Below are 144,179 nucleotides of genomic sequence, written 5' to 3' on the forward strand. Positions count from 1 at the left end.
GATGTGTTATAAAGCTTGGCTGTTATGAAAAATATGTACAAAGTGCCCAGCATGGTACCTGGTGCAGAGCAGCTACTCAATAAATTTTTGATGCCTTCCCTCATCATCAACAATCTTAAGAAGTAGGCCTCCAAAGAGGGCACCAAAAACAAACTAGACTAGGTCCCCCCTGTACTTGCTTGTGGAAGGAGTAATGAGACAGCACCCACATCTTGGTTCACTCAGCTTTCTGTCAGCTTTTTACAGTATCATCCCTACACCCTGACCCAAACACAGGGCAGCTAGCCAATCTGTTAGTGGGCCACCTGCCAATTTGGAAGACAAATTTGAGAAAGTGTCAGAGGATTGGGGTAAGGGACAGAACAGGGGTGGAGATGCGGTGAGAGGAAATGGTTAAGTTGGCTCCAAAGCCAAGGGACTTTGGAAAGCTGGAGAGAAACAATCCCCCCTCCCCCTAAGTTAGAAACAAATGAGGGGATTTCAAAGGAATCTGGACCGCTAGTGGGAGAAGCAAAAGATGGGGCCTTAGCAGGGGATTACCTATGATAACAATGGTGGCTCCATTAGTGCTTTATTGGGTTTGGTTAGCCAAAATCGGACTCCAAGTCACACTAAGAAAAGCAGACAGAAAAGACCAATAGTTCACGTACTTGTTTTGAATTGTTATAGGTTTTTCCCCCATAATTAGAGTCTCATCTCCACCCTATGAAGTCTCAAGGCATCACAACGATTATCATTCCCACTTTACAGATTAGCAAACTGAGCCTTCAAAGCTGACAATATATTCTTGCTCACATAAGGGAGAGGTAGAGACACAGAGAGATGAGTCTATCCAGTGGCTCTCAAACAAGAGTCCAAGGCCCTGCATCTGGAGTGCAACACAGAATTGGATTTTTTTTAAGCTTCCCAGGTGATTCTGATGATCAACCAGGTCTGGGAACCACTGACAGCACCTAACAAACTCACTGCAGAAAAGGAAATGGAGCCTGACAGAGGCGGAGCCTGACAGAGCTATTTGCCCAAGGTCACATAGCTGCTCAGTGGCTAAGACAAGGTTAGTCCCTTGGTCAACAGTCTCCAGGACAGAGCTCTTCCCAGGTTTCATTCATTCAATAAACCTTTATTGGGTGCTTCTTTGGTGCCAGGCGCCAGGGAGACAGATAAAAATAACAGGGTTCTCGGCCTTAGAGAGTTCATGGTCTTTCTAAGGGGAGGGGGACAAGTAGCCTCATGGCTGCAAGGTGGCATGGTGGTGCCATGAGCTCTGCTAAGTACTTCTAGCTTGGGGTCTCCGGTGAGGTTGTGGTCAGATGAAAAGCTGGAGAACTCACTTCCATGTAGAAGCAAAGACCAAAAGAGGGCTTAGTAACTTCTGCGCAAGGTAGGGCAAGACTTCAGAAAAAGGGAGCGAAAAATAAAGAAAACAAAGGCTCCTTACATGGAAGCTTGGTTACTTTTGTTTTAATAAGCCACTTGTGTGCTGTGACTTTATACAACTCACGTTAGAATAAACGATTTTGAATGAAAGGTTTCTAAGGATATTTAGTGGGTGTATAAGAAACAATCTGACATCACTAAAATATGTTAAGACCAAAATAGAGGCACCAGGAAAACATCCCTGTAGGCACAAATCTTCACTACCATATGGAGAGCTTAGCTGCCTGTGCTCATGGTTATTGACGAAAGTCAGTCCATATCAGTTCTGTGTAGAGGACCAGGCCGGTCAGTGAACCGTGAAATTTACATGAGGAATTTACTGTCTCTAATGTTGCCAAGGTCATGGGGAAGTGGACACCTTCATTTGCCATTAGCAGGATAAGTCATATATTTCTGTAGTGCAGTTTGGCAAAATTTATGAAAATATAAAATATTTTTAAAATAGCTTTGAACCAGCAATTCTACTTCTAGGAATTTATCCTGAAGATAAATACATAAAGGCAAATATAGAAACATATACATAGGACGTTCAATAAGGCATAGTTTATAATAATAGTGAAAACTTGGGGGAAAAACAAATGTCCATAGATAGGGAATGATTAAATAAATTATCATATTATACACTTGAAAACCATGAAGCCACTAAAAATGATGATGTGTATTTATACTTCTGGATGTAGGAAAATGTCTATAATATCACTTAGTGAAAAAAACAAATTTCAAAAAGAGTTATTTAACATAATGCAACTTATAAGTGTGGCTTCTGAATATGTGGACTTATGCATGGAGAGATATCTGGAAGATGGCTTTTCACCAAAATGTCAATAATAATGAACAGTGAGGGGGGATTTTAACTTCTTTATTTTTCTCTGTATTAAATATTTTACAATACTATATAATCCAAACAAATGATAGGGTCATTTTCATTTGGAGATTAAAATTCTTGAAGAAATTAGTCCTAAGTAATAAGAAACTCCAACCTGATTTAATGAAGATTGCAAATATTTATTTGTTCTTTATTTTTACAGTCTTCCCTTGTAAATATATACTCATGTAATTCATTTATATATTCAGCCATGAAAATCGTTTGTACATTCACTTGAAACTACTTAATAAGCACCTACAATGAATCAGGCACAGGGATACCGATAAGTGAGGAGTTTAACACAACAGTTAAGAAGTCAGGCTTCTGAGCCAGGCAGACCTGGGTTTGGATCCCTGTTTCATGACTCAATTGTACAACCTCAGACAGGTTATTAAACTACCCTGAGCCTCAGTTTCCCCATCCGTCAGAGATATATAAATACCCATTGCATTAGTCATCTATTGCTTTGAAGCAAATTACCCCAAGATTTAGTGCCTTAAAACAACGATTTGTTACCTCTCATAGTTTCCGTGGATCAGGAATTTGGGGAGCACTTCGGCTGAGTGCTTCTAGCTCGGGGTATCTGGTGAGGCTGCAGTCAGATGAAAAGCCAGAGGATTTGCTTCCAAGCTGGCTGCATCAAAGGACTGGCAAGTTGATGCTCACGTTGGTGAGATGTCTTCTTTAGATGGCCCTCTCCACATTGCTGCTTGTGTGTCCTCATGGCATGGTATCTGGCTTCCCTTAGAAGGAGCAATTAGAGGGACCAAGGTGGAAGTTGCAATGCCTCTTATGACCTTATCTTGGAAATCACACACCATCACATCTGTAGTATTTTATGGGTCACGTGGATTAGCCCTGATTCAACGTGAGAGGGGATAAAATAGGGTGTGAATAACAGGGGGCAAGGATCATTGGGGTCTTGAACCTATGAGAAGATGTTTATAAAGAACTCAGTATACCTGGACTGCATCCATAATAAGCTGTGGTGACAATAAAGAGCACAGACAACTGCACTCCACGAATGGGTCCCAGGAAACTGAGCCCAGAGACATTAAGTGGTTCAACTAGTCATAAGTCAACTGGTATTTGAGCCAGGAGAAAAAGCAGGTTTTCGAACTTGCCTCTTCAGGGTCCCTTTTTCCCTAGCAGAAATCCCAGTAGAGACACAGAAGTGAGGGACCACTTGCTAGAACAAAGTAGTCACCAGGGTTGAAGATGAACAGATGTCTCAGAAGGAAGGATGGGGAAGCCATTAGAGGATTCTGAATGTCAGGCTGAGGAAGTCATTTTCCTTTGATAGAAAAGGCCATTTGGAGCCATTGAGGGGTTTGGAATAAGAGTGACTTAATTCAAACCTGAGGGTCAAGTTCATTCTCATGGCCGTGTGTATAGCAGATTGTGGAGGTCTCTGAAAGAAGTAGGCTGTTGGAGCTACCCAGGCATCAGGGGATGAAGGCAGCAGTAGTGGAAGAAGAGAAGAAGCCCGAGAGACACAGTGGCTAGGAATCCCATCCATGCACAATCTGTGGATTCGGGTTAGTTAAGGATCAAGGAGGCCAAGTCACAAGGCTTAGGTGAGAGTGGCTAACTGAGCTGGTATGTGGGCAGTGCCAAGGATATTTGCCTCCCTCAGCCCAACCTCTAGCCCTGTGTCTACTTCAGTCTACAGTGTGGGAGGCCTAAAAACATTCAATATGACTTGGAAGCAGGACTTTAAAACAAATAGTCTGCCTTTCCTCTCACTTCCAGCTCTCCAGTGGGGAAAACTGATGGGATGAAGGGCCAGACAGAATGGAATGTATGCGGTTCTAAGATCAGCCCAAAGGCCCTGCTTTACTGAAAGGCTCACTTTCCAGGGCTGAAGGTGTTGGGAGAGAGGGTTGTCTCACTCAAGGCTGTCAGTCCAAGCCTCACTTCCCCTGTCAAATCTGTTCTAACCACTCCCTCATCCTCCTCCAGGCAGAACTGACCTGCTCTTGGTGCTCTGCACACCATTTACCAGGATGGATTCTCTCCTGATACCTAGGATGCCACAATGCCCTGATAACTTGAGGGCAGAGACTGTGTCCCTAGGCACCGCGTGTCCCTAGGGCCCAGCCTGAACACTATGATTTTACCCTCTGAAAAAGTTTGACAAATAATTTTCTCTCCTAATTTCATCAGCTTTACTTCCAGACACTAACGTTTACAATCACAAGGGTTGCAATCTGGCCACCAAAGGGCTGAATTCAGCCTATCGATAGGGCTGCCATTCACATCCCAAGTATTATAGATTTATCACCCATTTTCCAGGACAGTAAAGTGCCTTGTTCAAACAAAATACTGTGACAATTTTCAAAAAGTGGAAAGTAAAGTGATTGAGAAAGGAAAACTTCTTCTAAACGGCACAATGGTTTGATATAGGCTAGCAGTGGCCGTATCCATACATAGGTTTTATTTGGCCAATATAACTTAAAAAACTTGATTGGAATGGCTTTAGACAGGGCACATGCTCTCTAGCTTACCATTCACTCCCTCTTATCTTATACTCTTAACTGCTTTTTATTCATTTATTTACCTACCTAGCCCCTGATGCCATGCGAGTTTGCAACCCTGCAATATGACACAACACTTCATAAAGCAATCTCTTCCTTCTTTGGGAAGCAGATGTTTGCAAGGTTCTTTCTTGGGCTAGATCTAAATCTTCTTTCTCTAGCTTCTACCTATCCATCCTATTTCTGGGGTACTATAGCTTCTATAGTAGAAGTTTAATCTTTTTCTAAAGCATGGTCTTTTACTTACTTGGAGACTACCATCGGAGTCTCTCTGAGTCCTTCTCTTTTCCATATTAAGTATACTTTCTTCCTTCTATTGTTTTATATGGCATTGAATCCTCTTACCATAATCAGAACACACTGTTACCCTCTTAAAGAGGGGTACCTGTAAGTGGAAAAATACTGCAGGCATGGTCCAATCCCTTGCAATTCAAAGTGTAATCCAAAAATGAGCAGCAGTAGCATCACTGGGAGCTTGTAATAAACGCAGAACTTCAAACACTACCCTAGATCTACTGAATCAAGATTCTCCGGGTGATTTCGTACGCACAAACCAACTCAGAGAACAAGACTCGTTTTGCACTAATGTAGCCTAAGATTACATTAGCTTTGGAAGGCAATTATGTTACACTGTTGAACCTGATTCTTGTTATCTGAAATCCCTGTTTTTTCACACTCACTGCTAAGTCACATCTTCCTATATTATATTACAGTTTTATTGAAGCATAACAGTCTGATTACATTTTGATGAGTTATACACATCCTAGACTAAGATTCTGAGGACAAAATACAGATCATGTTCACCTCTGTCTTTGGTGCCAAGCAAAGGCCCTGGTACATAATAGTTGCTTATGTAAGAATTAACAAAAAAATAAAATAAACTAACCCTAGCCAAAATGATAAAGAAAACTGAGATATGCTGTTAATTCATGGCGTGACTTGATCTGGGGCTACTGTCAGAGACTGGGACTCTCTCCACTTCTCACTTCTGCTCCACTGGAGTCAACCCAGTATTTAGGCAGGCTTTCCCTTCATGTCCTCAAGATGGCTGCCAATGTTGCTCAGAGCTACAGCCTTTTCATTCAAGTTTAATGGGCAGAGAGTCATCTGAAAACTTGAGATATGAAAGTTTTTTTTTCTTTTCTCTTTTCTTTTTCAGAAAGCTTTCAGCAAATGTCACCCCCAGTTTCATTAGCTCTGATGGAGTTATCCTCTCGTTTGTGAGCCAATCACTGAGGCCAGGAGAATTTACTATCCTAATGCGTTTAAGCCAATGAGGATCCACTCCTAGAGCTGTGAGTGACTGAAAATGAAGGAGTGTTCCATCAGGAAACTGATGTTGGGAGAAGCGGTAGCACGGATGCTGGGGAGGCAGCCAACAGACGTCTGCCACAATGCTCAATAGGTCTGCATTTCCATTTCCTTTCAATTTTGCAACTGTTTTTCAGTATATCCAACATTACAGCAATCACTAGCATGGGTTATGGCCAGAAAGCTTTTCTATTTTTAAACAACACACAAATTATTATGCTCCATCACATTGTTTCAGTGATCAACTTTAAAGGGCCCTGGCTTACCTCCTCCTGGAATAAATAAAGCAGTCACAGAAGGAGTTCTTTGGGCCACTCCAAAAACCACTCCAGAGCGGTTTGCCACACATAATAGAGGGTGCACTTGAAAGGCAGCGTCCGATGACCAGTTCTAGCTGAAAACTTTTGTGTTTTTCAAAAGTTCAATAAGCAGCAGAAGTGACCACAATGTGTTTGAAACTTTATAGCATGCGTCTTCAGGAGACAAAGTGCCTAAAACTAGATGGAAAGACTTGTAATTTTTTAAATTAAAAACTGTGGACAGGAGAGGTAACAGTCAAAGTAAAATAAGCATGAATCCTACGTTTTTGTTTCAAAAATAAAACCTGAGGTATGGGGAAAATTGTAATATGGAATTCAGAAATCTGCTTTGGCCATATGCTGTACTGAATGTTCACTGTTCCTGCTTTCCTTGAGCCAAAAGGCTCTCAACGACTGGTCAGGCTTCGCTGGGAAAGACATAAAACCAATGAGACCAAAGGCGGGGGGAGCGCAATTTTCTGTCATCACTTCAGTGATCAGAGGGCAAACTTACCAACACCAGCCTCTTTTGGACACACACTGCTGGTCCAGGTGGTCAATGTGAGAAGGTACATGGACCAGCACTGGCCATCAACACTTCTCAAAAGAACAACTTAACAACCAGGCCTGGTCAACTCCTAGGAAGGAGGTCAGTTGTGTGATATTCGCAAATGGAAGGCAGCCTAAATCAGTATCCAGCCTTGTCCATCTGATCTCAGAAATGGTTTTTGCAGATCCTCACTCTACCACTTACTCAAGTAGGGACTTGGTGTAATCACTCACTCACAGCTTCTGTGTCCTCATGTGTAAAATGAGGACAACGATACCCGTCACAAATTGGTGTGAGGAAAAAAAAGTAGCTCGTGTGGCAAGTACCTGTAATGTCCAGGACAGAGCAAGCCTATAAGAGGCCATTCTCTCCCTTGTCCCCTGCTCAGTCCCATTCAGTGCTCTAACTTTATAAAAACACAAGCAGTTCTTTGATCTGATCATAGACCTTTCGTAATTTCTCTCTGCCTCCTCTAAAACGTCTGTAGCACTTAGCTTGTACAATCATATATATGTAAGTCATACCTTTTAGTACTGCAATAATTGGATTAAAAAAAAAAGACCCTTTGAAAATCCTCAAGTTTTCACATAGATGTAAAAACAACACAAAACGACCAAAAGAACATGGCCTCACCCCTTACTGAATGTAAAACCTTGGCAAGTTTAGTTTAATAGTAGACTTCAATCAATCACAGCTTTTAAAATAGCAGCAAAACAACAAACATCTCTCCTACTAGACTTTAAGGCCCTGGAGGGTTGAGATCTTTTTTCAACTTTATATTCTCCTAAAGAAAATAGGGAGAATATATTTTCCCTAGCTGACTGACAAGCATATGTTATGAAGATGTGAAAAGTAAGGATAAACTGAACTACCTTGAAGGGCTTATCACCTTGAAAGGCAAGGCTGTTTAACTGCTATAAAATGAAAAATATAGAAATCAAAATAGAGAAAGATTGGACCCACTGCCTAATGAGTACAGCAGTCACAATTTTTAAAATTTCAAATCACTCTTGACAAAGTGTCACTCTGGCCTAGAGACAGAAGATTTCCTATCAGGTCTAGCTCTGTGATTTCACGACCTCTGACAAGTTCCTTTTTCTCTCCAAACTTCAGTTTCCTTAGCTACACAGAATGTGAAATAAGTTTTCTAAAATCCCTTACAGCTGTAAAATTAGGTGTCCAAAATTTCTGTACAAACTTGTGGCAAGTCTCCTACAAGAAAGGGGCCCTGCTAGGCACTCCTGAGAGACATAAGAAAGAACAGACTTGAGACCATCCTTCACTAAGCTCATGGCCTATTAATAAAACACAAGGACACGAATAACTTTGATTCAAGGCAAGAAGGGGTGATCGCCATCTGAGAGGTACTCACATGGAACTTTCAGCTGTGAGGCAAGGACTGGCCTCGTGGAGGGGCAGCATTCATTCCTATGTTGATGTGGCAAATATGGAGCAGCAACCATGCCAGGGACTGTGCCTTAGCACAAAAAGTACAACTGTGACCAAGACAGAGCCCTGCCCTTGTGGTCCCTAAAGGCTGGCTGACAAAAGGTGGACATTTGGAGAGGGGGAGGAATTCCAGGTAGAGGGACCTGTATAGCAAAGACAGGAAAGCAGAGCATCATAAAGCACACAGGAGTGAGTCCATGGCTCTGCTTGCACAGAGGTAGGCAGGACACAGAAGACTGGCATAAGAAAAGGTAGAGAGGTCGGAGGCAGCTGATACGGAGCCTCTGAAATGCCAGGCTACGGAGTCTGGATTTTAATCAGTCCAACAAAATAACCTAACAATTCTAAGTGACTGAATGCTTACTAAACTTCACATGATCACTGATTTTGTATCCAAATACACTTTGTTTCTCTGTAAACAAAAGGAAAATGACTGAAAGAAAATCCCCCAAAAAAAGTAATTTAAACAAATTTATTTGCAGGAGAAAAACATCTGAACATCAGGTACAGTCTGATCCACAATGATCCAACAATAGTCATAACTCATTCTGGGAGTACTCTTAAGCAGTTTGCAGTAGAAAGTCCATGTGGAGCATTAGCTGAACATTTATCAAAATTCATAAAGCCATCTAACCTGAATATTACACAATACATAATGACCATGATACAGTAATAAAAATACAATATCAAATACTCACTACTTTGTGAGCTACAGCTACAATATAAACAATTTAGGCCCTTTTTTAAAAAATGAAAAAAATATTTCTATTACAGCTTTATTTCAAGCATTTTCAGTTAGATACAGCTTTATATATGTTCACTCACAATAGATAGCAAAAGAATGCCTTCTTAAGTATCTGTAAATAAAATATATTACTTGTTTAAATGTTCGCACTCTGAAGCATACTTGGCCATGTATGAGTTCAGATAAGAGAATGAAACTGTACTGTGGCAAAATCCTGGCTGATAATCAAGACTTGGATAGTTTTTGTGTTTGTTTAAAAAAATTTACATCAGGGAAAAAAGAAGTGAGGACATAAAGAGAACCAACATTATTCTTTTTCAATGAAGCAGTCTAATTTCAGAGAATGGGCTTTCCATTTTGAATTCAAAGTGTGTGGTCCCAAAGTTGAATTCTTTCCAGTCCAAGGAGCTGCCTGCGGCTGTGAGGCAACACTTAATGATGAAGCAAGTTGGGAGGAAAGTGTTAACTGAACTACAGAGATGGTCACTGATAAAACAAGTTCCTAGAGGTCCTAGGGCCCACACAGAGGCAAAGGGCAGCCAGAACTATCAATACAAAAGAAAAATGCACTCACTGAACTGCACACATAGAGCTTCTAGGAGGGTTAACAGTTCTTGACATAGGTTCCTGGTTGTAGTTTACAATATCTGCCTTCACCACCCTCTGTCATAAAAAAAAAACAAAGTTATTATCAGGACATCAGAACATTTAGAAAAAGCTCCTTAAAGTATATTTTTATTTTCTGAACTTTGGTGAACTCCTGATGATAGACATCATAAATGAAGCAGGAGCTGATACTAAAAGAATCAACCAGAACAAACTAATGTAAAGCTTGGATTGGGGGTGGGGGGAGGTTTAAGGATATAATAGCAATTCCTCTACTGAGTCTTTCCTGGTTTTATGACATTACCTTGAGGTTATAACAAGTCTAATAAAAAACTGACAAATCAATATGAAAAGTTAAACCCTGGTTATAATTTAAAGCAAAGGAATTAAAATTAATCATTCACATGTTTTAATTCATAGGCAAGACCTCATCATTTCAAAGTAAAAAAGTCATCATTTATTAATATTTCATAAACCATTATGCCCAGCCATAACTTTTTTTTAGAATGTGTACAGCAATTTGTGAGTTAATGAGAAAAGGTATCAATGTTAAAAATAGTCACATATAAAGGAGAAATGTTTTGAGCAACCCAATTTTTAAAACTTTTCCAATTTTTAAAACTTTCCTCCTAAATCCCTAACTTTCTTCCAAATAGCTCACTATTGGGTTACGAATAATGACTCTAACAAAATACAGAATAACGAGAAATTTAGAAAATTACCTCATATTCATGGTTTTGAAATAATTTAAACCAAAGACACTTTTAACTCTGCCTTCCTTCCTTCTAACTTATACTTCAAGGAATATCTTAAACAATGAATTTAGGAATACACCCTAATATTCATCTCTAAGTAACAATTTAAATTAAAACAAATTCTTTACTGTTTTCAACTCTTTTACTAAGGCTGCACACACAAGCAGACAAAGAAGGGTAATTCAAGGCAAATTTTTAAAATACTCTTTCAAATACCAGGATATTTCCGGAAAAATGGTAAAGAATGAATAATCAAACAACTGCCTCAATTTTCTACTTCACTGCACATGTAATAAACACAACAATCAAGACAAATACTTTGAAAGTAATTGAAATGTTATTTTAATTTGTTCCCAATTCCTTCTTTAATTCATAAGTCTCTTGGCAAAGGATCAATTTTTCAAAGTTCTAAAACAGGACTTATGCAATATTAATTCCCAATAATACACAATAATCACTGGAATTTCTCTGTTGATAAGGAATAAGGAACAAGATGGCATTCACTAGTTCTACCCACCCTCCTCCCCAAAACTGCAATAATTTATCCATTAATACCTGCACTACTGTACTGAACAGATTCTACTTTGAGCAGAGTTGGTATGTTGATTATCTTCTTCCGGGTACTTCACTATTTCTGCCCTGACAATATGCTGTCAATTCCATACAATATTAACAAGATGAAGAAGAAAGAAAAAAAAGGGAAGAAAAAATGGAAAGTATGTTCAATGACTGAAAATAGAAAGGAACACTAACACAGAAAAGGAATACACACATAAATTTAAACATGTCACAAAAGAAATAGCAAAATATATACATATAAAAGGAAAGAAAATGAACAAAGATCCAAGAAACATTACCTTCACAATTCTGTTTAATTATTGAAATAGACATGTCTAATGAACCTCCCAGACAAGTTGTGAGTTCTATTTTTGATATCACAATTATACATAATATATATAATGCCCAGTATTTCAGAGGACAACAAAGAATTATGGGGCTTTTCTATGCGAAAGTGCAGCAAAAGTATTAATTCCATTTCCTTCAACGAATATTATTGAGGAGCTATTATGTGCCAGTCACTCTATACTGGGAATGTATTGGTGAATTACACAGGACATGTTCACAAGTTGCTATGGCTCTAATGGGAAGAGAAAAACGTACACAGCTAATTGTCATACAAGACAAGTGCTTTACTAGTGGACTTAAGATATGTTGTGGGAACATAGAGGAAGGAGTAATTAATTTTCTTTGAAGGTGGGGAGAGGATGCACAAATCAGAGGAAGCCATATGTCACTTACAATTGTTACATTTAATAATATTTATTACTTGTCAAAGACTTCCTTTTGATGCTCACTCCCCCAGCCCTCACAACTCTAACCTACATGCTTCCAAATTTCATATAGAAATAAACAAGTTCAAAATGTACTTTTCTGTCATTTAAAAACAATATTTAAGCACAACACCTGCTGTTTTCAAATATCTAAGAGTTTTGCTAAATAAATAATCAAAACTACTTTGTTAGGTTTTTGATTGCTATAACTCTGAGGGTGAAAAGACCACCTATGACAAATATATATGATAGAGATAACACACTCCTCGAATTTTTTAGACTTGAAATTATCCTTTCTTTTTTTATGATTCAAATATCTTATTTCAAAGAATGCTTCCTTCATAACAGCATCTATTAATTAACACATATAGAAAAACATGTTAATACGGGCTGTTGTTTATGACAACATTTATAAAGACTGGATAAACAACTGTGAGTAAATGAACAGGATGCTATGGTATACTAGCCTTGGATGGGCTCTGCTCTAGTTCTCTATCAAGCAGTATTAACTTCTGGACAAGACTCATGATTTACTAGGCACTCAGCCTGATGCTATCAACAGAAGCATTACCAATTGCCACATGAGGTATGAGGGGGGTACATTAGTGAAATGTTGAATGCCATCATCTGACCTCCCCAAACCTACTTGTTTCATGCCAAACTATGGGTTACAATAAAGAGAAGGGATTTTCATAATCAGTAAGCAACTCATTAATCCTCAAAAATGTTGTTTTAAACCCTATCCTATAAACACAACCAGGTTCTGACCTACGGTCAAGACACTTTGGTCAAAGTACTGACTAACATAAATGACTTGGATTTTCACCATTAATTTTCATCAAATTAATGAAGAACTAACAAGGCAACATCTTTCTCGGGGGCCTTGGCTGTTTGACATAAAGCTTTGTACAAAGTTTCTGAACTGGAAGCCAGAACCAAGGCTCTGCAGATTCAAAATTTGCTTTCTGAGTAGAAAAACATAATTTCCATGACATAAGCTTCATGGTAGGTGATTTTACAGTAGTCGGCTTGTTTACAAGCCATTCATTGACGCTTTCAGACAAAATGTTACCTACAAAACACCAACTTTTCTTTTTGGAGCCACAAAGTACACTCAATTATTCTCTGCTATTATTCAAGGGAGTGAAAATAATGAAATAGCCCTAAAAGGAAAGAAGCTTAACCCTTATTTTGTCAAAGAGTATTTGCAAGTGGACACTGGGAATGGAAGTGGTAGCTATCCAGAGGGTAAGCAAGAAAGCAACCTGGGAGTTGGGATAGTAAGGTATAAGGAGCAGAGATGGACTCTTGGGAAGACACTAAAGATAAATTTGGTCAATTCGGCAATTATGTCTTAATCCAGATAGCAGTAACATATTTACCACTGCAAAAGTCATAATTTTTCATGCTCAGGATATGGAATAAACATACATTCAAGGCTAAAACATTTGTCACTATCATTCATTCAAAGCTAATCACTATGCTAGGTATTGAAGACATTCAGATAAATAATACATGATCTCTGTTTTTGAGATGCATAAAAGTCTAGCATGGAAAACAGATGTATAAACTATTAAAGAATATTATGATTGATACACATAAAAAGTGCAACCAGATTATAGATTAGCATTTAAAGCATGGATATACCATTTTTAAAAGCATGGTACTCTGCACACAGTTGGAGCTTCAAGGAAGCTACTATTCTTTTTCTTCCATATAATGTGCCATTATATGCTACTAGCAACATTCATAACTTTGGGCAAGTTACTTCACCTCTTTAGTCTTCACAATCTCCTAGTCTATAAAACACAAGGTTTATCTACATGGTCTCTAAGGTCCCAGCTGGTTTTGAAACTATAAGAAAAAATAAATCTAAAAGATGAGTAGAAAAAGGAAAAAATGGGATATGATATGGAAATCCATTAAGCAATATTCAATATCTTTGGGTTAGAATAGTATGTACAAAGGGAGTAAATATATTCTGCAAGGAAGACAAGTGACGTTTAGGATAAGAAAAGAATTCCAGTGCAGTCTTTGTAACACATTGGAGAAAATGATAAAAAGATTAACATCTGGGTAAAAAGAATCTAAGTTCCTTATGGCTCCTTAAGGAAAGTCAATATTCAGATAAAGCCGAAAAGAAAAGAGGGGCTCCTAGGATCAGGGTTAAATGGGCACCTGCGCTGTACAGTTGTGTGCTAAGTAAGACTTAACTAAAATCTTGAGCATGACTACTATATGGCAGGCCCTATGCTAGATACTTTCATATATAGTAGGAAAATAATCAGAGGGGACATAAGGAATTTTTAGCAAGTTTAATGAGTATCTCAGACAGACATGAGAGAAATTCTTGTTTTGAAGAAACTAATGCACACTTAGTTCAAACGGAACAGAAATTCACAGTTTATTAACTAGCAAGTGAAAATGTCAAGGCATAAAAATGTATTAAGTACTCTTAACACCAAGCATATATGGTAAAATCTCCTTGCAATTAAGACTAAAGAGATGAGATATAGGACTATGTATTTTCTTCTTAGATTATCTAATACATTATTAAAGAGCTGAATACTGGACTTCCTAGAGAAATAGCAGTTACAAATTTAATTTTTCTCCTAAAGGTCTGACAACTTTGTAAACAAAAAAATCTGAACAATCTAGGAAACCAATATATTTGTTAACAACTAGTCCCAACTTTTATACTATCTTAGAGGAGGATAGTTAGAAGAAAAGAGGAGAACAGATAAATGATGCAAATGAAACTATTAACTAAATTAAGAACTGTGAAAAATGCATGTAGAGTATACTTGTTTAAATATTTGTCTGCCCTCATTTATTCTGTGAGCTCCTTGAAGACAAGAACTTTAACTTAGTCATCTCAGTATCCCTAGATTCTAGTGTGGCCCCTGGCATAAAGTAGACCTTCAAAAACTGTTTGCTGTATTAATTAACTGCATTTCCTTTCTTTTCTCCCTCTTCCCCTTTCCCCTCCTTGTGAAGCTTGCAAAATGTGCTGATAACTCATTTTATATGACTCCCAAACAGAAACAATCTAGGTTAGAACTAAAATAGCAGAATCTCTTTAAATAAGCAGTGAATGAAACTAACACTAAAACCTTATTATAAATATTTACGTCCCAAACTAAATTTCTACAGCATCAATTTCCATATGACCGGTGAATCTACCATCTAGCTCCTTCTCTATAAAATAGTACATAACACTTTCAAACATTACACTGAATTCCCTCAGGGATCTTTCAAATGGCATAAAAAAACACAGAAAATAAGCATTCGCATCCTTTCCCTCTTTCTCCTCTCCCTCCCTCTCTGCCCCCTCCATATGTAAGATCTGAACTTCTTTGTCTTTTAAATGAACTTTCAGAAGACGTCCAAATGGCCAAGAGGTAGATGAAAAGATGCTATCAAAAACAGAACTACAAGAGTGATGTCAGCAACATGGCAGAATAAGCTGTTCCCTTTATCTCTCCTCCTCTGAACTACAACTAAATGGACATTCATCTGAATGTCTGAATATACATAATATACATATGTTGATATACATAAAACATCTGAAGGTGGATGGACTGGGCCCCCAGGAAGGCAGTGGAGATAGGTGAGCACTCCCCTACCCTTCCCTGGCACCCCTGTGTGCATGTGAACACTTTCCTGGCAGGCAAGAGTCCCCTTAGTACCGCTACAGCCCCACAAGTGGGAATGTGCCTTAGCACAACTGTAAGAAGAGGCGGCGGCAGCCCTGAACCCACACACGAACACTTTCCCAGCTAGTAGAAGAGCCCACAGTGCTACTGTGGACTGAAAGAGCGGCCCAGACTCAGACTCCGTGAAGAAGCCTTGTCCACCAAGCACAGCAGCTGGCGTGACCATAAGAAGAGGTGGCAGCAGATCTACACAGAGGTGCGAATGCTTTCCTGGCCAGCGAGAGCGCCCGTGGTACTGCTGCAGCCCCACATGTGGGAATGTGCCTCAGCATGACTGTAAGAAGAGGTGGCAGCAGCCCTGAGCCTACACGTGAACCCTTTCCTGGCCGGTAGGCGTGCCCACTGTGCCCCCACAACTTCCAGCAGATAGGTTCCGATCAGAAACATAGCTCTTGCTTCCCCACAAGCGGTAGCAGGTGGAATCTGTGACCTGATACTACCATAAATGCACCAGCAAAGGCTTAGTTCATCAAACACAATGAGAAACTACAGCAACAATTCAGAGCAGAGGGAAAATGACAAGTCTCCAGAAACCAACCCTGAAGTCACAGAAATTTACAATCTAAATGACAGAGAATTCAAAATAGCTGTCATAAAGAAACTCAGTGAGTTACAAGAAAACTCAGAAAGACAGTTCAATGAGCTCAGGAATAAAATTAATTAGAAGAAGGAATACTTCACCAAAGAGATTGAAACTATAAAAAAAAACACCAAGCAGAAATTCTGGATATGAAGAACACAATTAATGCGATAAAAAATAATCCAGAATCCTTAAAAAATAGAGCTGACATTATAGAGGAAAGAACTAGTGATTTAGAGGATAGAAATATAAAAATGCTTCAGGTGGAGAAGGAGAGAGAACTAAGATTTTACAAATATGAAGGAATTCTTCGAGAAATATCCGACTCAATTAGGAAAAGTAACATAAGGATTATAGGTATTCCAGAGGGAGAGGAGAGGGGAAAAGGAGCAGAGCACTTGTCGAAAAAAATAATAGCTGAGAAATTCCCAAACCTGGGGAAGGAACTGGACTTACAAACACATGAAGCCAACAGAACTCCTATATATGTCAATGCTAAAAGACCTTCTCCAAGGCATATAATAGTGAAACTGGCAAAAGTCAATGGCAAAAAAAAAATATTAAGCGCAGCAAGCCAGAACAAAATAACCTACAAAGGAACACCTATCAGGCTTTCAGCGGATTTCTTGGCAAAAACCTTAAAGGCTAGGAGAGAATGAATGATATATTCAAAATACTGAAAGACAAAAACGTCCCACCAAGAACACTCTATCCAGCAAAACCATCCTTCAGACACGATGCAGAAATAAAAGTTTTCCCAGATAAACAAAAGCTGAGGGAGTTCATCACCACTAGACCTCCCCTATAAAAAATGATCAAGGATGCCCTCATACCTGAAACAAAAAGGCAAAGATCTACAAAGCTTTGCACAAGGAGATAAGTAGACAGACAAAATCAGAAAACTGCAGCTCTCTTTCAGAACAGGGTAGCAAATACTTAATTATAACTTAAAAGATAAAGGGAAGGAAAGCTATCAAAGTAGGAAGTTATCAAGGAAAGTTATCAAAAGTAACTATAAACACTTCAACTTAGTCACAAATTCACAATAGAAAACAGAATAATTTGTGACAACAATAACTCAGAAGGGAAAGAGGAAAGTGATGGAAACTGCTTAGGCTAATGGAGATAAGAGGCTATCAGAAAATGGATTATCATCTACGAGAACTTTTATACAAACCTCACAGTAACCACTAAACAAAAAATCAGAGCAGAGCCACAATTCATTAAAAAAGAGAAAATCACCACAGAAAATCACCAAAATGAAGTGGCAGTCAGAAATACAAAGGAAGAGAAGCAATGGAAATATAGAACAACCAGAAAACAAGAGATAAAATGGCAGTATTAAGCCCTCATATATCAATAATCACTCTAAAAGAAAATGGACTGAATTCTCTAATCGGAAGATACAGAGTGGCTGGATGGATTAAAAAACAAGATCCAACAATATGCTTCCTCCAGGAAACACATCTTAGCTCTAAAGACAAACGTAGGCTCAGAGTGAAGGCATGGAAGATGATACTCCAAGCAAATGGCAAACAAAAAGAAAGCAGGTATTGCCATACTTATATCAGACAAAGCAGATTTCAAGATAAAAAAGACAATGAGACACAAAGAGGGGCAGTATATAATGATAAAAGGGACTTTCCACCATGAGGACATAGCACTCATGAATATAAGTGCACCTAACACAGGAGCACCAAAGTATATAAAGCAACGACTAACAGACCTAAGGGAGAAATTAACAGCAACACAATAAGAGTAGGGGACCTCAACACTCCACTTACATCAATGGATAGATCATCCAGACAGAAAGTCAACAAGGAAATAGTGGATTTAAATGAAACACGCGATGAGATGGACTCAATAGATATACAGAGCATTCCATCCAAAAACAGCAGACTACACCTTTTTCTCAAATACACATGGAACATTCTCAAGATAGACCACATGTTGGGTAACACGGCAACCCTCAATAAGTTTAAGACGATTGAAATCTTATCAAGCATCTTTTCCAACCACAATGCTATGAAACTAGAAATCAACTGCAAGAAAAAAGCTGAGAAAGTCACAAATATGTGGAGACTAAATAACATGCTATGGAACAACCATTGGATCAATGAATAAATCAAAGGAGAAATTAAAAAATACCTGCAGACAAAAGAAAATGAAAATACAACATACCAACTCCCATGGGATGCAGCAATAGTGGTTCTAAGTGGAAAATTCATAGCAATACAGGCCCACCACATCAAACAAGAAAAATCTTAAATAAGTAATCTTAAACTACACTCAGCAGAACTAGAAAAAGAAGAACAAGCAAAGCCCAAAGTCTGCAGGGAGGAGGGAAATAATAAAAATCAGAGCAGAAATAAATGAAATAGAGACTAAAAAAACAGTAGAAAGGATCAAAGAAACTAAGAGCTTGTTCTTTGATAAGATAAACAAAATTGACAAACCCTTAACCAGACTCACTAAGAAAAAAGAGAGAAGGCTCAAATAAATAAAATTAGAAATGAAAGAGGAGAAATTACAACAGATATTGGAACAAATACAAAGGATTATAAGAGAATACTATGAAAAACTATATGCCCAGAAATAAACTAGAAAAAATGGATAAATTCTTAGACTCATACAACCTCCCAAAACTAAATCAAGAAGAAATAGAGAATCTGAATAGACCAATCACAAGTAAAGAGATCGAAACAGTAATCAAAAACCTCCCAGGGCTGGCCTCGTGGCTTAGCGGTTAAGTGCGTGCGCTCCGCTACTGGTGGCCCGGGTTCGGATCCCAAGTGCGCACCGATGCACCGCTTCTCTGGCCATGCTGAGGCCGAGTCCCACATACAGCAACTAGAAGGATGTGCAAATATGACATACAACTATCTACTGGGGCTTTGGGGAAGAAAAAAAGGAGGAGGATTGGCAATAGATGTTAGCTCAGAGCCGGTCTTCCTCAGCAAAAAGAGGAGGATTAGCATGGATGTTAGCTCAGGGCTGATCTCCCTCAGCAAAAAAAAAAAAAAAAAAAAAAAAAAAACCTCCCAAAAAATAAAAGTCCAGGACTGGATGGCTTCTCTGGACAATTCTACCAAACATTCAAAGATTTAATACCTATCCTTCTCAAACTATTCCAAAAAATTGAAGAAGATGGAACACTTCCTAACTCATTCTATGATGCCAACATTACTCTGATACCCACTCTCGTCACTCCTATTCAACATAGTACTGGAGGTTTGGGCTAGAGCAATTAGGCAAGAAAAAGAAACAAAAGGAATCCAAATTGGAAAGGAAGAAATGAAACTCTTGCTGTTTGCAGATGACATGATTATACATAGAGAAAACCCTCAAGAATTCAATTCATCAGAAAACTATTAGAAATAATCAACAACTACAGCAAAGTTGCAAGGTAGAAAATCAACTTACAAAAATCAGTAGCACTTCTATAAACTAATAACGAACTAGCAGAAAGAGAAGTCAAGAATACAATCTCATTTACAATCACAACAAAAAGAATAAAATATCTAGGAATAAATTTAACCAAAGAGTTGAAAGATTCATACACCAAAAACGATAAGACATTACAGAAAGAAATTGAAGAAGATATAAAGAAATGGAAAGACATCCCATGCTCATGGCTTGGAAGAATAAACATAGTTAAAATGTCCATATTACCTAAAGCAATCTACAGATTCAATGCAATCCCAATCAGAATCCCAATGACATTCTTCATGGAAATAGAATAAAGAATCCTAAAATTTATATGGAACAACAAAAGACCTCAAATAGCCAAAGTAATCCTGAGAAAAAAGAACAAAGCTGGAGTCATCACAATCCTTGACTTCAAAATATACAACAAAGCTATAGTAATCAAAATAGCATGGTCCTGGCACAAAAACAGACACACAGATCAATGGAACAGAATTGAGAGCCCAGAAATAAAACTACACATCTATGGACAGTTAATCTTTGACAAAGAAGCCAAGAACAGACAATGGAGAAAGGAAAGTCTCTTCAATAAACTGTGTTGGGAAAACTGGACAGCCACATGCAAAAGAATGAAAGTGGACCATTGTCTTTTGCAATACACAAAAATTAACTCAAAATGGATTAAAGACTTGAATGTAAGACCTGAAACCATAAAAATCCTAGAAGAAAATATAGGCAGTACACTCTTTGACATCAGTCTTAGCAGCATCTTCTCGAATACCACATCTACTCAGGCAAGGAAAACACGAGAAAAAATTAACAAATGGGACTACATCAGACTAAAAAGCTTCTACAAGGCAAAGGAAACTAGGAACAAAACAAAAATACAACCCTCCAACTGGAAGAAAATATTTGCAAATCATACATCTGACAAGGGGTTAATTTCCACAATATATTAAAAACTCATACAACTCAACAACAAAAAAACAAACAACCTGATCAAAAAATGAGCAAAGGATATAAGAGACATTTTTCAAAGAAGATATACAAATGGCCAACAGGCACATGAAACGACGCTCAACATCACTAATTATTGGGAAATGTGTATCAAAACTACAATGAGATATCACCTTACAACTGTCAGAATGGCTATAATTACCAAGACAAAAAGTAACAAATGTTGGAGAGGATGTGAAGAAAAGGGAACCCTCATACACTGCTGGTGGGAATGCAAACTGGTGCAGCCACTATGGAAAACAGTACGGAGATTTCTCAAAAAATTAAAAATAGAAATACCATATGATCCAGCTATTCCACTTATGGGTATTTATCCAAAGAACTTGAAATCAACAATCCAAAGAGATTTATACACCCCTATGTTCACTGCAGCATTATTTACAATAACTAAAATGTGGAAGCAACCCAAGTGGCCTTCTTCAGATGAAGAGATAAAGAAGATGTGGTATACATATACAATGGAATACTACTAGTCAGCCATAAAAAAAGACAAAATCATCCCATTTGCGACAACATGGATGGACTTTGAGAGTATGATGTTAAGCAAAATAAGCCAGACAGAGAAAGACAAATACCACATGATTTCACTCATATGTGGAAGATAAAAACAAATACATGGATAAAGAGAACATATTAGCGGTTACCAGAGGGGAAGGGGGCTGGTGGGTGGGCAAAAGGGGTAAAGGGGCACATATGTATGGTGAGGATAAAAATTAGACTACTGGTGGTGAGCCTGATGCAGTCTATACAGAAATTGATAAATAATAATGTACACCTGAAATTACACAATGTTATAAACCACTATGATTTCAATAAAATAATTGAAAAAAAAATAGAACTACCATAAGATCCAGTAATTCCACTTCTCAGTAGTCATCCAAGGGAAAGAAAACTAACTTGAAAAGATATATGCACCTCAATGTTCACTGCAGTGTTATTTACAACAGCCAAGATATGGAAACAACCTAAGTGTCCATCGATAGATGAATGGATAAATAAAATGTGGTCACATATATACAGTGGAATATTATTCAGCCATGAGAAAGGAGAACATCCTGCCATTTGTGACAACATGGATGGACCTTGAGGACATTATGCTAAGTGAAATAAGTCAGACAGAGACAGACAAGTACTGTATAATACCACTTATGTGTGGAATTTTAAAAAGCCAACCCTGTGAAAACAGAGAATAAAATGGTGGTTACCAGGGGAAGACAGTAGGGGGACAGGACAGATGTTGTTTAAGGGTATAAACCCATGACGAGTAGTAAATAAGCCCAAGAGATATAATGCACAGTACAGTGAATATAGACAACAATATTGTATTATAATCATCAAACTTACTAAGAGACTAGAACTTAAGTATTCCAACTACTAAAAAGAAAGAATAATTACATAACTTCATAGAGATGCTAATTATCACTAAAATGGCAATTATATTACAATATATAAAAGTATAAAAATAACATGTCACAAACCTATAAATTTACATGTTGTATGTCAAATATACTTCAATAAAAAAAAGAAATAACACTATCCTCAACACAGCTTACAAGTACATTCTTAAAAACATCTTTAGGGGCCGGCCCAGTGGCACAAGTGGTTAAGTGTGCACGCTCCGCTGTGGCGGCCCAGGGTCGCTGGTTCAGATCCTGGGTGCACACCGATGCACTGCTTGTCGAGCCATGTTGTGGCGGCATCCCATATAAAGTAGAGGAAGATGGGCACGGATGTTAGCTCAGGGCCAATCTTCCTCAGCAAAAAGAGGAGGATTGGCATGAGATGTTAGCTCAGGCTGATCTTCCTCACAAAAAAAAAAAAAGAAAGAAAGAAAGAAACATCTTTAAAAAAAAGTACCTTTCAAAAATGTTCCTTGAGAGATGTTAACACTGAGAAATGTTAATTATGAAATCAATAATTTAATTGGCAAAGGCACCAAATTCCTTCTTCCCTACACAAAGGATTCTGACAAAGATAATAGAGGAGGGATCTTCAATGAATGAATTCAAAGTAAACTCCACCAACAAACTGAACATCAAATTAAATTTCACCATGTAATAAACAAGATGGGGTGCACTAATAAACAAAGTGGGGTGTACAGGCAGGGTGGAGAGCTAAGTAGTTACATCTGATACCTCTTTCATTAAAATATGCCTAAATGTTAAATCTATCTCTAAAGCCAAAACAGTAACTTTCTGGCTCTTGCTACTAAGAGTGACCTAAGAATATTAAGAAAGCTTCCCCAAAATTTTGCCTTTCAAAAGTTTCCGAGTTACTCCATCTCTCTAGAGTTTCATCCCTGAACCTGAGTACTGCCATGGGGCTCAGGCACTATACAGAGTTCTTTCTCAGTGAGGCTGCCTGTGAGGCACCAGCACATCTTCTCCTCCAGGGAGGGCCCACCAATCACTGGGTCTCCCTTTTCTCCATTCCTCTAGGCAAGAAATCTCAAATTGATCTAGGACTTCTCCTTCTCTCTTTTACCCAGTCATTCCACAAGCCCTATTGATTCTTCTCTGAAATTTCTCTTACATTCATTATTTCCCTTTCACTCTGATTCTGGTCCTTATCACATGATGGCAAAAACCCAGTCTCCTTGCTTCAATTTCTTTCCCATCCAACCACATATCCACCAATCCCATTAGATTAATCCCATCTAAAAACTGCTTTCATTTATTTCCCTGCTTAAAAAATTATTTCCCACTGTCAATATGTTAGATGAAATTTATCAACTTGGCATTCATAAATCTCCATAATCTTTTCTCAAATTCCCTTCACACTCCAACACAAATGGTCTTCTATTTTAACCAAACTGGTCTTCTGTTTCCAAAATATAACCTAAGCTTTTCAACTTGTTCATGCCAGCTTCTCTTTCAGCCATTTTCTTACCCCCTATTCCAAACTGCCCAGTAAATCTTCCCCCAATATGGCAGAGTAGAAACACTAGGGGCACTGCTGTCAGACAGGCCTGAGTTCAAAACCTGGCTCCACCACTGCCTAACCATAAGTCAGTGGATCAACCTACTTAACCTCGCCACAATCTGTTTCCCGCCCATAAAATGATGAAATGCCACCTGCCCCACAGAGTTATTCTGAGGATTAAATAAGATAACACAGTGCCTGGCACATAATATATTAATTTTCTTTACTGAAGGCAAGGACTACTTTTTAAACTCCTTTAAATCTTCTTTAGACCCACCACTTTACCACATATATAACAGATGATCAAGAAATCATTCATGATTGATAATCACTCATGGACTCTCTAATTAACATTCAGAGACAAACATCATTTAGAAAGAGAAGCTAAAAAGCAAGGGAATCACTTGACCTCTGGAGTCTGCCAACTTCTGTGCAATCAAGCAAATCATGGTGATTTCTCTTTCTTCTATCCATCCTCCTAGGCCAAAACCAAGTAACTATTTTTATGTGTCTGGGAGCAATTTACACAGCACAAAATATCTTAACATTGTGCCTGGCCATAGTAAGTGTGGAAATAAATGTCTTTTGAATAATAAGAAATAAAAGTAGCAGATTTCCAGAGTTCCAAATATTTTAATCAAGTTCTAGAAACAGCCACATCAGAAGAGCAATTTTCAATTGATATTTGCTCTAATGGTTTTAAAATACATATACATACACACAGAGTGACCATGAAAACAAGACACAGAACTAACTCTAAAAGAATTAAAGAAAAATTTAAGAATGGGAAAAGATAATTATACCTTTTTAGCTGCATGTGGTGAGGATGGAGTGGAGGTAATTAAGGAAAAATATAATTTATTTTTTGCTTCTAACCAAACCACTTCTGAAGCTTAACTTTAAACTAAAGGCTCTTGCTCTGACTTTTCATTCACTCAAACATGAATTGGTGTGCTATTACAGTGGTATTTTTAAATGCTTGACTATTGGTATCACGTTTATTTCTTAGTCTAAGAGAATTGTCTAGGAATAGTGAAAGAATTCAGAAATCCTCAATAATTAATACCATTATTAAATTAACAATGAAATAACATCAGAAATTAATATCATTACAGTGGAGGATGTTTTAGAAAAGAACAGAGAGCACAGACTTAAAAAAAAATTGAAAAAATAATGTTTGACCAAAGCAAACTTGGAAGATGCCAAATGGAGTAAACTCTCACTAATTAAGACTAACCTTTGACAAACAGTTGGGATTTTGTACGAAATATAAAAAGAAGATTGTACAGTAATCCTGGAAGAACTTAAATAAAGAAGTACAATACAATACAGTTAGCCCCTTAACCCATTTTTCTAATGATTGATGAAATTTTTATTATATAATCTCATTTTTCCAACAAAAAGGACAAAATGAAGTTTCAAAGATATCATATAATTTGGCAAAAAGTTAATATCCTCCATCTTCTGCAATAAACACTGATTCATACACACAATCTCTTTCTAAGGCTTTTAGGGATATGTACATAGAATGTATAAATGTGAAAGGATTCAAGAGTGAAAAATCAATGTCTTTCAAGAAAAAAATTATTTTTTCAAATATAAAGTTCAGTATAATCACCTGTGACTGTTCTATTTCTGCTTTGTTTAACTTGATTCCAAGGATGTCAGCAGCAACTTTCTGAAAACACAGGAAGACCTACATAACAAAAATAGATTTAAATGATTTAAAACAGGCATGCTTAAGTTACCTTCAAATAAATTGAACTTTCTAAAAATGATAAACAGCAAGAATTGCAAAAATACAACATACCAGGTTATTCCAAAAATAGTTTTATTTGTCAAATACAGCAACATTTTAAGTGTAATAACTTTTTAAATGATTAAACCATAATTTGAAAACCCATGCAATTCACTGAGTTGGTCTAAACAGACACCTTTATCCCTAAAAACTTATATTTTTAAAGATTTAATATAAGATAATTAATTATAGCTACCACATTAAAAAAAAAAAAACTACTAGCATAACAAAGTCCTATAAGTCCTGAAGAAAATGAAAATAAATTAGTCTATACTTTATTATCCAGGTATTTCACTGCCAATTTTATATTGGTCTTTTGATCTGGCTTTAGCCTATCTTAAAAGGTCTTACTTTTCAACCCTTTAATCATCTTTGTGGCTCTCATCAATTTCAATAAATTCTCCATATCTCTTGAGAAAAACAACTTAGCAATCTTTACTTTATCAGTTCAGAGTAAAGAAGCAGTATACTCCATTATTGTTAAAAAAAAATCTACAAATACTTTTCTATAAACAGCCTTTCATACGTAGTTAGCTTATGCTGAGTCCACTATGATTCCTAGCCCTCCAATCCAGACATTCACTGCAATGCATACCTTGTCTTTGCTTCATAAGTGTCCTATCATATTCTTATCCCTACATATCTCACGATTACTTACTGAATATTTATTCCAACTTTACTAATTTAATTTTGATTTCTAAACAAAAAAAGATACATATCCCCAAAAGGCTTATGTTATTTGTACCTCACAAGCATTATATATTATAGTTCGCTGGTGGTAAACGTTCAAGGAAAAATAGAAAAGCTAATGTGTTGGAATAGAGAGAAAGAGGAGAATTGTACAAATTATGTAAGATCTGGTAGGCTACTGGCAGGGCTTTGGCTTTTACTCTGAGTGAAATGGAAGCCATGGGAAGGTGGCTTGGTGTGACTTATGTTTTAACAGGGTCAATCTCGTTATTGTATTGAGTATTCACTATAGAAGATCAAGGGTACAAAAAGAGAAATCAGCAAGACAATAATGTAAAAGATGATGGAGGCTGGAAACAAAGCGGTAGCAATGGAGATGGTAAGAAATGGTCACCAGATTCTAGATATATTTTGAAAGTAGAACCAACAGGACTTGGTGATAGATAGATGCAGGGTGTGAAAGAAAGACAGGAGTCAAGGATGTCTCCAAAATTTTGTTGGCCTTACCAACTGGTAGATCTGCCATTTACTAAAGTGGGGGAGACTGTGAGAGATTTGAAGAGGGAATATCAAGAGTTCAGTTCTGGACCTGAATTAAATTGGGGCTGCCTATGAGACATCTAAGCGGAGGTGCTGGGCAGGCAGTTGGATATATGATCTGGAGTTCACAGGAGAGGTCTGGTCAAAGCCATGAGACTAGACGAGGTCACAAAGGGAGTAAGTTCAGAAAAAAAGATATTCAAGGACCGAGTCCCAGGGAACTCCCATATTTAGAACTTGGAGAGATAAGAAGGAATCAGCAAAGGGGACTAAGAGAGAGTAGGTAGGAGGAAAATCAGGAGGTGTAGTATCCTGGAAGCTAAGTGAAACACGTATTTCAAAGAGGAGTGATCAACTATTTTATATGCTGCAGCTAAGTCAAGCAAGATGAGGACTAAGAACTGGCCACTGGATTTAGCAAAAAGGAGGTCACTGGGGGGGGGCTGGCCCGGTGGCATAGTGGTTAAGTTCACACGCTCTGCTTTGGCGGCCCAGGGTTCGCAGGTTCGGGTCCCAGGCGTGCACTGACACACTGCTTGTCAGGCCATGCTGCGGCAGTGTCCCACATAAAGTAGAGGAAGATGTGCACAGATGTTAGCCCAGGGCCGGTCTTCCTCAGCAAAAAGAGGAGAATTGGCATCAGATGTTAGCTCAGGGCTAATCTTCCTCACAAAAAAAAAGGGGGGGGGAGGTCACTGGGGACCTTGATAACAGCAGTTTGGGTGAAATATTGGGGGCAAAAGTCTGTCTGGAACTGTTCAAGAGAAACTGGGAGGAGAGAACTGGAGACAACTCTTTCAAAACATTCTATTGGAAAGTGGGGGAAAGAAGGCAATAGCTAGAGAAGGAAGTGGGATCAAGAGTTTTCTTATTTTTGAGATAAGTCACAATATTTTGTATGCTGATAGAATAATCCAGCAGATAGAAAACAATAATGTATGAAAGAGAGAATTGCTAAGCAATGTTCATTACTAGGCAAAGGGAAGGGGGACTAATGCACAATGGAGGAGTTGGCCCTAGCTAGTAGCAGAGATAGTTCATCCCACAATAATCACAGAGAAGACAGAAGATATGGGAACAGATGAAGGGTGGGAAGAAGAGTGGGGGCAGATGTGGTGGCAGGAGTATGTGGAAGTTGCCTTGTTTGTTTCAAATTTCTTATAAAATAAGAAGCAAGGTCATCAGCTGAAAGAATGGACAAGGAAGTTTTGAAGATTTGAGGAGAGAAGAGAAGCTATGAAACAGTCATCTAGGTGAGGGGGAGAGACAATGGACTAAGGACATGTGGTATAATTATTGAGGAGAATTAAGGGCCTACTTAAGGTTAGTAATTGTGAATTTTAAGTGAAACCTCCAGCATGCCTCTGTGTTTTTCTCTGATCATGTTCAAATACATGGGTACAGCCATAGAAAGGTGGGGGCCTGGTTCAAACCAGAGTTAAGGTTTAGCCAAGTAAGTCTGATAAAGTGAAACAGCGGAAAGGGAATTGAGGGTATATGCATGGCAATGATTTTGATTGGCCATGAGATTTAAGTTAGGAAGAGAGGAAAATGAGGACATGAAAGGAGGTTAGGGACATTGAAAAAGTGTTAGGATCAATGTTTTGTAGATCTTGCTGGGGTTGCAGATTAATTACGTTAGGTCATTCAAGGGCGTGAGCTGGAAATACAGGATGGTGGTCAGTGACTGGGATGTCTGATATTGAAATATGAGATAACAGAAGGGCTGCAGTGACTTGTAATGATAATGCACGGGAGTGAGTGGCTGAGATGGAGTGGAGGATAAACAAAGATATTGAAATCACTAATAATTATGACAAAGGTAGTATTAGAGAGAAGTACAGCAAGCCAGGAGCTCAACTCCTCAAGCAATGAGGGGAAGTAACCTGGCATTGGAGATGACTACAAGTCTTAAAGTGATTCCACAAGAACAAATCATTTCAAAGTTGCATTTAAAAAGAAAACAGTGAGGATTTTTAATGACGGTTCAACATAAGCACACAAAAAGTACTAAGTGATTAAACACAAGCCAAAATACTGGAAGTTAAAATAATTCTAAAATGGCAAAAAATCCTAGGAAGATAAGTGAGGATAGAAACCCAATCCATGGACGGACTTATTGAAGAGGATTGATATTATTTTTGGTTTTTTTTGTGTGTGTGAGGAAGATCAGCCCTGAGCTAACATCCGTTGCCAATCCTCCTCTTCTTGCTGAGGCAGATGGGGCCTGGGCTAATATCCGTGCCCATCTTCCTCTACTTTATATGGGATGCCGCCACAGCATGGCTTGACAAGTGGTGCGTCTGTGTGTGCTGGGGATCCAAACCTGCGAACTCCAGGCCACTGGGGCGGAGCGCACAAACTTAACCACTACACAACTGGGCCAGCCCCTAATACTGTAGTTTTTAAATGGTAGGTGTGGGTATGTGCCTGTGTTTGCATTATCCTGGGGGAAAGGGTTCCAAAAGGTCAAATTTTTAAATGTATCTGACCCCAAAAAAGATTAAACACCCTTTATATTACTTAATATTTATCCTAAGCATAAAAACCATGAAGGGAATCATACAGGAAAAACATCAAAAGATTAAACCACAGGAAAACTTCAAACTTCCTTTGATTGAAAATGCCAAAAAAATTAACAGTCAAACAAAAATCTGAGCAGTGGAGAATATTCGTAACTATTATGACAAATGGCTGTTATCCCTAAAAAAAAAAGGTCATAGAAAAATTTAAAAAGCAATAGTAAATTATAAACATAAAATAAGCAGAAAATAAATCGATAATGAAACATTTTAAATTTCAACCTCAATAGCAATAAAACATTTCAAATTTAAATAGCAAAATACCTTTTTTTTTTGCCTACAAAATTGACAAAGATTTCAAAATAAATAATTATAAATCGTGAATGTTAAAAAAAGAGTACAGTGATATGGCACTCACACAATGCTGGTGGTAGCAGAAATTAGCCTTTCTGGTGATAATTTGGCAATATGTTTCAATTTCCTTTCAAGGAATTTATCTAAAGGAAATAATCAAAACATCAAAGCTTCTGGACAAAATTTTACATTAGAGTATTACGTCCAAAACTTGGAAACAACCTATATGTTCAACAATAGGGACCTGGTTGAATAAATTTTTGAACAATTATTTAAAGGATTATTAAATCTAATGAATTATTAAATCTATTTAGTAATATTGAATGACATGGTAAAATTTTCTACAGAAAAACATATTAAATTAAAAAGTAAAATACAAAATTATTTCTATATTATGATCTTAATTTTTTAAAATAAACATTTAGTGTGGTTAATACAGTGAGCCCTGGAGTGTCACTACAAATCCTATCTCTACTCACTTACTAGCTGTGTAATCTGGACCCCCCACTACATAACCTCTCTAAGACTTATCTATAAAACAGAGATAATCAGAATAGTACAGTGCCAGTCACAAAGTAAGCACTCAGTAAAGGCAATCTGCTAGCAGTAGCACTAGTATTTGTGAGCATCCAAAAAAGACAACTAGAAGGAACCATATGAGGTTATGAATAGTCATCTCTGGATGCTGAAATTATGGGTGATTTATATTCTTTTTAACTCTCATATTTTTAAATTCCTTAAAATAACCACAAAATTATGTAAATGAATTATAAACAGAATAAATATGTTATTTCTAATCTATTTTATATCTTCAATATGAATTAATTTGTATTGAATTAAAAGTTAAGTACTGAAAGTATACTTCCTATGAATATTAGTAAATAAAAGCAAAACATCACTTACAATGTTCAGTATTCATTATTTTACTTACAGAGTCTCCTGTCTTTGCTGAGACAAAGTGGCTACTAAAACCATTTTCCTGGCAAAACCGTAAGTGTTTTTCAGGTTTTACTGTTCGCATATGCTCCAAATCAACTAGAAAGGTAAACAAAAACAAAAAGAGAACAAAATTCAATATTAGGGTCAATCAATCAATTTTTAACACTTTTTAATTTGACTTATTTTCCAATATTATATCCTAGCTTACACACTAGCTGTGTAATCTGGAGCAATTTCTTTAACCTCTTTATGCCTCAGTCTCTAAATCTAAAAACTGGGAAAAACAAATATACCTACCTTATACAGAGTTCTTTGAGAATTACGCCATGTATAGTGTACAATGACTAGCACATGATAAGTGCTCAAAAAATGAAAGCTATCATTCTTATTATCTATATAGCTTCAGGAACATTGATTATATGCAGAAAAGATCTACTTAGTATAATGTGTTTAAACACAGTGATTAATTGAAAGTAAGATGAACTGACCCAAACATATCTGATTTGAAACACTTTAATTACTTTAATAGTTAGAATAGTTCTGTAACCTACATAAACGTTAATGTTAACACAAATACATAATTAATTTTCTGCTAAAATATATCAATATTTCATTAAATGTTTATTGTAATTTTTTTACATCTATGGTTTAATTTCATAAAGACAGCTCAGTTGCTTTCCAAACCTAAGGCGTACATATTGAAAGTAATGGGAAAGGGTATATTTCCTTGAATAGTCAGTTCTAAGTGCTTTAAAGCAAAGCGCAGTACTCATATCCAATACTGGTTTCATCCAGCACAGTCTATTTTTTCAAATGTGATTCTTTATTGAACAGTTTCTCTTTTTACAACACTAGAGACCCTATAAGGGTGTTGACTCAATGCCGTCAAATTATAAGGCAAATATATTCACAGGATTTAAGGACAACTAGGCTCTTTGAGTCAATATAGGAAAAAAAAACTTAAACTGATTTCCTGAGGAAGGGACCCAACTGACTTGTAAAAACTTGTAAATTTGCAAATCTAGTAAGCCTACATAATAGCAGCAATTGATTATCAACTAAAAAAAATGCTCTCCTACTATATAAAAGGCTTTATTTAAAATTATATTGAAGGTCTTTAGTTTGTAGGCTCAAGAGATCTTTCTCTAGGACATTTCTGATCTAGTGGGGGATTCCTGAGCCCCATTTATATTGCTTAGCTTGGATAATATGGAGCTTTTTTCTTCTGGCCACAAGTTGCTGTTCCTTAAACATCACTAAGACCTTATTTACAAGAACAGGCCAAAAAATGTCCAGATACCACAGGCATCAACTTGTAGAAGACTAAAATACTAAGCTATTAGCATTGACATTTATACATCTGGTTTATCATAATATTGAAGCTAAAATACTTTCCTAATTCAACAAGAGTAAGAACAAATCATGTCACTAGGAAAATTCCCCAAGGAAATCACTATCCAACTGAAAAAAAACCATGAAGTTTGTCATTTAATGTGTGTGTGCATTTGTCTTTTCTAATAGAATAGTCTATCATTGTTCTGTTTTTTCTTTTTCTTTTTTTCCTTTCTTCCTCCCCCTCCCCCAACTCCCTAACTACCACATCAGTTTATCTAAATAGCATTGGGAGATTTAATATCCAAGCAAAAACTTTTTCCTAATAAAGATAACCATGAGAGACTAATACTATAACTGGTCAATGGAAAAAAAAACATTTATTCAACATTTATTTAATAACTATTGTATACCAAGCACCACAGTAGATAATGAGAACCCAAAGATGAAAAAGATACAATCCAGGTCCTAAAAAAGTCACCACCGGTATTATCAACTGTTATGAGTCATAAAAGTTATTTTAAATAACTGAGATTCTGACAAATGAGACACTAGATATAGAAAAGGCCCTCACAGAACTTCACTTCAAAGTTTTCCTCTGGTGTGTTAGCATTTGGTGGGCAACATTTAAGAGGACTCAGTTACTAGAGCACTTCATTCTAAATAATCCAGAAATGTTAATTCTGAAGATGAAGTCATAGTGAGATGCGGGTAAAATCTTTCTTTTCTTCTATTTTTAAGAGTATCGTTAAATTAATATCCAGTATCCATCTATTATACATGTGATAACACTCTCACTGCTATAATGATTTAATTTCCTTTATGTCCTTCAGTAAACCACATCATTTTTCTAGCTCTTATCATTTATTTTTCAAAATGGAATTAAAATTTCCTAATAACAGTAATATATGCTCATTTCCCAAATATTCAGAAAAACAATCATAAAATGAAATAAAAAATGCCATTAACTGGAGACAATAACTGTTAACATTTTGGTGTGTATCCTTCCAATATCTAAGCAACTGAAGGACAAAGGCATTAATACTGTATACATGCAATTTCTTTTACCTCAACCATACTATACCCTGCTTAAACATATGCTTAACAATTTCAATGGTAACCACTTTATTGATCATTACTTCATTCATTCATTCAACAAATATGTGAGTCCCTACTATGGCCAGGCACTGTCCTGGGTGCTGCAGATATAACAATAAGCTTACATTTGAACGAAGGGAAAGAGATCAACAAGTAAAATATATAGTATGGCAAATGCTGATAGATCTTATGGAGAAAAATAAAGAGTACATGAGAGGAAGTACTATTTTAAACAGGTAAGTCAAAGACCTTGAGAAGGCTAATGAGCAAGAAAAGCTGGGGAAAAGCTTTCCAAGCAGAGGGAATTGCCAAGCGCAAAGGCCCTAAAGCAAGATTACGCTTAGCAGATTCAAAGAAAAGCCAGAAGGCCAGAGGGGCTGAAATGAGTTAGCAAGAGAAGGGAAACAGTGGGAAATGAGGTTTAAAAAGCCAAGGACCAGATCATACAGTGTGTATGGGCCAGTATAAAAGAGATGGGAAGTTACTGGGGGTTGTGAGAAAAAAAAAAAAAAAAGATGTAATCTGACTTACATTGTAAAAGGTTCATTTGGGCTGCTTTATTGAGAATAAACTATAGAGTGTCATAGTTTAAACCCATTGTGTGGGTTTAAAAATTACTGGAGTTAGATTAGTAAAGAAAGTAAACTGGAAAGACAGATGATAGACAGACTGGGATGCATGAAATTGATACTGATAGGAGGAGAGGGTGTAGAAACTGATATTGACTAGGTCTTCAGTATAACTATGTTAGTGTAGGTGGGTGGCAAGACGACGGGAGGTGAAGAATTCAAGGAACTGAGAGACCAAGGTATTAGAAGGATAATCTGCATAAATTCAGAAATTACCAAGAATCATGACAGCAATAGTAATGGAATAACTGTGACCCAGAAGCCAAAATCTTCAAGAAATTCAAGGCAGTGATTCAGGGTTTGGCTGATAACGCAAACAAATTTAAGTAACAGGAGGTATAATCATATGGCTGGATATGCACATCTAAGAGCTCTAAGGGAAGACGAAGGAGAATGATCTGGAATGAGCAATATAGAACAAGAAGGTCACTTTCCCAACCTCTGGTCCTAGTGATAACATAGATATAGCAGGGAAAAATCAGCACTTGAAAGAGCTTCAGGAGAAGGCAGCACTGTCCTTTTGGGAGAGCCAAGTGACAGAAGAATTCTATAAATTTTTGTTTGAGGAAGATGTTGAGAATAAAAGAATTTTATTGATGTCTTATTTGTAAACTCCTGAAGGCCCAGAGAAAGGGTGGCAGAAGTTAAGAAAGGATAGAAACTGGGGTCTGAAAGGGGGATGACAGAGCTGTATAAGGTAAGAATATAGGAGATAAACCAATGATATCAATGTCCTGGGCTTTCTTGTGTTGCTAACATAAATTGGGATTAAAAAAAAAAGGAAGATGAAAAACCTCTAAGTCTACATTAGAGCAAGAAAATCCAAATTATTTTTACTGTCAAAACCAACTGTGCAAAGAAATCACTTGGTTCACTAATCCTGACCTGGATATTAAAATGAAAAGGAAAAAAAAAAATTCATTCTTAAAATCACATGGTACATGAAACAGAAGTCTTAAGAGAATCCAATTAATTTGCCTAATAAAAGTAATTTTAATACAGCTTAGAAAGTTGTTTGAAAGAATATGTACAATTTTTAGTTTAATAAATTTTAAATTTAAAGTTACGATATTTCACATTTTATAATTTCAATTTATAGCAAGAAAGAGATACCAACAAAAGCACATTTAAGGGCTTCCTGAAATATTAACAATCCAGTAAGAAGTGACCTTTTCTCAGAAATGTAACTAATAATTATATGTTACAGAATGTTAGGCCACCTGAAAGCCCTTTTAAAATGTTTCACATAAACCTGTGAAAACAATGCTCAATTTCAGTACTCAAAAAAATGCAACTTAAAAAACTTAAATACAGATGTTTACCTTTCAAACTGGCAAAACTGAAAAAAAACAAAAAACATAAGAATACCCAGTATTGATGCGAGTTGGTACTACTGGCTTTCTGAAAAGCAATTTGGAAATGCATATTGAGCCTTACCAACATTTATACTCCAGGACCAAGTAACCCAACTTGGAAGAGTTTATCCTGAGGAAAAAAACATCAGAGATGTATAATAAAAATTATAAATTAAGATCTTCACCACAGAGTTACCTGTAATATAAAAAATAATGGAAGCAATATAAATGCCTCAAAATAGAAATGCAGTTAAATGATACAACCACATAACACAATACTCTCTAGCCATAAAAATCACGGACTTAAAGACTATTAAGTGAGGTCTTGGCAATGATTTTTTTTGGATTTGACACCAAAAGAAAAGATAACAAAAAGCAAAAATAAACAAGTGAGATTTCATGAAACTAAAAAGCTTCTGCACAGCAAAGGAAACCACCAACAAAATGAAAAGGCAACCTATGGAATGGGAGAAAATATTTGCAAATCATATATCTGATAAGAGATTAATATTCAAAATATATAAAGAACTCAAGACAACTCACTAGTGAAAAAAGAAACAATCTGATTAAAAAATGGGCAGAAGAACTGAATATACATTTTCCAAAAAAGACATACAAATGGCCAACAGGTACATGAAAAGATAATCAACATCACTAATGATCTGGGAAATGCAAATCAAAACCACAATGAGATATCACTTCATACCTGTTAGAATGGCTATCATCAAAAAGACAAGAGATAACAAGTGTTGGCAAGGATGTGGAAAAAAGGGAACACTTCTGCACTGTTGGTGGGAATGTAAATTGGTGCAGCCACTACGGAAAACAGTATGGAGTTTCCTCAAAAAATTAAAAATAGAACTACCATATGGTCTAGCAATTCCACTTCTGGGTATTTAACCAAAGGAAATGAAAAAATAACCTCAAAGAGCTATCTGCACTCCCATGTCCACTACATTATTATTCACAATAGCCAAGATATGGAAACAATCTAAGTGTCTGTCAACAGATGAATGGATAAAGAAGATGAGGTCTATATATATATATATATATATATATATATATATATATACACACACACAATGGAATATTATGTAGACATGAGAAAGAAGGAAATCCTGCCATTTGCGACAACATGGATGAAACCTGAAGGCATTATCCTAAGTGAAATAAGTTAGACAGAGAAAGACAAATACTGCCTGATATCACTTATATGTAGAACCTAAAAAACCCAAACTCACAGAAACACAGCAGAATGGTGGTTACCAGGGGCTGAGGGATGGGGGAAATGGGGAGATGTTGGTCAAAAGGTACAAACTTCCCATGATAATAGGAATAAGTTCCAAGATTTTAATGTACAGCAGAGTGATTATAGTTAACAATACTACATTATACACTTGAAAGTTGCTAAGAGAGTAAGTCTTAAATGTTCTCATCGCAGAAAAGAAATGGTAATTACGTGAGGTGATGGTGTTAGCTAATGCCATGATTGGTAATCATTTTGCAATATATAAGTGTATCAAATCAACACATTGTACACCTTAAACTTACACCATGTTATATATCAGTTATATCTCAATAAAGTTGGAGAAAAAAAGATTATTAAGTGAAATACACAACAGTACAGGATGTCAAATTAAAAAGTAGAGTACAAAATTATCATACAATAAAACTACTACTTTATAAACATATTATATACATGTACATATATGCATAAACAAATGACAAGAAAAATACACTAGAATTTTTTTAATAAATTTATTTATTTATTTATTTTTTGCTGAGGAAGATTCGCTCTGAGCTAACACCTGTTGCCAATATTCCTCTTTTTTTTCTTGAGGAAGATTAGCCCTGAGCTAACATCTGTGCCAATCTTCCTCTATTTTGTATGTGGGTTGCCGTCACAGCATGACTGATGAGTGGTGTAGGTCCGCGCCTGGAATCCAAATCTGCAAACCCGGGCCGCCAAAGTGGAGCGTGCCAAACTCAACCATTAAGCCATGGGGCCAGCCCCCTAAATAAATTGTTAAAAATTAAAATTGGGAAGACTAAGATTTAAAAATGACAGCTTTTGTTTTGGACCATCCTTTTAAGGGTGTTTATATGGCAAGCAGCCTACCTAGAGATAGTGTCTCCCTCAGGGATAAAGTGTAAATCCCTCAGGGATAAAGTGTAAATTTGTTCACTGTCTGGTATAATAAAGATAATATTTCCCTTCACAGCAAAGGTTAGAGGTTTACTTGTAGCCCATTATAAAAGATTTAGGTTTCCTAAGCTCAGGGTTCCTCAGCTGTGATACAAACCACTGTATGTACATCATCTATGTAGGTTCCCTCATACTCTGTCCTAGTGGAACTCTGGGGCCAAGGAGAACCAATGCAAACACGGAGCTCATCCTGCTGGCTATGCTATGAGAAATAAAGTCTTTTATCTCTAACCCAAGAGCTTCATGCCTTCCACCAATATCCATGGTGTTAGCAGGCTAACTCATTAGCTTCCAAGTAGGGTAAAATCTAAGATCCTCCACTTTTCTTGACAACAAGAAGAGTAAAATAGATATATAATGGTAAGTTGAGCAGACTGGATAGCTGTTCATCCACCTACACTGTATTTCCCAGCTTGGCTTGCAGTTAGATGTGGCCATAACACTAACTTCTGACCAATGTAATAAAGGAAGAAGTGAGAGCAATCACTACTAGGCTTAACCCATAAAAAACTTCCATGTGTGGTCGTCCTTACTCTTTCCTTTTTCATGGTAACCTGTGAAGCCAGAAGTCTGGGTGCCTGAAAAGGAGATGAACCATTACTGATAAACATTATCTGGTTTTGGTCTTTACATAAACAAGAAATAAATTTCTATTGTGCTAAGATACTGAAACTTTAGGGATTGTCTCTTCACAGCATCTAGCATTACCTTAACTAATAGAAAAACTATTTAAAGTATAGATTTGCATCCACTTTTGTTAACAATGAACCTCCTGCTGAGTATACATTGTGTCTTTTTTTTGTGTGTGTGAGATCAGCCCTGTGCTAACATCTGCCAATCCTCATCTTTTTTTTTTTTTTTTTTTTTGCTGAGGAAGACTGGCCCTGGGCTAACATCCGTGCCCATCTTCCTCCACTTTATATGGGATGACGCCACAGCATGGCTTGCCAAGCAGTGTGTTGGTGAGCGCCTGGGATCCGAACCGGCGAACCCTGGGCCGCCGCAGTGAAGTGCACACACTTAACCTCTTGCGCCACCGGGCCGGCCCCTACATTGTGTCTTGAGTTATTAACTAATGATAATTTGAAGTTATAACTAGCAAGATAAAAATCTAAGCATTATAAGTGTCTCTGTGATTTTGGTTAGGTCATACCCAAATAAATGGTCACAAAATTACATTAAATTTAATTATAAATTGAGAAGCATCTTTTGCTTTTTTTTTACTTACTAGGGAAAAATAAACAAAAACATGTACCATTGGAAAAATGTTCTTTCTTCTGCCATCAAATGCTCAAGTAATACATGGAAAATATCATGAAAACAAAAATACATTCTCTTTTGTCAATACATTTTGTTGGAAGATAAAAAGAAAGATGCCTCAACAATTATCAAGTCATGACCAATCTTGTTTCATCCATATCCCCACTCTCAGATTATTTGAAAGCAAATCAAACACATAATATATGACTTCATCCATAAATACTTTAGTATCATGTTTTCTTAAAATATTTTGTTTTGATTTTATTGAGGTTCAAAGCTTTGATTTAAAAGCAACAAATCTGTATTTTGAATCTACAGCTGTCACTTTCATCCTTCATTTGGCCCTGCTGATTCCAACGGAACACTGACTTCCTAAATTTATGTGATGGTTCAAAATTTATTTACTTGGATAACTTCCAGGATAAGGTGGCCTGTATATTAGGATATAGAGAAGATTTTTATGAGTAACAGGAAGTAAATGGCATTTAATAAACAATTCTGATAAAAATCACAATATGTCAAATATTTTCATAAAGAAAGTGTCAACATAGAAAAATTTTTTCATACCCCAGTAGATGATCTTTGTTACTATTTTATTGATCTAGAGTGATGGATTATATACATGAACTAGTCTCATACAAGAAATAACTTTTCTGAACTTCTCAATTGTTTGCATTAAGGCAAATGTACGGTTCTTCAATCATTCACCAATTCATTTGGAGAGGAAATAGGACACGGTAGTAAAGAATGTAGTCTTCAGAGCCACACTGCCTGGGTTTGATTCCCTGTTCTGTTACTATTTGTAAGACCTTGAGCAAATCAGTTAACCTCTTTTTGTCTTAATTTTCTCATTTATAAAACAGGGACAATAATAGTACATATCTCACAATGTTATTATAATAGATAAAATAAGCAAATACATATAAAGCACTTACAGCAATGACTGGTACATACTCAATAAGTATTAGCTAGTGTTATTGTGGTTTGTCTATCCATTCATTTATTTAAGAAATATTTACCCAGCACCTGCTAAGTGCTAACTGCTAGGAAGGCTAAGAGGAACATATGTACAAAGATACCATACAATCAAATTCTGAGACCAAGAGAACAATAGTGGTCTGTATAAGACAAGGTACAACAGTATAATAGAGAAAGGAAATTTCTAAAACTGCTTAGGGGAACAGGAAAGATCTCACAAAGAAGGTGACACTTTAGCTAACTCCTGAAGAATGAGGAAAAATGTTAGACAACCTTGGCAGTAGAGAGGATGTACATTCCTTAGCAAAAGAATATGTGCAAAAGCATCTGAAAGAATCTAGCTTCCAAGAGCTGGTAAAATCAGCATGAGGGTCTTGTATGGGATGCTAAGAAGTTTATATGCACATAGATAACATCTGCACAGCTTCTCTTCTCACCCATCTTACCTCACACAAAAATATAAGCACAAAAAGGAAATCTTGTGGGTGACACATACTAGAAAACCTTTAACTTTCCCCTGTTGGATTCAAAGCACTTCCAATCACTACACAATGACAATTCTGTTTCTAACTTCAGAGACTATTCAAAAGAAAATTACAAATGACAAGAAATGTTGCATTCCTATAGATTTCATGAAAATGACATTTTTTTCTGTTCAGCCATCTAGTATACATAAATAGTTACCATTATCTATATCATAACTTTAAATATAGAATATGGCAAGTTTTATACACCTACAGCTGATTATTCTTCCTTCCGAAAGTCATTACAGTCCTACACATTAATCAGCCTAAAGATGATTCACATTAACTGTGTAGTTGCAAAAATCACAGGTTAAAAAAAGAAAAGGATAGTTCATGCACTTCTTTAAAAGAGCTAAAACAGTACCTTAAAAGTCATTTATTAAATAAGTATAAGCACCTATTATGTGTCAAGTACTGTGCTAAGTATAAGCAATACATCAGAGAACAAAATAGACACTATCCTTACTCTCACATTAATGAGAAAGACTGATAACCAAGTAAACACATAAATAAGGCAACGTAACAATTATCATAATCTAAAATGGGGGCGGAGTGGGGGGAAGGTGAGCAGATAGAGAGTAACAGAATGACAGGAACCAGGAGTGCAATTATGACAATTTTATATATGGTAGCCATGGAAGACCTCTTTGATCTGAGATCTAAAGGACAAGAATAAGCCAATCAAGTTAAGAGGAGTTTGGAGGAGAAAAATGTTTTAGTCACTGGAACAATTAGAACAAAACCTAGAAGTGAAAAATGACTGAGCACAATTGAGGAAAACAAGCATAATGAGCAAGAGTGGGGACGTAGTAGTATAATATGAGGATATTACTCAAATAAAGCAATGCAAAGCCATTGGAGGGTTGTAACCAGCAGCACCATGTGAGTTTTGCATTTTCAAAAAATTACTTTGGCTACTATGAGGAGAAAGGAAGTTAAGAGGGCAAAAAGAGATGCAGAGAAACCACTTTAGGAGACTTCTGAAGCAACTTGAACTCTGTTTCAATATGTACAGAACACTTCAGGACCTCATAACAATCTTGGCAAATACGTAAAGCATTAATATAATTTCACACACAAAAAAACTGAGGCTCAGAGTGACTTAATCAAATGCTAGTCATCAGTAGCACCAGGATTAGAAGCAAACCATCTGATTCTAAATCCAGTTACTTTCTAACAAAGAAGAAAGAATATCAGCTTTGGGGATGATTACTTAGTCTAACTTTTATTTAGCATTTTAATTAAAAGAATAAAGACATACAAACTTTAAATGCTCATTATAAAAAAGTAAACTATTATATACTTTATTACTTATTAGTACTTTAAAAGTATTCACTAATAACAATAAATCATAAAACTGAGCCCATCAGCATTATAAAATAATAAAAGATACTCTTTGCCTTAGCACTTGATTACACAAAGTCCTTTACAAAGTACTTGCAGCTGCACATACAAATTGTGAAATTACATAATGTTTAAAAACGATCCATCATGATTAGCCCAAACATGACAAGTAAAATACCCTTAATAATTTATTAAATTTGATTTACAAGAGCTTAAAATTATGTATATATTTTGACTTCTAAAACACACACACTAATGCTAATAAGCCAAGTATATGACAACTTTTCTTTTTAAGTCCTATTTGTTTACTGGCATTCAGGCATCCTTATTCAGGATCTCCATTGCATCTATCTATTGGATTACTGATATAATGAACAGAACAGTCTTCAAAGATACAGTGTCAAATGTAATAAATAGCTTAAGAACTAGATATATAAAATGCATAATAATCAGAGCTAGTGAGCCAACTAAATAATGTAAAATTTTAAGTAAAATTTTAAAATTCTGAAAACCATTACAATAATATCTATATTATTTTTTATATTGGCCTGAGACTTTACAATATTCCTGTTTTCCTAAATATTCATTTTTCAACATGCTATAAGAACATATTCTATAATGAATCTGACTTTTTTCATTCAAACCACAATGTATTATTTCATCTTCTTTAAAAAAGAGAGAGTATTATATGATGCTAATTAATTATATTATTAATGTCCAGTCTCTGTCAATGGAAAGAAAGTATTAGAAGTACACACTATTTTTGCTGCTCAAGCCACATATGATGGCAGCAATAGAATATTCTCAGTGAAATGATTATAAAATATGTTGCTGTCTAACTTGAAGAAGTAAAAGCAAAACACAAATATAGCACTTGTACAGATTTTCACAGTAATTTTTAGGTTATCAAGGAAACATCTAGAGTGTTGATCTGGTTATACTCAATTCAAACAAACTACTTGTCACATTAACTACCTCCAGGAAGTTACTCCAAACACAAAATAAACTGTTTATGCCCCTACTCAGATAGATAACATGACAGATTGTTATTAGTTGAAGACAGATGAAATACATTAATTTGATTGTGAGCATGTGTTTAATTTTACCCTGCCATGTACACTCTCTAATGCTGTCCTTCTATGATGACATAGTAAATCATACTGTATTAGAAGAATTGCTAATGCAAGAAAATAAAAAATTACCAGAACTTGACTTTGACTTAGTAGATTCTTAAACCAACCTTTTTAAAAAATATAACTGCCTGAAAATCACAGAGTTCCACAGATAAAGAAAAAAGGTATCATCAAAGAAACTACTTTAATTTCTAGTATAAATTTTAAAACCTCAATGCAGTTTAACATTTTTCCTGTATACCAGTCTTTATATTTCTTTATAAAATGTCTCTTCCTTTTCCCATTTTCTACTGTTTTAAGTGTTTATCTTATCAGTGTGTATAAGTGCCTTCTATAAGAAGGACATTTGCCATATTTGTTCCAAACATTCACCTCAGGTTAGGATCTTCCTTTTAAAAGTTTCATGATGCTTTAGAGACACAGAAATTAAGATTTTTATGAAATCAAATACGCTGAGATAATAAGCTCATTATTGAGTTTTTAAGCTACATTTACTTAGTTCTTTTGTTACATGCAGCTAAAAACAAAAACAGATAAACAAAAAAGCACCTAATACAACAGTCACTCACAAAGTATTTGCTGAATAAAGAAAAAATATTTTTAGGCTCTTAAAAGAAATACAAAATATCAACTGTGTCTAAAATAATATATATTTCTTCATTTTACAGGAATATTATACAGGACTGAAAATTTTATGAACCAGAGTCTCATACCACAATAAGTATGAATATCACAAAAGTGTTGAGCAAAAGAAGCAAGACACAAAGAAATACATACAAATGACAGCATTCATATTAAATTTTAAAATGAAAAAATTAAATATTATTTAGCAAAGCATATACAGATGATGAAACTAAAAAGAACGGCAAGGAAAAGATAAGGACAAATGATAATCGTTACCTCTGAAGGTAGAGAAAGGACTGATAAAGACACGTAGTAGGCCTCTGGGGTGCTTGGCAATGCTCTATTTCCTGACCCAGTAATAGCTATTCTTTAAACTATACATATATTTTACATACTCTTCTGTTGTATATTCACTATATTAAAAATTCCTATTAAAATTATAATAATAGTACAATGGTCTTCTCTTCAAACCTAATTTTTCACATGATCATAAAGAAAGGTCACTGTTGCAAAAATATTCATGGTTTTCATAAGTTTCCCCAAAGACCTCTATTATTCCTTTAATTATCAAATCATACTCTTTTGACTTACCTATATATGTCATGAGTCTTGTGGATTATCTCTTAAATTATTTATCCCCTGACTCTGCCAGATCCTTATTTATTAATTATTTTGCCTCTAGCAATTCTCTGGCACTTTTATAGAGTCTCTATATTGCTACAAGATTTGCCTAACCACTTTGCTTGTATTTCTATTGTATAATTACATACATATCCTCGAATAGACGTATAAGGATTCTGAGAGAATAATGCTGGATATTGTTAACTCCATAGAGTCACCAGAACAACACTAACAGCAGCCAGTATCAAGAGGACAGGAATGGAGTATGTAATAATTCATATTATTAGTTATTATTATTAATTCATATTATTTATATATAAATAATAATCATATTATTTCCTCAACTTCTCAACTTATTAAGTACTATTAATTAGATTACCTAAATTCCTTCTAGTGATGGATAATGTATAACTACTTCTCTAACTTCAGGCTAAAATAAAATAATACGCCTAAATGAGGACACAGCACCATAGAGTTAAGTAAATGGTGCTACATTTCTGGCTGTCTACAACTTTTATTGCTTTCTATAATATTTGTGCATAAATCATGAAGATTAGCATCTGCCCACATGCCAAAAGCCTAAAGGAACTAGAAAATTAATAAACTGCCTTTCCTTATTTTAACTCATGAGAGAATTGCATACTGGCACAGTACTATATAGGTTTATTTGCAAAGTTCTGCAAGATAGATATAATAAGGTCCAAGTTCACTTATGTCTTCATACATATATTTGTACGAAAAAAAGAAGTGTATTTGTCTTGCCTAGACACCAGCATATCCTAGGATCTTACAAAGAACAGAAGCCATACTAAGAAGTGTCTCAATTGGCAATTATATTATGGTTATTTACTTCTTCTTTATATTTTCCAATTGCCCACAATGACCACATATTAGATCTATTGGGAGAAGGAGAATGATAGAACATGATTTACAATAACAGCAAATAGTAAAGAGAAAACTGCTTGATAGCAATAGAATTCAGAGTAATAAGAACAGGTAACATTTATATAGCACCACACTGCTTTATAGACACTTTACACATATTAAATCATTTAATTCTCATTACTCTTTAATTACAATTAAGTAATTTAATTCTTTAATACAACCATCATTTGACAGATGAAAAAACTGAGGCACAGAGAGGATAAATGACTTATATAAGAACACAGATCTGGTAAGGGGTGGAGCCAGAACTCAACCCCAGGGAGTCTAGCTCCAGAGTCTGCATTCTTCACTCTCACACAGTTTTCTCTTCAAACATGTTTTGTTTTGTTTCAAACATAGATTTCTGGGACTGTCTTTTTTCACACAACTTTGTTTCATCCATGTCATCCCAAGTAGAATACTGCATTCATTTTCATTGTCATATAACATACCTTTGCATAAACATACTACAATTTGTACATCTTTTTTCCAAGTGATGGACACTCGAGTTGTTTCCATTTGTTAGCTATTACCGACAACGAAGCACCATGACTATTCTTTGTACATGTCACCTGATACATATGTGTAGCAGTTTGTTTAAGATACATAGAATAAAACTGCTAAATCATAGAGTCTACAAATGTTCAACGTTACAGAATAATGCTGAATTATTTTCAAAGTGGTTATACCAATTTATAATCCATCCAGCAATGAATATGAATTCCTGTAGGTTCACATTGTGTCTCTATCACTTGTTGTTCTTAGGCTTCTTGATTTGTACTTTATTACTTATCTGTGGTCTTATTTTGCACTTTCTAGATTAGTGATGAGACTGCACTTATTTTCATGTGTCTTTGGGCCATTTGTCTTTCTTCTTCTGTGTAATTCTTATTTATGTTTTACGTACATTTTCTAGTGAGTTGTCTTTTTCTTGTAGATTTGTAAAAGTATACTAATCTTCTGTCCATTATTTGTGTTACATGTACCTTCTCCCAGTTTGTGGCTTATCTTTTTGAATTCTTTAATGCATCACTTGACAGAAACAAATGTATTTATCTTAGGTGGTTGATATAGTCAACATTTAAATTTAGCAACTGCACCTTTTTTAAGAAATCCTTCCACACCTCAAGGTAGGAAAGATATTCTTTTATTTTTTTCTTCTAAGAATTTGTCCCATTAACATTTCAGTCTTTAATCCATTTGGAATTGATTTTTGCATATGCAGATAATATAGGGGTCCATTTTCTTTTTCTCCATAAAATAAACAACTTTCCCAGGACTACTTATTACACACTCTTTCTCAGAGATCTTCAATACTACTTCCATTATAACATTGAAGTTCCATTTTTGTGAGGGTTTATTTCCAGCATCTCTACTCTGTGTCCTTAAGTGAATTCCACAATGTCTTTATTACAAGCTATTTATAAAAAGCCTTGATCACTGGCACGGCAAATGCTTCTCACCTTGTAATTCAGGAGTATACTGACTATTCTTGGCCCTTTACCCTTCCATACACATTTTAGATTCAGTTTGCTTAAACACCACACACATAAATACTTTTGGGCTTTGACTGAAATTATGCCAAATCAACAAATCAATTTGAGGAGAACTGACATCTTTATTAGACTGAGTCTTTGTATCCTTAAACATAGTATTTGTCTTCTTTTATTTGGGTCTTTTTTTTTATGCCATGTATGAAAATTGTATAATTTTCTCAACACGGGGATTTTCGCTGTAGCTAATCATATCATCTGAGAATTTGGTAGTTTTATTTCTTCCTTTTTAATCTGTATGTTTCATATATCTTTTTATTACTGTTTACAATAGCTGGAACCTCAAGAATGACGTCGAATACAAGAGTGGTGGGAATGGATATCCTTGCCTTGTACATCATTTTAGGAGGAGAGCAATCACTCTTTCACTATTATGATATTAACTGTAGGTTTTTCATAGATGCCATTTATCAGGTTGAAGAAGTTCCTTCTCATTCCTAGTTTGCTGAGAGTCTTTTTTATCATGAATGGAAGCTGAATTCTATCAAATGCTTTCTTTGCATCTACTGAGATCATCATATGGCTCTTCTTCTTCAACTTATTGATACAGTAAATTATATTAATTGATTTTGAATACTGAATCAGGATAAACCCCACTTGGTCATAATGTAGTATCCTTTTTACATATTGCTGAATTCAAACTATTAATACTTTGTTAAGAATTTTGTGTGTCTATGTTCATGAAAGATATTTTCAATGCAGACGAAACAAGGTTATATTGGAAGAAGATGCCATCTAGAACTTTCATAGCTAGAGAGAAGTCAATGCCTGGCTTCAAAGCTTCAAAGGACAAGCTGACTCTTGTTAGGGGCAAATGCAGCTGGTGACTTTAAGTTGAAGCCAATGATCATTTACCATTCCCAAAATCTAGGGCCCACAAGAATTATGCTAAATCCACTCTGTCTATGCTCTAAAAATGGAACAACAAAGCCTGAATGACAGCACATCTGTTTACAAAATAGTTTACTGAATATTTTGAAACCACTGTTGAGACCAACTGCTCAGAAAAAAAGATTCCTTTTAAAATATTACTGCTCATTGACAATGCACCTGCTCACCCAAGAGCTCTGATAGAGACGTATAATGAGATTAATGTTGTTTTCAACATTTTGCAGCCCTTGGATCAAGCAGTAATTTCAACTTTCAAATTATTATTTGTCTTAATATTTAATAAATACATTTCATATGGCTATAGCTGCCATAGATAATGATTCCTCTAATGGATCTGGGCAAAGTAAACTGAAAACCTTCTGGAAAGAATTCACCACTATAGATGCCATTAAGAACATTCATGAGTCATGGGAAAAGGTCAAAATATCAACAATAACAGGAGTTTGGAAGAAGTTAATTCCAACCATTGTGGGTGACTTTGAGGAGTTCAAGACTTCAGTGGACAAAGTAACTGCAGATGTGGTAGAAATAGCAAGAGAACTAGAATTAGAAGTGGAGCCTGAAGATGTGACTGAATTGCTGCAATCTCATGATAAAACTTTAACAGATGAGGACTTGCTTCTTATGGATGAGCAAGGAAAGTGGTCTCTTGAGATGGAATCTACTCCTGGTGAAGATGCCGTGAAGATTATTGAAATGACAACAAAGGATTTAGAATATTACATAAACTTAATTGACAAAGCAGCAGCAGGGTTTGAGAGGACTGACTCCAATTCTGAAAGAAGTTCTACTGTGGATAAAATGCTATCCAATAGCATCGCATGCTACAGAGAAATCATTCCCGAAAGGAAGAGTCAATCAATGCGGCAAACTTCACTGTTGTCTTATTTTAAGAAATTGCCACAGCCACCTGAACCTTCAGCAACCACCACCTTGAACAGTCAGCAGCCATCAACATTGAGGCAAGACCCTCCACCAGCGAAAAGATTACAACTCGCTGAAGGCTCTGATGATGGTTAGCAGTTTTTAGCAATAAAGTATTTTTTTAATTAAGGAATGTACATTTTTTTCTTAGTAAGATTATTTTTATTTTTTCATTTTTTTATTGTTGTAACATTGGTTTATAATATTATATAAATTTCAGATGTACATCATTATATTTCAATTTCTGTGTAGATTACATTAAGCTCACCACCCAAAGACTAATTACAATCCATCACCACACACATGTACCTAATCACCCCTTTCGCCCTCCTCCTTCCCCGCTTCCCCTCTGGTAACCACCAAGCCAGTCTCTGTCTCAATGCATTTGTTGTTGTTTTTATCTTCTATTTGAGTGAGATCATATGATATTCTGACTTATTTCCCTTAGCATAATAACCTCAAGGTCCATTCATATTGTCACAAATGACAAGATTTCATCCTCTTTTACAACTGAGTAGCATTCCATCGTGTACACATACCACATCTTCTTTATCTGTTCATCCCTCGATGGGCACCTAGGTTGCTTCCAAATCTTGCCTATTGTGAATAATGCTGTGATGAACAGAGGGGTGCATATATCTTTACGCATTCGTGTTTTCCTGTTCTTTGGATAAATACCCAGCAGTGGAATAACTAGATCGTATGGTAGTTCTATTCTTAACTTTTTGAGGAATCTCCATACTGTCCTCCATAGTGGCTGCATCAGTCTGCATTCCCACCAGCAGTGTATGAGGGTTCCCTCTTCCCCACATCCTCTCCAACACTTAGTATTTCTTGTCTTGTTAATTATAGCTATTCTGACAGGTATGAGGTGATAGCTCACTGTAGTTTTGATTTGCATTTCCCTAATAATTAGCGATGTTGAACATGTTTTCATGATCCTGTTGGCCATCTGTATATCTTCTTTGGAAAAATGTCTGTTCAAAACTTTTGCCCATTTTTCAACTGGATTGTTAGTTTTTTTGTTCTTGAGATGTATGAGTTCTTTATATATTTTGGATATTAACCCCTTATCAGATATATGGTTTACAAATATCTTCTCCCAATTGTCAGGCTGTCTTTTTGTTTTGTTGATGGTTTCCTTTACTACCCAGAAGCTTTTTAGTTTGATGTAGTCCCATTTATTCGTCTATTGTTTCCCTTGCCCGGTCAGCCATGGTACTTGAAAACATGCTGCTAAGACCAATGTTGAAAAGCGTACTGTCTATGTTTTCTTCTAGAAGTTTTATGGTTTCAGGTCTTACATTCAAGTCTTTAATCCATTTTGAGTTAACTTCTGTGTGTAGTTTAAGATGATGGTCTATTTTCATTCTTTTGCATGTGGCTGTCCAGTTTTCCCAATACCAATTACTGAAGAGACTTTCCTTTCATCATCGTATGTTTTTGTCAAAAATTAGCTCTCCATAGATGTGTGGCTTTATTTCTGGGCTCTCGATTCTGTTCCATTGATCTGTGTGCCTGTTTTTGTGCCAGTCCTATGCTGTTTTGATTACTATAGCTTTGTAACATATTTTGAAATCAGGGAGTGTGATACCTCCAGCTTTGTTCTTTTTTTCTCAGGATTCCTTTGGCTATTCAGGGTCTTTTGTTTTTCCATGTAAATTTTAGGATTCTTTGTTCTATTTCTGTGAAAAATGTCATTGGAACTTTGATAGGGACTGCATTGAATCTGTAGATTGTTTTAGGAAGTATGCACATTTTAACTACGTTAATTCTTCCAATCCAAGAGCAGGGAATATCTTCCCATTTCTTTGTGTCTTCTTCAATTTCTTTCAACAATATTTTATAGTTTTCGGTATACAGGTCTTTCACCTCTTTGGTTAAATTTATTCTTAGGATTTTATTCTTTTTATTGCAATTGTAAATGGGATTGTATTCTTAATTTCTCTTTCTGCTACTTTGTTGTTAGCATATAGAAACACAACTGATTTTTGTATGTTGATTTTATATCCTGCAACTTTACCACATTCGTTTATTATTTCTAAAAGTTTTTTGGTGGATTCTTTAAAATCATGTCATCTGCAAATAGTGACAGTTTCACTTCTTCCTTTCTGATTTGGGTCCCTTTTATTTCTTTTTGTTGCCTGATTGCTCTGGCTAGGACTTCCAATACTATGTTAAATAAGAGTGGTTAAAGCGGGCATCCTTGTCTGGTTCCTCTTCTTAGAGGAATAGCTTTCAGTTTCTCTCCAGCGAAAATGATATTAGCTGTGGGTTTGTCATATATAGCCTTTATCATGCTGAGGTACTTTCCTTCTATACCCATTTTATTGAGAGTTTTTATCATAAATGAATGCTGTATCTTGTCTAATGCTCTCTCTGCATCTACTGAGATGGTTACATGATTTTTATTCTTCATTTTGTTAAAGTGGTGTATCACGCTGATTGATTTGCAGATGTTGAACTACCTTTGCATCCCTAAAATAAATCCCACTTAATCATGGTGTATGATCTTTTTAATGCATTGTTGTATTGGATTTGCTAGTATTTCATTGAGGATTTTTGCATCGACGTTCATCAGTGATATTGGCCTGTAATTTTCTTTTTTTGTGTTGTCTTTGGTTTTGGCATCAGGGTAATGTTGGCTTCACAGAATGAGTTAAGAATCTTCCCCTCCTCTTCAATTTTTTGGAAGAGTTTAAGTAGGACAGGTATTAAGTCTTCTTTGAATGTTTGGTAGAATTCACCGTGGAAGCCATCTGGTCCCGGAATTTTATCTTTGGGGAAGTTTTTGATTATTGTTTAGATTTCCTTACTGGTGACTGGTCTATTCAAATTCTCTATTTCTTCTTGATTCAGTTTTGGAAGGTTGTATGATTCTAAGAATTTATCCATTTCTTCCAGATTATCCAATTTGTTGGCAAATAGCTTTTCATAGTATTCTCTTATAATCTTTTGTATTTCTGAGGTGTCCATTGTAATTTGTCCTCCTTCATTTGTGATTTTATTTATTTGAGCCTTCTCTCTTTTCTTCTTGGTGAGCCTAGGTAAAGGTTTGTCAATTTTGTTCATCTTTTCAAAGAACCAGCTCTTAGTTTCATTGATTTTTTTCTACTGTTTGTTTTGTTTTTGTTTTTGTTTTTTTTTTTTTTTTTTTGCCTCTTTTTCTTTTATTTCTGCTCCGGTTTTTACTATTTCCTTCCTTCTACTAATTTTGGGCTTTGTTCTTCTTTTTCCAGTTCCTTTAGATGTACTGTTAGGTTGTTTATTAGAGATTTTTCTTGTTTGTTGAGGTAGGTCTGTATTGCCTAAACTTCCCTCTTAGAACTGCTTTTGCTGTATCCCATAAATTTTGGCATGTCGTATTTTCATTTTCATTTGTCTCCAGGTATTTTTTGATTTCTCCTTCGATTTCTTCATTGATCCAATAGTTGTTCAGTAGCACTTTGTTTAATTTCCACATATTTGTGGCTTTTCCAATTTTCTTCCTGTAGTTGATTTGTAGTTTCATACTGCTGTGGTCAGAAAGGATGCTTGGTATTATTTCAATCTTCTTAAATTCATTGAGACTTGTTTTGTGGCCTAATATGTGATCTATCTTGGAGAATGTTCCACGTGCATTCGAAAAGAATGTGTACCCTGTGGTTTTTGGATGGAATCTTCTGTATATATCTACTAAGTCCATCCAGTCTAATGTGTCATTTAAGGCCAATGTTTCCTTATTGATCTTCTGTCTGGAAAACCTATCCACTGGTGTAAGTGGAGTGTTAAAGTCCCCTATTACTGTGTTGCTATCTATTTCTCCTTTTATGTCTATTAATAATTGCTTTATAGATTTAGGTGCTCCTATTCTGGGTGCATAGATATTTACAAGTGTTACATGCTCTTGTTGGATTGTTCCCCTTATCATTATGTAGTGCCCTTCTTTGTCTATTGTTACAGTTTTTGTTTTACAATCTATTTTGTCTGATATAAATATAGCTACCCCAGATTTCTTTTTCATTGGCATTTGCATGTACGTTGTTTTTTTAGACATAATGCTATTGCACACTTACTGGACTACAGGATAGTATAAAAATAACTTTTATATGCACTGGAAACCAAAAAATTCATGTGACTCATTTTATTGTGACATTTGCTTTATTGTGGTGGTCTGGAACCAAACCGCAATATCTCTGAAGTATGCCTGGATTTTGAAGTTCTGTTGGTGGGTTTATATACATTTAGGATTGTGATGCCTCTTTTGTGAATTGATCTTTTGCTCATTATGTAATATCTTTCTATATCTCTGCTAAATTCCTTATTTCTGGTATTAATATAGATACTCCAACTTTCTTTTGATTAGTGTTTGCAGAGCATATCTTTTGCCATCCTTTTACTTTTAACCTGTCTGTATCTTCATATTTAAAGTACGTTTCTTACAGACTGCATATAGTTGGATCTTGCTTGTCTATCCATTCTATCTCTGTATTTTAATTGGTGTATTTAGACCAGGTATTGGCAAACTTGTTCTGTAAAAGGCTAGATAGTAAATATTTTAGGCTTTTCAAATCATATGTTCTTCATAGCCACTACTCAACTCTGCTGTTGTAGTGAAAAAGCAACTATAGACAAGATGTAAACAGATGAGTACAGCTCTGTTCCAAAAAAACTATTTATGGACACTAAAATTTGATTTCCATATAATTTTCAGGTGTCATGAATTATTATCCTTCTTTTAAATTTTTCCCAACCATTTAAAAATGTAAAAACTATTCTTAGATGGTGGGCCATACAAAAAGAGGCCATGAACCATAATTTGCTGACCTTTGCTCTACACTACTGCTCAAATCACTCCTCTGTTTAAAAACCTTTAATGGCTTTCTACAACTCTTAGGAGAAATCTGAACTCCTTAAAACATTGTCTCTGTTGCTCAACTCTTCCTGCCTTACACCCTATGCTCCAGTTGTGACAAAATGGTGTGAATTTTCCTCATATTTCAAACTATTTCCTAGCTTTTTCAGGTTTATTCATTCTTTTACTTCTTCCTGGACTGCCCTTTCTTCCTCTTCTCTGTATGGGACATTCCTGCAATCCCTTAAGATTCTGTTTAAGTATTTACTTCTGCTGTAACATCCCCCTGTATACCAACTACATCATTCTGCATACCATCAGTATGACAACACTATCATACTGTCTCCCCTACCATTGTGCTTGGTACATCAAAGGTACTCATGAATGAATGAATGAATGAATACTTTAAAATATAAGAGGAAACTGAAGGTGTGCAAATGTTTACAATACATAAGAACAAAGTGAAATTCTAACACACAGTTAGGTTTTTATGGTCATCAAAATGCACTTTAATCAAACTAATTTTAGAAAAATTAAAAAAATTCTCATAAAAACTAAAAGCATTTTATTGATTATAAGATGTTCCTTAGACTTTAACATTAAACTGTACTGTAACAAACTCTCAGAAGATGGTGCTAGCTTAATGTCAATAAATCTAGAAAGAAATAAATAATAAGACAACCAGCAAAAGAAAATACTTCCTCTAAAAAAAAAATAATGGATCTACTTAAGGAAAAGGCACAAGTACAGATAATTTCTAACAGAAAACTTCTTTGGAAAGAGGAAAACTTCATTCCTGAACCTAAGACTAAAGGTAAAATTTAATCGATTTTCACCAATTCTTATTAAAATATAGAATAGTGATCAGTAATCTTTAATGCTTAAGAAAGAGGAGATCCTGAAGAAAAAAAGAGCTTAACTGCAAACCTAGAAAACATTCATCTTTACTGACAAAGAATTCAGTTCACAGTGTCAATATATTAGCATATCAAATTATAACTCTATGGATATAAATGGCAGTGGTGGGGAGGAAGTTGGAATAAAGAAGGAAACAAAATTATACAACCATCTCTGGTATTCAGTTTTAAACCAAAAAATACTTTTTTACAGAAACTACAATGGACATATTCAGTTGATAAGTTTTAATGCTAACTTGGATTTTGTTTGTTTTCAGATACCTGCCATTTTGTTTTGTTTTTTTAAGACTGAACTGACCACTCAGTTCAGTGACCACTCAGTAAACTGTACTTTTTGGCTAATCCTAAATTACAGAAAATTCTAAAATAGGATTTAATAACCACTCCTAAAGATTTCTGAAACTCCACATTCAGGTATGCATTTGCAAAAGATTCATCATTTTTGTGTAGGATATCTCTGTCTCCTAATGAAAATTTAAACCCATATTTGAGAAGTAAATGGCTTGTGCTGGAAGACTGAAAATTTCCTGGCTATGGAGGAAACAAACGCACATAACCAAAATCCCAAATCTAAGAATATCTGACTTAGAACTAGCAGTCTTTCTTTTACTGGGGTGTGTTACTAAACGATACACTTTAACTTTAAAATACACTCAAATACAGCACAAGTAGTAAAGAAGAGCTTCTTACTTAAAATTAAATCCCAGAAGTATATTTCCTGAGTGTAATACATTCTATGAAGCTAAAACAACAAACTTATGAGTTTACACCCAAAAGAGGCAAAAGAAAACTGTTAGCCTACATGAAATATATTGTAAGTTAAAGAGACTACTGAATATCCACCTGAAAATTACAGTTCTTTGGATAGGTAACTGTTCTTATGTTAATGAATCATCTGATTTTGAGACTGTCAAAAAATAGACTTCTTTTATCGACACTCTAAGAAAAAAACTTTTAACCAGAAAAACTGACAACCTTCCTTCCTCTTACATGTCAAAAATACAATCAGTATTTATGGGTAAAATTCTGAGGTTTCTTAATGAATAGTGTAATCATGGGAGAGTAATGAAACAGAAATTACTGGACTCTGATTCCCATTTTTCAGAACACTCACTATTTGAAGAATAAATGGAGACTGCACTCTAAGGATTTACAGCATACAAGCATTACACCTTTTCAGATTAGAGCACTAACAAAAATTTTCCATTCCTCCTTTTAACATCCAAATCTATCACTTTCTGAGTTTATTGGGATCATTAATCATTTAAGTTTGATTCCTTGTTCATTTTTCCCACTTCATAATACATTGTAAAAGTCATGTTTTTTAAATTCAGAAATAATCAACAAGAAATAATCAAAAATAAAAAAACAGGTAAAGTATGGGGCAGAAATGTTAGGTAGCTCTTCAAAACAAAGCTTTAAAAGAAAGTCCGTATAACAAGAAAAAATACATGGACTAAAAGCCTTAAGTGAAAAAAAACGTATGGAAAAAGACTGAAAGAATACATAACAAGTAGTTGGTTCTGCAAGATAGAACTATGAGTGTTTTTTTTTCTTCATAGGTTTTTGCATTTTCCAAATTTTCTGAATTGAATATGTAATAATAACACTTTACTTTAAAATCCTAAAAAACATCTATTAGAGAATAATACAAGAATAACTTCCATTATAGCAATGTCTTAGAATCTATTACACAAGTGATATATTTTAAATAATTCACTACGCTACTACTTCAATATGAGATATAAAGATATGGAAATAAAAGTGAATTTTTAAACAAGCATATCAATGGTATTTACAGTCTAAGAAGTTATGAAGTTACTTCACTAACATTTGACAATATATTTTATTGAAATTTAATAATATATTTGGACTTCCCCATCTGGAATTAATTCATTCAACAATTATTAACTACATTGTCTTTTATATATGAGTCTCAGAAGAAAACTAAGCATTATAATAAAATCTCATTTGGGGCCAAAAGTGGCATCAATAAACCTCAATGGCTAGAAACAATTCTGTCTATTGCCACCAAAAAAGTCAACCTCAAAAATCAAAATATACTACTTCTTATATTAAATAATCATGCTAAAAATAAAAGATACTGAAACCAATGAAGAATCACATGTCACTGAAACAGGTGTTCAACCTTTAAAGTCGCCAAAAAGAAAAATTTTAGACCTTACTTTATAATTGATCACATCACATTACATTATCCATCTATTGCATAATGTGAAAATATGTGAATGTTGGTTGTCATACACCTTTCACTATGCCTTTGCCATAGTGCTGATTTTTAAAATGACACTTCTGTCTCACTAGGCCATTTAAATGTAAAAACTTCTTTTGGTTTCTTTGTACACTCTCCAGCTCACTGTTTTGTTAAATGAGTCTTTAGAATAAAAAAGACTTCAACTGTCTTTAAAAGATTGTTACGGCTGTTTAAATATTTTTAAAACTAACATTTAAGCACAACAAGAATTTTTTTAATCCAAACTATTATTTAAGGTTCGAAATACCATTGATATGCCAGATGAAATATTAAAAATAAGAAGACATAGCAACACTAAAAAGAATAAAGGCACCAAGAATAGACGAGAAACAGAAAAATTTCTGGAAGATAAAACGAGCTGGTAGAAATAACTCTCTAAATATGAGATCTAATATACAAGGTTTCTAGTATAAACCCTGGAATAGGTAGAGTGTATCAATTAGGATTCAGTAAAAGAAGCAGAACCAGTATGGATGATGAAGTAGAAGGATTTATTATAGGGGTTAGAACTTACATAACTGCGGGAGCTGTCAGAGCAGTAAGTGTGGGCTATTGCCTCCGCATCTAGTCTTGAGCCTAAAGTCACTATATCCTGACTGCCAGACTGGCAGGAAATGACTTGGATAAGGAGAAGAGCAAGGACAAACTGGAACCTGTGACCTGAAACTGATAAAGACAACTGAAATCCACAAGAACACACCAGAACCTGTGAGGACAACAAGAACTGACAATGACAAACTAGAACTCACACCTGTCTCTCACCATCTCCAACCCTGATGCCAAGGGTAACCTATGGAAGAAGCTTGTACCCTTCACTAGGGAGCTGTACATGCGAGGCAAGTACTCAGAGAAGCTGAAGGGTGAAATCTGGCAGGAGCTGAAGGAACTCCTGGTCCACATGGTATCCCACACCAACAAGGTGAACTAGCAAATCAATGACATGGTGTGAGAGCTGCCACAGTATCTGGTACTCGGCTCTGACCCTCAGAGAGTCAAAGAGCGCGGCTGCCACTTCACTTTCTCCTTGCAAATCTTCTGCAAAATGTCTCTTGTAACTAATGCTAACCAGAACAATACAGGGAAGGAAACTTTGGGAATTTATTTCCATTTTACCCAAGTTGACCTAGTACGACGCCACCACAGAGAGAAACAGATCAGTGCCCCTATGTAAACTCAAGCTATTACAAAAGTATAAAGAGAGAAAGGAAGGATAGCTATACCGAGTGGTGAGATCCTCTAAATCAGGCCAAAAAAATTCCATCCTAACTTCTACAATGGACAGGAGGTCTCAGTTATTGACTACATATATACCCATATTAGAAGCCAGATTGTCAATATGCCACGAATACTCTATGGTCAGGGTGAAATATATTGTAAGCCCTGAAGTTTGTTCTCAGATTCAAGGTAAGAACAGCTAAGAAAATCCAGTAATGACCTTCATCATAAATTTTAAAACCCAGATCAGCTACTAACACTTTTCAATACTATCTCATATTTATATATGAATTAGCAAGAGTCTACAGATCTTAAAGAATGTAAAACATGAAGGTGAGGCCACAGAGCTGTTGGATCTCAAGAAAGTAGTCAATAAAGAAAATGAAAGACAATGCAAAAAAAAAATGCAAGCATCCCATTCTTCTCATCTCCAGTCCCTTCCCCACTTTGGCAGTGGGGCTGCTGCAGGGACTAATGTTGCTCATTTTGCTTCTTTCATTTTGGCATCATGGTTGAGGCAATGGCTGCAGCAGGATTTGGAGGGCAGTGAGGAAGGCTGGGGCTCATCTGGGATAATAATATTCTAAATCTTGATAAAGATTTAGGTTATACAGGTGTATGATTTATCAAAATCAACAAATGGCACAGTTAAGAATTTTTCATTTCACCTCAAGCAAATCTTACCACAAAAAAAGAAAAAATTGAACTCTAAATAATGATATGCATGATGAAGTGTTTAGGTGTAAAGTGTACCATCTGCAACTTGTATTGAAATACATCAAAAAGTAGATGGACTGGTAGAGGAATGGATAGATGGATATATATGGGATAAAGCAAACACAGCAGAATGTTCATGCTAAACTCTAGATCAGGGATCAGAAAACTATAGCCTGTGGGCCAAATCTGGTCTGCCACCCGTTTTTGTCATGGCCCATGAGCTAAGAACCAGTTTTCCGTTTTTAAAAGGTTAACGATAAATGAATGGAAGAATCATTCATAAGATGTGAAATATGACATTCAAATTTCAGTGTCTATAAATAAAGTTTTGTTGGAACACATCCACACTCATTTATTTACATATTGTTCATGGCTGGATTTGCACCACAGTGGAACAGTTGAATACAGGCATACTTCAGAGATATTGTGAGTTTGGTTCCAGACCAGCACAATAAAGTGAATATCACAATAAAGATGAGTTACCCAAATTTTTTTGCATCCCAGTGCATATAAAAGCTATGTTTAGTGACAACAGCATCATGGCAGAGTGAGCTCTTCCCCTAGTCTCACCTCCCTAAGGTACAATGAAAACGACATTCATAAACCAACAAAGGATATTCACACAACACAACAGACATCTGAGAGATCCACACAGCCATGCGTCTGCATGGAGGTGGAGGTGCTGGACACCCGGGGGAGGCAGTGGAAGGAGGTAGGCGGATCTCCTCTCCCTCCCAAGTGGCAGTGATCTAGGGCGTGGGACTGCCCGTAGCAGCCAGCATGCGACTCTGAGAGGGGAAGGGGGAAAGGACAGCCCTGTGCAGGAACACTCTCACTCTCGGAGTTGCCTCACAGGCCGTGGGATCACTCCACACCAAAGTGGGTAAGCAATCCTGGGCACATCCCCAGCAAGCCGAGCAGCACAGAGGGGCAGACAGTGAGCACAGAGCAGAAGCCCATGGGATCACACATGCAAGACAGAGTGCACCTCCCTCCCTCCAGACTGGTGCGGGAGCTCAGCTGTTCGGCCAGAGTGGGGGACCCCCACCAGAGCACTTGCAGATCTATGTGTGTGGAGGGGTGGTGGCCAGCAGGCAAGCGCAGATGGGCCCAGTCAGCACAGCTTCAAACAGACAGGCACATATGCCAGGGTTCACAGGGCGCTCAGAAACCACAGCTCCTGCCACCCCCCACAGTGGCAGCACAGGTAATTACCAGTTATTACCACTATGTGACAGCAAAAATCCACCCCATCAAATAGAATGAAGAAGTATATTAACACTCCAGCCCAGAAGGAAAATGACAAGTATCCAGAAATCAATCATGAATCACAGAAATTTACAATCTAAATGACAGAGAATTCAAAATAGTTATCATAAAGAAACTCAACAAGTTACAAGAAAACTCAGAAAGACACTTCAATGAAATCAGAAACAAAATTAATAAACAGAGGGAATGCTTCACAAAAGAGATTGAAACTATAAAAAAAAATTGGAAATGGAGATGAAAAATACAATGAATGAGATAAAGGAAAATCTGGAATCCTTAAAAAACAGAGCTAATATTATGAAGGACAGAATTAGTAATTTAGAGGACAGAAATATAGAAATGCTTCAGATGGAGGAGCAGAAATAACTAAGACTAAAAAGAAATGAAGAAATTCTCCAAGAAATATCCAACTCAACTAGGAAATGCAACATAAGGATTACAGGTATTCCAAAGGGAGAAAGGAGCAGAGAGCTTGTTCAAATAAATAGCTGAGAACTTCCCAAACCAGGGGAAGGAGCCAGAATTACATGTAAATGAAGCTAACAAAACCCCTAATTACATCAATGTAAAAAGACCTCTCCAAGGCACATATTAGTAAAACTAGAAAAAGTCAATGACAAAGAAAAATATTAAGGGCAGCAAAGCAAAAGAAAATAATCTACAAAGGAATCCCTATCAGGCTTTCAGAGGATTTCTCAGCAGAACACTTACAGGCTAGGAGAGAGTGGAATAACAGATTCAAAATTCTGAAAGACAAAAACTTTCAGCCAAGAATACTCTACAAGTGAAATTCTCCTTCAGATACAAAGGAGAAATAAAAACTTTCCCAGATAAAAAAAAGCTAAGGGAGTTCACCACCACAAGACCTCACTACAAGAAATGATTCAGAAGGCCCTCACACCTTACAAAAAAAAAAAGGGCTTAGAAAGCCTTGAGCAAGGAGATAAATAGACAAAATCAGAAAACTGCAGCTCTCTATCAGAACAGGTTAGCAAACACTTAATTATAAAATTAAAGGTAAAGGGAGGGAAAGTATCAAAAATAACTATAATAACTTCATTTTAATAACAAACACAACAGAAAAATGGAATAAGTTATGACAATAATAACTTAGATGGGGAAGAGAAAAGGGATGGAACCTGCTTAGACTAAGGAAATAAGAAGCTATCAGAAAATGATCTATCTCATCTAAGAGATCTTTTATACAAACCTCACAGTAACCATTAAACAAAAAAAATCAGAACAGAGACGCAAATGACAGATAAAGAGAAAACTGAGAAAACCACCATAGAAAATAACCAAAATGAACTGGAAGTCAGAAATACACAGGACGAGAAATAAGGGAAATACCGAACAACCAGAAAACAAGTGATAAAATGGCAGTATTAAGCCCTCATACATCAATAATGACTCTAAATGTAAATGGATTGAATTCTCCAATCAAAAGACACAGAGTGGATGGATGGATTAAAATATAAGACCCAACAATATGCTGCCTCCAGGGAACACACCTCAGCTCTGAAGACACACACAGGCTCAAAGTGAAGGGATGGAAGATGATACTCCAAGCAAATGGCAAACAAAAGAAAGCAGGTGTTGCCATACTTATATCAGAGGAAGTACACTTCAAGATAACAAAGGCAATGAGAAACAAAGAGGAGCAGTATATAATGATAAAAAGGACACTCTACTAAAAGGACATAACACTTTTAAATACATATGCACCTAACACAGGAGCACCAAAGTACATAAATCAACTATTAACAGATCTAAAGGAGGCAGTTAACAGCAACACAATAATAGTAGGGGACCTCAACACCCCACTTACACCAGTGGATAAATTATCCAAACAGAAAGTCAACAAGGAAATAGTGGAATTAAACAAAAAACTAGATCAGATGGACTTAATAGCTATATATAGAACACTCCATCCAAAGACAGCAGAATATATATTCTTCTCAAGTGCACATGGAACATTCCCAAAGAGAGACCATATGTTGGGAAATAAGGCAAGCCTCAACAAATTTATGAAGATTAAACCATATCAAGCATCTTTTTCTGACCATAATGCTAAGAAACTAGAAATCAACTATAAGAAAAAAGCTGGGAAAGTCACAAATTTGTGGAGACTAAACTACATGCTACGAACAACCAATAGATCAATGAAGAAATTAAAGGAGAAATCAAAAAATATCTGGAGAGAAAGGAAAACGAAAATGCACCACAGCAACTCATATGGGATGCAGCAAAAGCCATCCTAAGATGGAAATTCACAGCAATACAGGCCCACCTTAACATATCAGAAACATATCAAATAAGTAACCTTAAACTACAACTAACAGAACTAGAAAAAGAAGAAAAAACCAGGCCCAAAGTCAGTAGAAGAGGGAAATAATAAAAATTACAGCAAAAATAAATGAAATAGGCACTAAAAAAACAGTAGAAAGGATCAATGAAACAAAGAGCTGGTTCTTTGAGAAGACAAACAAAATTGACAAACCCTTAGCCAAACTCACTAAGAAAAAAAGAAAGAAGGCTCAAATAAATAAAATTAGAAATGTAAGAGGAGAAATTACAATGCATATCACCAAAATACAAAGGATTATAAGAGAATATTATGAAAAAGTATATGCCAACAAATTGGACTATCTAGAAGAAATGGATAAATTCTCAGACTCATACAACCTCCCAAAACTGAATCAAGAAGAAATAGAGAATCTGAATAGACCAATCAAAAATAAAGAGATTGAAACAGTAATCATAAACTTCCCAAAAAATAAAAGTCCAGGACCAGATGGCTTCTCTGGAGAATTCTACCAAACATTCAAAGAAGATTTAATACCCATCTCTCTCAAACTATTCTAAAAAATTGAAGACAGAACACTTGCTAACTCATTCTACGAGGCCAACATCACCCTGATTCCAAAGCCAGACAGTACAACATAAAGAAGGAAAATCACAGGCCAATATTGCTGATGAACATAGAAGCAAAAATCCTGAACAAAATATTGGTAAACCAAATACAGCAACACATTAAAATGATTATACACCATGATCAAGTGGGATTTATACCAGGGACGCAGGGATGATTCAACATCCATAAATCAATCAATGTGATACACCACATTAACAAAATGAGGAATAAAAACCACATGATGGGGGCCAGCCCGGTGGCGCAAGCGGTTAAGTGCGCACGTTCTGCTGTGGCGGCCCGGGGTTCGCCGGTTCGGATCCCGGGTGCGCACCGACGCACCGCTTGTTAAGCCATGCTGTGGCGGCGTCCCATATAAAGTAGAGGAAGATGGGCATGGATGTTAGCCCAGGGCCAGTCTTCCTCAGCAAAAAAGAGGAGGATTGGCATTGGATGTTAGCTCAGGGCTGGTCCTCCTCACAAAAAAAAAAAAAACAAAAAAAAAACACATGATGATCTCGATGCAGAGAAAACATTTGACAAGATCCAACATCCATTTATGATAAAAACTCTCAATAAAATGGGTATAGAAGGAAAGTACCTCACATAATAAAGGCCACATATGACAAACCAACAGCCAATATCATACTCAATGGTGAAAAACTGAAAGCCATCCCTCTGAGAACAGGAACAAGACAAGCGTGCCCACTCTCACCACTCTTATTCAACATAGTACTGGAGGTTTTGGCCAGAGCAATTAGGCAAGAAAAAGAAATGGTATCCAACTTGGCAAGAAAGAAGTGCAAATCTCACTGTTTGCAGATGACATGATTTTATATATAGAAAATCCTAGAGTCCATCAGAAAACTATTAGAAATAATCAACAACTACAGCAAAGTTGCAGGGTACAAAATCGACTTACAAAAATCAGTAGCATTTCTATACTTAACGAACTAATAGAAAGAGAACTCAAGAATACAATCCCATTTACAATCACAACAAAAAGAATAAAATATCTAGGAATAAATTTAACCAGGGAGGTGAAAGACCTATACACTGAAAACTATAAGACATTATTGAAAGAAATCAACGATGACATAAAGAAATGGAATGACATTCCAGGCACATGGATTGGAAGAATACACATAGTTAAAATGTCCGTACTACCTAAAGCAATCTACAGATTCAATGCAATCCCAATCAGAATCCCAATGACATTCTTCATGGAAATAGAATAAAGAATCCTAAAATTCATATGGAACAACAAAGACCTCAAATAGCCAAAGTAATCCTGAGAAAAAAGAACAAAGCTGGAGTCATCACAATCCCTCACTTCAAAATATACTACAAAGCTATAGTAACTAAAATAGCATGGTACCGGTACAAAAACAGACACACAGATCAATGGAACAGAATTGAAAGACCAGAAATAAAACCACACATCTATGGACAGTTAATCGTCAACAAAGGAGCCAAGAACAGACAATGGAGAAAGGAAAGTCTCTTCAATAAGTGGTGTTGGGAAAACCGGACAGCCACATGCAAAAGAATGAAAGTGGACCACTGTCTTTTGCAATACACAAAAATTAACTCAAAATAGATTAAAGACTTGAATGTAAGACCTGAAACCATAAAACTCCTAGAAGAAAATATAGGCAGTACACTCTTTGACATCAGTCTTAGAAACATCTTTTGGAATACCATGTCTACTCAGTCAAGGGAAACAAAAGAAAAGATAAACAAAGGGAACTACATCAGACTAAAGAGCTTCTGTAAGGCAAAGGAAACCAGGAACAAAATGAAAAGACAACCCACCAAATGGGAGAAGATATTTGCAAGTCACATATCTGACAAGGGGTTAATCTGCAAAATATATAAAAAACTCATACAACTCAACAACAAAGAAACAAAAAACCCAATCCAAAACTGGGCGGAGGATATGAACAGACATTTTTCCAAAGAAGATATACAGATAGGCAACAGGCACATGAAAAGATATTCAACATCACTAATCATTAGGGAAATGCAAATCAAAACTACAATGAGATATCACCTTATACCCATTAGAATAGGTATAATTACCAAGACAAAAAGTAACAAATGTTAGAGAGGATATGGAGAAAACGCAACCCTCACACACTGCTGGTGAGAATGCAAACTGGTGCAGCCACTATGGAAAACAGTATGGAGATTTCTCAAAATATTAAAAACAGAAATACCATACGACCCAGCTATCCCACTACTGGGTATTTATCCAAAGAACTTGAAATCAACAATTCAAAAGACTTACCCACCCCTATGTCCACTGCAGCATTACTTACAACAGCCAAGATGTGGAAGCAACCCAAGTGCCCATCAACTGATGAATGGATAAAGATGTGGTATATATACACAATGGAATATTAGCCATAAAAAAGACAAAATCATCCCATTTGCAACAATATGGATGGACCTTGAGGGTATTATGTTAAGCGAAATAAGCAAGACAGAGAAAGAGAAAGACAAACACCCTAGATTTCACTCATATGTGGAAGATAAATGCATGGACAAACAGAACAGATTAGTGGTTACCAGAGGGGAAGGGGGTTGGGGGCTAGGCACAAGAGATAAAAGGGCACATACATGTGGTGACTGACAAATAATAACGTGCAATCGAAATTTCACAATGTTATAAAGCATTATGACCTCAACAAAATAAAATAAAAACTTATGTTTACACTATACTGTAGTCTATTAAGTGTGCAATAGCATTATGTCTAAAAAACAATGTACGTATCTTCATTAAAAAATACTTTATTGCTAAAAAATGCAAAAGCTGTTGGAAAAACGGCACCAATAGACTTGCCTGACACAGGGTTGCCACAAATCTTTAATATGTAAAAAACACAATATCTGCAAAGCACAATAAAGTGAAGTGTGATAAAAACGTATGCCTGTAGTTACAACAGATACTGTATGGACTGCAAAGCCTAAAATATTTACTATCTGACTCTTTTCAGAAAAAGTTTGCTGACCCCTGCTCTAGACAGTGAGTACACAGATGTTTACTGTAAAATTCTTTCAATTTTTATGTATGTTTGAAATTTTTTATAATAGAATGTTAAAAACAATCAGAGCAATAATCATAAAATGATTCTACAGTTGCCCATTGGGAGGAGAGGGGAGAGCCTATCAGTTCTTAGTGCTGCAACGAGCTTTTCTAAAACCCACCTGGAAGAAGTTATGTGCCCGGAGTTGTAAAAGGTGAGAAAACTAGAACGAAGACTTAGTCTTAAAGAAATGTTCTGTCTATTAAAAATAGGCCTAGAAACATTCTACCTACCAGCCAACAAAAGTGTCAAGGAAGCTTGACGTTATATGAAGTCTTAGGTCAACGAAAGAAAAGTAGAAAAGCAGCCATGAGAAATCAAAACATCAAGCCTTCCCCCATTCTCACTCTCAGTTGAAGACCGGTATTAGTTTCCCAGGGCTGCTGTAACAAAGTACCACAAACTGGGTGGCTTAAAACAACAGAAATTTATTCTCTCACAGTTATGAAGGCCAGAAGTCAGAAATCAAAGTATTGGCAGGGCCATGCTCCCTCTGAAGCCTCTTGGGAAGAATCCTTCCTTGACTCTTCCTAGCTTCTTGTGATTACCAGCAAACCTTGGTATTCCTTGGCTTTTAGCACTCCCATCTCTACCTCCGAGGCATCCTCACATGGCTTTCTTCCTTATGTATCTGTGTCTCTGTCTGAATTTCTCTCCCCTTCTAAGGATACCAATCATTGGATTTACAGTCGACCATAATCAAGTATGACCCATCTGCAGAGATCTTACTTCCAAATAAGGTCACACTCACAGGTATTGAAGCTTAGGATTTCAACATATCTTTTAGGGGGAAACAACTCAATCCACAGCAAAGACTGTGCTTCCTATTTCACTGAGAAACTGGAAACAGTCAAGAGACCTTCTACATGTCACCAGATCTACACATCAAACACAGTACAGGCAGTTACCTATACTCCTGTTACTATGAATCAATAAATGATCCATGCTCCTACCTAAAGCCAAACCATTTATTTGTACACTAAATCCATCCCCTCTCAACTACTTAATGACATCACTCCAGCAATTCTAACATCTCTCTCCAACATCATCAGTTTTACTCTATCTACTATTTCATTTCTATCAACATATTTCTCCCATCTTAAAAAACAAAAGCAAAATCAATTTTAAAACTCTTGACCCCACTCCCTCCCCCTTCCATTTCTCTGCTTTCTTTACAGCAAACTCCTCAGAAGAATCATCTATACTTATTAATTCTAACCTGGCTTTTATCTTCACCACTTCAACAAAATTGATCTTATAAAAATAAACAATGAATTGTTGCTAAATCCAATAGTCAATTATTGGTCCTCTTCTTACTTACCTATCAGCAGCACTTGACATAGTTGATTCCACCCTCCTTGAAACATTCTCTTCACCTAGTTTCCGTAATGTCATACTCAATACCAAAACCAGAGAAGTAACATTCTTTGAAATGTTCTAGAGGTATACTGAGATATAGTACTTTTAAGGCGTTCTTTGAAATTATATCAGTTTCATCAAGAATACCAGCAAGGTTGCAGGATACAAGGTTAATGTACAAACGTCAATCACTTCCCTATATACCAGCAACGAACAAGTGAAATTTGAAATTAAAAACATAATACTATTTACATTACCACCCCTCAAAAATGAAATACTTAGGTATAAATCTAAGAAAATATGTACAAGATCTATATCTTGTAGAGAAAATATACATGTAAAGGAAAAATACAAAACTCTGATGAAATCAAAGAACTAAATAAATGGAGAGATAGTCCATGCTCATAGATAGGAAGACAATATTGTCAAGATGTCAGTTCTATCCAACGTAATCTACAGAGTCAATATAATCCCAATCAAAATCCCAATAAGTTGTTTTTCAGATATTGACAAACTCGTTCTAAAGTTTATATGGAGAGGCAAATGACCCAGAATAGCCAAAACAATATTGAAGAAGAAAAACAAAGTTAGAGAACCAACACTACCCAACTTCAAGACTTACTATAAAGCTCCAGTAATCAAGACAATGTGCAAAAGACTAGATAAATAGATCAATGGAACGGAATAGAGAGACCAGGAACAGATCCATATAAATATAGTCAACTGATCTTTGACGAAGAAGCAAAGACAACACAATGGAGCAAAGACAGTCTTTTCAGCAAATGGTGCTGGAACAACTGGACATCTACATGCAAAAAAATGAATCTAGACACAGACATTATGCCTTTCAAAAAAATTAACTCAAAATGGATCATAGACCTAAATGTAAACACAAAACTATAAAACTCCTAGAAGATAACATAGGAGAAAACCTAGATGACCCTGGGTATGGTAATACCTTTTTACATACAACACCAAGACACAATCCATGAAAGAAAGAATTGATAAGCTGGACTTCATTAAAATTAAAGACTTCTGCTCTGGGAAAGGCAATGTCAAGAGAATGAGAAGATAAGCCCCAGACTGGCAGAAAATATTTGCAAAAGACACATCTGATTAAGTACTGTTATCCAAAATACACAAAGAACTCTTAAAATTCAACAACGAGAAAACAAATAACCCAATTGAAAAATGGGCCAAAGACCTCAGCAAACATGTCATCAAAGAAGATATACAGGTGGCAAATAGCATATGAAAAGATGTTCCATGTCATATGTCATCAGGGAAATGGAAATTAAAACAACAATGACATACCACCATAACCTACTAGAATGGCCAAAATCCAGAATATTGACACCACCAAATGCTGGCGAGCACCAAGAATTCTCATGCATTGCTGGTGGGACTGCAAAATAGTAGAGCCACTTGGGAAGACAGTTTGGCAGCTCCTTACAAAACTAAACATACTCTTACCATATGATCCAGCAGTCATGCCCCTTGGTAATTACCTAAGTGATCTGAAAACTTATGTCCACACAAAAACCCACATATTGATGTTTATAGCAGCTATATTTATAATTGTCAAAATTTAGAAGTAACCAAGATGTCCTTCAGTAGGTGAATGGATAAACTGCACTAAAAAGAAATGAACTATCAAGTCATGAAAAGACATGGAGGAGCTTTAAATGCACATCACTAAGTGAAAGAACACAATCTGAGAAGACGACATACTATATGATTCAAACTATATGACATTCTCGAAAAGGCAAAACTATGGAGACTAAAAAGATCAGTGGCTGCCAGGGGTTGGGGAGGAAGGCATGACTAGGTAGAGCACAGAGAATTTTTAGGGCAATGGAAATACTGTGTATGATATCATAATGATGGATACATGTCATTATATGTTTGTCCAAACCTATAGAACGTATAACACCAAGAATGAATCATAACATAAACTATGAACTCTGGATGTTTATGATGTATCAATATAGGTTCATCAATTGTAACAAATGTACCACTGTGGTAGGGGTGTTAATAATTGGGGGGGACCCATGCATGAGTAGGATAGGGGGTATATAGAAAATCTCTGTACCTTCCCCTCAATTTTGCTGTGAACCTTAAACTGCTCTAAAAAAATAGTCAATTAACAAAGTCTTAAATAATATCAGCAAGCAGACAATTGATTCTGGAATTAAGCTCTCTTGGATATTAAAAAATTAATACTGAATCCCATATAAAAGTATGTCAACAAATGTTTTCCTGAAATCCTTCACAGTAATATAATACAGATCATCCTGTTTCAGAAACTCCACCATTAGCAAATTCAATCTCTAGAATCACGAAAAGCACTCAAGATCCTACATTAAAGCTGTGTGCGGGGGCCGGCCCCATGGTTCAGCGGTTAAGTGCGCGCGCTCCACTACTGGCAGCCCGGATTCGGATCCCGGGCACACACTGATGCACCGCCTGTCCGGCCATGCTGAGGCAGCGTCCCACATACAGCAACTAGAAGGATGTGCAACTATGACATACAACTATCTACTGGGGCTTTGGGGAGAAAAAAGTGAAAAAAAGGAGGAAGATTGGCAATAGATGTTAGCTTAGGGCCGGTCTTCCTCAGCAAAAAGAGGAGGATTGGCATGGATGCTAGCTCAGGGCTGATCTTCCTCACAAAAAGAAAAAAGCTGTGTGCGTGTACATACACAATAGAGCAGGAAGAATTCTTAGAGAAAGTCAAATTTGGTCCATATACATTTTTTCAAGATCTTGATGAATTTGGCATTATAGGAGAATTAACAGAAATGTTTAACCTCTGGCAAAATTCTTGGTTTTAATAGGTTGTGGCAGTTTTTTGGGGTTTTGTTTTTTTAATTTAACACATGTATACAGAGTTCTGTAGCAAGAAAAATCTGACAGTATGATAGTCACACTTTGGAGCTACATCAATTCTAAACAACACACAAGTGATTATCCCCATAGGATTATCACTTTGAGGTACTACTCTCCCCTTCCATTCTCTCTCACTACCTGCTTGTTAATTATAGCAGTAAAATATGAAAGAAAAAAAATTAAAGCTTAGGTTAAAGGTAAGATTTGATTTAAAATGTCACATTGATGATAACTTTAACTTATGGTTTATGACATTCATATTACTATCAAATTTATTACCTCTGGAGACTTAAACTTGATATAATGCTCAAAAAGAAGAGGGCAAAAATTTGCCTGATTGCTTAGTTTTAATCTGGAAAATCTCTCTTTGACATGCCCATCTTTCAAAAAATTCCTGTGAGACTTTCATAAAGATTCAATGCAAAAGCCTTATTGGGGAAGAGAGAGCAGAGAATTCATCCTCTTCTTAGCCTCAGGTTACCACCTAGTCTCACCCTATCTGACAGGATTCCTGCACAAATGAGGCTGCAACCTTGGAAAAGAATATCTGAGGAGGTAACACAGACTGGAGACCTTGATACAATGAGAACCATGAGGAAAGAGATTAAATGCTTTCATAAGACTCCAAATGATGCTTCATCCATATCTATGACTTTGACTTTTATTCCATAACCTTCACTTGGTACTGATCCTTTACCTTGATCCCCATTTAATATCCCACATTCCCCTGCCTGTCCGTAAACTGGCTGTTGTCCATTTTTAATCTTGTAAATCCAACCTTCCTCATAATTTTATGGCTACATCTTGAAAACTATCACATCTTTAGGGGGAGGGATCATGTCTTATTCTTTTTATATTCCCAGTATTTAGAATGATTCCTAAACAAAACAGGCCCTCAATGGATGTTTGCTAAGTAAACATAACACCTTTCTTGCATTGATAAGATTACAGCCACGTGTTGTTTAACGACTGGGGTATGTTCTGAGAAATGCGTCGTTAGGGGATTTCATCATTGTGCGAATGTCATCAAGTGTACTCACACAAACCTAGATGGTATAGCCTACTACACACTTAGGCTATATAATACTAATCTTATGGCACCACCGTTGTATTATGCGGTCCCTCATTGACTGAAATGTTGTTATGCAATGCATGACTGTATAAGCATATTATTCAACACTATTAATCAAAACATTTGGCTGACCATTAAAATATTTTAGTATTAGTTTTAGTCTTGGTAACTTTTACTTTCTAGATTATGGCTAATGAGAATATTTTCACCCTATGGGTACAATACACACTTTAGAGGTTTGTATTTTCAAGGCCAATCTCAAAAAAAAAAGAAAAATTCAGTTTGTGTGTTTTTCAATCATCATCATCATCCTTCTCCTCCTTGCTTCGCATGAAATCAAGATATACACAGCGTAAGAAAATGGCTCAGTCTTATGATGCAAATGATCAGAATTCCCCATAGATCTGATTCTGAAATGAACTGATCTATTATTGAATTTTTCTAATTATTTCTAATTTTTGAAATTCTCTTCATAACGGTTAACCCAAAACATTGGTTAAGTATAATCTATATTTTATTTGATATGCAAATTTGAAGATATAATACATTTTGAAGATATAAAATATTTGAAGACATAAAAATCTTCTTAAAATACTACTGCTTCCAGCTATGACAGAATAACTGGGACAAGATTTTCCTTCTGCCATAAAAAACTAGAGAACTGGACAAAATATATAAAGCAGACACTGAACATTAGTCAGGATAATCCCTGAGAGATAAGAAACAAATAAGGTGAGCTTGATAATCACTCTGACTTTCTAACTGGAGGTACTTTCTAAACCATACTGTGGAGAAAGAGAACATGAGGAGAGCATGAGCAGCTTGTTAACTAGAGGAAACTGAGACTGCAGTTCAAATAAGCTGAAGCACCTGGAATTCTGTGAAGTGTAATACTGGAAAGGAGATATCTACAAAGAGAAAAAAATTCAGAAATCGTTATAAGAGTCTCCTTGAGGCCATTCTTGACTACTAAGCTACAAGTGTATAGGGCAAAAGTCCATGAGGCTGGGCAAAGAAGAACCAGAAAGCTGCAACCAGAAAAATTCCCAGAATGTAGCAGACCTGGGAGATATTTAACTTCCAACCAACTAGAGAGGAAGGAACCCGCTGAATACTTAGGGCATTCAACGGAGAACACAAAAGGGTAACATCTTAGGAATGGGGCTCAACTAGCCATAGAGTATAGGTACTCTAACAAAGCTTAAAAACTATCAAGCTACAAATAATTTACGTGCCTACTAAAGTACAAAAGATGGTAACAAAGTCCAGCATTCAAGAATGTAAAATGTCCAAAGCCCAATAAAAAAGTATTAGACATATGAAGAAACAACAAAATATGAGCAACAACCAGGATGAAAATCCATCAGAGAAATAGATTGAGAAATGACAAAAATCATGGAATTAATCAAAAAGCACTTTTTAAATGAAAAAATCACTAGAGGGGTCAATAGCAGATTCAAGCAGGCAGAAGAAAAACAGTGAACTTGAAGATAGGTCAATTGAGATCATTCATAATCAAACAGGAATAGAGGAAAAAACCAAATGACTGTCTCAATAGATATAGAAAAAGCATTTGACAAAATCCAACACTCTTGATTTTGTCTTGTCATGATAAAAATATGACAAGGATATCTGCTCTCATCACTTCTGTTCAATGGGAGTTCTAGCTGGGGCAATCAGGCAAGAAAATGAATTAAAAGGCATCCATATTGGAAAGGAAGAAGTAAACTTATCTCTTCTTGCAGATGACATGATCTTATATATTGAAAATCTTACAGAATTCACACAAAAAAACTATTAGAGCTAATAAATTAGTTCAGCAAGGTTGCAGAATATAAGATCAATACACAAAAATCATTTGCATTTCTATACACTAACAATAAACAATCATAAAATGAAATTTAAAAAATGTCCACTTAGTACAATTGCATTAAAAAGAATAAAATATTTAGGAATAAGTTTAACAACAGAACTGTAAATTTTATTCTCTGAAAGCTACAAAACATTGTTGAAAGAAATCAAAGAAAAATTAAATAAATGCGAAGACTTCCAAGTTCATGGATTGGAAGACAATATTGTTAAGATGGCAATACTTCCCAAACTGATCTACATATTCAACACAATACCTATCAAATTCTCAGCTGACTTCTTTGCAGAAAATGATAAGCTGATCCTAAAATTCATTTGGAAATGCAAGGAACACAGAATAGTCAAAATGATCTTGAAGAAGAAGAACAAAGTAGGGGAATCAAACATCCTGATTTCAAAACTTACTATAAAGCTACAGTTATAAGACAGTGTGGTACTGGCATAAGGATATACATATAGATCAATGAAATAAAAGTGAGAATCCAGAAATAAACCTATACATCTGCTGTCAATTGATTTTTGACGAGAGTGCCAAGACCACTCAACGGGAAAAGAATCTTTTCAATAAATTGTGCTGGGACAAGATATCCACATGGAAAAGAATGAATTTGGACTTCTATTCACACCATATAGAAAATTTACTCAAAATGGATCGAAGACCTAAACTTAAGAGCTAAAACCATAAAACTCTTAAAAGAAAACACAGGTATAAATCTTCATAAGTCTGGATAAGGCAACAGTTTCTTAGATATAATACCTAAAGCATAAGCAACCAAAAAGAAAATAAATAAATTGGATTTCATCAAAGTTAAAAACTTTTGTGTATCAAATGACACTACCAAGAAAATGAAAAGGTAACTTGCAGAATCAAAGAAAATATTTATAAATCATACCTGATAAACATATAATATCCTATTCTTTAAAGAACACTTACAACTCAACAATACTCAATTTAAAAATGGGCAAATGATTTGAATACACATTTCTCCAAAGAAGATCCACAAGTAGACATTAAATACATGAAAGGATACTCAACATCATTAATTGTTAGGGAAACGCAAATCAAAACCATAATGAGATATCACTTCACACACACTAGGACAGCTATAATAATAATTTTTTTAAAAAAGTAAAATAACAAGTGCTGGTGAGGATGTGGAGAAATTGCAGCCCCCATATATTGCTGGTAGACATGTAAAATGGTGTAGCTGTTGTGGAAAACAGCTTGGCAGTTTCTCAAAAAGACAGAGTTACCATATGACCCAGCAACTCCATTCCTAATTATCTTGCCAGGAGAAATGAAAACTTATGTCCACGCAAAAACTTGTATACAAATGTTCGTAACAGCATTATTAATAATAGCCAAAAATTGGAGACAACCCAAATGACCATCAACTGATGAATGGAAAAACAAAATGTGATAAAGTATATACATTCAATGGAACATTATTCAGCCATAAAAAAAATGAAGTACTGATATATGTTATAACATGGATAATCCTTGAAAATATTACATAAGTGAAAGAAGCTAGACACAAAAGGTCATATATTACATGATTCCATTTATATAAAATGCCCAGATTAAGCCATAATAGAACTTCTTATTAAAAACACAGTTATTTTGAGCCAGCCCTGGTGGCCTAGTGGTTAAGTTCGGCATGTTCCGCTTCAGCGACCCGGGTTCAGTTCTTGAGCACAGACCTATACAACTCTGTTAGCAGCCATGATGTACTAAAAAATAGAGGAAGACTGGCACGGATGTTAGCTCAGGGCAAATATTCCTCAGCAAAAAAAGTTTTTTTTATATGTGTTCAATAGATTCTTGAATAGTTCACTTGTACCTCACCATCTTCCAAAAATGATTTAAAGTTGATAGTTCTATATGCCATCATATTTATTAAATTTGAGAAAAGTCAATGAAAGAGCATTAGTTCAAAAAGAGGTAAAATAACCAAGCTCTTGGAATTAAACCTACCATATTCAATAAAAACAGAGTTCACTTGAATGTTAGATATGCTTCTAAAACTCCTATGTAATACTGTATTTCTGTGAATCAACTCACTTTCACCCTTCCTTTGGCTTCATTATAATTTTAGAAGTACTAGAAGAGAAAAAAAAATGTGATGGCGCCATTTACTCTTAAGCATTCTTCCTTAATTTGCATATTATGTGTATTTGATTCTCCTAATACCAAAAAAACCCACATTATTTAAATAATCTGACTAATCACACACAATAATCCACATTTTTATATACTAAATATTTAAAAGTAGTCTACAAATTTAATTCCCACTGATTTTCACGTTTTTAAAAGAGCTCTAGTTTTGGTTTCCTCATTAGTAAATAAAATAAAATTAGAAGATTTCTATTTTTTTCCTAGTTTCAACTTCTATGAGTCTTTGAGATTTATATACTTCTAACATATTAAACCATAATGGTCCTATTATGGGCTGAATTGTCACCCCTGCCCATCCAAATTCATATGTCGAAGTTCTAACCCCCTAGCCCCTCAGAATGTGACTGTGTTTGGAGATAGGGCCTTTAAAGAAGTGAGGTAAAATTAAGGTCATATGGATGAGCCCTAATCCAATATGACTGGTGTCCTTATAAAAGGAGATTAGGACAAAGACATGCATGGAGAAAAGACCATTTGAAGACAAAGAGAGAAGACAGCCATCTACAAGCCAAAGAAAGAGATCTCAGAATGAAACCAACTCTGCCAACACCTTGATCTTGGACTTCTAGTCTCCAGAACTGTGAGGAAATAAATTTGTTATTTAAACCACCCAGTCTGAGGTACTTTGTTATGGCAGCCCTGGCAAACTAATACAGGCTCTAACATTTTTCAGTTATTTAGATCTTCTAACCTGTTAGTAGCATGGAAACAAACATCAAAATACAGAAGTGAAACTCAGATTTCAAGAAACTCTAGAATGAGTTCTTTGGAGACATAAATGTATAAAAGGGCTCTGGACTTCCTTTCCAGTAAGCTGAATTACTTTGGCTGCAGTAGGACTTTAGGAACAGTAAATTCCACATTCCTAAAGCAAAAGTTAACTTCCTATTAGCTTTTTGTGTTATGGTGTATGTATACATATGTTTGTTTGGGTTTTTTTTTAATTGCAAAAGAGCCAACATTAAATTCCAAATGGAGAGATACCCTTGAATTGGCTCAACAATTCCCTGTAACGAGATGGAAAGAAGTAGAAGTACTTGGGAGGAAAACAGCTGGATTCAAATCTTGGCTCTATCTCCTACTAGCTACTTAATGTTAAGCAAGTTACTCTCTGAGACTCAGTCTTATAAAGGGAGATCACTTAACACAATGCCTGGCACATAATAGATGCTTTACAAAAGGGGACATCATTTCATCATCATATTTAAATAACTCAGCATTGGCCCAAAAGGAATAGCAAGCTACCTACCTAAGCGCTACTGAAAAGAAAAAAAAAAAATAGCACCAATGTGCCCTAGTGCAATCTAATTTTCACTATACTTGAAATAATAAAGCCCAAATAAAATCAAAATTAACACAATAGCTTATACCACTTTAAAAAAACAGTAAATACCTGCATAGGCTCTATTTAATGAATCAAATACTTAAAAAGGATTCAAGATTTCTGTCAACTTCTCTTTAAACACATTTTATCTTAAAATGTTACATTTTGCCTGAAATTCAGTCCATTTATACATTCAAACTCTACTAATTTTGCAAAGACTGTTTGAGTTCCACATTCCACTTAATCCTTAGCTGACAATTTTTCCCTCCCTTTGATACAATAGTACTAAATTATATGTTTCTTTCTTTTGTACTTTTTGTCCCTTATGTTCATCTTACTTCAACAACAAGACTTTAAGTTTCCTGAAGGCAAGATTCACGATACCTAGGCTGTGCCTAGGCACCAGCCATGTGCTCTCAGAAAGAATTTATTACTTTATGGATTGACTGTGTTAAATAGTTATAAATTTGCTATTGCCTTTCTATGCTGCTTAATTTAAAGGCATTTCAAATTAGAACTCAGAATGCCTTTACTATAACATATATATAGAATCACACACAGATTTGAGTGTCCTAAAAAATAACCTGTTAGCCTAATTAATGACCTAATTAAGTCTTTAAAAGTAATTATTAGATAATATACAGACCACAATAACATTTTTTCATTTTCTGCTTATTTTTTTCCATTGTTAGCAATATATCTCTTTTACAGTCTACAGGAGTTAATCCCTACCATTCCCTGAATGATAATGAGAATATATTTTCACAGTAGCAACTGGTGACATTTCAATAAATCAATGTGCTACAGTGATACCTAAATAAAAGCTTATTTCACTATAATGATGCTTCCAGGCTTCCCTCAAGTCAGGTGGTTACTTGCAGTTAATGATCTGTGACATACCACACAAGTAGTCCTAAAAAGACTTATTATCCACCGCATGTGCAACAATATTTGCTTTATGGATGGCTAAATGAATGAAGACATTCAATGTAACTGTAAAAGTAAAATCAAAAGAAAACTTACAAGTAACATGTTTTCTTTAAGTAAAAGGGCTGTGACCATTTTCCATTAATACTTAACCTTTTAGTGGAGCAGTGCAACCACATATAACGCTCAAATCCATAAAGCCCAAGAGCTGTTCTGGGTTAATGCTAATTAAATGCCCCCAATCAAAAGAGCAGTAACTTTACAAAAATGTGAGATCATCAGCCTCTATTGTTGACATCAAAGTCACATTACAAAGCTTAATGAACAACTTAGAAAAAGACAAATAGGCTTAATACGTAAGTCGAGACCATATCTTTTAATCGAATTTACACACACATATACAACACAAACATGCCAAGAAAAGAATTATTATTATGCTGCACACAAAATCTGCTAATCTCAAACAATACTCTATCTTTCATAGCTGCCAGACTTTGTAAGCATTCACATGTTTACCATTTATAATTTTATTTCATTTACTAGACTCGGCTTTTGTCCACCATGTGTCCACTGCGGATTAACTATTCCCGTAGGTACAATTAAGGCCTTTCCATTTGTTGTAAGAAGAGCTAAGTATGAAGGACACAGCCAGAAATAATATTTATACCTCAACCAAACACAGAAGCACATTCAAACTCAAACGATGGTTTATGCAGCATCTTTTTTTTTTATTAGACACATGTCTACATAGCAAAATAAACTTGAGATAAAAATTCATGGCAACTGTATACCAGCTTTCACCATTTAGACTGGATATCAAAATTATATCACCTCCATCAACTGAAATTATTTTCCAGAAAAATTTACTTCTAAACTACAAGTGAAAGTTGCCTCCCAAACATTAATTATAACTAAAGTTTTCGTCATTATTTATGTATTTCAGAGAAATTTCACAAAATTTTTACTGGTCTTTATTTTTAAATCCTTAAATTAAGAAAAATATATAAACTTAGCAATACTCCTCCCTTACCCATAACTAGAAGAAAGGATTGAAGAGACAGTGGAAAACACAATAATAACAACTAACGTATATATAACCTATTATATATCAGGCATGGTTCTAGGAACTTTATATAAATATTCAATTCTTACAACAACCTCTCTATAAGGTAGGTGCTATTATTATTGCTCTCTTTACAGATGAGAAAACTGAGGTACAAAGATGATAAGTACCTTACCATGGTCACATAATTAATAAGTGAGCCTGTATCTGAACCTAAGTGATCTTACTTAGAAGTCTATGCCCTTAATCACTACTCTATACTGTCTCTCTATATTAAAGATATTAAAGTGCTAGAACACACTATAAAATAAATACACATAGGGAAAATACAATTTCTCATCTTTTAAAATTAAAATTTTGAATGAAAATTACGAGATTAATTAGGGCTAAGAGTTTAGTTTTCAAAAGAACTATGTGTGTAACATAAAAGGCTTTTTACGTGACCTTATGTGGTAGTAACTCATAAGCACCAAGTGAGGCTATTATTATTAAACTCCTCTTCCAGACGAAAAACCTGGGCTCCGAGTTTTATAAAAACTAAAAAAAACAGTATTATTTTCACTTTACATCTCAAAAGATCCATAGTTCTATCTTTTACTGAAGTAGAGAATTAACAGTTTTCTAGTCATTCACAACAAGTATTTATTGAGCCCTCTCTGTGCCAGGGATGAGCTAGATACTAGAGGGACAGCAGTGAACAAGGCAGACAATCTCTGCCTTTGTTGAGCTTTAATTACAGAACACCTGCATAATCCAAAGGGCAAAAAAAAACAACTTTGCTCTTAAAAAGGTGACTTTTTCATAAGAAACACACAGTTTGAAAAGCAAAAAGCAGCTAATAATTACTAAAATCAAATAAGAAACTATCTAGTAGTCTGTCCTAGTTCTTTTCTATTTGTTCATTTCCCTCAACCCTCTAAAGAGTTTAGGAATTGGGAAAGTTCGCACAGACCCCTCATGTTCAATAAACTAAAGAGTAAGGAATAGAAATGATTCATTCAAAACTATATCTAAAAACACAAGTTCAAAAATTTTAAAAAGACATGCATTTTATATCATCAGGTGTTTGCACATTCCCCTCTCATGTCTGTCTCTCTGTTCCTGTGAACATAAAACACGATGTAATATCTCCCATCCTTTAAAAACAACACCAAAAGAGTTCTGACCCGCAGTCCTTCCAGCTGCTACCCCGTTTATTGACTCTCTTGTCGAGTGGCCTTATATCTACATGTTGCCTCTATTCATTGTCCACAGTTCATGTCCTTCCCTTCTCTCTTGAACTCACTCTACTGAGCTTTCACCCCGACCACTCCAACATACCTGCTTGCCAAGGTCACACCAACTGCCTCTACATTGCTTAACCTAATAACCATTCTCAGTCTTCATCTGTGGATCACTCCCTTCTCCTTAAAACATCTTTACATTTGGCCTCTAGGACACTTCACTCTCATGATTTTCCTCCTACCTCCACTGGCCATATTTCAATTCCTTTGCTAATCTCTCTTCACTTCCCCAAACTTTAAAACATGGCTGTAACCCAAGGATTAATCTTTGGACCTCTTCTCTTTTTATAGTCACTTCTACGTTAAATTCATCCAGTCTCAAGGACTTAAATAGCACCAGTATGCTGTTGACTCCCAGGCTTTTATCTCTAGACCTTATCTTGCCCCTGAACTCCATAGTCATACCTCCCTCTGCCTACTAAATATCTCCATTTTGTTGCTTAATAAGTACCTCAAATTTAACATATCCAAAACCAAACTTTTGATCCTCACCCAAAATCTGTTCCTCCCACATTCCTCCTCATCTCAGTGAATTGAACTTCAGTCTTCCAGATACTTAGGCCAAAAATCTTGGCATTATCTTGCCTCTTCTCCACAACCAATCTGTGAGAAAATTCATCACCCCTACCTTCAAAATATATCCAGAAGTCAACCACTTCTGACAACTTCCATTGTTATCACCCTGGTCCATGCCACCATTATTTCTAACCTGGATTATATCAAAAGTCTTCTATCTGTTTACCTTGCTTCCACTCTTACCCACTATAGTATATGCTCAAAACAAGAATTATAGTGATCTTTTCAAGTTAAATCACTTTACTCTGCTCAAATCCTTTAGTGGCTTTCCATCTCAAGCAGAATACAAGTCAAAGCCCCCTTAAAATGGCCTACAAAGTCTTTTCCTGATCTGTCCTCTTCCTAGATTCTTTTCTCTTTATATCTAACTTCATCTCCTACACTACTCCTCTCACTCACTAGTCCCATAACTTCACATAGCTACACACATAGCTACAAACACATACACACATAACAACATATACACACCTCCTCAAAGTTCCTGGGGAGAAAAAAAAACAAACTACTACCTCGAGGCCTTTGCACCTAATCCTCCCCTCTACTTGGATAACTCTTCTTCCAGATATTTATGTGGCTCTCTCTCTCTTCTCCTTTATGTCTTTGCTCAGGTGTCATCTTCTCAGACTTTTCCTGACTACCATATTTAAAACCTTAACACCCTCCCCAAAGAATTCATTTTTCTCGCTTTCCTGCTTTATCTATCTATACAACACTTACCACCATTTAATATATCATATATGTTATTTATTTATTTATTGCCTATCTTCCTCTACTGGAACACAGCCAGATGAGGGCAGGGATTTTTGTCTATCTGTTCATTTCTGTATCTCTAACACCTAGACAGGAATGTGCTCAATGACTATTTGTTGAATGAATGAAGAAAGACATAAGAAAGTAAACAAAGAAAATACTTGCTGAAATGCTTTATTTATACTGCAAAAACTACACATCCATGTGAAATTTTAGAAAATAATGTCACAAAAAATGAAAAGTAATTAAATTCTAAGCTCAAAAACAATTTTAAATTAAAAAGAAACGCTACTTTTAGAGCCCCCAAAATACTCCAAAGTTGGGCATATTTCCAGGATGTGCCTGGCAAATAGTAAGAATTCAATAAATCTTAGCTAGATTTATTATTATTATTGTTATTAGGTATATGCATCTACCTACGTATACAGAAAATGGATTCATGGATTCTTAATAATCTATCAATTGAATGATAAAATGAACCTAAGCAATCATCTCTGTAAAGAAGAGGTCAGGGTTTAAACTGGACATAAAGTTACAATTAAACTCTCTTAAAATTGTATGTCAATAAATATGTTCAATTAAGCAGACTTACAACTAAACATAGTTTGGGTCATAATATTTTAGGAATAGAAGGTGCTTATGATTACCTAGTATAATCCCCTCATTTTATACATGAGGATGATCCTAAGGGATTAAGTAAATTGCCCAACATCACGTAGCTAGATAAAATGAAAGCATCAGGACAAAAGCTGAAGTTTTCTGATCCCCCCTCCAGTGTTCTTTTAATCTATATTGGATTTGTTCCAAAATCACTGCAAATATAAATTAAAATAAATTATTAAAGGGGCTTAAATTACATTAATGAAAATTTCAGATCTCCTTTTCACAAGGAAATGTTTTTATAGCTGTGTTCTTTTATTTAATATTAATTTAACACTTAATAATTAATTTCTTCTAAAATTTAAAATCAGAAATTCATCATAAAAGAAACAAAAGTAAGGTGGATTGTGCTTTTTTTTAGCATTTATTAAACTTTATTCATCATGACAAGAAGAAGATGGACAGAAATCATATAAACAGATTGTTGTGCCTGAAACACTTACACAATTTCCCCAGAAAAAAACCAGAAAAACCTTAATACTTCTCTGGCTAGGTAAATTATAATACTGTCAAAATAGTTTGAAGTAGGTTATCTAAAAAAAGTAACTATGAAATGACATAACATCACTGCAACAACCATCAGGTAAAAAATGGTTTTTGATTAGTAATATGAAAAAGCACTCATTTGATATTTTTCTTCCTCAATAATTACCAGTCATAACATCAGTCTGAATGCAAACTTAATGCATTTAACTTGAGGAAACTACTAAACCAATTAAACTTGAAACGCTATCAAAATGTTCTGAAAGTACAATAGGAGTGTGAAGTATCACATAAGAGAACAGCTTTAAGTATATACAGCCATGCATTCTGAGAAATGTGTGATTAGGTGATTCTGTCGTTGTACAAACATCACAGAGTGTACTTACACAAACCTAGATGGTATAGCCTACTACACACCTAAGCCATATGGTACCAATCTTAAGGGAACACCATTGTCTTTGCGGTCTGTCATTGACTGGAACAGTGTTATGCGATACATGACTGTATATTAAAATACTCTCTTACTCAGTATACAGGATACTGATGCTATCAGTATCAGAATAAGATGTTATCAGCATCTTCCAGTAAGTAAATAATCATAGCTCTGTCTGACAAATTTACACGTAAAAAGAGGAAAAAGCAAAAAAATGAAGCAATAGAAACAGAAATATTAGATGCATCTGAAAAAGACACTTGGTTCTGATACTTTGGAATTACTATTCCTGGAACAAAAAAGAACCAAAGTATTAAAAGAAATGGATGAGGGAGGGGAATGTTTAAATTTACAATGTATAAACAGAATGAACTTTTCAAATTCTCAAAAGAGTTTTTGTTTATGCTTTTAAATTAGAAACTCTTAAGCAAACTGATAATAATGACTCACATTCACTTTGTTATATTGTAGATGATAAATTTTATAGAAGTTGATATGAATCCTTCAAAATAGGAATCAAAGTAAATACTACCTACTTCATATTCACATTTCTACTCTCCAGATAAACAAGAATTTTTAAAGACTCAAAAGAGTCACTGAAATTCATGTAAATTCCCATAAAATTTTTTAAGCTATACATATAACCATTTCTTACACTCCTTTATTACTGAGAATAAAGAATAGTCTTTGCCTTGTGATAATTTTATTGAGAGCATCAGTAAAATTTTCAACTTCAAATTTACTTGTTTTACTAATACATTTCCACTGAGTTCAGGGAACACAACTTACAAGGTACATTAAAATGTAACCTTTGAACCTTGCAGTGTAAAACATCACTTCCTGGGCAGAGATAGTACTCCAAGAATAATCAATCACTGTTAAGAAGAATATACACTCAACATTGTTAATTAGTGTTGATGCACTCTTCTCTATGCCCTCATCTGTCATGAAGATTGTTTAAAAATCTGAGTTATTAGTCTTTATTTGGGAAAGGATCTGGTTAATATCTTTAAGAGTAGAAATCATTCATCCATCCACTCTATCCTGGAGCGTGATAATTCCTACCCCCAATACAAGTTACTGATAACCACTACCCTTCCACGAACTAAGAAGCTATAAATCAGGAAGAGGGCAGCTCCTATGCAACCCCTGTTAATTTCTGTTTACAATCTATCCAACTGAGAATGTTAGCTAGCCAGGGGAGAAACTAGCTGATGGATCAGATAGTAGGAAAACATAACAGCTTAAAGATAGAAAATAACAAAATGACAAATTAAAATGCCATGTGGTTATAAAACATGGATTGAATTTAAAATTAATCTTTAAAAAAATTAATATTCCTGAATGTTCATTCATTTCAATTTGAACCTTCCCTGAAACACTGAAAGAAAAAGCTGTAATTTAGTGCAGATTATGATTTTTTGAAATTAAACACAAAAACAAAAAATTTGTAAATAAAAAGTCAAAAATGTAACTTTCTACCATTATGTAAAAGTCACAAGTTTGGAAAAAGCAGCAAAATTCATAATTCTTTTATAATATTTATTTAACTTAAAATCATGACATAAAGTCTATGACATTTTGTCTCAAACATGATCCAGCATAAGATAACTTCTATGTATTTCCTAAAAAACTCTTTCTGACATTATTCACCAGGGTAGAATTCAGTAGACCAGTTGGGCCTGAAGGCCATCTAATAGATTTCCTGTATCTACATATGTATTTTTCCTCATTAAGAAAACCATTTTCCCTGAATAACACATCCTGGGCCATAAACACTTCTCATTTCAACAGAGTCTTCATGAAAAGGCTTTTATTCTTTCATTCAGTATTCATTCATTCAGGTACTGTTCTAAGTGATGAGGTCCTTAGCTTTCATAGAGCTTAGATTTTAACGGGGAAAGACAGACAAGAAACAAACAAAAAACAATATCAGATGGCAACAAGACTATGCAGATAACTGGAACAGAATTTCCTGACAGAAAAGACTAGATGGCTCATTTAGATTGAGTGGTCGAGGAAGGAAACTCTGAGGAGATGACATTTAAGATGAGATCCAAATGACAAAATGGAGCCAGCATTTTGAAAGAAGGAAAAGCATTCAAGCAGAAGAAACCCTAAGGTACAAATTAACTTGGAATGTTTTAGGAACAGAAAAAAAGACAAATGTGCCTTATGCATATAGTGACCAAGGGAGCATGCAGTAGAAAATGAGATCTGAGAACCAGTCTTGGTAAACTTGGATAAGGAGTTGGATTTCATCCTAAGTGTGATGAGAAAGCACTAGAGGGTTTTAAGCAGAAGAGTCATGTGAAAGATTTGCCACTTGGGAACTGGGCTGTAGGAAAGCAAAGCTAAGCGCAGAAAGAACAGTTAGGAAGCTACTGCAGTAATTCACACAAGAGGTGATGATGGTGTGTTAGGTCATGGCCACGTCCACCCATAATGAGCCCGTAGGCGGACATTAATTGAAAAATCCTAGGCTCTGCTGCACAGGCTATGATCAAGTGAGAATGCCCAGGTGCTGGGGGAGCAAGACCTTCAAGGCCAGGAAACCAGGTATTAGGCCTGGTGGATTTGACTCCCTGAATTGCAGAAGTTGCCTTAGACGGTAATACAATTGTTTCTGGGCGCTTATGTGGCTGGATCCGTAGCCTGTCAGACATCTCACTCCACATGGGGCTGCAGATATCATCAAACTTCAACAGAACTTCCGTAAAATACACTGAATAAGTATATGACTCATCCTCTTTCCCATTTTGAAAGTTACCTACCAGTAATTTATTTTACCTCACTAGGGAAAAGTAGGTCCTTCCATGAAGACTTGGATATAATTATATTTATTAATCCCAACAACCAGACAGAGCAAAAGTCAAATTTTTAGAAAACTTGAAGACAGTAGAGAAAAAGAATGAAATTAAGACCCAGGTTCGCAGGTCCCAATCACTCCTTAAGTGCTCTCTTTGGCTCAACCTTTGCGCAAATTAATGATGGCTAGCTGAATACACACATAGCTAGCACTCAAGAATGTTTGCTGAATGAATTGCCCTACCCAACACATGATATGAGAACTGTCAATCTGGAAAAAAAAAAAAAAACAAGGAATAAGATGGCAACAAAGGAATTCTCTAGGAACCATTTTCTCCAGGCCACTTTTGTAAAATATCTATTTCAGCTCTTCTAATATACAATTTGAGATCATTCGAATTGAAGCTATAGTCAGTGCTTTTAAAAGGCTATTATGATTAATAATAATAACTAATAGTTATTGGGCATTTACAGTATATAAGACTACATGCTAAGTGATTTTCATGTAACATCTCATTTAATCTATAAACCAACTTTTCAGACAGAAACTATTATCCTTATTTCCAGAGATTTCCTCCAGATGAGGACATTAAGGCTTAAAGATATAAATTGTCTAATGTCACACAGCTGTTAAGTGAAGAAATCGCGCTTTTAAGCAACGTCTGTCTAAATTCAAAGCCCTATGATCTTAACTATGACTTAATACTTCATTTAAAATCTTAAACAGTATAAAGAAAGAATACTAACTAGTGTCTTACAGTTTTTCAGAATAGAATATAGAATAAATTAATTTGTTTTTAAGTATTATATATTGAAATAGTTAATTTACTAATTACCAATTCTGTTTATTTCATTAAAGCAAGTCCCTTCCTCTGCTGGCTCCTTCATTAACCTATTCTAATTATTCCTTATATTTAAACATAATAAAACAATTTTTTTACAAAAATAAACCAATACTTCATCCTCACCAAAGACTTTCCTCAATCCTTAGTCCAAATTTCTGAGAGTTTGATATATTTTAATAAAAAGGAAATGATTTTAGGGGCTGGCCCAGTGGTGTAGTGGTTACGTTCGCACACTCCACTTCGGCGGCCCGGAGTTCACAGGTTCAGATGCTGGGCGTGGACCTACACACCGATCATCAAGCCATGCAGTGGAGGCAACCCACATATAAAATTAAAATAGAGGAAGCCTGGCACAGATGTTAGCTCAGGGTCGATCTTCCTCACCAAAATGAAAAAAAAAAAGCCAATGATTTTACAACTTACTAATCATAAACTTTTACTACAGAACAAATTCAAACATATACACACACACACTCTCTTTCTCTCTTTGTATGGAAATCTTCTCTCTATCCTATCCTTATGCTAACCTTTGACTAAAAGTTGGCTACTGCTGCCAATATTTTCACAGCCTACACAAATTTCTTTTCAACATATACTTTCGATTCAAGTTGCAAAGAATAGGACACAGTGTTGAATTTTAAAAAGCACATTTAGGCAGAAGATGACTCTGTAGATAATGAGCATAATAATTCAGTTTCAGATGTCTTCCTACCATCTTTCTTTTACTTTGCGTTTAGTATGTAAAGTCTTTGCTTTTTAATACAGTTACATCCCCAGAAAAGGAAATGAATTCATACTACTATGCTAATGTAACATCAATTTGGAAACACAAATTGTAAGATCTTTCATTACATGATTATATGAAATCGGGCCAGTGACAGATTACACAGTAAACGATAACCAGTAAAATGTTCATCTATAATCTCTCCATTTTACAACGTTCTGTATGACTGCATACTCTATTACATGATCTCGTTCTGAAAGAGAGTATTATAAATATAAGAAAGGGATTAGAGCTAAGTCATAAGTGAAAAAATTCTAGACATATGCTATTAAATCTCAAACAGAACACTGCAATATTTTTTCATAAATTCATGTAACTTATATAAATGTTTGCTTTTAAAACCTAGGAATGGCATCACCAGCACAGTCCAATAGCCCATCTAGTCTGATATCCTGTCTTTGACAGTGACCAATGGTAGATGCCTCATAGGACAGCATAAATACATAACATAATGTATATAATTATGCACCATTACTCCAGATGGTAGTTAGATTATATCCTGAAAGAAATGAAAACAAATTCCAACCCCCTAACCCTTCCCTACTCTATAATTTCCCAAAAGGTGATGAGAAACCTCCAATAAAGCACAAATTTAACCATAATATAAGCCAAAATGTTGGTAACACGACAGCTGACTAAGAAATGATCTCCTAAAATGAAAAGTTGCACTCAGAAATAGAACCTAAGCTCATCAAAACTTACGATTTGTAAAGGGGGATTTCAATGAATTGAGAAGCAGCTGATTCACTCAATTGGAATTATTTACAAAACAGATGAACAAAATTTAACTTAAAGCTTAAACAAGCTATATCTTTTACCTAAGCCATCCACTTTTTATATGTAATACTGTTTTCTAGAAAGTATTATAAAATTTGCTTATTAACTCTTCACAGAAATGATATTCACACCTGTTTTGTAACGGTTTTAAGGTAACGCTTGGATTTATTAAATGTTCATCTAAGTGTGCAAAACCACATAATGAAGAAATCTTGGTTTGGCCCTTCAGGAAGTACTATTTCCTAAACAATTACAGACAAAAAATGTACTATATTTTTAAAGACCATTGGAGAAGATAATTCTCTTGGTAGTATACTTGGGTATTGATTTAACAATGCTTATAGTCAGGAAACAGTTCCTGACCTAAATCCTCCATGGTATAATTTGAATTCATTTTCTCTTTTTCTGACCTCAAATAACTTGTAGAACATTAGGTCATATCATAATATTTTATTTATTTTAAAACACTTATTAATGTCTCCTTTTCCAGGTAACTGCATTTCAGGACTATGAACCAAATAACAGTCCTGTACTGAATTCAGTTTTATAATTCTTATATGCTGTATATCACAGCCCAAGAGACAAATCTCAAAAATTACTTATACATCATTTTTACCAAGCACTACTCCTCCCCTAATACACTCTTTCTCAAAAAAAAAAAATTATCTATATTTCAGAACAAACCTCAAAAATTCAGAAAAGGAAGTTTATGGTAGATGGGAGCAAGGAACAATGCACACAAAATTCCATGCAGACACTGCTTCCTTCCCTAGAATAGGGCATCATTTAATGAAATCTATCTCTCAAAATCTCTGGGGCTGAGCTGAAGCTGCAGTGTAATATCATAAAGTCTGCAGCTGTGTTGCTGTTCTTAATAGTCCACGCTGTTTCCTTAGACCACAGGAAGCCAAAACACAGTGTCCGAACAGAACTTACCTTAACAGGAATTGGCCAAAGCAGGGGAGCAGTTATGATAGATCAAGGCATCAAAACCATTATTTAAAACATTGTGCACATCTCTAGGAATTTTCTCCTTTAGCAACTTGCTCACTCCAGGAAAGCTGTACCTATTTATGTTTCCAAACATCAACTATTTTTTAGGAATAAAAACTATGAGATAGGCAAATAAACTTTACTATACATAAATAAGCCTTAATAACTTACTTTTATTGCCCACCAAGGCAACCAGCGGCTCAGTTTCTGACTCCTCGCTCACCTTCTTCACCACAGAATACCAGTCTTCTAAATTCTCAAAGCTTTGGTAATTTGTAATATCATATACCAAGAGGATTCCCTGTCACAAAAGAGTTACAGAATATTTGTAATGTACTACTTGAAAAAAAATATTAATACTGAATATTCTTAAGTAATGCTTCAGATATGTCTAGTAGAGTATAAAAATAAAATGTAGACTATTTTATATAATACTGACTTCATTTAGTTTCCAGCAGACAGATAACACTGAATGTTTTCATTCAAGATAAATCCAACAATTAAGATGCAATTCAAGGGGCCGGCCGAGTGGCACAAGCGGTTAGGTGCACGTGCTCCGCTGCGGCGGCCCGGGGTTCACAGGTTCGGATCCCAGGCGCGGACGGACGGACCACTTGTTAAACCACACTCTGGCGGCATCCCATATAAAGTAGAGGAAGATGGCTATGGATGTTAGCTCAGGGCCAATCTTCCTCAAGAAAAAAGGGGAGGATTGGCATCAGATGTTAGCTCAGGGCTAGACCTCCTCACAGAAAAAAAAAAAGATGCAATTCAAGCTAAATAATAATTTTATCAAATTATAAGTGGTTTCCCAATAAGACATCTGGGATATGCTTGGTAAGTTCCAATAAATATAAGAAAATCATATCACAGAGGTGGAAAAAGCCTCAAGGTCTACAATCCTGCCTGTCACTTTCATGAGGTCAAACGTTTAACCCTTTCAATAAATAACCATCTGCTGCTACTCTTTTTAAATATTTTCAAAAATGGAGATTCCATGACATCCCTTGATAGTCAATTTCAGTGTTTAACGCAATTTTCTTTAAATGAAATAAGTCGATTTCCTCTTTTGGTCCTCTGTGCATTTGGAGAACAACATGAGAGTATCCTCCTTATAATAACCCTTCATGTACTTGAAGATAGTTAAGTAACTGTTCTACTGTCTCCTTTCCAGAATAAACAAACTCAATTCCTAAAACTCGCCTCAAAGGACCTATTTTCTATCCCTTTAATCATAGTTGTTAGTTCTTCCCAGAACACACTACATATAGTTTTTTGACATCCTCTTTAAAATGAGCAATGTAAAACTGGACATGATACTGTAATAAGAGCTTGAAAAAAGCCAAATAGAACAGAGGGATTGCTTCCTGCCTCTTATATATCATATTACTTTTAATATATCCCATTATTTTGTGTGGGAAGGAGAAGAAGTATGTACACACACAAAAATAACAGTGCTACATTCTTGATTCTCATCCAGTTTGTGGTCAAACACTTAATACAAAGCTCTGCATACAGTATAAGTCTGGACCCTAATAGCATTTATGTCTCCTTCTTAAGTTATAATCATAAATATTGACTACTTTTTTGCATCTATTATGTACCAGATAGATATCTAGATCTTTTCATTAATCCTCACAACAATCATGTAAGACTGGTATTATTATCCTCATTTTTCTAATAAACACAAGTTAAAATAACCAAGGTCACATAGCGAGGTAAGTGATGGGGCCAGGATTTGAATCAGGACTGAATGAATATAAAGTCCACTCATTCATTCTACAAACATTTGTCTGCCAACTATTTGACAAGCATTGTGCTGGGTGCTAGGGATATAAATTCCAAACCTAAAGGAACTCACAGTCTTGCAACAAAGCTAGTCACATAAACAGACAAGTATACAACACAGAAGTCATGGCCAGTGATATGCTGGTAAATATTAATCAACTGGCTCAAGGGCACGGCAGGAGTGGGAGTGGGTGAGGGTTATTTGCAGTGTTTGCCAATTTATGTGGTGTAAATACTCCCCTGTGGCCATTTTCCAGCTATCAATGTGACTTCACTGAACACAGAGCTGAGTAGGACACCAATATATAGCACCTCCACCATACAGATACACTAGACGTAAATAATCTCAAGAGAATAGATAACAGAAATATATAGTAAAATAATTAGTAAATGATGCATTTTGAGCATATATCTTTATTTTTAATGTAATTTATGTTTACATATAATTTTTAGTCATGAATGTATTCAACAACTGGCTGACAAAAATTCCTGAAAATTTAACAATTGATTCTCCCAAGCCAGCTCTAGCATACTACTGTTATGACCTTCCAGTACCACGCTCTTTTATTAAACTACACTAGTCCCCAAGTCACTTAGCTACTCTGGGTCTCAGGTTGTTTGCCTCTAAAATTAGATCACTGAGTTATATACTCTCTAAGATTCCTCTCAGTTTAAATATTCTATAATTTTTATACAAAATCACTTGTCTGGTTCATTTTGGTAACTTAGACATCATTTCTGTCTCTCTTCCCAAACGCTTTGAAATAATGCCCAACACAGAATTATCTGAAACAATGAGCATAATCCCACTTTTCTTATTAAAAGTAATGCTCCAGAACTGACCTCTGAAGAAAGCTAATCTTCAATCTATTGACTCCACCTCCAGTTGACAAGAGTGATACAATATATGTGTTAAAAGAGCTCTGTGCTGGAAGTCAGATAGCTGCTGGATTGCAGTCCTTGCCCTACCATCTATTGATCTTGGCCAATGCTTCTGTCATCCACCTTTATAATACCTGCCATGCCTAAGTGATTAAGTGAAGGATTGAAAATAGACATTTAAAAATTAACGCACTAACACAACTGCTAGGAATTTTTATTATTATTCTGAGTGAATAAGAATCATACTTTCAAGGCAACTTTGAGGTAGTTTTTACACTCATAATTGAGCCTTGACCAGTGATGCCTCTTAAATCTTAAGATTTCTAGAAGCCTTCTAATTAATATATGAAAATCTTCATCTCAACATGGGCCAATATCTGAACATGACAGAATATGTGTAAATAAAACGGCCATGGTGGCCCTGGCCACCATCTCTTTGATGATCAATACTTGACCAGAGCTATAGAATAAAATTTAAACACCACTGATCTAGACCAAGAGTTTGTAAACTATGGCCCCCAGGTGTAATCCAGCTCACAACCCACATTTGTAAATAGACTTCTACTGACACATAGACACACTTATTTGTTTAAGTATTATCAATGGCTGCTTTTTGACTACAACTGCAGAGTTGAGTAGCTGCAGCAGAGAAGTATGGCCTGCAAAACCTAAAATATTTCCTATCTGGCTCTTTAAGGAAAAGTTTGCCAAGTCCTAATCTAGACCAATGTGTCCCAAAATTTTCCAGTCAGTGATACCTATGAATCTTCCAGTACTTACAAAAAAGATAGAAGGATAAACACCTTTCATTAATCTAGCTATCCACCCACCCAAACATCTGTTTATCTGTTCATATACCCCATTCTCAATACCATTTAATGTAAATACTAGGATTTTATCTTTGCTCCTCACGTGACAGATAATTTTGTACCAGTTTTGACCTACACCAGTGCCATGAAAATCTGAGAAGGGAAAATGAGAAAAATCAAAGACATTCAAATACAAAAGAAGTTCTAGGACTTTCGGTTTCAACTCTGACATGTAAAGAGCTCGGAAGTCATCACACCTGTCCTGACAATAAGAAAAAAGCTGAACAAACTAAAAATCAGTGACTTTGCTTAGACACAACGGAGAGCTGTGTTTAGAGGGCAAATCACCACCCTAAAATCTGGAAATCCAGAGCAAAAGCCACTAGAGCCAGTAAATGGTAGGAACATTTTAATGGTAATTTTGATGAATTGCTGGAGGCTGAGCGTACTCTAGCTTGAGAATGAGAAACTCCTAGGGACACAGCCTTAGGGGTACCCTCACACTTTCATGGGTTTTACCTCCAGATCCTCATGGTAAAGCGTCCAGAAAAATCCCCTCATGGCTCTGGCATGGGGAGGGAGAAAGTAACCATTGTAAAATGTGCCCAGAGCATTATCCATGAAAAAAAGGCTTACTCTCCAGGAAAAAAGTTTAATCAGAGTCTCATTTTACAGATGGAAGGGCAGTTCCCAACTCCACCCCTTTCTAGCCATCCTGTGTCACCTAAGTGGGAAGAGCTAAGAAACATCTGTAAAGGTCACAGGCCAGGGACACAGGCCCACTAAAAGTCTGAGACTTAATCATGAGAGTCTAGAATGCTTCCCCTCCCCCATACTTTACCACAACACCAACAGGGTTCCAGTATAACAGTAGTGGATTACATATGAAAGAGCTGCAAGACACAAACTTCAACTAAGGAAGAGCTCTTTGAGATGCTCAAAAAGACAGGGGAGGAAAAAAACAAGGACACTAGAGGAATTTGATGTCTCTGGCACTTACAGCTTCAACAAACACTAAACACAGACCAACTCCTGGTGAAATGAACACAAAATCTCACACTAAAGTCTTATTTACCTGAATTCATATTACTCAATACATCACGTCTAGCTTTCAAAAAAAAACTAGAAGGCACACTAAAAGGTAGTTTGAAGGGAAAAAGCAAGCATTAGAGCCAGAATCAAATATGACACAGATTTTGGAATGACATGACCAGGAATTTAAAATAACAACGATTAATATTTTAAAGGCTCTAATGTAAAAGGTAGACAACATGCAAGAACAGGTAAGCAATGTACACACAGAGATGGAAACTCTGAAGAATAATAAAAAAATGTTAGATATCAAAAACACTGTAACAGAAATAAAGAATGCAATTGATAGGCTCATCAGTAGACTGGACACAGCCTAGAAAGGAATCAGTGAGCTTGAAGATAAAGTAACAGAAACTTCCAAAACTGAAATGCAAAGAGAAAAAAGAATGAATAAAACAGAACATCAAAGAACTTTGGGACAATTCTGAATGGCATATCATACATGTAACTGGAATACCACAAGGAGAAGAGAGAATGGAGCTTAAGAAAGATTTGAAGTAATAATGGCCAAGAAATTGCCAAAGTTAAAGACACCAAACCACAGATCCAGGAATCTCCAAAGACATTAAGTAGGATAGAGACCAAAAAATCTATACCTAAGCACATCATATATTCAAACAGCATAAAACAAAACACAAGGATAAAATCTTGAAAGGAGATTATCGGCGGGGGCGGGTGGAGAGAGAGAGGGAAAACCTTATCTATAGAGGAACAAGAATAAAAATTACAGAGAATTTCTTTCCAGAAACTATGTAAGTACGAAAAGAATGGATTGCAATATTTAAAGTGTTGAAAGAAAGAAAAGGACCAATGTAAGATCTGAAACCATAAAACTCCTAGAAGAAAACATAGGCAGTATGCTCTTCAATATCGGTCTTAGCAGTATCTTCTCGAATACCATGTCTCACCAGGCAAGGGAAAAAAAAGAAAAAAGAAACAAATGGGACTACATCAGACTAAAAAGTTTCTGCACAGCAAAGGAAACCATCAACCAAACAAAAAGACAACCTAACAATTGGGGGAAGATATTTGCAAATCATATACCTGATAAGGTGTTAATGTTCAAAATATATAAAGAACTCATACAAATCAACAACAAAAAAACAAACAACCCAATTAAAAAAGAAGGAAAGGATCTGAACAGACATTTTTCCAAAGAAGATATACAGATGGCCAACAAGCACATGAAACGATGTTCAACATCACTAGTTATTAGCGAAATGCAAATCAAAACTACAATGAGATATCACCTCATGCCCGTCAAAATGGCTATAACTAACAAGACAAGAAATAACAAATATTGGAGACGATGTAGAGAAAAGGGAACCCTCATACACTGCTGGTGGGAATGTAAACTGGTGCAGCCACTGTGGAAAACAGTATGAAGATTCCTCAAAAAATTAAGAATGGAACTACCATATTATCCAGCTATTCCACTTCTAGGTATTTATCTAAAGAACACGAAAATACTAAGTCAAAAAGATATTTGTACCCCTATGTTCCTTGCAGCATTGTTCACAATAGCCAAGACTTGGAAACAACCTAAGCACCCATCAATGGATAAACGGATAAAGAAGACGTGGCATATACACACAATGGAATACCACTCATTCATTAAAAAAAGATGAAACCCTGCCATTTGCGACAACATGGATGGACCTTGACAGTATTATGCTAAGCGAAATAAGTCAGATTCAGAAAGTCAAATACCACAGGATTTCACTCATACGTGGAAGATATAAACAACAACAACAAACAAACACAGAGATACAGAGATTAGATTGGTGGTTAACAGAGGGGAATGGGGGAGGGAGGAGAGCAAAGGAGGTAACAAAGCACATATGTACGGTGACGGATGGCAATTAGTCTTCAGCTGGTGAACATGATGTAGTCTACACAGAAATGGAAATATAATGATGCACACATGAAATCTATATAATGCTATCATATATCATACCATTATATAATGGTAATCAGCTTCATCTACTTGACATTTATAGAATAGTCTATCCAAAAACATCAGAATTTACACTCTTCTCAAGCTCACATGAAACGTTCACCAAAACAGACTACATTCTGGGCCATAAAACATACCTTAACAAATTCATAATAGAAATCATACCAAGCATGTTCTTAGACTACAACGGAATTAAACTAGAAATCAATCATCGAAAGATAGCTGGAAAAACTCAAAATATTTGGAGATTAAACAACACACTTCTAAATAACACATGGGTTAAAAAAAAAAAAGTCTCAAGAGAAGCCTAAAAATATCTTAAACCAATAAAAATACAAGCGATCAAAACTGTGGGATACAACAAAAGCAGTGCTTAAGGGAAAATGTATAGCATTGAATGTATATATTAGAAAAGAAGAAATATCAATAATCTAAGCTTCCACTTCAGAAAACTGAAGAAGAGCAATTTAAGCTTAATGCAAGCAGAAGAAAAAAATAATAAAAATTATAGCAGAGATCAATGAAATTGAAAAGTGGAAAACAATAGAGAAAATTAACAAAAGCAAAAACTGGTAAACCTCTAGGCAGGTTAACCAAAAAAAAAAAAGAGAGAAGTCACAAATTAATGAGCAGTCATCACTACTGATCTCATAGACATTAAAAGGATAATAAAGGAATAATATGAACAATTCTATGGTCAAAAATTTGATAACATAGATGAAATGGACCAATTCTTTAAAAGGCACAAACTCCAAAACTCATACAAGCAGCCACTGACTCTGAGGCCTCTACCCACCAGCTTCAGCACACCAAAGCACACCAAATGTGCAGTCATCACTACTGATAGACATTAAAAGGATAATAAAGGAATAATATGAACAATTCTATGGTCAAAAATTTGATAACATAGATGAAATGGACCAATTCTTTAAAAGGCACAAACTACCAAAACTCATACAGGCAGCCACTGACTCGGAGGCCTCTACCCACCAGCTTCAGCACACCAAAGCCAGACCTCTAAGCACTCACCTCTTCGGGAGCCTATAATACAAGCACCCTCAAGCCCTGAGTCTCTCACCACATCAATCAATCCAGGCCTCTTCTGACTTCTTCCAGAAAACTATCAGAATCTTCTCAGCCATAAGAAAGTACAACTCCCTCAGAAATGCAACACATAATGGCAACAACTCAGACCTGAGAAGAATCTACTGGGAACTGCTGGAAACAATTTTCTTGACAATCTTGTGACCATCTAAACCCATCACCATGTCTCATGTTCCTGATTCCTCTTTTATCACCCATCTCTCCGCCATGCATCTTTCTCCTATGCCTTATCCCCAAATTGCCCTGTGCTTCCTCTTCCCAATTTACCCTCCAACTGTTCCTCTTCTTCCCAAATCTTTTTGCCATGACTTCTGGAAATCAGATTTCAAGTTTAATAAATCCTTCTATATCTTCAAATCCTTCAACAAAAATTTCCTACATTTTCTACGCCTTAACTTCACCTTTTCCCCCTGCAATTCCCAGAAGATACTACCACCTTTCTCCTTCTCTTTATAAACCTCAAGACCTTTAGCAAATATTATATCAAGTACTTTGTTTTCATCTATTTCACTTATCACTGTATCTAATAAGAAAGATGAGCCAGTAAATCAAATGGATACCATTTTCAAATGGATAACTGATAGCGGTCTTGAAGGAACAAACACTGATGGCAATACTTAACAGTACTGCAAGGTATGTCATAGTTTTAGTTCTAAAATTTAACATGCACAGTACACACAAAATTTAACATTCTCCAAAATGAAAGGTTCCCCATTCCAAAAATGCAGGTATTTTTTCTCCCTGATTTGTACAACAAATAATCTACTTTTGTTTTCAATTATATATAGAAATGAATTAAATCATATAGATTATATAATAGTCACAACAACATATACTTTGCTGTAAAAGCACAACCTGCAAGAAGAAACACTAATGCAAGAGAGCTCTGTAAATACAATCAGTTATAAAGCGGCAAATATTCAACTAAAAAATTCATACTAAAAGACAGCAGAAGGTCTCAGGAAGTCCAGCTTTAAGATGTGCTCTTTCCCCAGCTGTCATACAGGCACCAAATACTTTTGTTCGTGGTTAACAGGCTAGCTCATCTGTGTGGGGCACTGGCACACAATAGTAGTTATGTTCCACCTCAAAAATGACTACACTTCATTGAGTTTATGCTCAGTAGCACAGTGTTTGCAAACCACTTAGATTCCAGGATGGAAAGAGCTACAAAAATGAAACATCCAGTCCTTCTCTGAGGTTTGTTATTAGCCTCTGTTAGCCACAGGTTACAGGGCACTAAACACTATGTACTGTGTGTTTGCTCGTAACCACTATGAAAAATAGCCCATAATATCGGTCTGAAGACTCCTAGAAAATTTTAAGTTAATTTAAAATCTAGGAATATAACTGAGGCATACTTATTAGTTCTTGTCAAAATACCTCATTAATTCTTTCTTGGGTGTCAATTCAATTTGTTTCAACCAACACTATTCAGTAGACTATTGCTCAAGTTTAATGCTACTGGGGGCAAAAGGGAAAGAGGGTAAAATAACCAGTTTTATTTTAATCTAAGTTAATTCCTAGCCTATAAATAAGCTTCTTCTGGATGTTAAAAAATGCCCTTAAAAAAAGCTTAATAGCCCAGATAGGTATAAGTCTTTCTATATACAACACATAAGTTAGAGAACCTAAAACAAAATCCTAAATAATACATTAAACTGATGTCCTCAAAACCGTTTGCCAAAACATTATTTCTGAAAGATTTCTATCCTATAGCATGTATCCCAAAATACAAAGTATTCATGACATGGGCAACATACAGCATCTAGAAGAACTCTAGAAACCATACAGATTCACTTTGAAGAATAATTGTGTGATTATATAACATAAAGTTATTAAATATATTAAAATGCTATTAGAATGTTTTTGAAACCATTGTTTTTGAAAAGTAACATTTCTCCCAATTTATGATAGTGAATTGTAGTCAGAGCTTCTCTGGCCTGGATAAAAATTTATATATATTTCAACAAAAGAAACCACTGGTAAATGTACTTTATGATTTTACACAGCATTTAATTTAGAATCTCTGGAAACAGAGAAAATTTATTACACTACCATTAATTTATGACAACTCATTTTATCATCTTAGAATTCCTAGTTTCCTGGTACCATTTCATGAAAATGTTCATGAACTTCTCAGAAATAATGTACTACATTGTTGTTTACTAAAACAGGGTATACGCTTATAACATTCACAGAAATTGTAAAGTATAAACAATATAATACACCATCAAAAGAGAAAAAAGTCAACATGTACCTTCAAAATAGAAATCTTATGTGACAAGTTCTAAAAAGGAATATAATATTCTCTTTCTCCCAAGATACAAGGTACATTAGAAGAGAAGACAAACATTTTACTAAACTCAAGTACTCTCAAAAGAGATGGAAATTTTGAAATTTCTACATATTTGCCCATTAATGCCTGCTGATATTAAGCAGCTATGTAATAGCATAAAACATATATTGTAAAAACCTGACTTGAGGGGATGGTCACACAATATTTAAATGTACTAAATGCCACTGATTATCTACTTTTAAAATGGTTAATTTTATATTATGTGAATTTCACATCAATATTAATTTTTATATATCATAATTCTAAAATAATAAACTTTAATAAATTTACATAAATCAAACAAAATTTTTCAAATGCCTTGAAGGTAAAATTAAGATAATCCAATTCATGAGCATTATATTCTCCTAATTTTTAAGTAAGAAAAATTTATTAATTGAATTTTATATTATTATTTACACTGAGATGCATAAAATCTTCCTGTTTTCCACTAACACTAGATATATCTACAAACCATAAGAAGGTCTTCTATTTGACATTATCATTAAAAGCTTGACTAATCTAACTTTTATTTTTTAAAAAATCCAGTATGTGTCCTTGAAGATAGATTTTAATGGAGCAAAGAAGAGAGAGATTGTTATTTTCAAATCCCATTTTACCAACTGGGTGAGTGAAACAAGGACTGTGCCTTCCCACAAATCTCTGTCCAGCAATTTTTCTTGAGCTTAAGATCTTCTTTAAACATAATCAGTTTAAAACAGAAAAAGTTAAACAACAACAAAAAAGCTAGACACAAAAATCTGAGACATATCTTTTAAGATAAAAATGAACAGGCATAAAATATCAAATCATATAGTCACAAGTGAAAACATTACATGAGCAAAAACATTTTCCCAGAGACAAAGAACAATGTAGAAGAAAAGGCAAAGAGAAAGAGTTCTAAGAGCCAAATCTATATATCAATAACGCAAAAAACAAAACTCGAGAGCCTTTATACGTGATTCAGAACCATATAAGCCTCATTTATCCTTCCCTGAATATTTTAGAAAATAATTTAGAATCTACTTTCCATCCAAAATTAAAGCAATAGTATTTGTCAAGCATCAAACTTCGTACAGAAGAATGCTTAACATTCTCTGGACTCATTTCTTATGAGCAATATATTTCCATATAACCAAGTTATGATTCTCCCACTTAAAATATCAAACTCCAATAAAGAACTAAATGAGGATTATGAATATTAGCCCCCTAATGCCACACGATGATGTGAAAGATACACACTAATTAAAAGTGGAAGAAAAAGCAAACATAAATAGCATGTCAATAGTTAACTTTTTAAAGTATATTACTACCATGCATATTTTCTATTTGTATAATAATTTAATTTAAAAACTTATAAATTATGTCTCTATAAATTCATGTTGCCAAAGAATTTCTGTTATATAATTATTCAAGTGGTTTTTCTTACTCTACATAGATTTTCTTCTGAAAAAAATCATTATCATGTTAAAATATTGTGCTTCATACATAGGCATACTTAGTTTTCTGTTACAATATATTGAGATATCTATTAAATCTGAAGAACTATAAATATTTAGTAGACTAATTCAAAACACAAAAATAGACATATAAATATGCTTTATGTCCTTACAACTTAAAATGAAATTAAATTTTCCCCTTCTATATTTTTCACTCAGTTTACATATTCTGAAAGTAATCACTATAACCAAACCAGCTAATAAATATCAAAATATCATTTATCACTGCATTTATTCAACTGCTGACAATAATATCTAGTGATATAAGTAGTATACAAAAGCTGTTAGAGTCATACCAGTTCCCTGACCCAAATCATTCCAAACATAATTTGGGGAGGATGAAACCAAAGGATTAGCACAAATGTAAAATTAGTCTCTACATATCAGATAAAAATCAAGTTAGCAAGAACGTGTGTGTGTGTGTGTGTGTGTGTGTGTGTGTGTGTGAGAGAGAGAGAGAGAGAGAGTACCCACTTGTGTGTGTTTGTGAGGGGAGTATTTTCAGTATTGGAATAATCATAGAATTCATGTCATACCTGTGCTCCATAGATATATTTATCCAACATCTTGCCTCCTATTGTCTGCCCTCCTATATCCCAAACTTGAAGAGTAACATTCAAGTTTCCTAGAATATAAAAAAATGAATATAAAAATAAGAATAGAAAAAACGTTAAGTAACAAAATAACAATTGAATACAGTTTCAGAGAACACTAAGTCACAATGATAAACTCTGAACCTAATTTGCCTTTTATTCAGCATGCTCATACGGTCAGATATTGGAATTGTGAAATAATGTTGTCAAAAGAAATCATAATGGGGAATTTCGTTTTATACTTTTACCCCATTTCCATGGAACCATATTTATAATCACCTTCAAAACAAAAGAAAGTTTTAATTCATAAACTTCTTAAACCTTAAAAAAAAATTTCTTAGAGAATAGAACAATAAAGCACTTGTATGTGGGGTAAAAAACATACTGCAAAATAAAAATTGATCTTTATATACTAACCTACCCTATTGCACATAATGAATTTTGCTGTAAGTTTTAAACTCTATAGGTTCTAAAACTCATAGATTAATCAGACTACAAAAATGGACCCATACTTTCAACTCAAATGAATAAATTTTAATTTGAATGTCAGCTTTATATGCAATAGTAAACATAATTTAAAAATCACGTTTTCAAATTTAACCTATAAAATATACACACATTTGATAGCCCTCTTCAGAACTGACATAGGATACATACCCAGTATATCACTAAATATTATGATGCATTTATACCTGTTCAAAGCATTTCCATTGAAACAAATTATATGTGATTCAAAGCCTTCATAAAATAGTGTAACAAATCTTCTTCCCCATACAAGTATTATAAAAGCATTTTAAAATACTAAAAGGCAATCTTTAAAATTCTTTTGTCCATTTTGCAAAATATTTGCTTAAATTTATGATAAGCTATTCTCTCTTATCAATGCAACTAATGACCAAACTACAAAAGGTAAAGACTATGTTCAGTATACTCTTTTAGTTTAACATTTCAAACTATTTCCCCTAATAATGTTATGCAGTTTTCTCCAAAGGTGGACAAAGTCTCAATGGGTACCTTAAAAATGAGCTCCCACACGAAAAATGTATCTTTCTGAATGATTTGCAAATCAGGAAAACTCAAAATAAAAACTTAGACGCTAAAAAAATGGTCTCACTTCAAAAAAAAAAAAAGGATCATAAAGACATGAATTTTTACACCAACGTAAAACACTAAAATTGGGGAATGTTAGTCACACCATTCAACTTTGCAACTGAAAAGAAAGTACAACACTGGATTAACTAGCCAAGTTTTACCTTTAACTCTAAGTTTTGCTGGGTTTGTATTACAATCTTTCCATTATTTGGATGTAGGTCTGTTCCATCTGCCAACGTGCAGAGGATTTACACAAGGTACTTCCATTAGCATTAATGAGAGCTACTGAAGTTTATCACCCGTCATCATTGCCACATACACACACTTTCAATGCTCACAGAGTAATGACCAAAATGTTCTTAAAGCTCTATAAATATGAAAACCAAAATGTCAGAGACTAAGACTTATCCAACAACTTGTGTAAACCCAATTTCTTAAAAATATAAATTTTCAAGATTCAAAGCTGAACTCATTCTATAATACTGTCTCAAATTAAGCAGGTGAGAAAGGGCTAGCCGTCAATAGAACTATATTATCAAATAGTTTCAGAAGCCCCTAGATAAACAGGCAGTACTTGATTCATTTTACTTGCAAAACTCTTTACAGTCATTTGTTTACTTCAAAAAACAGTGCCTAGCAACATTAACTTTTTTAGAGTAAGATTTTAGTTAATACTGAATAAAAAGCATTTAATCCCATTTTCTTCAAGGCCAATAAACCCTATCACTTAACTTCATATCAAGAAATATGAAGCTTTTTTTCCTTTAAATTCTGATACTTAGAGCCTATCTGAATTAGGTGTTATGAACACTTCAAATATAACTTTAGCAACATGATCGTCATTACATGTTTTCAAATTCTGACCACATCATTTCAAAACTCTAAATTGTTTATTCAATTGTCTCCTATCTAAGAGGTTTATATTCATGCATTGAGAGTATTTTTTAAATCCATACCTTTCCAAATAAACACTGTTTGTTGTTGTTGGCTTGTTTTTTAATATACATATTCTAGTGCCTCAGAAATAAAAATAGTTATGCATTACTGATAACCCAATAATGTACAATGCTAGCCAAAAAAAAAAAAAATTTTGCTATCATTCTACCTTCAACAAATGATATTAACTTCATAGTTATTTCAAATATCTAGAAATATATTTTTAACTTCCACACTTGAATTTTAGGCTTAGTAACACACAAACATAAAAATAAATGGGGTTCCCTATTTGGGAAACAAAATCACATAAAGATGGAATTCAAATCAATATTCATTTTAGTTTTTGCAAGCATAAACATATGAAGTCTCCTAGTATATTTTCAAAATGACGTACCTATAAAGCTATATAAGAGTATTCAAATAATCAATATTGCAAAATTTTTACAAATCAAGAATCAATCTAATATAAATTTCTAACTAATTAAAGAACATTAAGGAAACTGTCAGCAATTTAATCCCAAATGCAAAATGCTACAAAATTCCTGCTCCTTTGTAAGAAATGACATGTAACTAGGGGAAAAAATAAAATAAATGAGGTGACAAAATACAGGTAAGTTGCTTTTGGTATGAACCAAAGCCACCAAGAGGATTCAACAGTGACCTTGTAAAAGTACACTTGGTGCCTTGGTTAACCTTACTTAAAGTGCTGCATAGTCAAGATGGAACTAAAAACACAAGTCTGCCCACTTCTTGTACTAAAGACTTAGAAATCCTTTTCACAGTAGAACGCTGTTTACTGGACTGTACCCACAAGCTTCCTGAAAGTATTTTGACTAAGGCTCTTAAGAAGCTCTATCAGCAAAATCTCTGACTAACAGATACACTATTTTAAGCAGTAAAATCTGCACAGTGGTTGCATCCAGACTATACAGCATACCAGATCATGAAACATACTAAAATGGATGAGTATTTGCAAAGTAATGACCTTGAAAACTTGCATGAAGAAAATGTCAATAGATGGACAGGAGGTATTACACCTCTAATGATCTGAATGGACAGAAGACTTACTAGAATACTAACAAATATTAGATTTACCTACTATGCTGCTTTACTACAAATTCAATAATGCTGCCTGTAATGTTTTAGCAAATGATTCAAATATTAATCATCCTACATTTGACACTTACAATGAATTAAAATTAAGGCTAAAGTATATAAAGGATATACCATAAACCTTGTAATTTATTCAGCTTATTTCTTAACATACCAATTAATTATATAAAATCAATTTACATTAAAACAATTTTTTCCTACTGAAATTTCTACCACAATTTTGAGTCCATTAAGTAGCATAAAACAAACTGCCTTTAAAAAAAAAAAATTCTGGAACTCTGCCCATCAAAATAAAAACTTAATCAGAAAAATTAAAATATACATTCATTAATGTCATTTTTTAACCTAAGTACTTTCTAAATATAAAATATTATACTATAAATTTGGATTTCAAAACCACCAAATATTTTTTACAAAGTAATCAAAATCTAAAAATTGGTATTGATCTGTTGTGCAACAGATCAGAAATCATCACGTCACATATATAAAATATCCAAAACCAGTCTTAAAATGTTTTCAGTGTTTGAGTAGGTGCTTGTTCCTTTATTTAAGACTTTGAACTAAAAACATCAGGAAAATTAAAAAATATTAATGATACAGAAAATTGGTGCTGTTGCTAATTAGCATTAAAACAAAATAGTCAATAACTAAATACATAATGAGGTTCTCTGTGTACAACTGGCATCTCTGAAAAAATTGCTGTGAAAATAAGTTTTCAGCATGTATATTATGTGATTTGTGCATGTATTCTGCTAGTGACTGCTGTAAATATTCTGAATGTAGCATTAACCTATCTATAAGAGAATAATAAAAATAAAATGAGATTTTTGGTTTTGACTGCATTAAAAGAAAATACAAATGAAACAAAATACACGTTTCCCATTAAACCTCTTGCTGAACAATAACTTAGTAACGGAAAACTGGAATTCTTTTCTCATGCTATATCTTCTAATTTATTTTTCATTGGTAGCCAAATATAGACCATCACACAATATAACAGAGTATATTACTAGTGAGATATGCAGAATACCTTCAATTACCAAGAGTTTTCATTAATTGCTCTAAAACTTTCATAGAGAATTGTCTGATAGATGGGGTGTCTGAGAGGTTAACATATTTCAACAATATTAGAATTTATTAAACCCCTTCCCTCTATATCACTCACGTTCCAGTACACGAATCTGACACTACACTTGTAACCGTTTTTATTCAAATTTGTTTCCTCAGAGAGGAGAGGGATGGACTGGTTTATAAAGTCAATCAAGATAAACTGCTTTTAATAAAATACTTTAAACATATAATTTAACCATCACAAGTGAATGGACAGAGCATTTTAAAGCCCCAATTGTTCAGAAACTAACTTAAAACAGAAACCACTCTTTTTTTGTTATTATTTCCCTGTATTTCCCACAAAATGTGCTGCAACTGGCATCTAAATAGTTTCTTTGCATGGTGAACTGAAACATCTTGAATGCTCAAACTGTATTTTTATGAGTGCCTAGGGACCCTAAATTTTAGTGGTCTATTAAATGCCAGCAATTTCATGCTGCCTTGCATAAAACAGCATTCACATATTAGAGCACAGAAGTTCCATAGCTACATTATACTTCTGTTCCAACTTTCTCTCAAACAAAAAACTGAAGCAGAGGCTAATCAAAATAATATTTTAAAAAATAATCTTTCCAGTCTTTTCACATTTAGTTTATACCATATCTGTTGATAATTGTATAGCATTTGATTTTTTTTAAACTTTTTGGAATTTTATAAGCAACTATTGTTTATCCTTGAAAAATGTGTAGTGGTCAAAAATAGTGGGCGAGTAGGGGAATATACAAACTTTTTTCTCACACTCATGGACAATATGTCTTCATGGTAGATGCCAATGAAAGTTAACCTCCCTAAGATAGATTTACTGATTACATCTATTTTCATGCAAAAGCAGCCCCAAAATTTATTTAAACATTTATGCCTATGTCTCTTATTGTAAGATATGTACAATTTTCTGTGTTAAGATTTTCAGTCTCTTACCTGGCAATGTTATTCTTCTCAAAAAGAAATCCAGTCCTATAGTTTGTTTGTACTGTTTCCCAAAGGTTTCTTGAGCAAAACACGTAGCTAAGGAGGTCTAAAAAATTGATGCACAGAATATCAAAATTAATATCTTTGTTTTAGAAATGTAAACATAAAATCACTACTAAATCTTTTTAAGTAATCTTAATATTTCTTCTCCTATTAATCCAACAAGCAACTTGAAGTAGTTCTAATCAGTTACAAGGGGAGAAGGGACTAAACACTCCACCAGGTAAAGTTCACTTGCCAGCAGCTATCAGTGGGGACAACAGGCTAATCTTTTAGATCTCTTTAAATCCCCTGATTGTCAAGCTCCTTCTCCTGGCTGGAAATTACAATTTAAGATTCATCAACAAAGAAAATGAAAACATTTAGTTTGGAAAACTAAAACCAAAGATTCAGACTAAACATCTCAATCTTCTATATCCATATATATCAGTTCAATAAAATTTCAGAGAACTCAAAAGTTTCATTTCTGAGGTTAAATATTCTGAGTAGTTTGTGCCCACAGCCAATAAAAAAGTACTAATGAAGCAGAGGAAAGCCTGTTTATAGAATTTCTTTTCTTTTTCCCCCACAGGAAAAGTATCTTTAAGTGTCTAATTTTTCTCTATATTAAAGATGTTAAATGAAAATAATTCTATAGAATGACTCTGATAATGTTTATCTTTCAAATAAAGAAGTTGATATTTTTAAGATTAATATTAAGCAGGCAAAAATAAATACTTTCCATCCAAGAATCATAAATCTTAAAAGTCACAAGAATATTATAACCAGAACAGATACACATCCACATTTTTTTATAACAACTCAAAGTCATATTCAAAACTCTCAAGCTTTCTTTTAGGATACCATTTCTTATCAAAGCAAACGAATAATTAATCATTCTGGTAACAAGTGAAATAACTCAGAAACTTCTTAAACATTTTAAATGCACTATTCAATTGTAAACTTCCCCAAAGAGAAGAGAAAGGCAGCTTCATGAAGCTTATATGCTCTTCAAGACAGACTCCCAAAGTTAAGGAAAAACAGCCTTTTTTAATTTTAAAGTTAAAATTAGATGTCAACTCCTAAAATAATGAAAACTAAGATAAAATTTCCAAGATAGTTTATTATAATTAATTATGACATAAGTATAGCAGGCAAAAGAAAACGTGGCCAAATTTCAATTCCTTTAAACAAAAAGACCTAAATTTCTTTTAACACAAGAACCATATTTTCCACACAAATGGCAACTTGCACACCCTAACTCCAATTCTTTTAAATACTCAGCATTTGTAATAATTTTCTAAGATATTTGGTCAATATTTATTGAGCACCACAAAAAAGATGTTCTGCTAGACACTGAGAAATAAACTCACTACAACAAAATGAAAATTTATTTGGCTTCCTTGAAGCATATAACAATAATACAAAAACTGAGAGATCAGAATAAAAAAGGTAAGCATTCCTTTTTGAAGCCTTTTGTTTTTCATTTAGCCTTATTTATGCCATTGAGCTTGTTTAACTTAGAGCACACAATCATCTGTAAAGAGGCTCAGAGTTCTAGAGAAAAATAATTATCACTACTTATACTATTACAGATATTTAAAAATGTTTAATATATGGATGGTTGAAATACTTTTATAAGTCAAAGAGAAACTCAAGGCACATAAACATCAGCATAATGTCATTTAAGGTAATTTTTCACTTTCATTTAAGATTCTCAAAGTTCAATATTTTTATATTAATGAATATTCAGAAAAATTCTAAGGTTCTTTTCTTGGAAACAGGACTTCTAGATTTTGGAAGCCCTACCCTCACACTTTTGAGGCAAACATAAAGCTAGGACTTTCATTTGAAATAGAGTATAATCTGTCAAAAGTATTGGTCATTGGGAAAACAGAACATTAAAATGGGTTCTTATTCGTCCCCAGACATCTTACTATAAAAATTAAACAGAGGATCAACCGAATCAGTGAGAGGCACTTACTCTTCAATTATCTAGACTTTGTGCCATCTTTCACATTTAATAATTTCTCACAAGTCATTGTATAAATACCATTCTTAAACAATTATGAAGTGAACAACCATCTACCATATCTGAAACGTTTTTATCTGATTCTTTATTTTTTTTATTGTTTGGTGAACTTTTGCTAACAATTTCAACCACACTACATTTACTAACACTGAAAAGACACCATAAAAGAATACTTTGCCTCAAAAAAATCTTAAGAAATATGTAATAAAATCAAAAGTATGAATCAAAACAGGAAATAAATAGAAACACGTGCTACTAGGAGGAGGAGCTAAATTTCTCTTGGAGATACTGTTAGTGGTCATCTCAATACTCAGTTGCTTCTGTCAGTGTATATAGAAATGCCCTGAGTTAGAACTAGCAAGAAAAACTAATGCTAGAAAAAATGGCCACAAGTTAAATCAGGATACAAATAAGAACGAAAAAGAGGCTGAATTCATAAAAGAAAAGGACAGTAAAAGAAGAGAATGGGAATGTTGGCAGCCGCCAATAATTTGAGAGCTGAACAGGGTATGGAGGGAAAAAAAGCTTGATATATGAATAATGAAAAATAGTTAGGTTTCTGATGCTTATATCCGGAAATTTCTGGCAGAAAAAAGTCTTTATGGTTTTAAAATACACAAGCTAAGATGATGAAGACTAAATCAGAACACCATAAAGAGTATCACAGTTATCCTTTGAAGTAGAATGATAATCCTAATTCAACAATATTGAACTGCAAAAATTATGCTTTGTCCTACACAGAATTTTAAACAAAGATGAAGAACATAACTATTCATAATAAATTACCAACATGAGGAAAATGTATGACAGGCTAAATAAAAAACCTAGATACAAAATTATAAACAAATTTCAACTAATACATGTATGATGATAACGAATAAATACTAGGAGAAAAAAATGAATACAAGTTTAAAGAATTGCGATAGAATGTAGAATGACGGGCAATTTTTGTGTCTTTTTATAAGTGTATTGGTGTTATATATTATTATAATTTTAAAAAGGAAATAAATTCAGTTATGAGTTGACTATAAAAAGATTTAGGAAACGTAAAATTAGAAGGCATTCAAAAGAAAATATGAATGATGAGAAAACTATAAAAATATAACTTAAAATTTTTATTGAATAAAGGTGTTAGAAACAATGCTGATTTATTTAAAACAATTAATCCATTCAAAAAGTTGTTTTACATGTACAAAAATTCATACAATTAATACTTTATAAAGAAAAGTGATCCCAAGTTCTTTTCTTCCCCAAAATGTTTAAAAGTAATCAAAATATATTAAGTTGTTCTTCCTCAGCAATAAAAATCAATAACAAAATTCCCAGGAAGGCAAGAAAGAAATGAGAACTCTCCAAATTTTGCATTTGAATGACATCTTTCCCAGGGGGCCTCAGAACTCAAATCTCAGAACCAAAGACAGGAGCAGCTGCCCAGTGCCAACTGCCAGGGAAAAGGCAAAGAGCAATCGTCACCACAGAGACCAAGGTAACTATACCAGTAACAGGCAAACGTGAAGCTGAAATCGGGAAACTGGTAGCAATAATAACCTGCATTTCTGAAGACTCTGGTTGGGGAAAATGGAGTGGAGAAGAAAGGAGACAAACTTGAGCAATATTCCCAGAAGGAGTGTTAGCACCTTTGACAGAAGCGACAGGTGTGAAGACACCCCGGGCAGAGGCTCTTCGCTTTATTTGGGGTGTGTGTCACAGACTCCTTTGAGATCCTATAGACCCTCTCCAAAGAGCAAGTACCAGGCAATGTTTATTCCATTTCAGGAGCTCTACAACCCTGGGTTAAAAACCCCTGCCTAGGAGATAAGGAGACTGGCTGCCGGATATTCTCATGCACGCACTCCCTCCCTCTCATTCAACCAACCATCACCGAAGTCTAGACTTTAAGGCAAGGATCCCCTCTATCAAGCTAGCAGCTCTACCCTCAGCATCCAGCCCATAACAGGAGCTCAACAGATATTTGTTGAATGAATGCTTGTGCTGACAGGTGCTGTGCTGGGAACAGACAACAGGTATGATGCTGTAAAACAGCAACCAACGTTTATTGAGTGCACACCATGTTCTGAAAGCTTTACGTGGATTTTCACATTTAATGTGTATTTGCACACTTAACCCTTTGAGGCGACCCCCATCAATACCTATCTTACAGATGAAGCACAAATAGGTTGGCAATTTGCCCTCCAGTCACTCGACAAGTAAGTGATGGAGCCCCAATTCTCACCCGGGGACTCTGATTCCAGAGCCAAGCTCTTGGGAGCTCCCAGTACAGTGGAGGCATCCGAAACGGTGAAGGGGGGGAAAGGAGACAAGTGTGACCTGGACTAAAGTAAAAAGAGGTAAGATGCCTTGGCAGATCCTTGCCAGTCCTCAGAGACGAGAAGCTGGAAAGCTTCCCAGGGAGGTGATGCTGACCCGAGTCATGAAGGAGAAGTAGGAGTTCGCGATCCAAGCAGGGAGTCGAGGAGTGACTGTTTTTTGTTTTGTTTTGTTTTGTTTTAAGAGGAGCTGGACAGCTCTCGTCGGCCTTCACCAAGCGCCTGCTTCGTGTCCGGCCCCAGGCCAAGACCAGGCGGGCCCGGGCCCAGAGGTCCCGGGACTCGGGGTAATGAGGCGGCGGCGGGGAAGAGGCTGAGGGCGCCGGGGCCGCGCCGGGGTTCCTGCAGGCCTGGGACGGCTAGCCCGCTCGAGGACTGACCTTCCCGGAGGTGCCGTCCCCCAGCACGACGATTTTCAGTTGCCGGTCCTGGCTCTCCTCCTCAGAGTCCGACATGGTGTCCCGGGAAGCGGGCCCGCCTCCCCCTCCCCCCGAGGCAGAGGAAGAAAGGGAAGGAGGGGGTCTCCGGGGGCGGGGGAGAGGAGGAAGGGCGGCAGTGGGGGCAGGACCCCCCGCCCCGGTGTCTCAGCGGCCACTGAAGGTACCAGGAGAGACTCACTCGCCCCGCGCCATCTTGCCCATCTCCCCGCCCCCTGCGCGCTGCGTTTGGCGCGCCCCCCGCCTTGGCGCCAACCCGCACCGACCGCGAGTCTCCCCGTGGAGCCGGCCCATTCGTGGGCCTGGGATGGGGGAGGCGTTCGAGCCGAGCAGGCGAAGCGCGGCGCTACCCTCGCAGGGGCAGTTGGCGAAAGGAAAACTGGAAGTGTATCCTTCAAACTAGGTAGAAAAATCGGAGCAGACGTTCTATCAAATTCCCTTGTTTCCCTCTCGCCCTGCGAACGTCCCTGAGGCGAATGGTTTAGCTCGATGCGGATTGAGGGAGGAATGACGCCTGGGCTGCGCGCCGCGGTTGCCATGGAAGCCGGGAATTGGAGGAGAGGCCGGGGGGCCTGTCTCCCGGCGCCCGAGAAGCTGGTTGCTGGTTGCCAGGCGTAGCGCGCAGGGAAGGGGCCCCTGGAGCTGGCGTGGGCGCCGGGGGTCGCGCTCAGGGAGGAGCGGCGGCGCGGCTGAGGGTGGCGGTTGCTAAGGACCGCGCTGCCAGGTGGGGAAGCTGTAGAGGCCGCCGTGAGTGTGGTGGAACTGTGGCGCTGCCTCTTATTTTGGCCTCTCTGGAGTTTCCTCGTATGAGCAACAGAATCCCTTGATTCATTCATCAACCGCATACCCTGGAGCAGTAGTTCTCAAAGTGTGGTCCGGGGATCCCTCGGCGGTCCTGGTGAAGTCAAAACTATTTTCATAATACAAAGACCTTTTTTTCTTTTCCTTTTTTTTTTTTTTTTTTGTCTTTTCCACGTTCATTCTTTCACAAGTACACAGAAACGTTTTCCAGAGGATGCATGATGTGTATGACATCATCACTCTGGCAGCTGAGGGAGCATGTGCCTTTTATTCTGTTTCAAACATTTCTCAGTATTAATTTCAGTGCAGTAATGATCGCTACAACTCACATAAACAAAAGCTCTTTGGGGTCCACAATAATTCTTTTTTTTTTTTTTGTGAGGAAGATCGGCCCTGAGCTGACATCTGCCAATCCTCCTCTTTTTGCTGAGGGAGACTGGCCCTGGGCTAACATCCATGCCCATCTTCCTCTACTTTATATGCGACACCGCCACAGCATGGCCTGACGAACCACGTGTCCCTGCGCACCTGGGATCCGAACTGGCAAACCGCAGGCCGCTGCAGCACAGCGCCTGCACTTAACTGCTTGTGCCACCAGGCCAGCCCCCTACAATGATTCTTAAGAGTGTAGAGGGGCCTCTGAGTTCAAAAAGTTTGAGAACTGCTGTTGTGGATGATCTCAGTCCAGTAGGGTGGGTAAAAGACATAACTGAAAATTTCAATATAGTGAGACAAATTCTACAGTAATAATGCCAGCCTACTATGTTTGTCTCATTGTTAATTACTGTACATGGATGATCAATTCACTCCTTATGGGAACCCCATAACATGGGTAGAATTATCCCCGTTTACAGATGAGAAAGCTTAAGTCATAAAAGCTTAGCTCAGAGGCAGTAGTCCACGGGAAATGGAAAGCAGTACAGTGTAAAGAAGTGCCCAGCCCCGAAGATAGCACTGGAGTTCTAATCACAGGTCTGCACTTACTTGATGTGTGACCTCATGCCACAGTTTCCTCATCTATAAAATAGAGGTACTACTTCCTTCATAGGGTTGAGAATTAAGTAATCAATGTAAAGTAACATAGCACAATACTTGACATATAGTAAGCTCAGTATGAACCAGTGTAATTATCACGCTCATCGTCATTATTAGATATGGTCCATGTTGGAGCATCACTGCTTTCTAGCCATGTTACCTTAGACAAGTTTCTTATGTAGAGCCTCAGACTCTTCATCTGTAAATAGGACTGGTTCACAATAGTACCTACTCAGGTAGTATTAGCTCCCAGTTTTCTCTCCCTACTACTGACAACAACAACTTTCTACATAACTGGCTGAGTTAATGAGAATTAGAAGAAAAAGAATATGTGAAAGGGCTTTGCAAAGTTCTTTGCAACTGTTACTTTGAAGAATCCCTTTCTAATGAGGACAGACTTAACCCCTTCTTGTCCACGAGGGGAGTTAATATGGCAGAAATTTGCTTTTCCACTCTTCCTGAATGGAGATGGTTATATGACCCAGTTCTGACCAATGAGACAGAAGAGGATGTCCTTTGAGAGACATCTGGGAAAGATTTTCCTCTTTGATTAAAAAAAAAAAGAAAGAAAGAAAAAGATAGATGCAGAAGGAAAGATCTCCCCCTCCCTTCCTTTGCTGTCCATATTTGGATAAGGGCATAATATTTGGAACTGCTACAGCCTTCTTCAGCCCACCATCCAGGCTTCTTGTTATGGGAAATAATGCTAAGGCATTTTAGTGATATATTTCATTACTTGCACCAAAACGTATTCCATTATTTGCACAAACACATCCCACTGGCACAACTACTTTGGCCAAAAACTAGATTTAGCTAAGGTCATAGGACAGATTTTCATGTATGTTTTCATATGAAGGGAAATCTAGAAGAAAACTTTGCAGTTTCCAATCATCATGCTTTGATGGAGAGACACCATTTATTTGGATCTTGATTCGTTCCTAGGATAGTGTTGCTATATGAAACAAAAAGTCAATTGTGTTATTTCAGTGACCATATTTTATACACCTATGGAAAGATTCCAGGTTGAAAATTAGATTTGAAGAGTTGGAGCCATATTTATAAATTAAAAAGAAAAAAATATTCTTATTGTGTGGAGGACCATGCACTAAATGCTTCTATTTACTATTCTAAACAGAAGTACAGCTGATCCACAGAAAAGAAAAATGTCTCTGTGGAGCCTCTGTAAAATGCCCACAACAGGGTGATAAACTAGAGGAATCTTTTTCAGTGGCCTTAAAACTAGTAAATTAACAAAATGCTTAGAGAAGAATTCTAGAAATTTCAAGAAAATAGGGTTCTTTAGATATGAAGTAAAAGTTGTTACACAAGATAAACCTGACTGCTATCTATAAAACCACCTTCCCACCTAATTTTAAAACATCTTTTCTAGCATTCCTAACAGATGATAATCCAAACTTTATTGGAATAGATCCAGATTCAAAAAGCTTATTCTCTCATGAAGCAAGCTGGACTCTGGACAGATAGGCCTGGTTATTAGAATATTCTTCCTGAGATAAACTGAAGTCTTTGACTATAAATTCCAACTAATGGTATTGTGTATGTCTTCTGGAGTAAAACAGAACTTCCTCGTTCTAAAGGAATGTCTTCAAATTGATTCATTATAAATAATGATTGATTTGACAAATATTAAGTGAATGCCTACTGTGTGCCAGGCATTCTTGCTCAAAAGTCTTCTAAACAATGAGGACAAACAAGTGACCAAAACACACAAGGGCTCTGCTCCCATGGAACTTGCAATTTGGAGAGGTGTAATAGATGAAATAATGACCACTCCAAAGATATCAGGTCCCAATCCCTGGAACCTGTAAATGTCACCTTATTTGCAAAAAGCATCTTTCAGCTGTGATTAAATTAAGGATTTTGAGGTGGAGAGATTATCCTGGATTATCAAGGTGGGCCCTAAATGCAATCACATCTTATAAGAGAGAGGCAGAGGAAGATTTGACCCAGACAGAAAAAGAGAAAGCAGTGTGACCACAGAGGCAGAGGCTGGAGTGATGCAGCCACAAGCCAAGGAATGCTGGCAGTCACCGAAAGCTGGAAGAGGCAAGGAACAAATTCTCCCCCTGTAGCTTCCAAGAGAATGCAGCCCTGTCAACACCTTGACTTCAGTCCAGTGAATGTTTAGGACTTCTGGCATCCAAAACTGTGAGAGAATAAATTTATGTTGTTTTAAGCCACCATGTTTGTGGTTATGTTACAGCGGCCACAGGAAACTAGTACAAGGAGAAAAGCAGAAATTTCATGTCAACAGGAAAATTTCAGATTCAGGTAAAAAAAGATAGTAAAACAGCTGATGGATAGGATAAAGAGTAAAAGCATCTGAACATTTTTATTCATCACTAATGAAGGTGAGAAAATAGTATATTAACAAAGATTAATATACTGGGTATGAGGGCCGGCCCCGTGGCTTGGTGGTTAAGTGCACACGCTCCGATGCTGGTGGCCCGGGTTCGGATCCCGGGCGCGCACCGAGGCACCACTTCTCCGTCCATCCTGAGGCCGAATCCCACATACAGCAACTAGAAGGATGTGCAGCTATGACATAGAACTATTTACTGGGGCTTTGGGGGGAAAAAATAAATAAATAAAATCTTTAAAAAAAAAAAAATATACTGGGTATGAAAGAGTATCTCATTAAGCTCTTTTTTGCATGTTTCTCTGGTTATATTAAGGAGGTTGAACATTTTTGCATAAGTTTATTGACCATACATGTTTCTTTTTCAGTGAAATGCGTTTTCATGTAATTATCTCATTTTTCTACTGGATTTTTTTTTCTTATTGATTTGTAGTTCTTTGCAGATTCTGGATATCATTGGTTGTAAGTTTTACGTGTTGAAAATATCTTCTCCCAGTTTGTGACTTACATTTTCTTTATGGTATCTTTTGATGGAGTAGTTTTTAATTTTAATTTAATTTTCTTTGTATTACCTTTTATGATTAACTCTTTGTGTCTTGTCAAGAAATATTTCTCTATCCTAAGTTAAGAAAGACAGTCACCTCAAATTATTTAAATTCATTTCTTGCCCCTTCCCTTAATTTTCTTCACGTGTTTATTATTTCAGATGAAGTTTAGCATCGTTCTGTCAATTAAAAAAAGTTAGGGAAGTTTTGATTGAAAGTAAGTTTAATCTGTTTGTGTGGAACTGACATCTTTATAATGCTAAACAAAACACTATGTGACAACTGAAGTTTCAGTGGAGACCACTAGATACAGTAGATGAGACACTCCAAGAGCAAATCAACAAAATGTAGATGTTAAAAAGGGATATCCAAAAATCAGTTCCATGATTATTAAATGCTCCCACATTTCAGGACTGTAAAATGTAGACAGAAGAATTAAGAAGTCCAAAATATCTTACTGGTTAAGAAAATAGAAACCACATAGTTACGTTATCAGAGAGAATTTAACATAGGGAATTGGTTACATGGTATTGAAGGGCTGAAAAAAACAAAAAGGGGAACACTGAGGTAACACGAAGTTAGTTACTACAGGAAGCAGTTACTATCCCTAAGACTGGAAGAACAAAGGGAAGAGGTCGGGGTTATCCTAACATTGAAGCTTGAAGGAGAAAGCCTGATCCAGACTTTTGCTTCACTGCTGCTGCTCTTCAGGAAGACAGAGGAAGGACCCAAGGAGCTGAGAGTCAGAATTCTGAGGAGGGAGTTCCACTGGCTGCTACTGGCCACGCATTGAAAGATAAGTAGAGGAGCCCCACAGAGCTGGAACTCACCTCTGAGGAGAGAAAACCGTCCTACTGCTTCCGGTGCCTCTAAGTGAGCACAATGAGGCTGATTCTGGGAGTGTAGAAAGAAACTGGAGACTGGAAATAACCACGGCTATAACCAGCTTCTGCTGTTGAGGTGAGATGCCATTGTTGGAAGAACATTGATAGGAGTACCACGCTAACAGGAAAGAAAGCCCCTTTGGCCTCCTGCTATCTTCCAAACTCCCTCTAGTACCCCTTGCCATTGGCAGAAACTAAAAGGAAGCAAGCCAGCAAAAGAGCAATGTAGTTTGGAGAGTACAAGACCCATCATACTAAGTCAGTAACAGAAGGTGGGTTTGGAGCTTAAAGACAATACCTTTACAACCAGCACAACACCAGTTGTTGAGGAGGATATGGATCAACAAGAACTCGTACATTTCTTGTAGAGAGCACATGGAACCACTGTAGAAAACAATTTGTCACTATTTTGTAAAGTTAAAGATTTGTACACCTGGTGACCCAACAATTCCATTCCTAGGTATATATCTTGGAAAATCCCATACATAGATGCACCAGAAGAAATGTGCCAGAATTTTCATAGGCTCAATTTCATTCAAGAAATAATCCAAAGGTCCTTCAGCAGCAAAATAGATTTTGGCATATTCACATAAGGAAATATTATGTAGCAGGGGAAAATAAATGAACTACAGCTATGTGGATTATTCTTAGAAACATAATATTGAGTGAAAAAAGCTAATCCCAAAAGACTACATCCAGTGTAATACCATATTTATAAACCTCTAAAACAAGAGCTCAAAACTAAATGTAGGGGCTGGCCCAGTGGCGTAGTGGTTAAGGGCGCGCGCTCCGCTTCGGCGGCCTGGAGTTCACGGGTTCGGATCCTGGGAGCTCACCGATGCACCGCTTGTCAAGCCATGCTGTGGCAGCATGCCATATAAAGTGGATGAAGATGGGCATGAATGTTGGCCCAGGGCCAATCTTCCTTGGCAAAGAAGAGCAGGATTGGCATCAGATGTTAGCTCAGGGCTAGTCTTCCTCACACACACAAAAAAACTAAATGTATATACATCTATGTGTATACATATATGGTAAAAATTGTCCAAAAGATAATAGTAAACATAAAATTCTAGTTAGTGGTAACCTTAAGATGGGAAGAAAAAGGTGGATGAGATAGGAGAGGAACAGTCACATTGGGGATTAGATCTTCAATATATGAATTGTGTGTGTCTCTCTCCCCCACACACACACACCTCAAAATTCATATGTTTAAGCCCTAACCCCCAATATGACTATATTTGGATAGGGATTTTAGGAGATGATTAAGGTTAAATGAGGTCATAAGAGTGGAATCCTAATCCCACAGGATTGGTGGCCTTATAAGAGGAAGAGAGAGAAAGTGTGAGAGATCTCTACACCCACACATACTGAGGACATAGTGAGGATACAGTGAGAAGGTGGCCATCAGGAAGCCAGGAAGCGAGCCCTTTCCAGACACTGACCCTGCCAAAACTTGATCTGGGACTTCTAGCCTCTAAAACAGTGAGAAAATAAACTTCTGTTGTTTAAGCCACCCAATCTACAATATTTTATTGTGGCATCCCGAGCTGACTAAAACAGATTTTGGGTACAATTCAGTCCATAGCAATATATAAAATAAAAATAAGTGGTACCTACCCAATTTTTTTAAGTATTGAAAAGAGATTAAAATGTCCAGAGTTTTTTACATATTATTAAACTACCATAATTAAAACTATGTCAAATAGACACTGGAATTGATAGCTGGATTCCTTCAACAGAAAAGTTCAGAATGGTCCCAATATATGAAGAAATTCATTGCATAGTAAAGATGATATTTCTAATCAGTGAGGAAAACATGATGTTACTCATTGGGTATTAATTTTTAAAACTAAATGTCTACCTCATTTCTTACTCCAAAATGAATTCACATGAAATTAAAGTATATTTTTTGATGAAGCCATAACAAACTAGAAAAAAATGGGTAAATATTTATAACCTAGAGTGGAAATAACTCATGTGGCATGGCGTTAAGTTCAGTCAAAAAATTACATACTGATAATTTGTATACATAAAATTTTGAACATTCATGTAGCAAAAAGCACCAGTAGGATCATATAAGCTTCCACCAAATATAGAATAGATGGTTAGGACCAACATTCTCACTGAGGAAAACTAGAAAAGCTAAATATAATATTTTTTAATCTGTCTGAAGTTATCAGAGAGTTACCAAATTATATGAGGAATTATGGGGCTAAGAGAAAAGAAGCCCAAAGATTGGAAGCCGGCATTCAGAGCCACTCTCCCCAGAAGTTATCTGCTGATTCAAGAGTAGAGTTGAGAGATAGAGAGGATAAGCAGGGCTCTTAATAGTCTCACAGAACTGGGAGGAGATGGGGCAAACATTGGCATTCAGGGCACACCATGGAGGAGAAGCCTTCATAAACCAGCCCCCATTCTTTGGATTAAGACCCTGAAAAGTTACATTTTAGGAATAAGGGTGGGTGAAGCAGAAATAGATCACCTCCACAGAAACTGAAGCCAATTTTTGTTATCTCAATCCCTCACTGAACTAAAATAACCTGGGTTTGCTGTGCCCCTGAATGAACAACCAGAAGCAAAGCTATATTCTCTCTGAAGGAGCATCAAATTATCTCTACAATTTTCCATAATCAATATCTGTCATTCAATCAAAAACTTGGAGGGCCAGCCCCTTGGCCTAGTGGTTAAGTTCAGCATGCTCTGCTTTGGCAGCCTGGGGTTTGGTTCCCAGGCACGGACCTACACCGCTTGTCAGTGGCCATGCTGTGGCAGCAACCCACAAACAAAATAGAGAAAGAGTGGCACAGATGTTAACTCAGGGTGAATCTTCTTCAGCCAAAAAAAAAAACAAGAAAACTTGGTATATGAGGAACAAGACGTCGTGACTAAAAATCAAGAGAAATTATAAACAAGAGAAGTACACTACAGAGATCCAGGTAATGGAGATATAAAACATGGACTTTAAATAGCGGATATGTGTAAGGGTTTACATGATAAGATTGAGAATTTTGTCAGGGAAGTTGAAAATATAAAAAAGAACCAAATGTAAATGAGCAATAAAAAATATAATAACTGAAATTAGCCCAATAAATAAGTTTAATAGCAGGGTAGACATAGTTGGAGAGAGAACTAATAAGGCAGAAGATAAGTCAGAAGACAATATCTAGACTGAAGACAGTGGGATACAAAATACGGATGAGACCATAAGAGACGTATGGAATATGGTCACAATGTATAATTGAGTTCCAAGAGATATACTTTTTTTCCTTGATTCATCACAAAGGTGGCACTCCAGAGCAGTGAGTTTCAATACATAAACTCTCTTTTCAATAAATAGTCCTAGATCAGTTGGATATTCATGTAGAACAAAAATGAATTTTGACTCCTACTTTATACCATATTCAAAAATCAATTCCAGCCATGTTGTAAAGCTAAGACTAAAAGTAAGAAAGCTTTTAAAGGATAATATAGGAAAATATTTTCATGATCTTAGGTTGGGGAAGATTTCTTCAAGAAGACACGAAAGAAACCAATCTTTAAGGGAAAGGTTGATTAAATGAGTTACATTAAAATTTTAAAATTCTGCTCATCAAAAGACATATTTAAGAAAATGAAAAATCAAAACTCCCTAGTGAAAGAAGATATTTTCAATACATATAACTCATAAGGGACTTGTATCTAGAATTGGAAAGTATACCTATTTCAATAAGAAACAGACACAAATAACCCAACAGAACATTGGACATGAGGCTTGAATAGACATTTCACAAAATAGCCAATAACACAAAAAAGTTCTTGATTTGTTTAGTAATCAGGTAAATGCAAAGGAAAACCATAATGAGGTACCACTACACTCCCACCAGAATGGCTAAAATTACAAAGACTGACATTGCCAAGTGCTGGAGATGTGGAGCCATTAAGCCTTCCATGCACTGCTGATAGGAGTATCAATTTCTGCAGCTGCTGCAGCAACCTGTTTGGCATCATCTACTAACGCTAGATATATGCCCTATAGTCCAACAATCTCATTTCTTAGTATCTATCCAACCAAGATGCATATAAAGACATGCACAAAAATGTTTATAGCAGTATTATTCATAATACTCCAAACTAGAACCAATCCAAATGGCCATCAATTGTTGAATTGTGGGACATTCACACAATGGGATATTATGCAGCAATGAAAATGAACAAATTGCTACATGTTACAATACAGAAGAATCTCATCGCTACAATGTGGAATGAAAGAAATCAGACACAAATGAGTACATTCTCCATGATTCCATTTATATAAAGTTTTAAAGAAAAAAAAACACCTCTGGTACTAGAAGTCAAAATAATGGTTACCTCTGGGGAGGAGGAAGAGGGTAATGATGAAGAGCAGAGTACAAGAGAAGCTTTCAGAGTATTGTTCTAGTCTGTTCTATTTTTTTTCTTGAGTGGTGGTCACATGGGTATGTCCACTTTCTTATAATTCCCTAAGGTATAGTCTTAAGATTAGTGCAATTTTCTGTATGTTACTCTTAAAATTATAAATATATACATATATGGTTGATAGTAAATGCATAGTAAAATTAAATCTAGAAGAATACAAACCAAATTATTAATAGCAGCAAGATTATAGGAACTATCACATTCCATGTTATATATTTCTGTGTTGTATGAATTTTTTACAGTGAGCATGAATGTGTGTTGTAATCAGAAAAAAAAAGCATGAAAAAACACATCAATAATAGCAAAAGACTAAATAGTTACCCACAGTCCTTTTCACAGTGGGCAGATGAGAAATTTGTCATGTGATAAGTAGATTCCACTAAAATAGAAAACCTGTTAGTTTCATAATCACCTATGAGCCTTTGTTTGAAAAGAGAAAAAAATCTTGCTTGTAACAGAACGCCAGGCTGGTGTGTGAGCTGCAATTTCCCAGCTGTCCACAGTTCTGCCTCATTGCTTGGGGATGTGCTTCACTGATTCCTAAAGCATAGCTCCAGACAAAACCAAAAATTTGTAAAGCAGGAGAGTTCTCAAATCACCTCTACAGCTGTGAAAACCAGACCTATCACAACTTACCAGTGAGTCTGGCATGGTTAAATAAGGTAATATGTGTGGAAATGTTTTGAAAAACTAGAAGTTATGGTACAAATGCAAAATGTTGTTTGAAACTTGATTGTGGGAACATTTGAGACATGAGTTTCCCTGACCATCAAGAACCAGCATAGAGAACTCAGTGATTTTAAGGAAACTCTGCATTTGCAGATTCCATGGACTGGCAGTGGCACAAATGTTCTCTAAGACATAATATCCTTTACTTTGATCCCTTCTGAAACCTTGTTTTGCACAGCTCTCCTCTATAGCGTTACTGCCTTACCCGTGATGGCCCTTAGCTATGTCATCCGGGCTTCCAGTTTATCCATGTTGTTAAAATTTGGTTTAAGACATTCAGACAAGTGAGATGCTATTATAAAATGTTATCTAAACCTTGGGATAGCATTTCCAAAAAGTGACTTCTTTAGGACACTAGACCCATGAATTACTGTTCACATAAAGTTTGGAAACACCTATAGGTACCCCACTTTTGGACAGTGACAATGCACTTCAGCATATCATACTCGGAGAAATACTGCAATAAAAAAATCTCTTTGGACTTCTTTAACCCAAAATTTCCCAAGCTTATTTGACCAAAGTAATATTTACTGATATCATATAGAACTAATATTGCACAAAACACTATTTCAGAAACCCTACTTTAAAACTAAAATAATTCCAGGAGAGAGGGAAACTTAACAGCAGTTAAGAAGCTGATTTCTAATACTTAAATCTTCATTATAGAAAAATTCATATGCAAAATGCCTCAGTTTCTCCTTATATACATGGAGAGTTCAATCTTATGACATACAAATGTTTTGATTCAGAATGTATTTAAAGCTTTCTCAGTGCCTTTGTCATTATTACTAAAATAAATTATTATCATAAGAACATGAAGAACTGTTCAAGCATTGTGGTTAAAGCAGTGGCCTAGATTCAAATAGACATAGTCATGTTTATGACCTTGGACAAGTAATTTAAATTCTAGGAGTTTCAGTTTCCTCATCTATAAACTAGAGATTATAGTAATATACTTCATAGGGTTATTATGAAGTTTATCAATAATGCATATGCAGTGCTTCGTACAACACCAAATCTATGTTAGAGCCTGTTATTAAAGTCTCATTTTAATATCAAGTAAGCACATTAGAATATAAATACTCATGTGAATTTTGCCTATCACACAACCACCATGGCAAGCTGTACAGCTAAGCCAGTGATGCTAAAATTTTTCAAGTATCTTTTTTGGAAGGTGATCGAAGGGAGGGAGAGTAAGTTTTCTGACTAAATATGGATAAATTAAAGTTTGGTATGATACATGAGAAACATTTTCCTAAAAAAACTGAATTCAATAAAAACATTTGATATAGGCCCTGTATTTCCAAAGCTGTGGATTAATACTACATGCTGTGTGATGGTTAATTTTCAAAAACAGAAGTTTCCTGGAGAAGGAGAAATTCCACCTCAAGACTGCAACGTAGAAATCCTGCCTAAGTTTCCAGCCTGCTGGCCTACCCTACAAATTTCAGATGTGCCAGTCTCCCACAGTCACGTGAGCCGATTCTATAAAATCAAACTCTGCCTCTATGTCTCTCTCTACACATCAACACACACACACACACACCCCCACGCTAATGGTTCTGTTTCCTGGAGAACCCTGACTGATACATGCTGTGAGGGATACGAAGATGAATTATGACTTCATTGGATTAGTATTTATGCTACCTTCACAAATAAAAGAATTTACCAATTCCTCCTTTTTGGAGCGCCCAATGTGAACCAGACACTTTATGAGGAACTTGGATGTACATTATCTAATTTCACCCTCATAATGATCCAACAAATTAAAAAGTAGTAGATCTTAAATTATTATAAATTACAATTTATAAATTGCTTTACAGACCATAAGATCCTAAATAAAAGGGGTAGAACTATAGAAAAAACAAAGCAGGAAGTAAGAAAATGTAGAAATGAACAAAATAAGTAGGGAAAAGAAATTACTCTGAAAATCCTTTGTCATTTACTCAGGAAATATTTTGAGTTATCTTGGGCAGAGCCTAATTAGCTTTTTCCAAAGAAAGTTTAATTTTGATATAGTGAAATAAAGCACACCTTTCCCTAATTACTCAACCCTCCACTACACCATGACATAAACATGAATATTATTTAAGGATATATACTGGGGAAAAATATGGAATATAATGAGAGTCATGAAACATGGGTTTAATTTCAGCTCTACTTATTACTAGCTTGGAGGCCTGAGGTAGATCTCTTAGCCTCAGTTTTGTTACCCATAAAACGGAAATAAGAGAAGCACCTCACAAGAATACTATGAAGATCAAATTATAATACCAGTATTTTAGAGAACTCTGTAAATTATACAAGGATGTGCAAGTACTTGTTTTTGTTCATTTGAGCTTCCTAGCTATTATGTTTTCTTTTGTCCTATAGTTTACTTATTATAGAATTGAAAATATGCTAAATTTCTGCTTCTAGCAGTTTTGCAAACTATACTTTATAAACTCCTCCTAACACAAAACTAAAGACTTTCAAAAACTAATACTCTGTTTTTGTTAAAAAATGGAACTTTTAGAAATGAAAATTATAATCACTGAAGTTAAAATCTTAGAGAATGGATTAAATAGTACATTTGAAACAGCTCAGTAACTGGAAGATAGATATAATAAAATTACCCAGAATGTAACACAAATAAATCAAGAGATTAAAAAAAGTGTGAGGGTGGCCGGCCCCGTGGTGTAGTGGTTAAGTGCGCACTCCGCTGCTGGCGGCCCAGGTTCGGACCCCAGGCGCGCACCGATGCACGGCTTATCAGGCCATGCTGTGCGGCGTCCCATATAAAGTAGAGGGAGATGGACATGGATATTGGCCCAGGGCCAGTCTTCCTCAGCAAAAAGAGGAGGATTGGCATGGATGTTAGCTCAGGGGTGATCTTCCTCACAAAAAAAAAAAAAAATGTGAGGGATTAAGAAACATGGAGAATAAGATGAGAAGGTGTAACATATGACTAGAGTTGGCGAAAGAAAGGAGAGAGAAGATGCAGAAGTGATATTCTAAAAGGTAAAGCCTGAGGATTTTCCAAAACTAATGAATGGCATTAAAATGCAGATAAAGAAAACACAATATACTAAGTGGATTAATAGAAAATGACATCTAGATGCACTGTGGTAATACTTCATAACCTCCCAAAGACCAAAAAATATGTTTTTCATGTTATATGCTCTATATGCTAATTATAGGCTCAAATTAATTTATTTTATTGTGATCAGGAAAATGCAAAATAATAACATTTCATAGTGATACATTTAACGGTTATTTTTAAAGCATTTTGAGTTTTTCTTGTGTTTTGTTTCTCTCTCTCTCTTCCGCTCTCTCTCTCTGTATCAGACCAATTCATTACTTGCTGGAACTCATACCACAGAGCATTTTTGCCAACTATTTATGTTCTTTCCTTACTTAGGTAAAGTAAATCCCATACTTTCTCAGTGGGGTTAAGGTCAAGACTCAGAGGGGAGCCACTCCTTCCTAATTAGTTCCCCAGACTCCTCTCTTTTTTTTCCCCTTTAAATGGCCACAACAGTCTAGAAAAATGTTTGGAGTCATAATCCTCCTGATAAATGAATCCCTGATCAAGCAGCTGGTTTCCAGAAGGGACTCCTTGCTGTGCTGCAATTATGTTGAAACTGAACTCCAGTAGTTCAGGTCACAGCTGAAGTACTGAGGGGAAAATACCTGCCTCTGAGCTCCATTGTGTGATACGCTCAAGTAGGAGACTCCTGCTTCTCCCCTCCAAAGTCCTCACCAAAAATATCAATTTTCTTGTTAATCAATGAGAAAAAATGCTTACTGATGTGAATGCATGTGAAGGTCCTCTTCTAGTGACCCAAGGGAGGGAAAATCCATGCTTTTTTCAGAGAGTAGTAGCAATTTAATATCCATCCTAGAAATCTTAAAAATTATTTTCTATTTAGATAATGCACTTAATTTCTGAGCTACTGGATAGTCATCTATTAATTGTTAGTGTCACCGTACTGTTTGATATTTTGCAGGTAAAGTTATCCTAAAAGAAAATATTTATAAATACAAAGTTATATCTCAGATGAAGAAAAATAATATAAGGAAATTAGAAAAGGCTACATCTTAAATACTATAAACAACGGCACTTTAAAACACACACACACACACACACGAATGCACAATTTTTCACCTGAGCACACACTGAATATATAAATTTCAGCAACTTTTCTATAACTCTTTCAGATTCAGTTTCCCTCTCTGATTCTTCTAGGATAATAAAAACATTGTCTTCATGTTCCATGTGAAAGTGCAGTCCTTCATCATTTGGTCTTGTCAATAATGTTATATCAACTATGAACCTGAATTGTGTTTCTGCCAAGAGATATGGTTAACTTTCCTGCTATAAGTGCCTCTAATAAGAAACATACCTTTCAATGAGACTACTATGACTCCAACTTTACCTTAATTTCAGGAAAAGAAATTCAAATCTTTCTGGAAAAAATCTCAGAGACATTTTAGAAGACAGTGGGACTCTTATTGTGTGAAGAGAGATAATGATCACCCATATTCAGTTACAAGATACAAGACAGGCTCATAGAAGAGGTTTGCAACCTATAAAATAGAAAAAGAATTAACAACCAGAATAAATAAAAAATTCTTACGGTACTGGTTTTCTAGGGCTGTCATAACAAATTACCCCAACAGAAATTTGTTGTTTCACAGTTCTGGAGGCTAGAAGTGCAAAATCAAGTTGTCCATACAACTGCACTCCTCTGAAGACTCTAACAATGGATCTTTCCCTACCTCTTCCAGCTTCTGGTGGCTCTAGGCATTCTTTAGCTTGTGGCTGCATGATTCCAATCCCCATCTCCATCTCCTCATGGACTCCTCCTCCTTTTCCCTGTATCTTCCTGTGTGTATCTCTTAGAAGGATAATTGTCATTGGATTTAGGGATTACCTAAATAATCTAAGATGATCTCACCTTGAGATCCTTAACTTAATTACATCTGCAAAGACACGTTTTCAAATAAGGTTACATTCACAGGTTCCAGAGGTTAGGACACGGACATATCTTTTTAGGGACCACCATTCAACCCACTATACCTATCAATCAGACTTCTAGTTAAAATGGTTCTGGGCCGGCCCTGTGGCTTAGCGGTTAAGTGCATGCGCTCTGGGGCTGGTGGCCCGGGTTCGGATCCCGGGCGCACACCGACGCACCGCTTCTCCGGGCATGCTGAGGCCGCGTCCCACATACAGCAACTAGAAGGATGTGCAACTATGACATACAACTATCTACTGGGGCTTTGGGGGGAAAATAAATAAATGAAATCTTAAAAAAAAAATCTATAAGCTTTTGATTTTAGGCAATTTCTTCTACTATATTGTAATATTGTGATTTATAATAAGAAATATATATTTGGTCTTCCTGGCACAGAGCTCCTAAATCCCTTGGAATTTCCTGTGATAAGAACAATAAAGATGTCTTTTGTTATGTTAATGAGATAAAAATATCTATTTGGTCTTTGTCTCTGTTTCTGGCACAGAGCTCTTAAAACTCTTGGAATCTCCTAAGTGATGAAAGCCATAAAGGTGTGTGGTGTTATGTTAATGAGGTGACACTGGAAAGCACCTAAGGATGGGGGCTGGTTGCCAGGGAAACCAACCATATGATTAGAGGGTTGGAACATTCAGTCCTACCCTGTGACCCCCAGGGAGGACACAGGGACTAGAGGATGAATCCATCACCAATGGCCAATGATTTAATCAATCATACCTATGTAATGAAGCCTTCATAAAAAACCAAAAGGAGAGGGTTCAGAGAGTTCTGGGTTGGTGAACACATGGAGATGTAGGGAGAGTGGTGCACTCGGAGAAAGCATGGAAGCTCCTCACCTTCTCCCCAAATCTTGCCCTAGGCATGTCTTCCATCTGACTGTTCTTGAGTTATATCCTTTTATAATAAACCAGTAATCTAGTAAGCAAAATATTTCTCTGAGTTCTGTAAGCCACTCTAGCAAATTAATCAAATCCAAAGAAAGGGATTATTGGAACCTCCAATCGATAGGCAACTTGTCAGAAGTACTGGTAAAAACCTGGGCTTGCAACAGGTGTCTGAAGGGAGTTGGGGGGAGTCTTGTAGACTGAACCCTTAACCTGTGGGATCTGATGCTATCTCCAGGTAGTTAATGTCAGCATTGAGTTGAACTGTAAGACACCCAGCTGGTGTCCCAACCATTGCTTGGTGGTGTGGGGGGAAACCCCCCTTCACAAGTTAGATTTGGGTCCAGAATCTCAAAAGATTTGTACGTATAAGATTGAATAGATAAAGTATAAAAGTAGAATTCAAGATAAAAATCATAGTGAATCAAAAGATTAAAACTATAGATAAAACTGAAACTATGAGCGTAAATGATTTCAGGTCTTGAAAAGACAAAAGAATTTAACTCTTTCAAGATTACAGAAACCAGAAGTGCATTCAACAAGCATCCATATTCATTCATAATTAAAAAAAAAAAAAAAACACTTAGAAAATGAGGAATAGAAGGGAACTTGCTTAATCTGATAAAAAATAACTCTCAAACCTTCAGTAAACATCACAGTCAATGGTAAAACATTTGAAGCATTCCTAAATCAGGAATAAGCAAGGATGCTTGCTATTCAACACTGTAAGTGGAATAAACGTTGAAAAGGAAAAGAAAAAGAGAGGAAGTCAAGATGGCGGCGTAGGCAGACTCTGAACTCACCTCCTCCCGCAGACACAGCCAATTTAGAACTACTCATGGAAAAATTACTCCTGATACAGAACTGAAAACTGGATAAGAGGAGCTCCTGCAACAACAGACAATCCTAATTGAGGTAGAAGAGGCAGAAACTCCCTTCTGGAGAGGAAAAACGCCGCCTTCACAAGCCGCAGCTCCTCACGGCTGCCCAGGAGCAGCCCAAAGGTACGCAGCCCTCCCTGGAGGAGTAGGGCACCCAGCAGGGAGTGCCCCCGAGGTGGGCATTTTGTGGACCCAGCACAATCGAGACGAGTGGCATAATATCTGACTTTGCCTGCCAGTAAAACATTGGGGAATACTCCCAGAAAAGCTGGTTCACAAAGAAATTAAAACTGGCTCTTAAAGGGCCCATGCACAAACTGACTCATTTCAGAAAGCAACCTAAAATCACCAGAAAGAAAGGTGCACAGTGCTTTGGTGAAAAGAGACTCACCTAAGAGGCCCTGAGTGCATCTCGGTGAGAGGTGAGACCTCTCCAGGGACTGGGACATTGGCGGAGGCCATTGTTGTGGCCTGGTGTGGGCTTGCTGACACAGACATCATGGGAGTTCTCCCTGAGGCCTGCTAGCCCTGGGTCTTCCCCACCCACTAGAGCACCAATTTAATCCAGCTCAGCCAGGGCAGGCAGCCCACCCTAGAGACTGGCCCTACCCAACAACAAGCCCTCAGGCAACATGTGAGCCTGCATAGATTGGTGACTGGATTCTCTGCAGCCTGGCAACTGAGCCCACTTCAGTGGGGCAGGGCATGCACAAGGAGCAGGTGGAGAGTGTGGGGCAGTGGTGGAGTGTGTGGGGCTCCTGCGGTGGAGAGACTGGGTCCACTTCGGGAGGTCGGGGCACGCATACGGGGCAGGACTATGTTGACTGTGTGTGTGGACCTGTGGGCGGCAGGGCTTGTCAGCTGCAGAAGACTTGTGCTTCTCAAAGACCCACATAGGGGGTTTGCCCCACCTTCCAAAGCCTGAAACAATTGGGTGCTCCCGTGCCTGAGGCCAGCCCCACCCAGCTGCAGTCCTCAGAGAGCTGACAAGAGACCTAAAGGCTGGAGGCTTATAGCAATTGTAAGGCCCTGAGCCTAATAACCTGCCACCCTAGGGGCCTACTCACTTAAAAGAAATACTACAACAAAATGTGGTATTAGAACTTGCAGCCAACTGTGCTGGAGCTCCCCACACCTGATAAAGAGACTGAAGGGCCCACAACAACTACATGCAGCTGAGCACTATAACAGCTGGCCAGGAGCATAACTCGGCCACCCTGGGTGCCTACAGGGAGAGCAAACAGGCCACAACAGAAGGACACACGTAGGCCACATAGGGGTCACCCCTGGAACATTGAGAACTGAGGGAAGCACACTGCAGGCCTCCTAAGCCATCACTTACATAAGGTCACCTATCCAAGAGCAGGAGACGTAGCTGACCTACCTAATACGTAGATACAAGCACAGGGAAAGAGGTAAAATGAGGAGGCAAAGGAATACATTCCAAGTAAAGGAACAGGACAAAACCCCAGAAAAGGAACTAAGTGAAACAGAAATGAGCAACCTACCTGACAGAGAGTTCAAACAAAGAGTATTAAGGATGCTCACTGATCTGGGGGAGAAGAATAGATGAACTCAGTGAGAATGTCAACAAAGAAATGGAAGATATAAAAAAGAACCAATCAGAAAAGAGGAATACAATACTGGAAATGAAAAATTCACTAGAGGGACTCAAAAGCAGAGTAGAGGATACAGAAGAACGGATCTGTGAGCTGGAAGAAAGACTAGAAGAAATTACCCAAGCTGAACAGGTAAACAAGAAAAGAATTAAAAAGAGTGAGGACAGTCTAAGGGACCTCTGGGACAACATCAAGCACACTAACATCCGTGTTATAGGTGTCCTGGAAGGAGAAGAGCGAGACAAAGGGGCAGAGAATCTATTACAAGAAATAATAGATGAAAACCTCCCTAACCTAAGGAAGGAAACAGACATCCAGGTATAGGAAGCACAGAGAGCCCCAAACAAGATAAACCCAAAGAGGCCCACACCAAGACACATCATAATCAAAATGTCCAGAATTAAAGATAAAGAGAGAATCCTAAAAGCCGCAAGAGAAAGTCAAGTTACATACAAAGGAAACCCCATAAGGCTATCAACTGACTTCTCAGCAGAAACCTTATAGGCTAGAAGAGAATGGCATGATATATTTAAAGTGCTAAAAGGAAAAAACTTGCAGCCAAGAATACTCTACCCAGCAAGGTTATCATTCAAAATGGAAGGAGAGATCAAAAATTTCCCAGACAAGCAAAAATTAAAGGAGTTTGTCACCAAGAAACCAGTGCTACAAGAAATGTTAAAGGGACTGATTTAAGGGGAAAAGAGAAGACCACAAATAGGAAAAATTATCTATTTCCATGATAAGAGGGTAATGGATACAAATGCACAAAAAAGAGGTTAGATATGATATTAAAAACATAAAAGGAGGGAGGAGGGGAGTTAAAGAGTAGAGCTTTCAGACAGAGGTCAAACTAAAGAGACCATCAATTCTGTATAGAAGAAGAAAGGAACAGAGAAGGACTACTAAAACACTGAGGAAAAAAAAAGTTAAAAAATGGCAGTAAGTGCATACTTAAAATGTCTAGCTACTTTAAATGTCAATGGATTAAATGCTCCAATTAAAAGGCATAGGGTGGCTGATTGGATAAAAAAAACAAGACCCATATATATGCTGCATACAAGAGACACACTTCAGACCTAAAGACACTCACAAACTGAAAGTGAAGGGATGGAAAGAGATACTCCATGCAAATGGCAATGAAAAGAAAGCTGGGGTAGCAGTACTCATATCAGACAAAATAGACTTTAAAACAAAAACTGTAAAAAGAGACAAAGAAGGGCATTACGTAATGATCAAGGGAACAATCCAACAAGAGGATATAACACTTGTAAATATCTACACACCCAATGTAGGTGCACCTAAATATATAAAGCAATTATTAACAGACATAAAAAGAGAAATAGACAGTAACACAATAATAGTAGGGGACTTTAACACTCCACTTACACCAATGGATAGATCATCCAAACAGAAGATCAATAAGGAAACATTGGCCTTAAATGATACACTAGAACAGATGGACCTAGTATATATATACAGAGCATTCCATCCAAAAACCGAAGAATACACGTTCTTTTCAAATGCACATGGAACATTCTCCAGGATTTATCACATATTAGGCCACAAAACAAGTCTCCATAAATTTAAGAAGATTGAAATAATACCAAGCATCTTTTCTGACCACAACGGTATGAAACTAGAAATCAACTATAGGAAGAAAATCAGAAAAGCCACAAATACGTGGAGATTAAACAAAATGCTACTGAACAACGACTGGGTTAATGAAGAAATCAAAGAAGAAATCAAAAAAATACCTGGAGACAAATGAAAATGAAAATACGACATGCCAGAATTTATGGGATACAGCAAAAGGGGTTCTAAGAGGGAAGTTTATAGCAATACAGGCCTATCTCAACAAACAAGAAAAATCTCAAATAAACAATCTAACAATGCACCTAAAGGAACTGCAAAAAGAAGAACAAACCAAGCCCAAAATCAGTAGAAGAAGGGAAATAATAAAAATCAGAGCAGAAATAAATGAAATAGAGACCAAAAAACAATAGAAAAATTAATTAAACCAAGAGCTGGTTCTTTGAAAAGATCAACAAAATTGACAAACCTTTAGCTAGACTCACCAAGAAAGAAAGAGAGAAGGCACAAATAAGTAAAATCAGAAATGAAAGAGGAGCAATTACAACAGACACCTCAGAAATACAAAAGATTATAAGAGAATACTATGAAAAGCTATATGCCAACAAATTCGACAGTCTGGAAGAAACAGATAAATTCTTAGAATCATACAACCTTCCAAAACTGGATCAAGAAGAAGTAGAGAATTTGAATAGACCAATCACCAGTAAGGAGATCGAAACAGTAATCACAAACCTCCCCAAAAATAAAAGTCCAGGACCAGACGGCTTCCCTGGTGAATTCTACCAAACATTCAAAGAAGATTTAATACCTATACTTCTCAAACTCTCCAAAAAATTGAGGAGGGGGGAAGCTCCCTAACTCATTCTACGAAGCTGACATTACCCTGATACCAAAGCCAGACAAGGACAACACAAAAAAAAGAAAATTACAGGCCAATATCACTGATGAACATCAATGCAAAAATCCTCAATAAAATACTAGCAAATAGCATACAACAATACGTTGAAAAGATTATACACCATGATCAAGTGGGATTTATTCCAGGTATGCAGGGATGGTTTAACATTTGCAAATCAATCAACGTGATACACCACATTAATAAAATGAAGAATAAAAAATCACATGATCATTTCATTGGTGCCCAGAAAGCATTTGACAAGATACAGCATCCATTTATCATAAAAACTCTGAATAAAATGGGTATAGAAGGAAAGTACCTCAACATAATAAAGACCATATATGAGAAACCCACAGCTAACACCATCCTCAATGGTGAAAAACTGAAAGCCATCCCTCTAAGAACAGGAACCAGACAAGGATGCCCACTGTCACCACTCCTATTTAACATAGTACTGGAAGTCCTAGCCAGAGCAATCAGGAAAGAGAAAGAAATAAAAGGGATCCAATTTGGAAAGGAAGAAGTGAAACTGTCACTATTTGCAGATGACATGATTTTATATATAGAAAACCCTAAAGAATCCACCAGAAAAATTTTAGAAGTAATAAACGAATATGGTAAAGTTGCAGGATACAAAATCAACATACAAAAATCAGTTGCATTTCTGTACACTAACAACTAAGTAGCAGAAAGAGAAATTAAGAATACCATCCCATTTACAATTGCAACAAAAAGAATAAAATACCTAGGAATAAAATTAACCAAAGAGGTGAAAGAGCTGTACACGGGAAACTATAAAACATTGCTGAAAGAAATTAAAGGAGACACAAAGAAATGGAAAGATATTCCGTGCTCTTGGATTGGAAGAATTAACATCGTTAAGATGTCCATACTTCCTAAAGCCATCTATAGATTCAATGTAATCCCTATCAAAGTTCCAACAACATTTTTCACAGAAATAGAACAAAGAATCCTAAAATTTATATGGAACAACAAAAGGCCCTGAATAGTTAAAGGAATCCTGAGAAAAAAGAACAAAGCTGGAGGTATCACACTCCCTGATTTCAAAATATACTACAAAGCTATAGTAACCAAAACAGCATGGTACTGGCACAAAAACAGACACACAGATCAATGGAATAGATCAATGGAATAGAATCGAAAGCCCAGAAATAAACCCACATGTCTATAGACAGCTAATCTTTGACAAAGGAGCCAAGAACATACAATGGAGAAAAGAAAGTCTCTTCAACAAATGGTGTTGGGAAAACTGGATAGCCACATGCAAAAAAATGAAAGTAGACCCTTACCTTACACCATACACAAAAATTAACTCCAAATGGATTAAAGACTTGAATGTAAGACCTGAAACTATGAAACTTCTAGAAGAAAACATAGGCAGTATGCACTTTGACATCGGTCTTAGCAACATATTTTCAAGCACCATATCTGACCAGGCAAGAGATACAGTAGAAAAAATAAACAAATGGGACTACATCAAACTAAAAAGCTTCTGCACAGCAAAGGAAACCATCAACAAAACAAAAAGACAACCTAACAATTGGGAGAAGATATTTGCAAACCATACATCTGATAAGGGCTTAATCTCCAAAATATATAAGGATCTCATGCATCTCAACACCAAAAAAACTAACAACCCAATTAAAAAATGGGCAAAAGACCTGAACAGACATTTCTCCAAAGAAGATATACAGATGGCCAACAGACACATGAAAAGATGTTCAAAATCATTAACTGTCAGGGAAATGCAAATCAAAACTACAATGAGATATCACCTCACGCCCGTCAGAATGGCTATAATTAACAAGACAAGAAACAACATGTGTTGGCGAGGATGTGGAGAGAAGGGAACTCTCATACACTGCTGGTGGGAGTGCAAACTGGTGCAGCCACTATGGAAAACAGTATGGAGATTCCTCAAAAAATCAAGGATAGAACTACCATATGATCCAGCTATTCCACTGCTGGGTATTTATCCAAAGAACTTGAAAACACCAATGCATAAAGATACATGCACCCCTATGTTCATTGCAGCGTTATTCACAATAGCCAAGACTTGGAAGCAACCTAAGTGCCCATCAAGGGATGAATGGATAAAGAAGCTGTGGTATATATACACAATGGAATACTACTCAGCCATAAGAAATGATGAAATCCAGCCATTTGTGACAACGTGGACGGACATTGAGGGTATTATGCAAAGTGAAATAGGTCAGAGGGAGAAGATCAAATACCGTATGATTTCCTTCATTAAGTAGTAGATAATAACAACAATAAACAAACACATAAAGACAGAGATTGGATTGGTGGTTACCAGAGGGGAAGGGGGGAGGGAGGAGGGCGAAAGGGATAATTCGGCACATGTGTGTGGTGATGGGTTGTAATTAGTATTTGGGTGGTGGACATGATGTAATCTATGCAGAAATAGAAGTATAGTGATGTACACCTGAAATTTATACGTTATAAACCAATGTTACTGCAATAAACAAAAAATTAAAAAAAAACAAAGAAATGGAAAAGAAAAAACTGTCTCTGTAGATTATATGATCAACTACATACAAAAGCCAAGGAAACCTAATAAACTCATAGTATTAAAAAGGTTCATTAAGATTGCTGGATACAAGATCAACATATAAAAAATAATAGTATTTCTAAATACTAGCTAAATCAACTAGAAAGTATAAAAAAAGAAAGACTCCATCTGCAAACATAAAAACTATAAGGTAATAAGGAACAAAAGATGTTCAAAAATTTTGTTGAGAAAATAATAACACTTCACTGAAGAAATAAGTGAAGACATATATTATATTCATAGATGGAAAGACTCAATATTTTAAAAGTTATTACTGTAAAATAGCTCCAAATCTACATAAATTTTACCCTGTTGCAATTAAAGTTTCCAACAGATTTTAATGTGGTACTTGACAGGATAATCCTAAATTTTGGTAGTCAAGTAATTTTGAAAAAGAAGAACAAGGCATAAAGACAGTGTAGAGGTAAAGGCACCAATGGAACAGAATGGAGAGACCAGAAACAGACTCATACATACATGGAAACATGGTGTTTTGACTCAGTGTGGAAAGAATGAACTATTTAGTAAATGATGCTTAGATTACTGGATATCTAGAAGGAAAAAAATATATTTTCTATCTCATCCTATAAATAAAAACAATTTACAGGTATGAAAATCAAAACTTTATAATATTTTAGAGGAAAACAAAGAACATGTGACTTGACTCTTAAGGTATAAAAACAAAAATACAAAGGAAAATTTTAATACCCATCTTAAAATTTAAAAAAATATTTAGTTCAATAAAAAAAAAAAAACACTGTAAACAAATTTAAAAGGCAAGCTATGAGGGAAGACATATGCCCCTTATAAAATTGATGAAATTCAAGCCATGAATTTGAATTTAGCTTAAAATGGATCTCCAGTCTTAGACCCCTGAGCACATGGAAGAAACAAAAACAAATCATCTGTGAAGGAATGCACCTTTACCCTATGCCACAAATAATCCTCACAATTAAATTTTCAAGAAAAATGGGCAGTTCACAAAGATATCTCTGAACACAAGGAAATAAGTCACTGTAAATGACAATCCGCTGAAACTAGAGGGAGCATCAACAGACCTAAAATTACTAATATAAAAGAATTGTTAAGAAAGATTATGAAGAAAATATGCTTATTATGTTTAAAAGAAATAAAAGCTTGTATATATTTTCACGGAAGAGGAACTTATCAAAAATAATGTAACAGATATTAAAAAATCAAGAAGTATTTCTTAACATGAAAATTAAAATAATTGAGATTAAAAGCACAAAAACCAATTTGACATAGATCAAAAAGTAATCTATGAATTAGAAGATAGTCCAGATGACAGTATCCAGAATACAGCACAGAAAGAAAAAAGATGAAAAATGTGAAATAAACATTGAGGAACGTATCAGATAAAGTGAAAAGGTCTATCGAATATCTAATCTGAGTTCCAGAACACAATGAAAGAGAAAACAGGGCAGCTGCAATATTTATAATGACAGGGGGTAAGAGTTTTCCAAAAACTGATTAAAGACATTCATCCACTGATTCAAGAATCGTAATGAATCTCAAACAAGTTAAATAAAAATAAATCTACACCCAGATACATTCTTGAAAACGCAGAACTTCAAAGACAAAGAGAGGGTCTTAAAATTAGGTTATCCTTAAAAGAGTAGCATCTTGACCCTTGGCTTCTCAACAGCCATAGTGGTAGTCAGAAGACTAAGGAATGGGATCTTCTATGTTCTACAAAAAAGTAACTGCCATGCTAGATTTCCATATACAGAGAAAATACTATGCAAGAAAGCAGGTAAAATAATGACTGTTATCAGGCTAATAAAAATGATTTAGCATCAATAGACTCACTCTAAAGAAAATTTTGAAGAATACAATTTAGGCAGGAAAAATGATCCCCTATGTACTGACATGTAAGAAGTACAAAGAAAGTGATAAATATGTGGGTAAACAAATGAACATTGAATATATAAGATAATAATAATCATATCTTGTGGTGTTTAAAAGGGTAGAATTAAAATACATGACAATAATAACATATAAGTCAGGGAAAGAAAGGTGTAAATGGAGTAAAACGTTTTAAAATCATGATGAAGTAGGGCTTACACCAGAAATGCAAGGTTGGTTTGACATTATAAAATTAAATAATGTAATATACTATATTTAAAAATTAAAGGATAAAAATTATGACCATATCAATAGATAGAGGAAAAGATTATAATTCAACAGAACATCTTCTCATGATTAAAAAAATATCCTTTTAGAAAACTAGAAATAAAAAGGAACTCCTCGGGCTGGCCCCGCGGCTTAGTGGTTAAGTGCACGCGCTCCGCTACTGGTGGCCCGGGTTCGGATCCCGGGCGTGCACCGACGCACTGCTTCTCCAGCCATGCTGAGGCCACATCCCACATACAGCAACTAGAAGGATGTGCAACTATGACATACACAACTATCTACTGGGGTTTTGGGGCAAAAAAAAAGGAGGAGGATTGGCAATAGATGTTAGCTCAGAGCCAGTCTTCCTCAGCAAAAAGAGGAGGATTAGCGTGGATGTTAGCTCAGGGCTGATCTTCCTCACAAAAAAAAAAAAAAAAAAAGGAACTCCTCTAATCTGACAAAGGAATTTTTGAAAAGCCTACAGCAAATATTATACACTAGTGTTAAAATGTTGGAAGTTTTCCATCTGAAGTTGGGAAGAGGATTCCCACTATCACTGATACTATTCACTGATGTACTGACAAAACTGGCTAGCACCATAACTTAAGAAAAAGAAGTAATTATAATGATCAGAAATGAAGAAATAAAACTCTCATTATCTGAAGTTGATATAATTGTGTAAATTGAAAATCCAAAAGAACCATAGATAATTAACTCCCAGAGGCCATCTGCATTCCTTATCATGTGGCCAGCAACTGAGAATCTCTCTTGTATTGAATCGCTCTCGAGCTTTGAATCTCTTTCATTAGGAAAAGTCCAGTCCCTTTTAAAGGTTCACCTGATTAGGTCAGGCCCACCCAGGATAATCTCCTATTCTCAAACTGTGTCACATAACCTAACCTAGTCATGGGAGTGACTGTCCCATCATAGTCACATAAAGGGCATGAGGCCATCTCAGAATTCTGCCTACCACAACAACTAATTATCCCCATGTGTTTAGAATTAAGCTAGAATACTGAATTTTCTGCTTTTTGTTTATCTACTTTTGAGCCCATATTAGGGACTGGAGCCTTTACTAGGTGATGTACATTAGCTTATTTAATTTCTTAACAACTCTATGAAGTAGGTACTATTATTATCCCCAGTTTACAGATAAAATACTAAATTTTAGATTCATGATATAATTTTTCTAGGGTTACCCAGATATAAATAGTGGAGCAAAGATTCAAACCAAGCCCAGTGTACCTTCAGAGTCCTTCTTAATCGCTATGCTAAACTGTCTGCTTTTGCCGGTATTCACATGTAGTTTATCAAGAAAGCATTCCTCTTAGCCTCCAGCTGGCCATGCAAACTGGAGTCTGTTCCCATAACAAATGCTTATTTTTCTTTCTCCTTTTTCCCATTGTCAAAAGTTCTCTTTCACACATTTGTCCTTGAGTTTGTGGATTTCCCTGTACATCTTTCCCACTGGCTATTTCATTTGAATAATTATGTCTTTTGAACACAACCTTCCAAACTGCAGTGACAGTGTGATCACTTTTAATAGCAAATTTATCTTACTTATACTTTTATATAAAATCTCAAGATAGAGAATACAAAATTTTTAATTTTTAGTTTAATTTTTTGTGCCCCACTAAATTCATTTTACAACCCATTGAGTTGAGACCCACTATTCCAATTACTGCTGCTGCATAACAAATCACCACAAACTAGTGGCATAAAACAACCACCATTTTACTATGTTTAGGGATTCTGTAGTCAGGAATTTAGGCAGAGCACAGCAGGGGTGGTTTGTCTCTGTTTTTCAATGTCCAGGGCTACAGATGGGGAGACTCAGATGACGAGGAATGACACATATGCCGTGGGCTTGGAGTAATCCGGAGGCTTCTTCACTTAATGTCTGGATCCTGTGCTAGGATGACTTGAAGACTTGGCTCAGCTGGGACTGTCAACAAGAGCATCTACATGTAGCCTCTCAGTGTGTCTTGGGCTTCTCATAGCACAGTGGCTGTGTTCCCAAAGGGAGCATCCTGAGGAGGTGTGACCAGAAAGAATGCATTCCTAAAATCCTAGGCAGAAGCTGCAAAGCTTCTTCTGACAGAGCCTCAGAAGTCATGTGATGTCACTACTGCTGCATTCTATTGGACACAGCAAGTCACTAAGGCTGGCCTGGATTCCAGGGGAGGGGAATTATACTCCATCTATCAATGGGAAAGTGGCAAGGACACAGTGCAGAAGAGTAGCTGCGATGGGAGACATTGTTGTAGCCCTCTTTGGAAGATATGATCTACTACATCCATAGTTTGAAAAACATTTGTCTACTGAATAATGAAACATATACTTACACACAATCTGTTTTGGGTTGAACTGTACTCCGAAAAAGATGTGTTGAAGTCCTAACCCCCAGCATCTGTGAATGTGAGCTTATTTGGAAATAGAGTCTTTGTAGATGTAAAGTTAAGATGAGGTCACTGGGGTGGGCTTTTACTCAATATAACCGGCACCCTTATAAGAAGAGGAGAGAGACACAAAGAGGAGAATGCCACGTGAAGACACAGAGACACAGAGAGAAAAGAAAGCTGCGTGAAGATGGAGGCAGAGATTGGAGTGATGCTGCTACAAGCCAAAGAACGCCTAGAGCCGCTAGAAGCGAGAAGAGGCAAGGAAGGATTCTCCCCTAGAGCCTTCAGGGGGAGCATGGTTTTGGGGAACACCTTGATTTTGGATTTCTAACCTCCAGAACCATGAGAGAATAAATCTCTGTTGTTTTAAGCCACTCAGCTTGTGGTACTTTGTTTCAGCAGCCCTGGGAAACTAGTACACAATCCCTCCATTTTTTTACACAAATACTATATACACCATTATACATTTTGCTTTTTTCATTCATATGTGCTCATATTTCATCATATTTAAATGTAAAATTTGCTTTACCTCTTCCTAACATCTTCTTCATCTGAAGACATAAATATTATCAACTCACTTCCTGAACACTTTTACCTGATAAACACTGGAATAATTTCTTTCCATGTCCAGTTCTTGTCTCTGTTGGTTTCTATGGGATTTTGTTAAATGGTTTTTCTTCTTCTCACTCCCATCATGATTAGTCAAATTTGTATGGCTGCAAGTAACAAAATGAAGCTACTTTCCTGTCCCACTCTGGAGAAATCATTATTCACCCCGTTTTATATCACTTCAACTGAGCCAATTCCACATGTTCTCTAAATGGCTATTGTTTGCAACCCAACCTCTTGTACCAATATCTTTGGTTCGAACTCTTGACTAAAGTAGTAGAATGTAACTTGAACTAGACTTAGTAATTTGTTACCAGTATACAAGAGCATCCCATAGAACCAAAGGACGAGCATGTAGCTAAGCCTCACAGGGACATTACGCAAGACCTAGAAATCCATAAGGAAGTCAGAGAGTACTCTGTGTCTCCTATTTATTTTTCTCTATGCGTGTAACTTATTCCACTCTTTCTATTTAGCCTGGTATTCTCTGCTTCCTTGTCCCATCCTGGAAGACAGCCATGCTTCAGCTCCCGGGCTTACATGACTGTAATTCCAATTGCATGCAGAGACAAATTCCGTCTCTGAATCCCAATTCCAAATTACTGACTGAGAGAATCTTACTGGCTCAGTTTGGTTCAGGGGTCTATTCCAGGTCTAACCAACTGGAGCTGCGGGGCAGGGTCAGAGATTGAGTCCTTGGTAGGGCAGGACACTTATTTGAGAAGGGGTGAGGGGAAGATGGCTTAAGTGGCATAGTCCACAGGGAACAACTTGACTAATCTCCCTTTAGACTTTCTTGTCCTTCAAAAGTTATGTTTCAGCCTCCTTTCTACCCAGGTCTCTCCATTTTGTCTCTTTTTTCTAGGCAGCACCCAGCTATCCTGGCTTCCTTTTCCTTCTTTATTTCCCTTAGGACTTTAGATTCCTCTTCCTCTATCCTCTGTGCTATTGGTGCCAGCCTCTGTCTGCATGTTGGGGTTTAGTGTGGGGAGGGAGGAGAGGCTGGGAAATGGGAGAGCATCACACTTATCATTGCATTATCCCTAAAACATGGTCCTATACCTAAAAGGAATTCTGGTGAATAAAATTTCTCCATCCTAATACATCTATTTATTTATTGACCTTGATGTTTATCCTCTGTCTTCTCAAAAACCATTTGAAGCAGCTCCCTTCATCTCTACATGTCCCTCTTCATTCGTCTTCCCTGTCTGCACCTTTTCTGCTAGTAGTGGATATAAGCAATGCTTAGCTTTAAATGCTTAGACTTAGTCCTAAAGGAATTACTGATCTTGGTGACACTCCCTAGTTCTGAACATCATTTCTTGTCCTGCCTCTGAACCTACAACTTCAAATTTGGGGGAGATAATGGAAAGCCATATGGTGTCTTAGATTGGGTTCCCTAGACACAGGTCCTGAGCCAGAGAACTGCATGCAGAAGATTTATTGGCGAGTGCTTCAGTAAGATACTCCTGGAATGAAGTCCAGATTGGGCAGAGTGAGAAGCTGACCCTGAATGCAGTGGGCTGAGGCCTCAGCCCACCCTACAAGGTGCTCTGGAGCTGGGGTGGCTCTTCGGAGTTGTCGCAAATTCAAATAAGGGAGCCAGGTTTTTGTATTACTGAACCAGCCAATTGTTAACCATGAGACACTCTCTGGGAGGGGGCATAACATTGGCCAAAGCAGTTTCCTGCAGCCAAGGGCAATTCTCAGTGAGAGATGCAGCTGTGAGCCGTCAGAAGCTGACACTTCAGCCTCCGAGGAGGAGAGCATTTACTATGAAGAGAGGATCTGGACAGAGCACCAGAGCAGCCACTATATGTGGTATCACAGAAAGGTCAGTAAACTAAAAATCGGGAGATCTGGGGTTTGGTCCTGGCTTTGCCGAAACTGTGCATTCTTAGACATATCACTTTATCTCTGTGGACCCCAGGTGCCTCAATTATAAAATAAGAAGATTACAGCACACTCCACATGTATTTAGAGCAATAATCCCACGTGTACATAAAGAGGGGCAAAGGGCATAGTTATAACAATGAAACATTCAACCCTTGGGAGGTACTTAATAGTATGGATTTACAAGTCCCAACTAAAAAGAATTAGGTATGTCTATATGTACTAATGTGGAAAGCTCTTTAAGTAATATTACAAGGAGAAAAAAAATCAGATTGCATAAGAGGTATGGTGTGATTCCCTTTATGTTTGAAATAAATCACACAAAACAAAATTATGTTCAAAAATGTGTTTGTATCTGGAAGGACCGACACCACAGTAACATCAGTAATTACTACTGGGAAGGTTCTAGGATTGAGAGAGAGCAGGATATGAGAGCAGGGAGAATGAATTATTTTACTTTATATAATATGTATTTTTTAATAGTCATGTATTACTTGTGTAATTTGAATTAAAAAGAAAAAATATGAAGTAGATAAAAATAAGAGGAATAAATGGGAGCTCTGAAATTCCATGGTTTTAAGGCCATTCCTCTATTTTCATTCCTCCTCCCTCCCTTGGACAGCTTTCCACCAAAATATTGGTAATCCTAACAAGACAGGGAGTTGACCTTGGCAGCAGATCCAAACAGAAGTGATAGGGGAAGGTGAGAAACCAGAAATAGAAATAATCTCAAAAGTGACTGCCTCTCAAATTGAAACATATTAGCTAAGGAAACCTTAAAAACCATTTGACTGATATGTCCTCTAAACTTAATTCTAGTTTTAATTCAGCAGATGTAGTAACAGCAAGAGATATTAAAATCGGAACAGCTTCAAATACATGTTAGCTGATCCACACAGGCCTTTGTGAGAGGACTTTGACTTTTAATATAGAAAGGAAAGTTAGCCTCTCAAAATGTGATTAATATCTTGGTAATCATAGCCTTTAAATATGTATAAATTATTATCATAAGGCATTCTTGATTTCTACCATTCAATAAACAAGCTCTTGAAACACTGAAGTTAAAACAACTGCTTTACATTATCCCTTAAAGTGCCCTAAAAGTAAAATCTTTTGAAGAAGGATTCTGTGCATGCACCAAATAATATCTAGAATTTATAAATGCGAAAGCCCCCTAATACTTATACATCCACAGTGTTGAAACTCACTATTCCTACTTTGATAATGTACAGAACATTGTAGTACTCTCCAGAAATTTAGCCAAAGAAGGGATGACTTTCTCCTCTCTTTCTGCCAGAATGGGAATAGTTAGGGGGGAAAGCTCCTTAAAGTGAAGAAAAGGGTCACATCCAATTAAAACTGCAAAAGAGACTTCGAAAGGAGAATGCCATTAGCCCAAATTGGAATGTGGCCAAAACACGGGGTAATACTTCAACTCTTAGAAAAAGTGCCAGGGGGTTATTTAACAACTGCAGGTGGCCAAATGCTTTCTCCTAAGTCTTATCAGAGAAGTCATTTATAGCAGCAATATTCACCACGGTAAAGTAATATTACTTGGCATATTGCATATTCAATTACTATGTTTAAACTCCGACATCTGTCAGGTATTGATTGAAACTGCTTCTCTATAGGACAAATAAATAGAGAAACGAAATGCTTCTGTTATTAAGCAAGGTTAGAACTTAGGAAACAATTGTTATTTACATCTAGCATTGGGCTTTCCTTAAATGAAAAACCAATTATCATTTTGTCCAATAAACTGAGCCTTGATATATGCATGTTTTTAGTTTTTCTTCTATGTTTTAGAGATCTTTAGGAAATCTTAACCAAGCTTTTATTTCCCACAATGTTTTCTTACTATATGCTTATTTTATATGACTTCAATTGGTTTTATATTTTCTACAATCTCCCTGAGAATGAGCTTGTTAAAAAAAATGCATCAATTCTTATTGTGAAATATTATATGATACACTTTCTTATTTCTTTCTTAATTTATTTTTATCTATTTAATTTCTTTATTTCCTTTTAAGTCTTTCCCTCTCTCTCTACCTCCCTCCTTCCCTCCTTCCCTCCCTCTCTCTCTTTCTCTCTCCTAGGGTTGTAAGAGAAACATTTTGTGAACTGTGATATAAAGGCAATGGAAAATGCAGGCCTGTTAAGTGACATAACACATCCATTCCTGAATCCTGCAAAGGATATTATGTGAGCAAATGCACAGAGTGAAACCTAAAAAAGGTTCCAGTTTTAAAATGCTGAATGCTTGAGAGCTCTGCTTTTACCTGCTGCGATTTAAAAGGCTAGAGGCCTCATTTTGAGCCACTAAAATTCAAAGTGACAGAAACCTACAAATTTTTATTGCTGTGCATTTAATAAAATTTACATTTACAAGCTGTCAGTTTGAAATGTTGAATAACTGGTACTTTCGAATTCAGACGAGCAGATTTGGTTGTATTGGGGTTCATTACTACCTACTTACACGTTATTTAAATACTCAGAATAATCCTTCAATCTATGACTTTTGATATCTCTTAATTCAACACTGCACAAAAACACCATTGAGTTTGCAGTAAGGTCAACAAAAGGAATTTATTGTGCTCCCATAAAGCAAGGTGTAATTAAGAGCCCCCTTTCTGCTTGTTTTAATGTGCTAATACAAGAACATTAGACCCAAGAAACAGCCAATTGCTAGGTGTCTGCAGCAGCTGCCTAGG

The 144,179-nt window shown here is 36.0% G+C and overlaps 1 protein-coding gene across 3 annotated transcripts; it reads right to left on the reverse strand.

Annotated features, from left to right (window-relative positions):
* Positions 1-8,905: 8,905 nt before the first annotated feature.
* Positions 8,906-110,321, reverse strand: RAB28 (RAB28, member RAS oncogene family). 3 transcript variants are annotated; one of them, XM_004432276.2, is made up of 7 exons: positions 110,078-110,317; positions 105,309-105,405; positions 100,083-100,171; positions 88,252-88,381; positions 30,382-30,485; positions 25,165-25,242; positions 8,906-9,856 (listed from the first exon to the last, which is right to left on the reverse strand). In XM_004432276.2, the coding sequence occupies exons 1-7, from the start codon at positions 110,150-110,152 to the stop codon at positions 9,764-9,766; spliced, it is 666 nt and encodes a 221-aa protein (XP_004432333.1). In that variant the 5' UTR covers positions 110,153-110,317; the 3' UTR covers positions 8,906-9,763. The 3 variants fall into 3 exon arrangements, with proteins under 3 accessions (XP_004432333.1, XP_087290223.1, XP_087290224.1); XM_087434097.1 differs by lacking the exon at positions 110,078-110,317 and adding an exon at positions 109,795-109,923; XM_087434098.1 differs by lacking the exon at positions 8,906-9,856 and adding an exon at positions 11,100-11,204 and having other exon boundaries at positions 110,078-110,321.
* Positions 110,322-144,179: the final 33,858 nt, after the last annotated feature.

The sequence above is a fragment of the Ceratotherium simum genome, chromosome 8, assembly GCF_057802395.1.
Source record: "Ceratotherium simum simum isolate JZ-2026a chromosome 8, ASM5780239v1, whole genome shotgun sequence".
NCBI classification, from domain to species: Eukaryota; Metazoa; Chordata; class Mammalia; order Perissodactyla; family Rhinocerotidae; genus Ceratotherium; species Ceratotherium simum.

Coding starts and splice junctions, on each gene's coding strand:
- RAB28 (XM_004432276.2), bottom strand. CDS start 110,152: ATGTCGGACTCTGAGGAGGAGAGCCAGGACCGGCAACTGAAAATCGTC. Junction 105,406..110,077: donor GGGACGGCACCTCCGGGAAG/GTCAGTCCTCGA, acceptor TCAATTTTTTAG/ACCTCCTTAGCTACGTGTTT. Junction 9,857..25,164: donor CAGAAATAGAACAGTCACAG/GTGATTATACTG, acceptor TTTTTATGACAG/AGGGTGGTGAAGGCAGATAT.